The sequence below is a fragment of the Perna viridis genome, chromosome 3, assembly GCF_037379345.1.
Source record: "Perna viridis isolate PV_CMFRI_1.1 ecotype Kerala chromosome 3, ASM3737934v1, whole genome shotgun sequence".
Classification (NCBI taxonomy): Eukaryota; Metazoa; Mollusca; class Bivalvia; order Mytilida; family Mytilidae; genus Perna; species Perna viridis.
In genome coordinates, this window is record NC_142447.1 from 27,537,929 (window position 1) to 27,660,230 (window position 122,302).

Genomic DNA, 122,302 nt, shown 5'->3' on the forward strand with positions numbered 1-122,302 from the left:
GTTGTGTATGTCTGTTTTCCATTTCTGGTCTTTGTCACTGGATTGCATTCTTTTGATTACCGCTATAGCCTAGGTTCCCTTGACTACTCTTTCATTGGTTTTTTTGATGATTTTATTTTAAAACCTATAATGGTTTCGTGCTGAAGCTTCTTCGTGTTCTAAATCTTTTTTGCTATAATTAAATATTTTAACTGACCTATACAAAACAAAATATTGCTCGTACCAGAAAAGCTCCATTAAACTTGCCTAGGGTCACCTATTATAAATTGTGTATTGTGTCAAGTTCTCCATGTTAATTGTTTTATTTCAAAACTCGTAAGACAAAAGAAATGCAATTATATTTCAACTATCGAAGTCATGCACCTGCGTCGACACCTGTGTCACGGGGCGCCGAACCATGTAAAGATAAAAGAAGCCGCCCACGCTTCCTCTTGGCCATAATAACGTCTACACCGGGCTTGTTAATTGATGCAACCGAGCGGCAAAGAAAGGACGAAACACAGATTGTCACTGTTTAAGTTGTACCCTCCTGTTCAAGTCCTAAAAATAGTGTGCAAAGTAGTTGTTTCTTCGCCACGCGGGAATGTATGCCTAACAAAAATGAAAAGCTGACAGAAAACAAGAATAACTTTAGTCTTCTTACTTTTTAAACACGATTATCGAACTCATACGCAGACCATTGGACCACTCTGCATCATATATAATACAAGCTATTTTTGAAGATTTTTTCGGGCACGCGTATGCATTTTCAATGCACCCAAATAGAGATTGAAAACCAATGACGAAGCACTTCTATATATGGTAAGTGGGTGTTACTTCCGGTTTTCATTTACGCATATTAATTAGGTCGTGGTGATAACACAAATAATTCATTCTTACTCTATCTAGCGCCAACCTGATGAGAAAATGTTTGTTATACTCGTATCTAAAAATACTACAGTTTTCATAAATATAAACGTTTAAAAATGATATTTTTGTGTCACGTCTCCTTTAACGTTCAAGAATATACCTATACTCTTGGTGTATGGCTGCTGCAATTGAAGATTTTGTACTGAGCAACAAATACATATCTCCACCCACGCACCAAGATTGATGCGATAAAATCCCGCGGTTTTTTTTTTTATATAGTACAAGCTCTGACATCCCACGGCCCCAGCCTGTCAGGCCAATCAACCGTTGGACGTCAGAGCAACCTCTGACTAGCACCCACTTTTGGTATTACACATCTTGGAGTACATGTAAATTCTATATTAGCCTAACAGAAGACAGAAGTAAACGAAGTCATCTTCGCAGTTAGCAAACTTGACAATCATTCAGAATTACTGCCCAACTATAATGAAGCTAAAATGGTGATAAAAAGAAGAACAAATCCAATAGGAAGTAGAACCAATTCTAAAACATATGTTTATAGTTATAGGTGATGCAAATCCAAAGATAAGGTCAACAAACGAAGGTTGGGAAAGAGTACTGTGACATAAAGGAGTAGGCACTATGAATGAGAAGGGAATGAGGCTAGCTGAGTTTTGTGAGAAACTGAGAAACTTTGTAATTGGCGGAACCCTCTTCAAGCACAAAGTCATGCATAAATACAAATGGGAATTACCAAATGGCAGGGATAAAAATGAGATCATTCAATTTCTTATAAATGGAAGATACAAAGGCTCTAGATAGGTAGATGTCAGAACATTGCAAGGATCTGACGCAAACAGTGTTCATTATCTGGTAGTTGGCAAATATGGGTAACAACAAAATTAACGAACACTAATCCGATTCATAATCCAAAATAAATCTGGCAAAATAGATATTACACCACCGGAGAAGCTAGTACCGCAATGGTCCTGACTTGGTACAGGTACTTGAAACGAAATTGTGGGTTAAATCTAGGTTTTACAGCGCGCTAAATTTCTCTCTTCCATTGCGGCTTGACTATACCAGTGGCGATTAAACAGCATTTGCATGCTATTGTGATAATCGGAAAATCAGTGATTACATCTGCACAAAGAACAGTTTACAAAAAACAATCATTACTCATTGTTTTAGAAGAAACTGAGTATTTTTCAACCAAGGACTGATATCTAAAAAAGAATTTGGTAAGAGACCTGTTAAGACGCATTTGCTCATACCCCTGATTCGGGAGTCTGTTACGCAGATATTTATGGCGTTCAAGGAAATGAGTTGTTAGTACTTGCTCTATCGTAGCGAATCAATTGTGAGATATAAACACCATATGCCGGAGATGGGGGAACATTGCTGCACAGGTAAGGAAAATTTATGGTATTAAAATTAAAGCCGTCTCTTTTATCATAAATCTTACTGCTGAGAAGACCACTGTTGTCAAATTCGAAATGTAGGTCCAAAAGAAAGATGCAGAACAGGCTGCTTCTGTGGTCTCATTTATCTCGAGCTCTGGCGGATATATTGACGGTAACCATTTACCAAAAGAAGGGTTGTTGATGAACAATACATCATCAACATAACTGTATGTAACGTTAAAGGATTCAGCATCTTTTTAATTTTTATTCGTTACGATGTTCAGAAGAAATTCAGTATCATGTGAATATAAAAACAAATCGGCTAGGAGAGCTGAAACTTAAACTGAGCTAAAAATAAGACAGTAAAAGAGTACAAGAAAATCATACCACATAAACTCAAAATTCAGTAAAGCATTTCAACTTGATCTTAACATCTGATTTCGAGGGCTTATAGTTTAAAGATTGCACTACAGATTTTCATTAGAAGCCATTATCTGATGTGATGTATGCAACAAAAGCCCATATAAAGTCCTTGGTCCAACGAAAAATGATGGGTACCTACATAGATATTGAATAGAATGAAAATAAAGGAAGAAATAAACAGTGTAAAAAGTATCTTGGGGTCGTAACGTTACAACGACTTACGGCGTCTGAATCATCATTTAGTAGGCCAGCTTGCTTCAGATATGTCACCAGAAAAATATATTACCATATGAAAATGATTTGCGGCGTCGGCGTGCGACGTCCCACCTCGAACCATTTTATTGTCTGTTCACGCTTATTTTGAAGTAACCGTAACATACAATTCTTAGTTTGTTTTCTACTTTTAGGATGGCAGTTGTTTAACTGTTGCAGTAACGAATATTGACACGAAACAATTTCCATCCTTCATTGATTCACGGCAAACTCAGTGACCGGACGGAAAATAACATTCTAGATTTTCATCGTATCTAATTGTGAAAACATTTTTGAAAAATGGTGTTTACTGACATATACTGTTAAAGAAGCTGTATGTTGAAAAATACATAAATATTGACAAATTCAACTTTTCTTTTGTTGACTAGTAAAAAAACCAGAAAGTACCACACGTTTTCATACCTATAAATTTCTTAGAACAATGTCAGGAATAGAATTCATCTGTCTTCCTTAACTTTATACATTTCAAGAGCTTTATAACACTATAAAGGAAAGAATGCTGATCATACAAAGACGCTATGGCATATCTGAAATATTTGTCAACATTATAAAGAAAGTATATGAAGGCAAGTGTTATGTTTTAGATGATGGTAATATATCAGAACAGTTTGAAGTGAAATCTGGGGTAAAATAAGGCTGTGTCATGTCTTGCTTCCTTTTCATCATCATGATCGATTGGATAATGAAATTAACACGGACAACAACATAAATAATAACATCTAGAGACTACTGTCATGGAGGGAAGAGAAAGACTGAAAGACCCTGAAACACTTGGAATTGGAGAAGAACAAAAGAGAAGGAAAGAAATAAAAATGAATTGGACGTATGACTGAGAACTGAAGCAGTGGTAAGAGACAAGCTTCAATGGTGAGGGATGTTGAACGACCTTATAGGTCCAGAAGGGCCCAAAATATGTAAGTCCATATTCCCAGTATTGATCTGTTGCTATCAGTAAATTTAAAGAGGTCGTTACCAAAGAAAACGGATGTGCTCATCACAATCCTCGCAGGTATGATAGTTTTGTTGCATCAGTGGTGTGTATTACTATCAGAACATTCAGCTTCGTGTGGTTCTCGCTGTCTATTGCGTATACTTTTGCATATTTCGAGTGACTTACACAACTAGAACAGCCTCCTAATTCTGAAATTAAAAATTTCTCCATTCAAGTTCCGACTGCTCCATCAGACTCTCAGTAACAAATGAGCACCGAGCACTTTCGTCAAAAAATATATTAGCGTCCAAACTCTTTTGGGTGCTTGAAAATACGGTGATATGCGGTTTACAGTCAAACTTAAGCCGGTAGATTGCAACTGTATTATTGGAGAACACCAAAAACTATACATGATTTTTGGCGTTCACTTTTTAGCATTTTCCTCTTCAGGACAATAAGTTTGGTTTCTCGTTTTCTTGTTCTCTCTTTTTGTTTTCTCTCTGTATTGTTTCCGCTGCATTTGACAATTCTTTTTGATTGCATGTACATTTGTCCGAAAAAATAATACCTATGCGTGTTCTTTTTGCATGTATTGTTATCTAATTTCATTCCTAAAACATTGTGACACGACTACTAAATACACTACAGGCCATGTAAACGTGAAATTGCGATCGTGCTTCAATGTATGAGTTGACTGAAAAAAAGAAATTAAATATGACTGCTACTGAAAAGCATTCACGATCAGATTAACAGATAAAAACACAAAATAAACAAGAGGAGGTCAAGGGGTCAAAATGTCTAACATTAATCAGACTAATGTAAACAAATGGTTACCTTTTTATTTCGTGATTTTCAGGCCATTTATTCCAGCCGAACTCCGTGAACATTTTCCCACACTCTTGGTTGCTCCTAAATGATAGTTAACCATCCATAAGGGCATGGTAAGACAACTTACACAATGCGGACATTGAACGACACTTTGTGATCGAAATGGCGCTAAATTTTCCGATCTTGGCGGAAGTCGATTTGATTGGTCTACGGTTTTTCTCAAAGAAAATCGGAAAGAAATTATGCAAATTAGATGTTGCTAGGTGATGAAGACGGCCATGACAGAAAAAATTTACAATGGGAATCCCCGTAAGAAATTTTAAGAAGGCGGAGTTACAAATTCAGCGGACCGAAAATGATGTCAACCGCAAAAAATCAATGGTCGATGTATAGGCTTTATTTTGGTGAAAAAGTCAAACATATTTTTTTATCACAATTTTTTGTCCTAAATTGGGCGGGTGACCCAGAGTATACGTACCCTAAAAATATAGCATCTGAAGATCGGAAAAAAAATTGTTTGTTCCGTGGGTTTTTCTACATCAAGTATCACCTGTACCATAGCCAGTGTCTGAATTTTATAGACTGGTACTTAATAACATGCAAAGTAGCATGAATGTTGTGTGCATTTAAACCATAAAACTACATGTATACATAGACGTTTTGAAATGTTAAAATTCGTTTTAATGTCATATTCTGTGCAAAGACTTGCTTTTTGTGTCTTGTGACATTTGAGGACGAAATAGAGAAATTCGAAACATTTTTTTAATTTAAAACGAATCTATCAAATCGACCACTAAAAAGAATTCCATGAAAATGCACATCTTGAATGTGTCTATTACATGTACTTTTGCTTTTAAAATCGACAGAGGGGAAATAATGAATGCGATCAACTCAAAAGCGAATTTTCGCGTTTTCTACAAAGTGTGACATTTTACTGCGAAATCTTAAAAAACGGAAGTAATCCGTTGTTATAGGGAAAACACATTATTTTAGTACTAAAAACGTCTCGGCAAAATGAAAGTAACAAATATGAGCATTTTTGAATTATCTTTCATTGGTAACTAGACAAAAAAATACCGTCGTAATTCGCATTATAGCTTCCGAATACCGAAAAACCGCGACATTTAAAAAACGTGACACAATGCTTCATAAGCTAAAAACGGGGTATTGCGGGAATAAAAATACATGATACATTCACCCTTTTCTTTTCATGCTGCAAGGCAAATTGTAATGGAACATGGAATTAATAAATTATTTAAATAGGGGTATGATTTGGTTGTTATTTGGCTTTTTGAAACTTTGCAACAATATTACAAGATAAAGTTACATAAACGCTAACATTCCTTCTCGAATGTAGTTGGTTTACAGTCTAGTAGTTGGTTGTTGCCTATTTAACAAGTTTTCTAATGCAGCTTGCGTTAAGTATCTGCATTTGGTTTTCTTAAATTCCATTGGACAGGTGATTATTCAAAGTTTTCTTGCATCCGTTTAAAGAAATAAACCCATGAAAAATTTAAAATAAGAAACAATTATTGACCCCTTGCATCTTCAATAACAAGTATTTCTTAATTCAATAAAGTTAATATTGACATAGGATCATTTTATACTTACTTATCTACGACCTAAAATGAAGACGTCAAAATCAATGTAACGAATTGCTATCATTTTTTAATCGCTAAGATAACGCTTAAACACATAAGGCATGTAGCTCAAAACTATTGCAAAAGTATGCAAATATATTTAAAATATACACGCACGAATGGAAATACAGGCCAATACGAGGTCGTGACAAGCTATAAATTTCAAAGGATCAGACGTTTCATCGAGTAAGTAGTCAACTATTCTAATTAAGTTTGTTTTCTAAATAATTTTGAATTTATCAACTATACTTATTGTATGACTTTAAGCCTTGCATATGTATCCGTGAAGTAAAAAAAGACTAAATGCAACATTTCTATTATCACGTATAGAGATATTGTGTACTTGATCAAAACAAGTAAGAACCTCTGCGATGATCCAGGTCGATGAAAATCTGTAATGTAAAGGGTAATAACAAAATTACAGAACTGATCAAATCTAGACAGTACTTAGTCAAAAGGAAGAACAATATTAAGGTAAAAACAGAAAAGTTGGAAACCGACTTAGTACATTGATTTCAAAATGAAAATGGGTTAAACCAGGTTTAAAACGCTTTAAACCTTCCGCTTTCATCACGGTTTATTATTTCTGGTAACACAATATATATCAAATTCGACTAGTTGACAAAAGAAATTTCAATAAAGACTGGTTATGTAATATTATTGACTCTATCTTCTTTCATTTTTAATGCGGGAAAAATCGCCCACATGAAATTGTGTTTGTTTATATTTTGAGGTGAAAGTAACAGGTAATAATGTTTACGAGAAATAGGTCTACTCCATCTTAAAAAAGATCAGGACGAGAATTAAAAGAAAAAAAGGATTTTTACGTAGGTTTACATTCGTGGAAAGAACATAGTATCATGCAAAGCACAACACAGAAAGATTGTTCTTGTCTAAAATACTGCTAATAAATCCCTCCTATTACACCTTAACTTACAAGTTATGTTTGAGTTTTGCATTCATCCCATACCCCGTTGTTCCTCTTTTTAGCTCACCTACCCGAAGGCCAAGTGAGCTATTGCCATCACTTGGCGTCCGTCGTCGTTAACAGTTGTTCAAAATTCTTCTCCTCTGACACTACTAGAATAATTGGAACCAAACTTTGTATGAATGTTTCTTGGGGTATCCTGCATATAATTGAATCAGATGTGGAGATTTTTATTCGTCAAAACATGGCCGCCGTTACTAAATGTAGAAGATAAGGGTCAGACAGTAGTTTTTCGCATATATCTCCAAAGCCGTTAAGTTAAGCCAAATTCTGACACAATAAAAGTGTTTAGCATCATAAGATTTATCTGTGGTGAATTTTTTGTTTTAATCTGCTATTTTAAATGTTATTTCTGTCAAAAAAATTCCTCCTGACACTACTTGACCAATGGAACAACGAACTTGGTGTGGATGTTTCTTGGGGTATCGTACATAGAACGGTGTAGGGATTTCTGATCCGTCATATGATCAAAAACCATGGACGCCGTTACTAAAGATAGAACATATAGGTTTCAGACAATAGTGTTTCGCATATATCTCCAAATCTGTGAGGTTTAGCCTAATTCTGAGTAAATAATATTTTTCAGCATGGTGAGGTCTATCATTGGTAATTTTTTTTGTTTAAATCTATGAAGCCATTTTGGAGTTATTGCCCCTTTTCGATGTTTTTTTTTGCTATTTTTAATGTTACAATGTATTTCTTTCAAAAATCTTCTCCTCAGACACAACTTGACCAATTGGAACCAAACTTGATATGAATGTTCCTTCGATATCCTGCATAGAACGATTGGGGATTTTTGATGTATCAAAAAACATGGCTGCTGTTACTAAAAATAGAACAACGGGGTCAGGCAGAAGTTTTTCTCATATATCTCCAAAACCGTTAGGTTTAGCCAAATTCTTTCAATTTCTAAAATGATCCTTTTTATAAGGCCCACAAAAGTCTCCAGGGATCAAAGTTTTCTGACGACTCCATGTAAAAGTTGTTGCCATTGAAAGGTGAAAAATGCCAATTTTTTTTTAGTTTTCAGCTAATGCATTTGTATCTTGAAAACTATGATAGATAGAATGAAACTTTTAGTTGCTGAAATGATCCTTATGATAAGGCCTACAAAAGTTTTCGGACGACTCCTTGTTAAAGTTATTACCATTGAAAGGCAAAAAAAAATATGTTATTAGCAGTTTTCAGACAATATCTTGAAAACTACAATAGTTAGAATGAAACTTTTAATTGATGAAATGGTCCTTATGATAAGACCTGCCAAAGTCTTAGAGTCAAAATTATCGAACAACTCCTTGTTAGAGTTATTGCCCTTGAAAGGCAAAAATAAAACCAAGTGAGTGATTCTGCTCACGTGAGCCTCTTGTTGTCACTTCATCTGCATTGACGAAATTCTCTGAATAGTATACAAAGGAAATTAAGATATGTAACTTAGTAACGAACAAATTTGAGATTTATATTTTCATACAAATAGAAAATCATATGCATGTACCTTGAAAACTTTTAAAAATAAAATCTTTATTCAAGTACATATATCTTATTTGGTCTGATGTGGACTCGTAAGACAGCATACAACTCCGAATGTGTTGAAAGAATTAAATATACATTGAGAGTAAGAGCTAGATTTTTTGTTTGAAAGTTAAACATCTTAATTGGTTTACCACACTACCCAATAAATTGCTGTATTATGTTCATTCATTACAGAATGACCGACATTAGATTCTGTACTGGTTGCCTAAAGGATGGTGAAAACAATCAAGCAGAATCATGGTGTGTTGATTGTAGTGAACCCATTTGTTGGATTTGTGCTAGAGTTCACAAAAGATTATCGCCACCACATAAGGTCACTTGTTTTTCAAAGATTGAGAGTGTAACACAAGAGTTCCTGAGTATTCCTAAGTACTGTGGTCATCATTCAAGTGATAAACTCACTTTCTTCTGTTGCCAACATGATGTAATGGTATGTGATACATGCGTCACAAATAACCACAGCAAATGCAAACCTATAACTTTAGAAAAAGCGGCAAAGGGAGTCGCCAAAGGAACAGCCATGTCTGACTTAGAGAAAAGGGTTAAAAATCTAGCAGCAATTATCGAAAAGATGATCGATGATGATTTAAATCGAAAGACAAGTATTCAACGAAAAATTAGACAAATCAAACAACAAATTGTCTCATATCTAGATAAACTTGAAAGGGAACTTTCCCAAGATGTAGAAAAGAAGTGTAGTCAGCGTGGTACCTCGGCAACACTAGAAATGACACTTAAAAAAGAATTCAAATTGATTTGTAAATGGATAGCTGATTTGACATCATTGAAAGAAAATGCTTCTGAGATGCATCTCTTCCAAGTTCTTAAGTTACTAGACAAGCAGGTGAACAAAAAAGAAGAGGAAATTAAACAAACAAGATTATTGATTGTTCCTGATGTGCATTTCTCACCATCAGAGTCGGCCACAAATTTCGAGAAATTATTTCCAACATTTGGCACAATAACTGTTAACATGCCAAATGCACCCAAACCAATGCTGCGATTAAATTCACACGGCCAGACTGCCGTGAACACGACAAGACTTAAACTTGTGTCGACTTTCCAGACCTCAAAATTAGCAGAGGATGTAATGATATCCCATTGTTGTTTTATCCCCGGTCCTAGATTACTGCTCTCAGCGTTTGGCCAGAAACAACTTTTCATCTGTAATACAGACGGGACAGGGACCCAATCAATCAAACTGGATTACACACCATACAATATTACGCTGTATGACAAATACACTGCTTTGGTGTCATCAGATTCTGACTTCATACAAACAATTAATCTGAAAGACCTTAGTATTGGGAGAAAAGTAAAAGGTAGTAGGAACTGTAAAGATATCAGTTGTAGAAATGATGAAATATGGATCATGTCGGCACACAAGAAACTTACAGCAGTGGACATCAACGGCGAAGTGTTAAAGGAGTTATCAACCACTTTCAGTCCAGGGGAAATGTGTGTCCACAAGTCCGGATATATCTACTGTACTGATAAAGTAAGTCAAGTTTACGCTATATCGCCCGAGGGAGAAGAGCGAGTTGTTTACAGCAATTCTGACCTCAGGAATTCTAAAGGCGTCGCAATAGATGACCAAGGTTACATCTACGTATCTGGAGCGGCATCTAACAATATACACAGAGTGTCACCTGATGGAAAGAACAATTCTGTCATTCTAACAGAGAAAGATGGAATAAAGCGATTAACAGCAATGACCTTCAGCAGTACCACAAATGAACTGATGGCTATAAATGATTATACGTCAGTATTGATATTCAAGTTTGTTTAAGTGACCTGTACTTTGGGCTGAATGGCTCGTTGACATATATTATATAAAAGTTCGATGTTAGTCTGTGTCTTTGGAATTTTTGTTAAATTATATACAAGAAAAGGGGAAAAAGTTATATGTATTGATAGGTATGAAGCATCAAGTCTATTATTGTATTTAACTTAGCCAATTTAGCACATCTAAGTATCTTTCTTAATAAGCGGAGGAAGAAATATTTTACGAAAAACATAAATTCCGTAGCGAGTAATATAACGAGTGACTTTTTCTCAAGAAGGATGCTTAGTTTTCGACATTATTGCACCCACCTAACATACAGCTGATTTCTAAGATAATTGACCTTTAAATTTTGGTCGGACTGAAATTAATTGTATTGTACATTGTAAATTCGACATTTTCTGGTGATCATGGAGGTTTTTAAAATCACAGCACAGTCGAATAAACTGTTGCTATCATATTCCTTAAGTCATACATACTATCGATACAAGGAAAGAATTAAATGGCTGGTGGTGCCTTTCTCCTTGGTTTCAAGTCGCATTTTACTGGTCTTTGTTTTAATTGATAAATGGTGATAAGTGAACAAAAGTACACTATTCGAGGTAAGGGTACTCTTTAATGACCCTGTTCAGTTTTAATTTAATAACCGTTTATTGCTGCTATTGTGGTACTTTGTACCACCATTTTTCGTATATACAAAAAAAAATGTATGACACTTGAATCACACATGACCTAAAAAATGAAAATATCAACGGGGCAAAGCGATTTAATAATTTCAATTTTTGCTTTTATTACATAATTACCAATATCAATGACAAGAATATGGGATTGGCAAGAGTTTTAAAAAATTTCGCATCTCAAAAGTAGTGTTCGTCATTTCATAGACTAGGGAAAGATTTCTTGTTGAAATGAGAACCATTTGATGCGATAGCGAAAAAATGCTATAATAGTGTGGCGCTGACGTCGTTCGCATACAGTTGGTTCCGAACGATAACTTTCATCAATAATATTAGTTGGTTGATCTTAATATATTTTACAATAAGATTCCAAAGCACAAAAAGGTACGAGGACACAATTAATTTCGTAGTGCATTTCAACAGACCCATCTTGACAAATAAAAAAAATTCCACCGCTTCAAACTCATTCAAACTTCACCAATATGGAAACATGTATAAAAGCAGATTCCTATAAGAGTGCCACAAAAATTCACCATCATATTTTATTTTTAGCAACTTTGCTTCGGAGACCCCGTAGACATGAAAAGTGACCACTGCCAAATGTCCTAACTTTTGACCTTCTATCATAGGACCAAATCACAACTTCCACATAAAATTACAGAATGAAAAAAAACATGTAAATTTGATCCTTGCCCTACATTTCTGCAGTAAATACTAAGCAATAAAGTTTATGACAGCAAAGAAAAAAATCAGGAAGAAACACGCTAAAAAAAGAACTAAAAGTCAAGGGGAATTAATTGTGATCTCGTACCAAAAGTAAGGTTGTATTGATTTGGGGTTATACAAATTAGGGGCCACAAACAGGCATTTCGTAGAAATTAACTATATAACTCAAGGAAGAGCATATGGATAATAGGATATTGTTATATAATATTCTATACTGGTCGGTTTGGGATTGGTATTGGGGGTTAGGACTTGAATATTTTAGAAATAGGGGACCAGAAACATGCATTTTCCTGATGTCCAGACGATAACATAACTATACAGTTAATGGATCTCTTTGTAATTGTATAACAAGGTGCCATATACCACCAAATGAAAGACTGTGATTGATTTGGGAGTTAAGACGTACATTATCATTTTCGGGAATAGGGGCAAAAAGGGGCCAGAAAAAAGAATTTCCTATGTGTCCGGACAATACTAGTAACTTGAGAAAAAGTTAATTGATCCCATATAAATTTTGATACAAGGTGCCATACCGCAAAAAAACGTGATTGATTTTAGGGATTGTGAGTTGAGCCAGAATAAAGGGGACAGAAACATTTATGTTTATTATTTCTGAATAATAACTTGAATGGAAGGTTGAAAGAGTACCGCAAGGTGACAAACCCCAAAAGAAATGTCAGGATTTATTTTTTATGTTTTGATTGGAATAATTTAAGAATAAAGAGCCAAAAAGTGGTCACTTTAATTCTGGTGAAATGTCTTATCGTAATCAAAATTCAAAGCTGTATCAAGTTTGAGTGGTGAGTCATACAGCTGTTCAAGGTTCGACCTCTGCTGTCGTATCAAGCTACGTTTCTGCACGAACTGTAATCCGAATAACCTCACAGTGTTGTGATATAATATTGTAATATTTTATCGTAAATGTACATAATGATGAATATTTCTATGTACCAATGTATTCGTTTTTTATATAGAGAATAATAAAAAAAGTATGGATCATTTTGTCTGACCTCTTTTCGTTTAGTTTTGTATTGTAACGACTGCTTAAACGGTTGATTGTTTCATGGATAACACCTTTACCAAATTCTTAAGGCAGAAAAAACATAAGTTGATATTGCAAAGCAAATAAAAATTGTTCACAACATATTCTTAATTTATATAATTTGAAGTCAATCCATCTATTGAGAGCCGAGAATTTGTAGCGAAAATTTTCATTTCATTCCATGTAGTGAAAATGGCAAACTTGCCACGAAACAGGAAGTTGATATCGGAAAGCAACCAAAATAGATACCTCTCACCTAACATAAAATCTATCAAATCATTGGAAGTCGGGATTTTTGTGACGAAAATTGTCTTTATCATTCCATCTATTGAAAAAGGCCCACGAAACAGGAAGTTGATATTGGACAGCAACTAAATTTGCTTACAACGTATGCCCCATGTATAGAAAAACACATACTACATATCAAGTTAATTCATTCATTGGGAGCCGGGGTAATTGCGACGATATACAGGCGGACGTTGTGCTGTCAGCACTATGTACCGGTTTCTGTCATACATATATATTTTTTTTAAATGCAGACGGACGGACAAGGTGATTCCATTTTATTGCCCGCTAGTAGTTGATTGTGGATATTAAAATATAAGGTTTTTGTAATCATTGCCCCACATTTCAAAACGACGAAAACATCTTCCGTTTAATCTGATTGTGATATTTTTCGAACTGCCTTTCCGGTATATTTGTCATAACTTAGTCTGTGTCCAAAAAAATACCTGAACTAAATCATTAGTAAAATTCAAATTTAAAATTCTGAAATTGTTTGTTATGCCATTGAATTTTGACAAGTTTAAGATAAACAAATTATAATACAATCACATCTATTTTAAACCCCGTCATTGGCATGCCGCGGGTTATGCTTTTCGATTATAGTCAAGGATATTACATATATAAAACCCTAAATTGGGAAGTGTTCCGAGTGATGAACTATTTAGGTTGGCAAAATCTTTCAGTTTAACCTATCGGTGCACCTGGTCTATGCTCCAAGCTTTTAGTGGAGTCCGAGTTCCTCAGTTACTTTTGTTGCTTTGTACGTATTATTTTGTTTTTTTTTTTTTTTTGTTTTTTGTTGTGTGTCTGTTTTCCATGTCTGGCCTTTTTTTCCTGCTAGAATTCCACTAGAATATTGGTTCTCTTGATTACTCTTCCGATCATGCAGTTCAACAGATGTCTGGAGTTTCCAATTACTTTTTTATGTTTGACTTGAATGTACATGTACCTATTAACATTGGATTCAGGCCTCTCTCTAAAACAGTTCTATCGAGCATCATTGTATGTTTTGTTTGCATTTGCAACAGGTATAGGGGAAGATTTTGGTAACATCAAACTCCGCAACGTGTTTTGCCACTTTTCCTAGCCTATTTCCGTTACTGGAAAAGTCAAGGGAAGACTGCGGATAGTTTCCGATTATTATTTTTAAACACAAAAAAAGTAATATAACAGGATTAAAAGAAAGGCCTGCGCGATCTTCCATTATTCATGTTAGTCTCTTCAAAGTTTTTCTTACATTAATACAAGTATATATCTCAGAGTGATATCCGAGAAAAGATTTCCTTCTGCTACCTTGTTAGTTTATTCTCTTGTCGGCTGCTACTATCGGCTACATCATAACGCACTTTGGGTTTCCAATGACTTGTGAATTACCCAGTCTGTCTAACGACCCCTAATTTTGATCCGAGCAGTGTCTAATTTTTTCCTGATTTTAAACTTTTTCACCCACAAAACAATCAAGTGTTAAAATTATGTTATTGTATTATTTTAGTGTATAATAAGTGTGCTTTTCTATTGGCAAGTAATTAATGACATAAGACGCAAGGGTGCCTAAGTCTGAGAACACATAAAACAAAGAATTTAGACAATAAAAAGTTCTTACTTTGAAGATTTAATAGAGCACATAACGAATGGTTTAAGCACTGCTTTGTTTATTAACTAATAACAATATCTTATTTCAAAGCATACAGGCAATAAATTTAGTACCAAAAATATTTAGCTAAACTTCCTAACTACAGCATGCACATTTTAAAAACTTTCACAAAAAAACAGAAATGTGGATCAATACCTTTATTCTTCAGAGTCATTGATTGTTAATACCGTAACTTCGTGAGCAAAGACTATTGGAAATGTCTGCCAGATATAAATACAGTGATGACACTATAGATATTTAATATTAATAAAAAAAAATGAGACTGTTATCTGCATGGCAAGTGAATAGGTCGGCATTTCTCTAGATGAACAACTTTAATAATGATGTATCACATCATGGTAGTAGTTGAACTTACTGTGATACATATAAAGTGTAAGATACATGTAAAATCTTCTCATAATCAAACAATCAATCAATATAAAGTGTAAGAACTATTGTTTGTTAGACAACAATTATTGTGGTTTGTCTGTGTTTGATCAAACCATGAATTCAAGGTTCAAAAATATTAAACTCCATTGAAAATGTTAATGGTCATATCATTTTTTAAATGCAAGACTTCACAAAAATATTGAGCTGGCCACACTAATTGGTACCAATATATTATGTTTCTTTTAGTGCTGACAGTTTAGCATTTTACATCTATTCAGCATTTAAAACACTTGATAAAGAATATGATATTAAGAAATTGTTGTATGTATCATATAAAGGTGCCCTAAAGGTAAAAACATTTATTTTGTTATTTTGACTTTATTCCTAACTTGGAAATTGCAATCTGCCCAGTGATTAACAGTCGATTCTTAACAAAATAACAATAACAATTTAATCATCATAGGCCTTAATCAACCAATCAGTTCTCTATTAACTTTGCTACCTCAAACAATATAGCGCTAATTCATATGAAGTAAAATAAAATAGATATTTCATAAAGAAAAGAATATCACTTTATTTTGAAAATGCCCGTTGTTTTATCTGAATTTCTCAATTATCTAAGAGTCAATTCCATGAAACATTGTGTTTTACCTGTTGAAATTATCAAAATTAAACACTGCTTTCCAAATTTAAAGGACAGAATATGAAAATACAATGACAAATCTCTAACGAAAACAATACAACCATAAAAATTCAAATATTGTAAAAATCACAGAAACCTTTAAAAAGTGTTTGTAATGATTAAACAACAATTTCATTACCATTCGTAGTACTGGAACTACTGCTCATGCCATGTTGAAAATGAATACAAGTAGAAAGTACAAAAAACGTACATTTTGTTTATGGTATAAATCCTCAGATTCAACAGAGATTCAGATCTTCAAAAAAAAACATCAAGCACATGATACCTGTTCACAAGTAACTAAGCATATTAGCACAACAAAGAACAATTTAAAAATAAACAATGTGTGCTTAAGAATCAGAAATATACATGTATAAACCTAATACCTATCACAGTTAATACTAAAAGCATTTCATATTGCATAATATTAAAAAAAATGAATAATTGCAGCTACTTATATAATGAAAGAACTGAGAGGTTTAGAAACAAATGCAAGACTAACATAGCAATGGTGACATGAAACATTCAAATATAAAGTTATCTAATTCTTTTACCAGATTCTTTAGTCTTGTATACATGCACTTGTGAGTGTGATTTGTCATGGGATCATGGAACTGGCACTAAAATTTGTTTCATAACCTTAATTTTTTCATTTATAAACAGGAATTTTATTCAATGGCCCCTTCACGTTCTTGCCTCATAAAAGTTGGACACAAAACATTCTTGCACAATGTTTTTAAAACCCCTCAGAAAAAAAAATAAAAGTAAAATAAATGTCAAGAATCAATTGTTAATTTAGACATTGTATTCAAGCAGCGTGGCATAATTGGTTTTGTCTCCTCCATAATTAGCATTGACAGTGACTTTTACACCTCTGCCATAGTGCTTATCAAGGGGCACTTTTCCTTCCCAGACTCCTGGCTGGCTCTGTTGTAGATGGTGCCAGTCACTATCAGCAACAACGGCCACTGCTTCTGCTCTTGGGATTCCAATTTTGAAGTTGACAGTTGGAGGTGTGACATCTCTATGCAAAGACAAGGGCTCATACATATAGCAGCCTTCCTTCCATTGTGCATATTGCTTTGGGAAAGGATAGCTTGCACGAACAATTTTCTGGCAATTTATCAAATAGTTGTACACACCTGGAAGCTGCTGGCTTGGATCACGAGTTGGTATGGCATACAACTGAAGCTTGTAGAAGCCTGTTGCTGGGATATGAACTACAAAGCTGACAATATCTCCTTGTGTTTGAGTGAACACGAGGTCTGGGTGTTCCTTCTCATCATCAACACCAATCAAGTTGGCTGTTACTCTCATTTCAGCGGCCGTGGCAAATTGGATTTCAACAGAATTTGTTTCCAAATGAATGACTGAATCATGATGACTAAGGGTATTCAAACCAAACTCATTGAACTTAGGTTGTGGCCCAAGATACCCATGAGGCAATTTAGGCAAGGGTACAGTTTTGACATCTTCATGACATTCGATCAAATACTGGGCAACATGGTATAGAGTTTGGCCTTCTACAGATGGATCATTGGCATATATCTCTAAGCCAAATTCGCCCCTGCATGGAGCAGTGATATTGAAATATGCTGTATTACCAACTACTCTATTCATGATATAACCTTCTAATTCAGAGTCACTCATATCATTATGTTTTAATTTTGCCATGAACTGCATTGGTTTAGGTATTCTAACTTGTAACTCCACTTTACCTTCCCTTGTCAGAATGGTGGCCGTGTTTTGATACGACTGAAGGCCATACTTGTAGAATGCTGTACCAGGGCCCCAGTTGAGGTATGCACATGGTGGGAATGGTTGTGGAGGTGGTGCCATGACCTCTTCTTGAACAATTTTGAATTCACAAACCTGTGCATAAACATTGTCTTTGTTTTCTTGTGTATCTTCCTTAGCATATATGTAGATAATGTATGACCCCTTCTCTGGTAACCGCAATCTGAATGAGGCTATTCCACCAACACTTTCTTGCATACCATATTTATTCAATTTTGTACCTCTATATTCCTCATCTCCATTTTCATACTGAATAGTAAAGTTAAATGCAACTACAATTCTATGAGCTGGATATCTCAATCTGATATTAACCTCTCCTCTTCCATAAATGACAGCAGTTCTGTGACTAACAAATTCTAAACCATACTTGAAGAATTGTGGCTTCATGTGCGGCATGCTTTCGAATTCTTCCAGTGAGACTGGCCTTTCTAACAACTGCCATTTACCATCTTCTGGGAAATGAGTGTAGATAAGTTGATGAGGATCAGGCAAGAAGAAATATTCATCAAGCTGATAATGGAATTCTTCATGAGTTGTTTGTTTGCCTATGATTCTTCTGGCTGCCCAATGACAGTCTACAAGACACCAGGTTCCATAGATGTAGACAGCATTCCATGAATGTTGGTTGGTACCTGGAGTAAAACTCTGACCAGGTCTGTAATCAGCACCTTTGGCATAGCCACTAATGATCTTGGAATGAAGTCCAGCATAGCTGAAAACGACAACATGGTTAAATTACTATATATTAATACATTTGTAAAGGCTATTAATTAACAAACAAACTACACAAGGAAGATGTCTACTTCTAGTTTTCATTAGTTTTATATGTTTTTGTTATACTCTTTAAGCAATCGCTGTCTCCTTTTGGATAAGTCTCTTGGGCTTTCAAGCTTTTGATAAAGTTACCCATGATTTCGCCAATACAATTATAAAGAACACAGTGTGGGAAACCACCGCTCACCAGCTTGCCAAATACAAGTAGATGTGTATTTTGGCAAGTTCTCATTAACTTACATTCGTTAATTTGGCAACCGTCATTGGCAAGTTCCAAGGAAAGTTAACCAGCCAACAGGTTATTTAGTAAAACATCCCTTAACATCATACATTAAAAATATGTTCCCTACATTTTGAGAAGTTAAGCTTGAATATGTCAAGTGAATTTTGGCATGATATGCACAATTTTATTGACTTGTAAAGCATTCTTTACGATTAATCCGAATAATCCAGTCCCTCTCCATATCCGTCTCACTTCACTCTTGAGGAGTGATCGTAGGGAACGTAATATTATGACTGGATTATTCGAGTTATGTTTATGATCTGCAATTTTAATTTCCGGTAAATGGAATGTGCCAAAACCTACGCGACAATCCCGATCTCGTATTAGTATTCAAACGAAATTATCTTTGTAACTTCAGATTTGTTACCTTGCAAATTACTTGCTTATTGTCAACATAAAAATGAACAAGAAGCAAATGATTAACATTTTCTTGTTTCATGATTTTGAATCTGCTGAAATATAATTTTATTTTTAAAATATGAGTTCAGAAATGAAGTACTTATTTTGTTACTGTAAAGTACATAAAAAACTTCAATGGGAGGGAATATTCCAAAATGAAAAAGTTTTTGATAAATTTAAGAAAACAAATGAAAAATAATTGAAGAAAGAAAAATAAAGGCAGAAGATAGTCAAATCCAAGAGAAAACAGAATAGTACAGAAAAAATGGTTTCCCACACTGTGAACAGTCCTCAATACAATCATGAAGACAAATCAAAGGTAAGGTTGACTTCTCATATGTAAGTAGAATTTCTTTTAAAAAAGTGAACATTGGCATATCATATATTCAGTGCAATTAAAAGTACACTGTAATTGACTTGTCAGTAGTCAAGGTATATAAAAAAGTTGCTTTTTGTTTCAGCTTAGTTTTACTTGTTTAATTTGGTTTGATTATTTTATTTACATGTAGATGCTCTTTCTATCTCAAAAAGAAAAAGAAAGTTGATATGGGAATAATAGACTCCCCACTTTCCACATTTTCAAAATGAAAAGGAGCCATTACTTTAGACTAGTAAATGCAAAAAAAAAACAAAATCTTTTGTTCCCTGAATAAAATAGTCAGGTCATACCAAAACTCGTCAAATCCTACATAAAAAATAGTAAAAAAACATCATATTCTCAAAAATGTTATTTAAAAATTTATTTATGAACTAATTTAAAGTATAAATATTGATACATGACTCACTTGCACATTGTATCAAACACCATAGCATATGTGGTCTTCCCTGTCTTCAATCCTAACAGGACTTCCTCTGGACTGTCTTTCTCAACATTATCAAAATGCATTTCTTTCAGGTTCTTAGTGGCCAGCCACCTGAAAATCACTCTAAAAAGAAAAGAGATATATGCATTTACTCGTCACGCACACCATGAAAGCATATATTACATTGTTGTGCTTTGCACTTATTTAAAATACAGTATACATACACTAGTAAAGGAAATATATCTACACACATAGTAAACTATGTAATAAAGAGTTTGGAATGTTTCATTATTTAGGTGTAGCTGATATCAATTAAAACAATTACAAGAACTATTTAAGTTGGATAGAAACTCTCCAAGACACTCACACTTAGTACTGAAGCCAGGATCCCCTGCATACAATTCAGAACCTGATAAAATTTTCAGAAATGTTTATCAATTATGTTATATTGGTGTAATGAGTAACTGGTAAGCTTCTTCCAATGGCTGTTTCAGTACAGTATGGCTTAAACATAATCTGCTTAGCAGTCATACCTGACTTTTTCTATTTCATTTGTGATATTCTTGGAGTAGATCAAATCCCAGATCATATCTCTGAAGCTTGAGTGCTGACTCTTGGATACCTGTTCAAAAAAGCACAACCAGACGTGTTTACTATACATGCCAGTTTAAATTTACTTTTTCTTTAAATTTAATAAGCAAAATGTATTTTGCAATTTATTTTTCTTATAACAAATGCATTGAAATTTTTATATTATCAAGTTGGTAGTGTACAAATTTTCACTACTTTAATGGTAAGCACAGAATGATAACTTAGAAATATATATATATTTTTTTAAATATGATCAACTTAGTAAATTTGTATTCATTTGACCTAATCCATGACAATTAGCAAAATCAATACTTCTATATTATTGCCTTTTTGGATTAGAGGACTTACTGAAACACTCTTTAGTCAATTACTTCCTTAGGGTATATATTTAAGTTAAAACTGAAAATATTTGGGAGTTTTTTTTGTGCTCTATATGATCATAACATTTAAAAGCAACTTATACCAAGGCCATACCTGTATAGCATGGTCATCTACATTATGAAGGACTTGTCTATCAATAGCATCTAAAGTTGGTTTTGGTTTGGTGGCAGGTGCAGGTGCTGGAGCAGGAGCTGAAGTCTGTTCTGCTGTTACGGGTTGGAGCTGGAATTCCTGGGGTGGAGCAGGTGGTTCCTGACCCACAGATCTCTTCTCAACTTGAATTGGTGTAGTTGTCTGGGGGATGTTTCCTACACCTGCTTGTTGTTGCTGGGGTACAATAACATTGCCTGCCCCAGGGGTAAATCCTTGCACACCCTGGCCTTGAGGTGCTCCCATACCACTGTACACTGCTTGTTGTCGACTATCTGGTACGGTACCATAAAGATATTGCTGCTGTAGGAGTTCTGGAGGTGGTGGAGGCAAGTTCTCTAAATCTACATACCCTTGGTCTCCCAGTGACATGTCATTAATACCTTGTGTCACCTGTGTAACAGTAGAACATTTATTAGAGATCATGACTGAACCAAGAATGTCAATAGACAAAATTTATTACATCATTACATGAGCAAATTGATAGTTGTGGGCAAAACTTTTTAACAGATATCAGGTAGTAGTTTCATGTAGTTCATTTACCAGCTTACCCTTATTGATACAATTATGTAATAATCTTGTTAAACTATCTGAGTCAGGATAATTCACTTATCAAAAAGTTACAGTATGTACATTAAGTGCCAACATTAACCCTCAATTCACATACTTGTGGTTACACTTACCCCAGCAGTACCAGGATAACCAGCCTGGCTAATTGTAGCTTGATGAGCAACTGGTACTGTACGTCTCTTTGGAGCCTCTTGGTAGAAAGCTTTGTTTTGTTCATCAGGAGGTGCATAGTGAACAAAGTATTGACAGATATGGGTATAGGTGTCTCCATCTTTGGCTGGATCATTGCCATAAATTTCCAGACCATATTCACCCTTAGCTGGTAACTGGACTGAGACTAGTACCCTGTCCCCTTGGTCCTTTTCACTAATACATTTCTCCAGCTCATCATCTTTCATACCAGGTTTACGTAGTTTACATAAGATGTAGGAAGGTCTTGTCTTCTTGAACTCTAAATTAACTTTTCCATCACTAGTAGGGATGACAGCATCTTTGACACTGGGTTCCAATCCCATCTGATCAACTGGTACCCCAGGTCCCCAATTACTATCAGAGCAGTTGGGAAGAGGAACTGCATCTGTAGCAGCCTTATCAGCATTGACTTTATATTCTGCTGATGCTGTGAAGACATTCTTTATTCCAATGTCACCTGTCAACAGCTGGGCAAAAATAGTAAAGTAATAGGAACCAGACTTTGGAGCTCGAAAAATGAATGTTGCTTGGTTATGTTGAGTTTCTTGCATTGCGTAGCTTTTCAGTTTCTGTCCCTGGTGTGTTTCTTCATTTGTACCACAGACGGTAAGTTTATAGGTGAAGTTGGTTGGTTTGACAAAGCCTACAGTCAAGGCAATTCTTCCATTCTGTGTACCAACAACCCCCTTTTGGTGGGAGATGAAGTACATTCCACACTTGAAGAAGTATGATTTGACTAAAGGTAAATCTTCAAATTCAGGCAAGGACAAAGGTCGGGACAACAGTTGCCACTTCTCATTCTTTGCCCAGTGGCTGTAAATCAGCTGTTCTGGGTCAGTCATGAAGTAAAAGTCATCATATTCATAGACCTGTAAAAATGAACATATGTAAGAGATTCAGTTTCTTTTCTATATCAACATTCATAAGAACTTCTATGATTTAAGACAATACAATGGTAAGCACTAACAACCTACTAATGAAACTTTTTAAATATGCAATATCTGTACAGTGGATGAAATTATCTGTTGATATAGCTTAATGATTTCAAAATCTAGTGCTTAAAACATAAAAATACCATGACCATGATTTGGTTAGTACATTTTACCAGTATTACAAGAGTAAAACTAACTGCTGACAATGTTCTTCCATAGCATCATTTTAATACAATATACTACAATGTAGATTTATGTCACTTTTTCTGCATTTTGCTTGTTATAGCCACCATGCATAGTTTCAATGTTATTAGTTAAATATTTTTCATTCATTAACTTGGTCTTTCTTTCTACTACATAGATAATGCCTAGTTATTGTGTTGAACTACTTGAAACCTTGTGAGCAGTTAATCCATGCTAATTACCAACTACCGCCCAGCCAAATTAACACCCGACTACTGGCCCAAATAATCTGCTCCACTACTTTAACCAAATTAAACAAAGATAAACAGCCCTGATCTGAAACTAATTAGTTTTCTATATATTTTGTCATGCAGAGGTTTTAGTTAATAGTTTTGAGTACAGACAGGCATAAACCAAGGATTTGTATCGGAGAATTTAAAGTGTAAAGAGCTAACTTTGATAATGAATTTTTTACTCCTGAGATTCTAATTTTAATTACCTATTTTGGAAAGTTCATCATTAAATGTCATAAATATTGTATGTACTTTTTTCATGAATCCAAACAGAAATAAAGGACCTCTCAAACCCTATGGATACATGTACAAGTATTCAAGTTTTTGTATAACTATGCATGTTGGAAGGACTGGGCTTATATAGCATTGTAGACTGAGGTTTTATACTATAACAATGCACTTAAGAAATTATATTATAGATAATTGAAGTATTTCATGGTAACCTCAAATTCTGTTTATTCTGACCAATCTACAAAAGAATTGCTTATAAGTTTTTTACAAGCTTACTTCTATATGTTTTATTATATATTATTACATATTGCTATAAGAAAGGGGAGAGAAAAATTTACCATCAAATAGAATGGTAGGAGGCACATTTCACAAAATTCAGTTGAGTCAAAAAGAGTTGAGTCAATTGTAGGCATTAGAAATAACAGTTACTTGTAGAAAAAGACGGAGACATGAAGGTATACATTAAATTAACAGTTTAATACCTTGTTTGAGAAACTAGTAATTTTTTACAAAGAACTACTTATATGCTTAATAATTAGGTCACATGATTAATAATGCAACTGTTCTATCTGAGGAGTCAAAATGTATTGACCCGATGCACTGGTGGTATATTGTCAGTGACTAAATATAGCTTTCTGTTGTGATGTCACAATTGTTACATTGCATGAAGCTGTAAAGATGTGCCCTGCTTCCCAAAAGTTGTAGAACTTTTGCCATAAAACATTTTTTTCTCATATCCTTTGTGGCAGTAGTAAGACAATAAAAAAGCATGGACTTGTAAAACTTTCATATCTAATTTAGGCACAAACCAATGATAATACTTGTCACAGCCTAAAATTTTCCTGCTGTTCTCAGCCGTACCTGTATATTGATTTTAAATTACTTTTATTTTTCGATATACCTTGTTTTAGAAGCTACTGAATGTTTCAGAGATGCTAAGAAAGTTTGATTCAAAAAATGTTATACAATGTAATATGTTTGGATGAACATGTACTTATCCCAGTTTTTTTTAATTGAAGTATTAGTTATTATTTTTCTGCATTTATAAGGATAATTTTTTATTTTTTAATTGATACGATGCAGGGATTTGTTTTAATTATGAAATTGAATCATTCAAAGCATGCAAAACACATAAACAAAGAATAAAATCATAGGAGCTTGGAATTTTTTTTTCCAAAAGTAGATCATTCAGGAAAATAACAATGGCATTTTTCTCAAGGCTATATAGCTTACCTGTACACGTCTACCCTAAAATTAGGATGGGCAATCAACAAATGATGGGCAAAACATACAAATCAAATGTGCAGGTAAATACAAATGTATATATATAAACAAATATGGGCAATTCAAAAGTGTGAAGTAAAAACATAATTCAGGTACATGGTTTGGTTCCATTAAGATGACCTTCAACTGAGATTTCCTTCAAATCCTGAAGTTCATTCTCAAAAGTTCCAAATCAAGAGATCTTAAAGGTTGAAAGAATGGATTTAAGGAAAACCTCAATTAAGATGTCTAATGAAACTCAGCCAAGAACTTATCATTCAAAACATATGTGAAGTCATAACTTGGGATTCAAGTCAAAACTCTGATAAGTTCATTCAAAACAAATCATGTTAGCTCTGTGTTTACTTTTTGATTTCTTAGTACCGTCTTTCTTTTCTGAAACAGGAAACAATTTAAAATGAATTGTAGCAATAAGGCATGCAAACAGAACCTATATGCTTACAACATAAAACTCAGTTTCATGACTTGACACAAAAACTTTTTTTTCATTATCTGTTGTATCTAACGATATGGGAAAAAAAACTCTTTTGTAAATACATGTAACAATGACATTTTCAGTTAACGATTATTGGGAGAAAATGTTTAAACTATATATATTACTCAATGCTAATTAACCAATTATTTTGTATAGTGACATGATTTAATGCAAGCAATATTCTACATATTTAGTATTTTTTAACACACCGCTAAAATATTTTCATATTTTCCAAATATGTTTTTTGATTCAAAATTGATAGTTGAAAAAATCTAAAGCATTATTTGTAATACAATATTCACCAGTATTATTCAAATTGGTATGATTGATGAAAATATTGGTGTGCATGTATTTTTCATTCAAAATATACATATACATGGTACTTCTCTTCAAAGCCTTATCATCACTGACTGACATATACAAGCATGACATAGGACATCTGATTGATAATCTAGCCTATTAGGGATGGTGCAAAGTTGCAAAGGATGGAATGAAACAAGACTAATTGCTTTTACCAGACTGTATAACTGCTATATTAAAAATGGAAAGAGTTTCATTGAATTACCTCCCTTTGTATATCTTAATATGAAATAAGTTAAAATTGCTTACTAAACAATATAAAAGCACCTTCTGAATACTAACATAAAAAACTAAATTTCTACTGTAAAAAGCTTCCAAGAATCTGAATAATACTCTATAATTTCCAATGGCTTTGTGACACCTACCAGATTTTCTGGCTGATTTTTCTCCGAAATAAGGTATCTGGTAGCCCAATGTGAATCAACAAGATACCAGTTGTCATCAATGTATACTGCATTCCAGCTATGGTTGTATTCACTTCCCTTGAAATTGTCTCCAGGACGGTAATCAAGACCTTTAGCAAATCCAGTCAGCACAGCACAATACAATCCAGAATATCTGAAAACATTTAAATACTGTAAATACAGAAATTATTGTGTGAATATTGAATATTGAGTATTCGCTATTTTGGCCAAAAATAAGAATTTAATATTTCTAGCAAAAAATATCCTGTATCTGAATTTAAAAATCTAAAAATACATGTTTATAATATAGCAAATTTAAGCCAGTCACATTTTTGCAATAAAACAAAAACAACTTTGCAATATTTACAGCACGAAGTAATGAAAACAAAAACCCTATCAACCAAAACAGAAGTATACTAACAAGTACCATCATATCCATGTAGTAATCTTGTGCTTACAATGTATACCACTACAATGACCATCAAATATGACTGATTTACTTTTTATCTATATGTGATGCCTAGTAATAATAGATGATACAATCAGATAGGCCAATGTATCCATTTGTTCATGTCAGTCCTTATTCTCAGGTACAACAAAAATGAGGTTACAGTGTAGATGCTGACCAATACCTACATGAACATGCATACCTGTAAATACCCATTTTTGTTCAAGTTTATTGGTTAAAGTTTCTACAATGATACCATTCTAAACCTAGCTCAAAGAAAAACAGAAATCTGCAAGTCCTTTCTTTTAAATTTCAAAGCATTTTAAACATAAGTAAATTGAATTCCTGCATATACCAAACTTTAGCTTTGTTAAGTCTGAAAGGAACTAGTTCCACATGGATTTTAAAAATATATACATTGCCTAATACAGCAACTTCCCAAATGAACCATTTTTTTTCTTCAACATAGTAACTGAGGAGTCAGGTCAAAATATTTTTTTTATAATTCTTCAACCAATTCACTTTATATAGTAAAACCAGTCTAACTAAAACTCTTATGAAGCAGATCAATGTGTTCCTTAGACAGCTGAATTGTTTACCAAGATCAAAATGCATTAAAATAGGCAGAAAATGGGTTTCATAAGATGTGTGGTTCACACAAGTTTTTTTATTTATTCAAGTTTTCAATTGTAATCAGTTAAAATTAATTCCTTCTTTACAAAACTTACATACAAATATTTTTTTTTATTTATTTTACCAACATACATGTATGGCCATCTCTGTTAGCAACTATTGTTTTTTACTGTCGATTCTTTCAACAGTGGGATGCACTATATTTCCATTTCATTAATAACTACCTGATGCTTAATACTTGTATTCTGACAGCTTTGATTTAGTTGCTGAGGTAAACATGACTTGACATTCACTTAATTGCCAATTTATAACATTTATTTCAGACTTATGACTTTTAATCAATAACTTATCTCCCCCAACATTGCAAGAAACCCTCATGGGGCCTTCAAGAAAATTTCCCAATACCACTAATAATTTCACATTTGATTAAACATTTGACATGCAGATGTAACTCCTATCTGAAAGATTCATTTGTTATGACCAATGGTTAGATGGTAACTGATATAGTCCCCTACATCCATGAGATAATCTGATTGATATTCAGTTGAATCGAAAATCAATGTTGTTGCAGACTAGTTTATCTTTTACAATACAGATTTATATTCTCTCCCAACTCTTATAAAAGTTGAAAATAATGCCCCAGACCATTATACAAAATATAGTATTCATCATTGTAAAATTAATCGGCTAGGTTTCTATTTGAAAATTTTAAGATAAACAAACTGTAAAGTGGTGGGTCCAGGGGGTGCCAACCCCCTTTATATTTGAAAATTTGTCGTTTTTATACGTAAAATTGTCAAAAAAATGTCAATTAATGTCCTGGCAACCCCCCTTTTTCTGTGCAACCCAGGCTGACACCCCTCCTTTTCAAAGTGTCTTGATCCGACCCTCCTGTAATAGCATAGCAGTGACCTCTAAAACTGAGGAAAGACATCTACATGTAGTACATAAATAATGTTGCAATATAGAAATCAATACATCAGAATTGTACTTTCGTTTTTATCTGCAAATCATAATTATCTCCTCAGAATAAGAGGCAATGATAAAGAATTTATACATTCTAAACTTATAATTATCTTCCACCTTGCTCTAAATGACTGCAGATAATTTTTGTGATGAATGAGCCCCATGCAGGTCCGGATGTCAAAAGAATAGGCCTGCAGCAGCGCTAAGTTTGTTGTAAAAAGCGACTAAATAGTGCTCAGAAACCTGGCCAGGAGCTAGGCGCTCTGCCCACAGAGCAACTGGTATGTGTACCCCAGGTGGTGGAATGGGGTACCCCTAGCATGTAACATGCTGGGATTGTCAGGCTATGATATGGAAAACCTGACCGCAAACCATAGTGGTGCACCGTGTTGGGAAAGATGCCATGTTCCTCGCATGTTAAAGAACTCTGCTGTGGTATTCGATAGGAGTAGGAACTTTTGCGCTCCGCCACAGGAGGCTAAAATTGCCTGACCCTACCCATCCCTCCCTTTTATCATGTGGCAATCAAAATTTGTCGACCCTATTATCCTTGTGTCCCATCCCTTCTTTCATTTTATCATATCATGTTCATTTTATCATCCCATTTCATGTTCATCGCCTGAATATAGCTGAAATATTGCTGCTCAAGCATAAAACCCCAATAATCAATCAATCAATCAATCTTGATGAATCAAGTACAGAGGCAGATCCAGAAAAAGGATTCTGGCAGTTGGAACAATTTACTTCTACTGCACAAAAATTGGGCAAAAATGAGCTAATCATAGACTAAGATACTCTTTGAAAAAAAAAACTGGATCCATCCCTTAAGGTACCAGTATCGTATTGCATATCCCTGAGCGGGTGTACGTCAAAACATGGATGCCATAAAAATATAGTGCATTTTCTTTTTGCCTCTCTACAAACTAATGTTTTGTCAAAAGACATGAACAATGACTTAAAAAATAGAGCAAACATCACACTGTAAGATGAAGAACTTTTTTAAAAGAAAATCTAACATAATATCATAAAAATGTTCCACTGAAAAGGTTGGTTTGGTGAGTGCAAAACGAAAGTGAAAGTAGGGAAAATGGCTATTTATAGTTCAAGACTACTTTTCTGTCCAATCTTCGTGGACTCACCCTATTTTCTTTGCGGGAAATTATTTTTTCACATGTCCTTAGAAATGCTACATAAGTGAAAGTTTTATTGAATCAATTTACATATTTTTTAAAAAATCCTAAAAATATGCACTTCACTATAGAAGTCTATGGGAAAATTAATACGATACTGAGACCTAGTAAGCCAGTTTTTCAAGTAAAGTTGGATATTCAGCAAGTGGTCTTTACCAGCTGAAAAAGTAGTACCCCAATACAGGTAACACTTTTAAGATGAATTAGCCAACTTTTGAACCTGATTTTTTATGGTAGCTCTGGTTTTTTGCATTTATAGTTAATTTTTACCAAATTTGGAAATGCATTTTGTTTTCATGAATTTGTAGGATATCAGTTCAATAAAATTATTATCTTGACTATTTATGATGAGCATATCTATATTCAGGTAACCTAAAGCAAGTAATACTCCTGCATAAAGGATAGTTTTTAAGTTACAACACATTTTAAGTATGTGGTTAGGACTTGAAAATAGTCATTTTCCATACATTGCCTCTTATATATGAAAAAATGAATATTTTTTTTATTTTTTGTTTTTCTTTCAAATAAATAACTAAAATGAGTTGCCATATAACTGTGTGGTTGATTTAAACACAGAAATGTCACAAAAGTCATCAGCCAATTTTTTAGTGGACTTTTTTCAGTGGTTCAAATGGACAGATTCTAATGCGGCAAGAAAAATAATGGTGTTTTTTCATATAAAAACTGAATTTTTTCAAAAAGTATCTAAAGCAGACAATTGTTATTATAATATTTATACCAGTAAACTATATTTCTTGCATCATAGCTATCTGTTTTAAAGAAAAAGTCCTTTTCCTGTCACATTGAGGTCCATTTGTATCTGCCTGGGGTACCAAAATGGCTTAAAATCTGTATTTTCTGCATATGAAAAGCTATATTTTTTTAAAACTATGATATTGGTATAATTTTTTCTGGATTTATTATAATTGAAATGACCATATCTATAGTTTAAAACAGTTGGTTGTACCGGTCATTATACTTTACTTTAAACAAGAGGCTCCCTTGAGTTAAAGACAAAAAAGGAGGTTCGGATATTAATATTTCCATATATGGAACTCACAAGTGGGGATTAAATAATGATTTAGAACTCATAGTACAGCTCATGTATCTACCATGTCAGAATAAACCACAAAGTTGCTTAGTTTGATTAATACAGCAGCTTTTTATCAAAAGTAATATTTTCTGGCTAACATTGAGATATTAGTCTTATGCCTGGAATAGGGTACCTATATAAGAATTTTAATAGAAAACTCATGTTTGTAGCAGGGCAATGATATTCTGAATTTTCAGTATGGAAATGAATACTCTAGCAGAAAAACAACAACTTTTAGGATTATATTGAAATGTTTATTAGTAATAGGTACCAGTATCGTATTGCATATCCCTGAGCGGGTGTACGTCAAAACATGGATGCCATAAAAATATAGTGCATTTTCTTTTTGCCTCTCTACAAACTAATGTTTTGTCAAAAGACATGAACAATGACTTAAAAAATAGAGCAAACATCACACTGTAAGATGAAGAACTTTTTTAAAAGAAAATCTAACATAATATCATAAAAATGTTCCACTGAAAAGGTTGGTTTGGTGAGTGCAAAACGAAAGTGAAAGTAGGGAAAATGGCTATTTATAGTTCAAGACTACTTTTCTGTCCAATCTTCGTGGACTCACCCTATTTTCTTTGCGGGAAATTATTTTTTCACATGTCCTTAGAAATGCTACATAAGTGAAAGTTTTATTGAATCAATTTACATATTTTTTAAAAAATCCTAAAAATATGCACTTCACTATAGAAGTCTATGGGAAAATTAATACGATACTGAGACCTTAAGTATATATATTCTTGTTATTTAAATTGAACACCAATTGTTATTATTGTAATAGTCCTAGGGTCAAACTTTGAACAAAGTGTAAATATATTCACTAACATTATTCAGCAGCTGAAGAATTTCATTTTTTCTCAATATTTAACAGGCAATATTTATTTACTACATTAAAAAAAGACCACTTAATTTTCACGGGGGCTAGGATTTTTTACTAGCATTTTTCTGGCCCATCTTTTGCCCATGAGAAAAAATAATTTCACTCCAAAAAATTCTTGCCTGCAAAAAAATCACCCTTAAAACATAAAAAAAGTCTATACCTAAAATGTTATAATAATTGGTTTTCATTGCAAGAAAATTACTTTCAGTTCACTATATTTATCAAGCTTTTTTGCCGTGTTGACTATTTAATAGTTTTCACTGAACAAAATAAATAAAGTAAAATAAATAGCTGGCATTGCATTTAAATCAAATAACTTCTTTCACCATTACCCGCAAAGTGTTTCAAAGATCCTGGCATAAGTGCCTTTCTTGTTTTTGAAAGAGACAAGTACTTCCTCCGGTGAACCTTTCGATACGTCCTGGAAACTGATGGTGTACATGTTACGTGATGTCATCCATCTGAATATGGCTCTGAAAATACAACAAATAAAATAGAAAATAAAAGGAGGTAAACATCAATGCAATATTAGATAATGACTTATCCACTTCACTTTGCAATTTCATAAAAAGCTACTCAGTCAATTTTATGCTTTTGCAACAATAATATCACAGGAATACCAGGTTAATTCAAAATTCCTTGTGTAAGAGTAGGATGATGGGGGATAACTACAGATTGATTGATTGATAATAGTTAAAGTTCTATGGTCTGACAGATATTTCATACACATCAGTACAAGAATGATTTAACAATGGAACAGATCCTGCTTAGTACTGGTCTGATACACTGAGTTGGATCTTTATTGTGTTAGCTCACAGAAGCAACAGCTCTGATGTAGGCATGTCACCCCATTTGGACACATAATTATGACTCCTAGTCAACCAATTGTCACCCTATACCCTTAAATACCACATGCTGGTGCAGAAGAAGTTACTACCAATTGTAAGTCTTTGATGTAACTCCGCTTGAAATTGAACCCACACCCTCCCTCACTTTAGACAAGCATGCTGCCTTGAGATCACTTAGGGCAATTGGGGGTTAACTACTGAGGGTTCTTCAAAATAACTAAGTATACTGTATAAATCTTCCATACTGATCATATTCATGTTATATGAAGTCCTTTGAAGAAACCCAGATGCTTTTGTTACAAGAGGCTCCCAGGAGCCTGAATCGCTTACCGGATTAAAGTTTGTCTTTCAAGGGCAATAAATTTGACTAGGAGTTGTCCAACAATTTTGACTCAAGAAGACTTTGGTAGGACTATCATTAGGATCATTTCAGCAATAGAAAGTTTTTCTTTAAGTTTCAAAGATATTGGCTGAAAACTGTAAAAAAAAACCTGTCATTTTTTATCTTTCAAGGGCAATAACTCAGTCACCTGACAACTTTGATCCCTGACGACTTCTGAAGGCCTTATAATAAGGGTCATTTCAGCTATGGAAATAATTTTGCTAAACCTAACAGTTTTGGAGATATTTGTTAAAAACTATTGTCTGACCCCTTTGTTATATTTTTTTGGTAACAGCAGCCATGTTTTTCGACGGATCAAAAATCCCCATAACAGTTCTATGTACGATACCCAAAGGAACATTCATACCAAGTTTGGTTCCAATTGGTCAGGTGGTGTCAGAGGAGAAGATTTTTGAAAGAAATAACATTCAAAATAGCAAAAAGACGTTGAAAAAGGGCAATAACTCTGACATGTCTTAACATATCGAAATGAAAATTTATCCACAGATAGATCTCATCATGCTGAACACTTTTACCTCATCAGAATTTGGCTAAACCTAACGATTTTGGAGATATATGCGAAAAACTACTGCCTGACCCCTATGTTCTATTTTTAGTAACAGAGGCCATGTTATTCGACGGATCAAAAATCCCCACATCAATTCTATGCACAATATCCCAAGAAACATTCACACCAAGTTTGGTTTCAATTGGTCGAGTGGTGTCCGCGGAGAAGAGATTTGAATAATTGTTAACAACGATGACGACGGACGCCAAGTGATGGCAATAGCTCACATGGCCTTAGGCCAGGTGAGCTAATAAACCACATTGTCAACAACTAAATAATTAAAGCTAAAGTATTTCTGCAATAAGCACTGAGGTAGAAAATAATTTTATTTGCTTCTAAATGACACCAGTAGCTTATCTGTCTAAAAATCAAGTCTTTTGAGATTTTAAAATATTTAATCTTACAAATGGATGTCATTTTATTTACTCAACTATTTATAAGCTTATTATCAGACTAAAGAATGACTGGCCAGATGATTTAGGTCATAGATAACATAATGGGTTGCCACATTTTATTATCTTCCTTAACTCAGAACAGGGTAATAAATTAAGAACATATCACTAGAGTTAAATCTGATTTTAAAATTGAAAAATAATTACTACATAACTCATGTATCACCAAAATTGATACCAAACTTAGAAAAAGTAACAGCAAATTAGCCATAGAGACAGATAGATTCAATAAAACTAAATGTGAAGATAGAATTTTGCCTCTATGTAAAGAGATATTCAGAATGAATTTCATTTTGTCATAATATGTCGAACGCTGTCAAATTGTAGAGAATCATTTTTTAATGAAAAAAGCTCAGTTGTCCCTTCTTTCAGTAATATTAATGACCAATGTAAATTCAATTATATACTCTCTTCTGATGAGTATGACATTACTAATATTATTGTAAATGATATTAGTGTGATATACAACAACAGATGTGAAATTTTGAAAAACTGAAGTCAATAGTGTAATGTTCTTTTATTATTTGTAATGATTAAATAAAACTGAATATACATATACATTTATCTATTCAATTTTATCATGGTCTTCAATCATTCAGATACAATGTACAATGTGTATATAAAAATACATGATATTATTTTCCTTGAAGAAAAAGATACTTTGTGTAATACAAAATGTTCTTATATTTTCTCTTTTGTTGGGAGGCATGCAAACAAATGTCTTTATTCTCATGTTATGTATGTACTTTATATGTTTGATATGTAACTGTATGGGTTTTATTCCAATATAAATTAATTTGAGATAAATACTGTAATCCGATTGGTTAAAATAATTTTGTTATATCTCAATGGATAAAAAAAAATATTGACATGCCCCTATTCAGTTAAATTCAGAGCTATTTTTCTCATGTTCAAAGATAAAAATATGTTTCAAAATTAATTTATAAGAATTGGCAATAATAAAAATTGTGTCTGTTGAACAATAAAATAAATTTGCCATGTGCATATTTTGTTTACTGCACTTTGTACAACAATCTGCACATGTAAAATTTATGTTATTATTCAATAAACAAAATTTTTATTATTGCCAAATCTTAAAACAATTCTGATTCTGATTACTTAACAAGCAGGGTACCATTACAATTTATGACTACAAATTTATTTAGATCAAACTGACAACAGAGTGGTATTCAAATACATAAATCAGAAGAAACATCATTTTTACATTATCTTAGACAAACATCTTTCCCTTAAGTGACTATATTGGAATTTATAGACATATATTAAAGAAATGAGCATTTCTACTTTGCTTTGGTTGTATTACATAAACTAAACTACTAGAACTTCATTGGAACTTCATTAGATCTTATCATTTTGTACCCCATCATTGTGTGGTATTATTTCAGCCATGCATGGCTGAGATTATAGGTCCAACTCCTAATGGAGTAGTACCAAAGAGTTGCAACTTGTGTGGCATTTCAGAAGAGTGATGACTGTTTGGCTCATAGTCAGAATAATATGTCTGACTAGCTTTAATTGATCTACACTTCATGTTAATGATACATGTATGTTGTTTTGTCAATTTACATGTAGTGTGTCCTCAACCTTTCTGTTGAGATATTAAAGAGACAAATAGCCAATTTACTTAATATGAATGTAAATTAAAAATAAAACTCTGTAACATACATGTACATCAAATGTAACCTCTAATATCTGAATACAGTTTTCAAGTCTAAAGTGCACTAAAGCATATAATTGCAAAATTTATCAAATTTAAAGTGTTTACTTTCAGAATATTCATAAACCAAAACTGGCCTTGAAACCAACTGATCCATATACAACAGCAGATTAAGTATAATATAATTCCCGCCAGAGAATTCATTGAAATGTTACATCCTGCAGTTGGATTGGGTGGGTTCATTGTTGTATAAATTATCTGTTTTTACTTAAAATATCTCGAAATAATACACCTGTGATTTTAAACATGACAACCATGTATAACACACTCTGGATGCCATAAATTCATGTTTATCTCAGTTACAAGTTGACAAAGATATTTTAACTAAAATTTTATTGCAGATGCATTTTATTCATATGTGCACAAAAATTAGATTTTAACGGTCATTTGAGAAGAAAGTTCTTTCAAATCTAAAAACTAATAAAACTGCAGGATTTTAATGTTCATTTAATAGCACAGTTGTTTCACATTTCAATAAATCCACATTTCAGCCAGTAAAGATAAGACTGACATGGTGTTTGGACCAATTTCAGTTACGAAGAAAATAAAAAAACATTATTAACTTGTCCTTAAATGATTGTATAGTGCTTGTGAAATATCAACAAAGTGGACCTAGACTGACAATATTCTGTCCTTTTTTAAGGTTTACAAGGTACATATGTAAATGAATATAACTAAACATGTATATCCTAATGATCCAGTGATTTGGATTAGAATTTAGAGGATGGGCCATTTATTAAGTGACCTTCAGAATTTCAATGGGTCATACTTTAATATTCTTTGAAGGGAATTTGAGTTAGATGGAACATTTTTAGATGGAATGTGATACATGTAAATGGTGCATGGCCCCCTCTAATCCCAATGACTGTGATTCCATTTCACATTTTACCTACAACCAGGAAGAGCATGCCAAAGAAAGTTTTGAGATGTTTTGAATACCTTTTCCCTCCTACTTCACATGTATATTTCACCAAGATTGACAAATTATCTATCAGAGATCTGTTTCAGTCATTGACTCATTACATTTCACCACTTTCCATGACACATCATGGTAAAAAATAATGAAAACCAATTGGTATGAAGCTGAGAAAGCAATATCTGCTCCTACTATATTATCATTGTTTTGGGTAAAATCCAAAACTTTCAACACTGACGGAACTGCTGTGCTAATTATACACCTGAATTAATGTAAAACTAATGTAGTACAGTTGCATGATCTGTTTCATCAGGGGCAAAGATTCTTAATTATAAATGAGGCAAATGAAAGGGAGAATGGGTCACTTAAAACCATGAAAACATGGACCTAAGTGAGCAATAGAAATTCTTGATTGTGTTATATGAATACAATCAAGTGGAATAACAATTGAATGTACTTTTGTTCAGAACTCTTGTCTCAGACCTTAGCTTAGAAAACATGTACTTAGGTTACAACTCCTTTATTAAAGATGCATGTGCCTGTTTGTGATATTTGATACACCAAGACAGGGAAAAATAAATATTAAACATAAAGACTTATGAAATTATCATTCTTATATATTAGAAAAAAATTATATGTTAATTATTCCTTCAATTTTAACCACAGATACATGTACATGTATGTACAAAGTAGTACTGGCACAATGGTTGAGAAGAAAACTATGGGAAGGGCCATTTTCAGGATTTTTTTTAACTTTCAAAATTTGAAGGTGCCAATTGTTAACAAAGCATATAAATTTCTTTTATATGCAGGGGCATTTTCTGTTAGAAGGATATAATGGCCCATGCTCCCTGGCCTTCACAACCCCTACTTGTATATTCTTCAAACAACATGTAACAATCTTTCCCAATCCAATTTAATCAAAGTTGTTGCTACAAAACCCACAAAAATGCTAAGAAAAAAACACTTGACCCCACACAGTGAAAATGGTTTAGACTCTTTCAACAAAGACAGCATCAACACTTTCATGGACCTTTTGAGATAGGGATAAAACATGCCACTGAATACTAAAACTTATCTGATACTTCCATTTAACACAATATGTAACTAATTAAATTAATCCAACCAAGCATTATATCAAAGACAAATCAATTAAATACAAATTTATATCATCTACAAAGGAAGCAAGATTACTGATCAATCATACACAAAACCCTACAGCCTTGAAATTCCAGGAAGGTTACATACATTGTACATTTTTTCTCCTATTGGCTTGTTTACATTTTCACAAGAACAGATAGAAAATCTGTAGATTGAACACACACTACATTCCAAATCTATTAATTGTTTAAACATTGTTTGAAATCTGAGAGGCTTGCGACCTAAGGTACATATAAGTACTGTTGTTACTGAACTACCTCTTTGATTGGCATGTTAGAAAGAATGGGATAAAGAACAAGACTGGATTATTGCACTTAAACTTAAAGCTCAAATTATATTGTATTACAATGTACATCATAAAAGGCATCTTTGAAAAGAATTTTTACCTATGAAAATTAACTCAAGAAATGTATACAAGACAATGAACCAAGAGCATACATTACTTGATCCAAAAAGAATTTCAAAAAAAAATTAAGTTTGTTTTTTCCTACAACTATGCAGGGCTCCCTCAATTCCAAAGTTCACGTGGGTATTTCTCCTACAAAATTCAGTGAATCAAAAATGCCTACAAAATGCAATTTGGGTCAGTAGGAGTAGGAGTTGTGCTTAAAATAGTGTGAACAGACTACAGATGGACAGGGCAAAAACAATAAGCAACATTTCATAGCAATTTACATGTACATGTTAATCTATTTTTACTTGAAGTATAGTTTTGGGATAATACATTGTTACACTTGTCACTTTCAATCCCATTTTCACAAAACTGTTACTGTACATTATTCAAATGTATTTTACTGCTCATGTATATATTGACCAGACCTTATTTTTGAATATGCCCATACTGTCTGCAAGTTAAAGATTTCTCAGATAAATCAACAATATATTGAAGATGTAGTGTAAGAAAGTTTTTCTATGATCACTGATAATAGTATCAGATAAAAGATGCTGATCTGACTATTTGGATTAGAAACAAAAGATAAGAACATATGATGGTTACAAAGCTTATCAACATAATGAAATCCCAAAGGTTATTTCATGAGTGCTGTACTGAAATTTCTATGTCACATGAAATTGTACATATACAGAGAGATTTACATGTATGATATTTTCCTTTAAAAATGATTAAGGGGATAATTTCACACCTATCAGTATGTCATACTGATGAAGACAAAACACTGCTGAACTTAGAAAACTGCTGTGACCCCTTGCCTATAAATGTAGGACACAGCATCTTGACAGACATAAATTCAATCTTTGATGAAAACTACAAATGTTTGTACAAGTACATGTATACTGGCAAGCTTCATAAACAATCAAGGGCTACATGTATTATTAGAATATATATATTAATTTTTTATGTCCAATTTGTATTTTATGTTTGTTCTTTGCATTGAGTTTGCTTGATCCATATGGGTGTAATTTGCAAATAAAGTATTGTATTATGGACAGTTCTCACAATTTATTTCTCATAAGTGTTATTTAATGCCGAAATTTTTTTGCAATTAATATCCTACCTTGCTTTTTCCAACTCTGACTGGAATCTTTGACTGTATATTAAATGCCAGATTAAATCTCGGAATGTTTTGTGGTCAGTTTGTGCAACCTGGAAAAACACACATGCATGTTAAATCAATGTTCATATCTAAACTGTAAAAAACAAGAAAACTAATGTATCAAAATAATTTGAAGTGACGCATCTTCATATGACCACACAACTAAAACACTGAACAGCTTGGACAAGTACATTGTACAAACAATTATTCTCAAGTTATATAATGGACACAATAGATGTTCATTTACAGATGACAACAACAAACACTTTATACAATGGTAGTTTTTCACAGTTGTAAAATAACTTAGGTCATTTTTAAAAACTTTTTGAAACTTACCTGTACTGCATGTTCATCAACAAGACGAAACTGGTTAACATCTCTGTATATGTCAAACTTCCTGTAACGGGATCGGATAGGTGGTGGGAGTTGTTTCCCCTGCTGTAGGACATTGACAGGGTTAAAGTCTCTTGGGGCCGTCATCTTGGTTAACTCAGATTACTGTAAGTGAAAAAAAAAACAATTACTAATGCAGAGACCTGTATATGTACATAATACATGTACATTGATACACACCTCCATATGGAATTTTAATTATTCATATCATGAGAGTAGTAGTTAATTTAATGAAAATACCTGACAATATTTCTAATATGAGTCTTCAACCTTGATTTTCACATTTCATTATAAAATGCACAAGGTTTCAGTAAACTATCCTCAAGCAATATTGACTTCAAAATGTGCATGTTCAGCTAACAGATTATCACAAAAAAATAAAAAACATTTGACACAAATTAGTTTTTAAACATCAAGGAGAAACTCAGGAAATCACTTATTGTCAGCAAAAATGACATAAAACACTTCTAATTATATAACCTGGCAAGTAAAAATTACAATGTTGATGCAAATGAAATGAATTTATATACATGTGATTTATATAACCTGTTATTAACATGGAATAAGTGACTAATAATATTTGTCAACAAGCTACATGTACATGTACCTGTTGTACATAAAAGAACTCCCACCTTAATGTCAAAATTGTCTCAGTTATTTAATCCTTTTAACTCCCACATTCAAAACGTAATATTAAGTATTATTTTCAAATTAACTGAACTTGAGAGAAAAGGCTTCTTAAATGTTTCTATCACCTTAGTATTAAAAAAATCACCATTTATTACAATATAATTTAATTTCAGATGTAACACACCTTTTTTAGAAAGAAATATTTGGTCCATCATCTCACAGACTAAATTTTGTTATGTGACTGTAAAGTCATCAGCCTTTTTTGATGATTTACTTGATAAATAATAGGACTTAAATTAAATTATAAGGAATGTCTGTTATATTTATTTGGTCTATTTATAATAACATCAATGCCTGTGGTGCATACTTGAAAATAATCTGCTATGCAGGTTATTCACAATGTAGTGTGCATCACATGACTGCAGTTATTTCTTCATAAAATGAAAAAAATATAACATTTGTTCTTTTAATATATAGGAAGACATCTGCCTTATATGAACAAACCTTTCAATCCCACCTTAATGTCAAAATAGTCTCAGTTTGAGTTTCATGTATTTTATCTTTCCAACTCCTACATTCAAAACCTAACATTCACCATTATCTTCAAAATAATTGAACTTGAGAGAAAAGGCTTTATAAATGATCCTATCAACTTAGTATAAAAAAAAATCCCAATTTATCATAATATACAAACATGTAGGAAGAAACCTGCTTTATTTGAACAAATCTCTCAATCTGTTCATATCAGTTTCGTTGTCAGTAACATGCAGTATAAAATTTTGAGACCCTGCTCTGTATACAGTATCAATAAGCAAATGTATGTACTTTGTACATAAATCCACTTCTTGATACATTTCTTGTACTAACATTATTCCAATATCATTCACATACAAGTATACACATGTATGCTAATTCTATCCTTACTACAATACATAAAAAAGTTGAGATCAATGACCCATCATACTGAGCACAGATCTCTACACACAGAAGTACCAGTACCTAACAATAGACAAGCTCATTACATAAAGTAAGAGAGGATGTTGTTCATTACATTCCTGAGAATAGTTTGATGACTGATTTACATATCACACCACTAGAAATAGAATTGATCCTTAGAACTGAGCAGTACACCAGTAATTGGCAATAATTTGTCATATGATGCATCATTCCCTAAGGTGTTACAACAACAAAAAATCCTTTGTACACATGAACACATGGGAATGCATTCCAGTGCATGTTCATGTACATTTTTATAAATATCATGAAAAACACTATAGTAAGTACATACATGTAGAAAAACTGAGAGCAATGCTCACTAAATTGATACCCTCTTTGCCTAATTTGATAACATGCACCTTTTGACCTTGAAATTGATTTGGAACAAAATCTAAAATAGGAGGTGCTCAATTGGAATATTTGAAAATGATTCTGTGAAGGTTACACTAAATTCCATTTAGTTGTTTAAGGAGAGATGGGTGCCCATTTTTTATAAAAAAAAAATCCCCCAAAAAAACAAAAGAAACCCCATTCAGATCAAAATCTAAAACAGAACTAAGTAAATGCATCTTCAATATCCAATATATTATATACCTGCACTCCATAAAAGTTTCAAAAGATTCCATTCAGTGGTGTAGGAGGAATAATGGTTAAGAGAGAAGGGTACCACTATACATAGTAGCAGTACAGATGGGGGAAGCACACCCCTATCACTCTATACCCCCATTTTGTAAGCAAGGAGTTTAAAATTGGTTTTACTACACACCATGTAAATATTTCATGATAAGATGTTTTTAAAGCTGTCCTAAGGGGAAAAATCATTTTAATACATACAGATGCAGTTCATATCACTAGAGCTTAGGACGGAAAACTTAAAATCACCATTTATCACAACTTTAACATGAACAGGAAGACTATACAAATGTATGTGTACAATACATTGTATATGCATTGTCAATCTAACTAAGCATTGTACTTCAAATAATACAGTACAGTAAACATGAATATTGTAAGTAGAGGATTTACACTGTATTTACAAACACCATATGCATGTACATATAAATACAATGTAAATGTATAAAATCAACCAGGACAAAATGTACAACAATTGTAAAGCATAACAAGAATCAATTGTCGTTTCCAAACTACATGTACAATGTGAAATCTGCATGTTTGCATGACACATCAATGTAACAGCAGGTATGAACATTTTGTACATAGTTTTAGATGTATATATATAGATTTACTGTTGATTTTCACACAATCAGCAGATATATTGATTGAAAACCCATATGCTATGCATCACTACAATCCAGAAGTTCATTGCCAATTGATGCATCTTGAGTGTGTACATTTAAAAGTCTGGAATTGATCATTGGAAGCTAGGGCATAAGATGATGATGTTGTCAATTAAGATCCTAATCCATAATCCTAATATTAATTAACCTGTAAAATAGTCAACAAACCCGAGTTTTTCAATATTTAACAAGATATCTGTGAGTGATGGCTCAACCGCTCAATGGTGATACCTCCGTTTTCAATCATGATATAAGGAAATCAACTAGGTCATTGGAAAACAGGAAGTTGCTGTCAATTTTTTGTCGAAAATGAATACCACCAAAAGCCATACCCATAGACAGAATGTAATGATTAGTTGCTGCGAAAACTAGGACAAAAACAATGGTTACATACACACCGACAAAGGTAAAACAGTATATACCCTCCTTGGAGTAGGGGTATAATTATTCATTAACATACAAATATACAATGTATATAATGTATATAATGTAAAGTATTTTTACTAATGAATTAGTAATGTACCGTTACATGTACATACAATGTAGGTAAAACAGTGGCGATACCAGAGAATTTGAAAAGATGGTTCCAGACTTATATTTGCCAAATTTTGCCAAAAATTTCAGACAACCCAGATACCCTCCACCTTTTGTATCCACAATTGAGAAAATTTACTGTATGAATTTGTGAAGCATGTGCCAAAAATGGAAATTGTTCTATATATTTTTGTGAACTAAATAGTTCAATTGTGATCCATGGGACTCTACAAGTATGTACTTGCAGACATACATGCATTCTCACAAGACCAAATAGAATTTCAACCAGTAACTAGACAATGTGTCAGCTTGAAGGGTCAATAATTCTTTCCTCAAAGACAGAATTATCAATAATTTCTTGGCACTTACTACAGTCTTCACATTTTTAACTGAAACTATACTATTAGCAGAAGTGCAGACATTGGTGCATTACATAATCTATCACTTTATTCATAATATGCAGACAAGGACTTGTTAATTGGCTAATCAAGCAATATCAACAGTATTTCTGAGCACTATAAATGTACATTTTTGTATCTTGATAAAAGAAATGTTAGAAATATTTATTTCCCCTCCTCTTCAGACACTATTCTTCTTTTCTGGTATCTATCTATTCCACTCACTCATCAATCTATATTTATGATACTCATATCAATATTCAGTGCATGCACTTGCAAAATATTTAAACTCCTACACACTGTCAGTGAATAGTATCTATCAGGTCAATCAAAGCTGTTGTTTGAACACTGATAATTTTTGCTGATCAGAAAATTTTAAAAGGTGTACATGTAGGTCAATAACTTAAGAATAATTACATGTACATGTATTGGGCGGGGCCAAGTTTCACACAATAAGTGGACTTATTTCCTATCAATTATTGTAGGGATGTGTTAAAGTTATCAATATATTTTCCTGTACTTGTATATGTACAGCCACTTTCTATAACAGAAGCAATCTGACTGAAATAATATTTGTAAGGTGACTCACCTAAAAATCACTTGAGCACAGATTTTGATAAATATCCTTTATCCAAATAAAAATTCAGAAATGCATGGCTAAGCAACACTTTTTTTCTACAAAACAGTATGTATCACTTTCGATGACAAATAAAACTTTTAAAGAGACAGCTTCAAAAAATAAATCACCTTCGTTATAAAATGAAAACTAGATTTTTAAAGTAACTCAAGGACTGATGCACAATGTCACTATTTTCCTAAAATATTCACCTATGAAGTAAGAATTCCAGCCAACCTACAAGATATAAAATATCAACAGTACTTTACCATTCATCATGTCTGTGGAATGACGATTAGTAACCACAAAAGTTTACTTGAGGTTAGAATGAGGTGTTTACACTATGAATGCTTCATTAAGGTTAGGTTTCACATATGAGATGTATAGTGATTGTGTGTACTTACCAAGATAAATTTGTTTTTTTGAATTTCATATTTAATGCAGTACATGTAATAATTTATCTGTACATACTGTACATGTATGGAATCAGAACATTATACAATGTATCTATCGATTAATGCGTGCATATCAGAACAAGGATCCGTTGGGTGCAATTGTACCCCTCTTTTGCAATTTATGAAATATCAAACTTCTAAAACCCAGTCCAAAAAGGGCCAGAAGTGCCTGAAATTGTCTGGAAGGAGATTGTCCCTCCAAGACCCTCCCCCACTTTGACAAATCCTGCAGACAGCTTTCATGCACAATGTCCTTCTATCCAAAAAAGCATTAACACAGTCAGAGATCTTAAACATGCATACATGTATGTATGCAATATATATTGTACACTGACATGCAGTTTCTAATGTTAACTTTAAAAGCATTTCTAGAGATAGAAATTTATGTTCAATACAAACACTCATGTACAAGTAAAATTAAAAATGACCTCAAAGCTTCCTCTAAAGTCTATAAAATTTAAGGGACATTAAAGATAAGAATCTTCAAAAGAATGCAAAAATACTTTTTTTTCAAATATCAACATATATTTGCCAGTTTTTAGTGGAATCCAAGTTGCTCATTTGCCTTTGTTACTTTGTATGTATGATTTTAGTTACTTTATGTTCTTTGTTGTGTATGTCTGTTTTCCATGTCTGGTCTTTGTCTCTGGATTACATTCTTCTGATTACTGCTATAACCTTGGTTCCCTTGATTACTTTTTGAAATCCCCAAAATTTAAATCCAAACTAACCAGAATTAATTTTAATGAAAAATCTTCTTTAGAATTGGCAGTTCTACATGTAAATTAAAAATATAAAAAAATCCTTGTACATGTGTACATGTGCTATGTTGAAATTTATTTACATGTACATTTTGTACAAAAATCTAAATTAGGTATGAAATAGTTATTACACACAATGTGCTAAAATGTACGTTTATATGTTTATATGTAAATGCACACAAGTCTTTAAAAACACCACAATTACATTTGTACGCGGGACTGGTCAAGTATTATTGAAATTAAACATGGTATTTCTAATGACCCTGATTTTTTTTCCCATGCAGTCATTATTGAGTTTACTTTGGCATCACACGACACCTAACCGATCTATCTTACAACCTCGCAATTCAATGGACAAAAGGGAAATTTATGACTCCATTGCAGGCATTGGTGTCTGGAATATTTTTGATTACTTTTATATATTGAACAATCTTTTTATTTTGTGAACGAAATTGAAACAACTTAATTTTGAACTACAAAATGTACTATAGTAGCTTACATTATGTCATATTACTGTGTACATATACTGTATCATAATACAGTGAGAGGAAACCTCATATAAATCTGAATGTCATAAGCCAGGAGAAATTACATTGATAGATGATAAATCCTTATTCTGTAATTTGAATATCCTCAAATATGATTATGAATATTACTTCAACAAAAACAGTATTTAGGAGATTTTAAATGCCCAATGGTGATGATTCATAAACATGGCAACACTGCACTACATCTCCTAGAATTGAAATGCCTTGGTGTTTGTATAAGGGAATAACACTAACAAATGGTCCAGACAAGGGAGTGTTTTTTTCTCCATCATGTTTGCAACTGTCTGATAATAATCAATGTATGTAAGTGTCATATATGCTATGCAACAGGCCCTTTGATTGGAATGAAACATATTCTATTCTATTTTTAAGTCCTAAGTATAATAGCACAGGCACTTTTCTCAGCAAAAAATCATAATCCTTATACTAAGTTACCATAAAAGGCAAAGGGATTATTTTTTCCTGAGACAAGTGTCCTTGTACATGATGTAATTGGCAATACATGTAAATAAGAAATAAACATTTTTTTCCAAAAGTTGTCCCATAAGGGTTCCTAAAATTACATTGTCACAACATGTACAAAATACAAAGCAGTGTTATTACCCGTAAAATGTACCTGTAGGCAAGACATTCCTGCTAAATCATTATGACAACTTCGTAATCTCAATGATGTTTGAAAAACATACTTAAAGTTGTTATATTTACGATTATTGCACAAGAAATAAATACACAATTAACAGTTAATTACCCCAAATGACACGAAAAGGGGGGGATTGTTTTCATCCTGACCAAAACCGGAAATGCAAATGTTCCGAAGGGACGCCGGCCGGTTTCAAGCCTGCAAAACCTAAACATGTTATTGGCATATGTACTCAGAATGGATAAAATTAACACATATCTAATATACATACCTTTACCACCTGGAAGTAATCGGGTTACAAAGCACAGGGACAGGGAAAAGTCACTTCTTCAGCAGGCCGGTTCCTTCGGCTGCTGTTTCTGTTGACATGCGCAGATAAGCTAGCATTGACAGGTGCCCAAAGGGAGACCACTCCAATATAATTTATATTAGACATAATTTTACAGTATTTTTGTAAATATAAAAAAGGAGTGATCGCCAATCCAATTAATGATGTCATATTCACTAATTTGCATACCATTAAGTTTGTTTGTTGGGGTTTAGCGTCCGAGCAGCAATATTTCAGCTATATTCAGACGATGCACATGAAATAGATGATAAAATGCACAAGAAATGATGATGAAATGAAAAAAGACGGGACACAAGGATAGGATGTAGGAAAAAAAGTCAGAGGAAAAAAGTCACGGATAAAAAGTCACAATACATGAAAAGAAGTATTATATTCAAATCTGAATTATCATCTTAATACTTCCATTTCTAATTTTATTAAATCTGTGACATATTTGTTCACCTATTTTTCATGGGTATACCTTTTCAAGATACTTTACTTAATTTGAAAGAAATATGTTAACTGTCAACTTTTATTATTAATTGTCAAACTCATATAATCATATCACATGTATTGTATCTGTATGTTTGTTTGTATATGCTTTGGATTATTGTAATCCCTCGATAAATTGATTATTTCAAGACAATTAAAACATGACAAATAAATTAACAATTAATCATTAAAACATGCAAGAAAATATGTCAAATACGTCACAATAAATCAGTGTTTTACCCACATTTTATATCAGAAGTAAATCTATGTTCACAGCAAAAGTTACGAGTAAATCATACCAAGTCAGAGTACTAACATTATTGTGACTTTATTTTCTGTGACTTTTTTCCTGTGACTTTTTTTCCTACCAAAATTGGGACTTTTTTCCTGTGATTTTTTTTTCGTTTACCCAAGGATAATACGGTCGATAAATTTTGATTGCCACTAGAAAAAGGGGGTGGGTAAGGTCGGGCAATTTAGCCTCCTGTGGCGGAGCACAAAGGTTCCTACTCCTATCGAATACCACAGCAGGGTTCTTTAACGTGCGAGAAACGTGACATCTTTCCCAACACGGTGCACCACTGTGGTTTGCGGTCAGGTTTTCCGTATTATAGCCTGACAACCCCAGCATGTAACATGCCAGGGGTACCCCATTCCACCACCTGGGGCACACATCCCAGTTGCTCTGTGGGCAGCCTGAGCGCATATATCCTGGGTAGGTTTCTGAGCACTATTTAGTCGCCTTTTACGACAAGCTTAGCGCTGCTGCAGGCATATTCTTTTAACACCCGGACCTACACGGGGCCATACCATTAAGTGCCAAATTGGTTGGCAAATAAACAACTAAATAAACAATAGACAATTTCATGATTGGAATCCCGATTTTCAAAACTTTATAACTTTCTTATTTAATATCCAATTTTGGGTCTGTAAAATGATTCATTTAGATCAAATAATTCATATTATATATGTGAATTTATAACTCCTTTACTTGAAAAATACATTTGTAGTTATATTTATATGTCAACCTCTATATTTGTGTAAAATTTTAATTAAAATCTTTTAAACATATAGTTTAATTACTTAATATATATTTAAAAATTCCATGGATAAAAAGAATTTTATTTGCAATGTTGGGAACCAAAAGAATTTTTCAATTATTTTTAAAAATGAAAAAGTTATGATGATTTAAAATCGATACCCTATGCCACTCAATTGATTTTTTGCCAACCAAAACCAAATCACAAGTAAGTGATGACATCACGAAGAACTCTCCTATAGTGGCTGTCTCGAAATATATGTAAATCTGTATACCTAGCTTTAAAGATGGTGAAACAGTGTTTATGTGATCAGTATAAGCAAAATTGTATGAATCCGTGTCAATTATAAAATTTCAATAGACAACATAGTATTGAAAAAAGATATTTTATATAATAATAGAAGCTTTATGTCACTTGAGATGTAATAATAAACAGCCAATTGAAAAGGGCAGATTTTGGGAAGTACGAGACGATAGAATATGTAACATTAGTGACTGTAACTCTATCGGAGTTTTCGATGTACCTTTTTTTCAAGAAAGAAATAATAAAATTTCATGCTTTGTTTAATTCTGATGACGCTCATGTAATGCCTTACAATACATAAATAATATGTATCTTCCTTATATATTGAAATTATTGCTACATATTTATTTATATGTAGATGTATATATGTTACCTTCTTCATTGCATTAACCTATTTTGTTTCTCTCTATATACATTATATTATGTTGTAATTTGTTCACACACCCTTGTTAAGGGTCTTGAGTAATAAAAACTTGAAACTGAAGATAAAGATTCTGAAACTTTCCTTCCTATGTCAAATCAGGGACTTTAAATAACATCTAATATACCCTCACAAACATTAGACTTGCTTCGTGTCCTTCTCTTTAAATTTAAGAATAAATGAAAAAGTTTATTGATTGCATGATCTCTTTAGTAGAAAATCTATTAATTGTTGCGGGAGTTTTAATATTAGAGGCGCAGAGAGATATAAATAAAGAGGGGCTTAAAGCAAGTCACAGACCTCCTTATATGTTGTTTCGCGTGTGTTTCATTATACTTGATAACAAATCTGAAAGGTCAAACATTAGTCGAGTCAGATAGTATTCTCAAAATATCAATAGAAGGCATGTGTATATCTCAATTAACAATAGAAAATGCATCATATATGACGTACCCAGGCAGATTCAGTTAAGGACGAAAAACCGTTGATGGTTTTTTTTTTTTGTTTAAGTGCGACAATTACAATAGACAGAGAAATTCCAACTGACCAAATTTTCAGAAAGTGAAACTGTGAACAAACACAAACTTTTCGCTACCACTTTACATGCTGAGCCTAGTAGCATGAAAAATCCTACCATATACTAGCTTCCAAAACTTCACAAACCACTTATAAATATAGATTCATTTCCTCTTCAAGTCATTGCTCTTCAACAATACTTTCTATTTTACTTACTGGTGCGCTCAATGCCATAAAGATGTTTGCAACAGAGCTTATGAAAATAGTGGAATTAACTATTTTGGAGTGTTTAAAAAAAACTCTCTTGAAGTGCTTGATGAATTACATGCCCATGTGGGATCTTTAGAATATGTTCAAAATTTTGATTTTTACACTTCCACATAATCTCATAAAACAAAAATTCATATATCTTATCAAATGGTCATTTATTGAATAGGGATGTGAATAAATGTATATTTGAGGTCATTTTTTAGTAACAAGAAACATAAAAACTACGTTACTTCTTTTGATATGCTTACAGCACTCGAATTCCAGACAAAATATTCTACGCTGTACGAGTTATTGGAATTCCCATGGGGACCAATTGTGCACCACTTATTGCGGACCTCTTTCTGTACTGTTACGAATCATACTTAATGACCAGAATAAATAACGACCTTCCAACCAACATTTGGTAGAAAAAATAATACCTTAAGGTATTTGGATGATATTTTGATGATATTTTGGCTCTAAACAACGATGACTTCAATATTTATACTACTCAAGCAATGCTAGAGGTTGTCTTGCAAGCTATTCGAAGTTCTGACTTGGTGCCATCCTACCTTGTGGAATGGAGGAACGGAATTCCAACCTCGCGTTGTAGGAGTATATTTATACTATATACATCCTGTAGAACTGTCTTTGAATAAAGCAAATGTTGATAATATAGAGTGTCCGTTTCTTGATCTTAGTATTCATATGGATAATGGTAAACTCAATACTAAAATTTACGATATAATAAGTCTGGAGCTGGCATTTCAGTTAACCGCTAGTATAATCCTTAGCTTGTACGTTTGTGTAATTTATGTTCAGTTTCTGTAATTCAGTTGTAACAAGGGACTCAGACCTTCTTGAACTGATTTTAGGTGTGTTTAATTGTGTAATATATTTTCCACAGTAGCCAGATTTTAAAGGGGGGGTTTTGATCGCACCACATTACTTACACCCGCTGCATTTTCGCGCCTGTCCCAAGTCTTGCCTCTGTGTGTCTTGTTTCGCTTTGAAATTTACATTATTTTTATGTTACTTAAGTATATAGGAGCAACTCTTTCGCTGTACCTGTGTATAATGATGTTTGAGGACTAACTGAAGCTTGTCCTGTGGTATGAGGGTTCATTTGTCGTTCATTGAAGACCAATGGGTGACCTTGGGCTGACATTTTCATCCCGGTAAGGTTGTTGTCGCTTTGACATATTCACAATACAAATTCTCGTTGTGTTATGTAATGTGATGAATATAATGAGTAGTGAAGAAATGACAATTCTGCACCAAGACCATTTTCCATGCAGAAATCCTGCATAAGACCCCCAATTTTGGGGCCCGGGATGCAAATGGGTCTTGAGCGAGCCGGGAATGCTGAAAAGTGCTGAGAGGCAAGGTTTCTGGGGCGCGGAGGCTTTTCCGATGGGAGATACCTCATCGGAAAAGATTATTTTTTCTTGCGTAATTATTAGTGAATTATCTCCCCTGATTTTGGAAAAAAATTGGATTTTTTCAATTTATACATGCTACATACTATGGAAAGGAAAAATAATCATTACTATTTCCTAAAATATGCTTTAGATGAGATCTCAATAATTTTCACCGGGGTCTGATGGTATGCGGGGTAAAATTTTGCAAAAAATATTTATGCAATATGCAAATTTTCCATACCTTCCCTAACGTAATTGCAGGAATTGATGGGTATAAATAGCGATCGAAACACTCAATTAGTAATACTATGCACTATGCACAATCTTGGTGATCGAGAAAAATCACCATTCCACCTAAAAAAATTTAAAAATTTGAAAAGTATAAATAAAATCATGCCATCCAAGATTATCATGGATCGCTTCGAAGATTCCGTCTGCGAAGATAGCAGACCAACTTCATCTCCCGAAATGCAGAAATTCTGCAATACTCCACTGAAAAGGAAGAAGGAGCAACTTAGCAAGGGCAAACCGGGGAAGGATGGACTTTGCTGGCGGCATACCCAGCGGCAAGACGACGCCGATCAGCCGATGGGAGGGAAATTTAGGGTGACCGAGACCATGGGGGAACTGAGGAAAATCGCCAAGGAGGAAGGGGTGAAGGGATATAGCAGGAAGAATAAGCTCGATTTGGTGCGGCTCATCGAGTCGGAGACCGACCGAAAATTCAAACGTCGGGAAGTATTTACCAGGAAGCAGCTCAATGCGATCGCGAGGCGGAGAGGGATCACCAATATCTCCCGGCTGAAGAAAGATCAGCTGGTCGAGAAGGTGAAGCAGAGCATTGAAGAAACTGCAGACCATATGATAGGCAGCCTCATCCACTCGGTTGATGGGTCTGGACCAAGGTTTCATCCTTCCCCGGTTTGCCCTTGCTAAGTTGCTCCTTCTTCCTTTTCAGTGGAGTATTGCAGAATTTCTGCATTTCGGGAGATGAAGTTGGTCTGCTATCTTCGCAGACGGAATCTTCGAAGCGATCCATGATAATCTTGGATGGCATGATTTTATTTATACTTTTCAAATTTTTAAATTTTTTTAGGTGGAATGGTGATTTTTCTCGATCACCAAGATTGTGCATAGTGCATAGTATTACTAATTGAGTGTTTCGATCGGCATTGAGTCGCTGGCTGAGTCTGGTCCCCGGACCGGCGAAATTATGCCCCGGCAGATGCATCTCGACGGGCAGCCGATTGATCATCTTATTCATGAGTCCGGCGCCACTCTCCGTCTTGATGAATTCCGACTTCCGCGCACCGCACTCGGCGCAGGTCCCCACCTTCCGCCGCCGCCGTCCGTCGTCGCTCGTGATCACGGCGCGATTATTCGTCTCCGTCTTCTTCTTGCACTTCAAGCAGTACATTCCCATTTTATATAGATAAATGGACGTTGAAGACCTTACCTACGATGAGCCCGCCGCGAGTCGTCGGCATAACCACTTTCTCCTCCCGCAGCGATCCATCCGAGGTCTGATCATCCGGAAGTCGGACTGCGGCAAGACGACTCTGCTGAATAATCTCCTCCTGCGCGATGGATGGCTCGAAAATCGCTCCACCAGCCCATCTATCAGCTGCTGCGGCAGGCGCTGGGGAAAGGATTTTCGAAAGACGATATCCGCGACCTTCTCTCCGTCAAGGATCGTTATCCCCACTCTTTGGTCGACGTGGTGCAGACGATGAAGCCACCGCCCAAGCCTAGCGGTATCGAACCCTTCTTCTTCGAGGAGGCGAGCGACGTGCCCGATCCCCGAGAGCTCGATCCCGCCCGCAAAAATCTCATGGTCTTCGACGATCTGATGCTTAGCAAGCAGAGCAAGTGCGAGGATTACTACGTGCGCGGTCGCCATAATAACGTTGACTGCTTCTACCTCTGCCAAAATTACTTCAAGCTCCCGCGGCAATCGATCCGGGAGAATGCCAACTTCATCTGCCTCTTCGAGCAGGATGCCAAGAATCGCGACCATATCCACCGGGACCACTGCGGCGATCTCACCCCAGCCCAATTCGATGCCTTATGCGACCAATGCTGGGCTAAGCCTCACGGATTCATGACCATCGATCTCACGAGCCCCAAGACGGCTGGAAAGTATAGATGCAGTCTAGACGATTTCTATCGAGTCTAAGATAAAGAATGGATCACTTGAAGGAATTTTTCCTGGAGCATCAGTTCGAGCTAGAGAAAGGTCGATCTTCATCGATCGCTGAGTTAAGGGGATACCTCTTGGATATACTCTCCAAGCCTCCCCGATGGCTGGATAGGTGCGAGGGGTGCTCTGCGGATCACTATTTTGGTCGATACGGGGAAGAGTGTGAGTGCAAACCTCTCGGCGATATTTGCAACCCCTGCATCCGCCAGCATCTGGGCGAATTTGGAAAGTGCGAGTGCCGCTGCCGCCATAGCCTTGAGGATGTCTTCTGCAATAAGTGCGGACTCACGCTCATTCGCCGCATCGATCATCAGGATTTCGAAGGAAGGACCTATAATTCTTACTCCAACCGCAAACCTAAGCCGCCGCCCGGACCCCCGTGCCCCGTCAAGACCGTCCGCGGCCATCAGTGCACGTATCCCTCCATACCGGGCAGTGATAAGTGCAAGAGGCATTCGAAGCTTTTCCCTGGGAAAAGCTATCGGTGCGGTAAGGCTTTGCATCGTATCCACGAGGAGGCTATATACGTGCCCAAATTTGCCACCTACTGGTCGGGCGTAAAAGTGAGGATGGTGGGGGAGTGCGATCTCCTCAAAGGCGTGAAGAGGATCGACCGCGAGCCCTTCTGCTCCTCCAAATGCATGGAGAGTGCGTAGGATCTTCGGAAATCCACGGTTTTTGCATCCCGCTGAGGCAGGAGGCAAAAAGCATGGGAGATGGCTTGAACGCTATGGGGCGATTGATCCATCGCTTAGGGGCGTTCGATCCAACGCTATGGGGCGTTGGGGGCGATGGGACGAACGCTATGGGGCGATGGGGGTGAACGCTATGGGGCGATGGGGGTGAACGCTATGGGGCGTTGGTGGTGCTATAAATAAAATGACGTTCATCAAGATCACCGACCCCAGGCAGCGTGAGGCGCTTGCCAGGGACTTGCAGGAGACCAAGCGTAGCATCCAGGCTAGCGATATGCAGCGTCGTCTGGATAAGATCGGACTCAGCCGCGATCTCTCCAAGATATTCAAGCCCGTGGTCGAGACGCAAAAGGAGACCGCCTCCCAGATCACCAAAAAGATCGAAGATATCCCACTCGCTCTGCCCGCCCCGGTGCCTGACCTTCCTCTTCCTCTCCCTGCTGCTGAGGGCGACGACGATCCGCTTGCCATCGAGCAAGCATTGATAACCAACCTCGGTCCGCGAGCCACCCATTATCTGCAGCTCAGTATGACTCCCAAGGCCGACCATACCTTTGGATTGCGAGTGGAAGACGGCACCATCATGATCGGGAGTCTGCCAGTCACCTTCGATGGAGACGATATCTTCGTCGATGGCGAGCGCTATAAGGGTACCCCCGGCCTATGGGAGCTTATGGTCCTGAAGAATCCCAAAGATTTCGAGGTGGATGACCTGCATACCTATGGTGATATCCTACGAGCATCCAATGCCATTTATCAAGGCAACTCTGCGCTCTCGCAGACCCCTAAGGCCAGCAAAAGCCGGAAATGGAAGGAGATCGTCTCGTACCTCTATAAGCAAGATAAGTATGGGAGTGGGGTATCGACCGTCTTCCTCCCCACGTGCTTCGACCAATTGCTGGATCGCCTCGATCTCTGCGCTGCCGCCTACCAGGCCGGAAATAATGGGGTGCGCAACGAAATCGTGGCCATCCTCGACGCCATGAGGAAGTCCAGTCATATCAGCAGGGAGGAGTACGAGAAGCTGCATCGGAAGCTCCTCTAAATAAATTTACGATGCCTTTAGTAGTGTATCACGGATATCGTCGAAAGTATGCAGTCGGCGGAAGAGGCCTTTTCGATACCATCGCCAGTCTGGTCGGACGGGTGCTTTCCTCCTCCGCCGCCAAGACGTTGGGAAGCAAGGCCGTGAGCGCCGCCTCCAATGCAGCTTTGAAAGGCGTGGAGAAAGGTGCGAGCAAGGCGGTGGACCACGTCGTCAATCGAGTGACCCGCAAAAAGAAGCCTCAAGCACCACCCGCCAAGAGGACCCCACAGCAGCAGACCCGTCTCAATAATCTCATCTCGGGCGGGGGCATCGCCACCATCCACGACTTCGTCCAGCGCTATAGATAAATATATCATGGCCGATATGCTCTCTATCACCGAAGTACTGACTTTCGATGAAAGTCTCCAGGAATATCAGGTTCACGAATACGAACCTCAAGCCGGGGCGCAGCTGAATAATGCCGGCGCAGAGATACGCATCAATATCGAGACTCAGGATCTCTTCCTCCATCCCGCCGAAAGCTATCTCTTGATCGAAGACCGACTTCAGAAGAATGATGGCGCTGCGTATGGCGACGCCGATCTCGTATCGCTCGTCCATAACGGTGCCATGTATCTCTTTCGCAGCATCAGCTATCGACTCTCCGGCCAGCAGATCGAGCATCTCAACGACCCTGGCATCGCCACCACCATGCTAGGGATGCTGACGTACCCCGACGACTTCTCCAAATCGCAAGGCCTCAACCAGCTATGGTTCAAGGACTCCACGGCCGATGCTGAGGCAGATAACGTTGGATTCGCAGCACGTCGCGGGTATATCCTCACCAAGCCAGCCAATAAAGGGTCCTTTTCCTTCTCCATCCCGCTCAAGCACGTCTTTGGCTTTGCCGAGGACTACGATAAGATCGTCTACGGATTCAAGCACGAGCTCTCCCTGGTGCGCGATTTGGATGCCAATGCCATCCTCCGAGCCGCGGCCGTCAACGACGTGGCCAAAGTAGTCTTGAGCAAGGTCTCCTGGTTCGTCCCCCACGTCATCCCGTCCGACGAAAAGAAGCTGCGGCTCTATAAGACCATCCAGAGCAAGACCAAGATCGATTGCGGATTTCGCATGAGGCAGTGCGACTCCATAGCCGTGCCCCAGACCTCGCAATTTCATTGGCGTCTAGCCGCTAAAAGCGGGCGAGAAAAACCACGATGGATCATCGTCGCCTTTCAGACCGAAAGGGGCAACGACCAGCTGCATAATGCCGCGGTCTTCGACCACTGCCGATTGCGAAATATCCATGTGACCCTCAACGCGGAACGCTAATCTGCCGTGGACTTCAATGCCGGCTTCACCCAATGCAGGGTCGCCAGGGTCTATAAGGAGGCTGCCGAATTCCGCAAGAAATTCTATAGCATGGAAAGTCTGCTGAGCAATGGTGGCATCAATCCCTCCGACTTCATCGATCTCTATCCCCTATTCGTCATCGACGTGAGCCATCAGTCCGAGGGATTGAAAGAGTCGACGGTGGATATCCAGATCCGAGCCGACTTCGAGCGCAACGTCCCTGCCAATACCCAAGCCTTCGCCCTGGTCATCTCCGATCAAATCCTCCAATTCGAATCCGACGGCCAGAAGATGAGCGTCGTCTTCTGAGGAGGCTTAGATAAATGGACGCTTCACTTTTGCGGAAAATCGCCACCAATACCGAGCCCAAGCACGGGTTCTCCTTCATCGTCTCTGGGAACGATAGCCAGATCTTGACTCGCTTCAACCCACCCCTCCAGCTGCGCGAGGAGAAATCTTACGAGACGGCCCTCGTGAATCTGGAGACCTACTACTCCATCCCCAATATTCATGCAGGTAATAATTTCTTCCGCTACTCTCCCGATGATGGGGCTAGCTGGTTACCCGTCGAGCTGAGCACCGGCTCCTATGGAATCGACGATATCAACGATGAGATCCAGCGGCAACTGCGGCTCCATAAGAACAAGGCTAAGATCCTTCTCGACGCCAATCGCGCGACGTTGAGAGCGACCCTCACTCGCGCCAAAAATTACCAAGTGGATTTCAACGTGCCCAATAGCTTCAGTACGGTGCTTGGATTCGAGCGCCGGACGTATGCCTACGATCGAAGCACTAATGGCTACGCGGAAGGCGAGAATATCGTCCATATCATCAGCATCAATAGCATCCTCGTGAATAGCGATATCATCCACGGAAGCTACGTCAACGGCACGCAGCAGTCCACCATCTATAGCTTCTTTCCCGCAGTCGATCCCGGCATGAAGATCATCCAGACTCCCAAGAATCTGGTCTACTTACCCGTGACCCTGAAGACCATCGACCGCATGCAGACGTATCTGACCGATCAAGACGCTCGCCCCGTCGATCTGCGAGGGGAGAATCTCACCATCCGCTTCTATCTGCGTGAGGTATAGATAAATGGATTATCAAGAGTACGGTCTCAACTTGACGAAAGGTCAGGCAGAGAAGATCCAGCGTGCGGCAAAGAACGGTTGCCCCGTGAGCGTCCGATTGTCGCATGCCAACCTATCCGGTGAGCATAAGATGCTCCTCACTCGCCGCCAGATCCAGCGCATCGCCAAGCTCTTGCAGAGCGGTAAGGGTGGTATGGTCTTGGAGATGAGTCCGAAGCAGGTGGAACATAATATGCAGAAAGAAGGTGGATTCCTCCCCATGCTCGCAGGTCTCGCCTCTGCTGCGCTACCCATGCTAGCCAAAACCGTGCTACCTGCTTTGGGCGTGGGCGCATTGAGCGGTTTGGGTAGTGCAGCCATCCAAAAGGCCGTGGGGTCTGGATTATTTCTCAAGAAGGGTGGAAAAGTATGCTGCGTGAAACCTCATGGTCGTGGTCTGTATTTGAGTCCAGGCACTTTGCCCAATACGTACGGCGATGGATTGTACTTGAAGAGCGGACGTCAGATCTACGACGGAAGTGGGCTGATCCTTGGACCCAATAGCCCCTTCAAAAGCATCCCCATCTTAGGCATGCTCCTATAGATATAGATAAATGACCGACGAAGTAAATGCCAGACTCGAGGATTTCCTGGATTCCGAGGTCCAGAAATATGCCCGCATGCTTCGGATCTATAAGCGACTCGATAAGGTGGTCTCCATTGTCCAAGCTGCGGCTTCCATAAGCAGTCTGCTGTTTACCAGCGGCACCATGGGGTCTGCTCTAACCGGGGTTGCTGCCGCGGCGTCCCTCCCTCTTGGATCCCTTGCTTGCTTGAGTGCTACGACCGCCCTAGTGCTCTCGCTGATCGCCAAGCGAATCGCCAAGAAGAAGGTGAAGCATCGTGATACTCTCCGCTTGGCCAGATCCTATCAGTCTCAGCTCCCAGGTGAAGATATTACCCCTGCCGTCTGCCTGAAGAATTACTACGATGGAAAGGATCGACTGCGCCAGCCATCGCCCCCATTCAGCGAAGATCTAGCCAAGCATTCCCAAGACCCTCGCTGATTTCCAGCCCTCAAATATCTTTTCCGATGGGTTTCCCCATCAGAAAAGGATTCTTCCACGCCCCCTCAAATCACCACTTCAAAGTCGAAGTAGTCATGCCCGCTCTTCTTTGCCTTCTTCATCCCATAGTTATCGATCTTGAGCAGGTGCCACCTTTCCCGCGGTATTCGCCTCATCTCCCGGATCAACCTGCTGCACGCCCAGACCTTGGTCTTTACCCTTTTCCTCTCCAAGGTCAGAATCATACCCTCCCCGTACTGGCTTTTTGTCTCCTTGACGTCTACCACTTGGAATATTTCCCATGGCAGGTCGCGCCACCTCAGGGGGGTTGACTCGCGTCTGGCTTCCAATTGAGCCAGTGCCCTTTTTCTCACCTCCTCGTCGCTCTCTTCCCGCCCGGGACCTAGCAATCGAATTTGCTGATCCATCTTTTGAGAAGATTCGGAATTCATGATTTATTGGATTTCCAAATTGTTTAATCTATTTTGGTGATACCTTGCCTCCCAGCACTTTTCAGCATTCCCGGCTCGCTCAAGACCCATTTGCATCCCGGGCCCCAAAATTGGGGGTCTTATGCAGGATTTCTGCATGGAAAATGGTCTTGGTGCAGAATTGTCATTTCTTCACTACTATAATGCCTTCTTTACATGTTTAATTCTGTCTGTTAGAATTGAATCATTGTAACTATTTTGCGCAAATGGTTGGAATAAAGCACATCTCATTTTATTCCACCTTCACGTGATCGCGGGTATATACACATGTATGTTAGGACTAAGGAAAGAAATTAGGAACATTTATGTCAGTTGAAGTTAAAATATAAAGTTCACAACTGAAAAATCTACCCCCTTCATAATGATACCACATGTAATATATGGTAGGGTGGTACCCCCTTTTGAGTCCCGTGTACGCTCTAAAAATGACGAAAAAGGGGGGGGGGTTACACCTTCAAAATTTTATCATTAAGCAAAAATAACTATCTCTTAATAATAATTGGAAACTCGGATATGCCAATATGCTGATATACCATATTTACGATGCTATACCCATTTATTTACATACATATCAAAACATCCTACCCAATTATATAATTGGTGATCAAATGAAAAAAAGAATAGATCTATTCTTGGGACAAACGTCCGTATTTCAGATAGATGTAATTGTAGATATTTTTATTTGAAATATATTGAAATATTTTCATGTGTTTCCCTCAGTCTATTTAAGTGACTTGATAAAGTACCAAGTGTTATTAAAATATGTGGCAACATGAATATCTTATACTTGGTTTGTTGTTACACGCCCGTCTTCTTAGGCGGGATATATTATTGAGAACCATTGTCCGTCCGTCGTACACATTTCAGAAGGTAGCTAATTTAAATCAAAGTACACATGTACTGAATCAATCTATATCGATTGTTTAAATTTTTACTTTTCAAATAATTGTCAAACTGCAAAAATAGGAGATCAAAGGAATGAAGAGGAAACGCATGTAAAAAAAAGCTTGTTGTTGTAAATTGTTAATATTGAACTAATTGATTTCTGTTTAAATTCACCATTCTGATTACGAAGGACATAAAAATACACATACCAAAATTCATGATGCATTGCGCCATTTTGCGTATTATTCAGGTTCGGTGTTGGTTTATACGATGAATGAACACAAAATTCTCCGACATATTGCATAATTGAACTACAAACTTCTAGCTGGACTTTCCCAGTTTCTACATTCAATTTATCGACCTCCAGGTCGAGACTGTCCGTCTATACAGGTTTTATTTTACTTTTTTACACATCCATTTTTCTATACGGGACGTGTTGTGATTTATAATCTTTCTAAACCTCGCACTTCTCAAATTCATAGTTCGAAAATTTGCCGAGCCCGAAGGTCGATCTCCATTATTATTTTGAATATTGACAACCCGACTTATCAATATCCAAAAAAAGTAAAAGTAAAAATAAAAAATGAGGATCGTTGTCGGGCTAGAGAAAATTTTAATTAAATCACTTATTTAAAAAATCCCGAAATTTCCACGAAACTTAGTGAATTGTTCCTGTTGATAATGAGCTCCTCGTGGGTTCTTTTTAAGACGCTAACATCGTTAGCGACTTCTTGCCTTCGTAATTTTTGTACTTAATATTCGCATATGATTTGCATAAATACGTAGTTATACGCCACTAAATGCTGCAGACCCTTGCCGTGTTCACCACCATAGCGTCATAGTTCTAGCTTCATACGAGATAAAAATGTACCTCTTAACTTTTACATACGTGTGTTCTACGTGTTTCCTGCGTGTACGAAAACGGGAACTTTACACGAAATGATCGGTTAGCTTTGAACATTACCCAGTTTCTGATTCAGGCACTGGGGCTCGTTGCAAGACTTTATAGGTCATATATATTAGCACGCCTTGATATTTATGAATATTCATTGCCAGCTGCTTAATCAGGTTCCTAATCTGGTTCACTGGTCATTATCAGAAAAGACCCAAAGATCGCTATACCACGTACGTTTTTTACACATATCATATACGTCTATGCGTGTTATGTTTTAGCTTGTATTAGAACGGGAAGTTTACATTAAAAGATAATGACAGGTCAGCATTGAATGTATGTAATACTACCCAGTTTCCGATTCAAACACAGGCGTTCGTTACAGTTGATTATATAAAGGTCATATATATTATCAGGACACCAATATTTATGTATAGCCGTCCGGGTCATAACGGTTACGCAAAAAATAGGCTTATGGAACAGTGTCATGTTGCTACAAGATTGAAGTCATCACTACAGAAGTTTTATGGTCGTCATCATGAACTTGTGGATCGTTATGATGTATCCATCAGCACCATGAAAACTGATTTATTCAACGGGTCATAGTTTACCTTTCCTCGTTTGTCTACCCCGGACTTGACTTTTTATGAGCAACTCGGCGGGTGTTTCTAGAAAATCAAAGGACGCTTACCCTACTGGTGCACCTGGTCCATGCTCCCAGTTTTTAGTGGAGTCCGAGTTGCTCATTTACTTTTGTCACTTCGTATGTATGATTTTAGTTACTTTATGTTCTTTGTTGTGTATGTCTGTTTTCCATGTCTGGTCTTCGTCCCTGGATTACATTCTTTTGATTACCGCTATAACCTTGGTTCCCTCGATTACTCTTTCGCAATAATATCAAGAGAGCCAAGATTTTAGCGGAAGTTACCCGATTATAGAGAATATCGCATTTGTACCATTTCGGATGTTGAAAGTATGCCAAAATCAGTGACAGTGAATATTTGACGATTAGCGACTTTGAAGACCAGTCTTTGATTTTATCTGATTTTACATCTTTGTGCTATGGGATTTATACATGTATCACCATAAAGGTCTTATTTTCAGTTCCGAGACTTTTTTTCATGCAAAAATTGGTTGATTTACCCAATTGGTGTACCATTTCCATATCAAGTATTTGTATTTGTAATTCTTTTTTTAAAATAAAGACGTGTTTAAACGTTTTTGAGTCGTATGATTTATTCATCTTAAAAGGGGTAAAAACTAAAACTCTGTAACTTAACATGCTTTAGTATTATACCAGTTTTCATGAAATTTTGGTGAATTGTTGATTTCTGTTGATGCATTATTCCTTTCTGTTTTGATAAATTTTCTATTGTATGTTGAAGTACAGGAGTTGATTCATATGATAACAACGTGGTTTCCCGTTTTCGGACTACACCAGCCATTAAGACGATTTTGTTTCTTCGTTTATTTAGGCTCCCATTTAACTTTATAAATTTCAAATTTTACATTTTTTATTCATTGGACTTGAAACAAATGGGTTGTTCTCTATTTGTCTATCATATCAAAACTATACGTGCCATATCATCCGTATTTGGATCCATGGGAGCATGTTTTAGGGATACAGCCTAATTGAGCAGCTAGTTCTCTCCATCATCATTAGTATTTGGACCCATGGGAGCATGTTTTAGGGATACAGCCTGAGCAGCTAGTTCTCTCCATCATCATTAGTATTTGGATCCATGGGAGCATGTTTTAGGGATACAGCCTAATTGAGCAGCTAGTTCTCTCCATCATCATTAGTATTTGGACCCATGGGAGCATGTTTTAGGGATACAGCCTAACTGAGCAGCTAGTTCTCTCCATCATCATTAGTATTTGGATCCATGGGAGCATGTTTTAGGGATACAGCCTAATTGAGCAGCTAGTTCTCTCCATCATCATTAGTATATCAAAAATATATTAATCATTTTAATCATTTTAATCTGATTGAAGTTACTGTTTTTTTCCTTTTGGTAATTGGTGTGTATATGATTGGGTTGACTGGGAATAATCTTAATGTGGAGTGTAGTTTGCTGCTAGGTCGTTTATATAAATCATGAAAAGACTAGGACTACGAACAAGTGCTTTAAGTGTACTTGATTCAATTTTTGCTTCACCAGATTTTTTTGTCAGAGTTGATTGAGTGCTTCTATAAATCTTAGTGTAACAGTTAAACTAAAGAACTGATATGATGATCACTACATACCCAAGACATAAACAAGGGTATAAAAGTATACAAACTAACAAATAACAGTTTTATTAATCATTTTCTCCTCATCCAATCCACACATACATTTTTTTCATATCACAGCTCACTATGTAACAATATAACAAACATCAAGATGAATAATTAAGTACAGTAAATTAAAGAATTATCTCATTCAGACCGAACAAAAAGAGCCTGGTAATCTCACTGTGTCTCAACTATCCAGGCAAAAATGACTGTTTGCTAAATCATTTAATTTTATTTCTATACTGACAAAGTAGGACTTATCTTGATTTTGATCTACCTATACACAAAAGGTCTAGAGGACACCTAAAAGAAATTTGAGAAACCTTTGCTCAGCCCAAATTAAATGGAAAATGATATGTTCAAATGTGATTAATGTGTATATAAATGTATACCATGTAGATATCATAACAAGATTCTTATAGCATTGCACATGCAGTGTACATTTACATGTACATGTAGCAATTCATAATGACCCATACAAGAATTAAAAATGTAAAGGGCTATAACTATGTCAGAACTATTTCATCAAACTGGAATTCTAACTTATGGCAATTGGTAGGTTATTTTAAAAGATGAATTCAGCCATAAATCAAACATTAAGGCAATACATGTACATGTGTTTCAAAACAATTAAGTAGCACTCCAGCTAAGGATCATGCAAAATCTGATTCATGGGTGAAAAGCCTACATATTTTCATTTATGACATTTTGTTTGAATTCATTAGTAAACAGAAATTAAGGTTCAGCTAAAGTCAATATCTAGGACATTCCCTAATGAAATGTTTTCATTCATAGTTTCAATAATACATTTAGAAACAGAACTATATGAATTTCAGACTCAAATCTTGTTTTTGACAGCTGTAGATTTATTCTTAAGTATGTTTTTTACATTTTGGTTGTAAATGTTATATAGAAGTTATATAACATGTGTTCCTAAGTTTGACTTGTGCCTGTGTGTTATATACGTATAAAGATGCATTTAGCAATGTTTCAGTGTTTAATTTAATGTATTATTAAAACCATGAATAAAAACATTTCATTAAGGAATGTCCTAGATATTGACTTTAGCAGAACCTTAACATTCGGTTTTTCAAACAACCTGTGTTCTTAGGAGATAAAAATTATATAAAGTGCACTATAGATTTCAAAACTAAGGGAGATGACACTCAAATACAATAGAATCTATTGGATTTTCAATGTTGATTATCTTCTAAGAGCATACAGATCAGAATGAACAATTACACATTTCATAACATAGACCCATAAAACAACTTAATCACAAAAATATAAATATGTAGCCTTTTTTGAGGTACATCACATTTTACAGATTTTGGATGATACTTATATAGACTACTACTTAAAAAGCTAACTAAAAATCTTTTAAATAAGCACTTTGTTGACAGGAGATCAAAAAGCAAAATGCTTATATCCCATATCCTTAATGTGACATACCTGTAAGAGCTTTCCTTATGGATACAGGTGTACATGTTCATCTTAACATCCCATAATATACATAATTTCTATCATTTTTGCTACAAAATGTTCAGAGTTAATCCTGTGTCATCAATATTACCAGTTGTGCATCACTCACATACATTCATGAGACGCACATAAAAATGTATTTTTAGTACATGTACACATAAACTTTAAAAAAAAAAAAAAGAAACATCAATGCCAATTCAACAAGTCATTATAATCTTTAGAGTTTCTTCCTAAATGTTCATTTAAGGAGGTAGACCTAGGGTAAGGGACACAACTCTTAAAAATCATTGGAACATTTGTATTCAGCATTTTACATCAATCTTATGTAAGCATCTAATTAACTTAGATTCATTTTATTCCCCTTCAAATGAAAGCTTGAGAGGCTTTGGTGAAATTGAGTATGATGCAAACATATCACTGATTTCATGAGTTATGTCCCTTACCCTAGGTCTAACTCCTTAACATGCAAATTTTGTTTTAACATTGAATATTTCATTTTCAACCATAAGCTACATTTTTTTATGTACCATGTCAACCACTAAATTAATTTCCTTCTTGCCTTTCATGTAATAAAATTGAAAATGACCATTTTAGACAGGAATACTTCTTAAAGAAATAATTTAATAATCAAAGCACTGTCATTTATCAAATCTGTGTAAAAACTTAGATAAAAAACTACCAAAACTACATGAAAAATAAATATGTCAAATAAATAAATGATATACATAATAGTGGCTATCCTATACTAAAAGTGATGATTATAAAACAATTTTTAATGTTATAGTATGTGCTTATAAATGTGTAATGGGTTTAAATAAACTGAAGATGTTACTGACAAATGACAGGATGTAGTGAGATGCATTTTTTTTACACTTATTTGAAATGGGAGTTCACATGTACTTTGCCTGATTTCAATATATGTCACTTCATGTACATATATACTGTGTAGAACAAGCAATCCAAGTTTTTATCTGTTTATATACATGTACATGTATATTATGCATATGCATGTACAAATTTGAATATCAAGGATATGAATCTTCAAATCTATCAAGGTCATCACAACAAAGAAATTGATAACAGAATATAAGTAAAGAGTGTTTTTTTTTTTTTTTTTTGTTTTTTATGAAAACATGGAAAACACAAAAATATTAAACTTTGATTAAAGGAAACAAAAGGGAGCCTATGACAATTGGTTACAAACAATATGTTAAAGTTTTGTGACATTTGCTGAAAGTGTTTTTCAGTTAGAGCATGAAAACGGAAAAACAACTGCTTTTTCCTGAAAAAGTACCAAAAATCGAAAACATCAAATAAAAATTTTATGGAAACCCAAAAGCAGCTTATGACCATGAATACAAAAAAAATCCTATACTTTCATGGCATTTTCAGATAGAGGCAAAAACACAAAAAAACACCCCTTTTTTAATTCAAAAAGTACTATAACTCAAAATCTTAATGTAAAAAATTTATGTAAAATTAAAGAGAGTTTTCTTCCCTCCATATGTACAATTGATCATACTTTTATTTAAATGGCTCAAAGGTGTTTTTGAGTTATTGTACAGTGTTGACAATGGATGGACTAACAGCGGTATAACATAATAAGTCCCATCAAACTTGACATGCGTATAAAAATGTCTAAAATTTCTAATTCATACACAATCATGTTAGTTTATTTCAATTCAAAGACAAAACTAACGGCTCATCTGGGTATTTGACTGTTAACATTTTTTTGTATACAAGTTATCACAGGACATTTGAATAAACATTTCTAAGATTGTAAGTTTATAATTCAAGGGGCATTAAATCTGGGTTTTACTGTAAATACATTTTTACATCAAAACATGTAGTAAGGTCTACATCATCTTACAGATGAAAGTGTAAATAATAAATATGACATCATAAATGCATGGATGTAAAAATGTCCACATATATGTGCAAAATTGTAGTACATGTACATGCTTTGCATATTCATTAAAATTATACATGACATAAAGTAGACCCTTTTACCTGTGCAGAAAAATAAATCATTCACATTATAAGAACAATCCTCCTACTTTTGTGACTATTACATTTCATCAAACATGAATGCTTGTAATCTGTTAAATCTCCTCCATGTATATTTTTCTGAGAATCAAAGCATTCAAAAACTTATGTTATAACCAATCCCATGTGTATATATATACTGATAAGAGAAATGGAAAGAGAGATCCTTTCCAGGAATTATTATATGTATGGTGTATAACACTACATTCACTACATTCTGCATTAAAGTGGGAACAGTGGGAAAACGTAGTCAACAAATTACAATAGCTAGTTTTAATTGGATTAAATTTATAATTGATTTACACATACACTCCTTGAGACATTTAGGTTTCCCACACGCATGATACCCAAACGCATGCTAAACACTCACCAAACGCACTATAAACGAACGCTTCTATCATGCATTTAAACAAACGCTCCCAGCGTATATTTAAACCCACGATAAACGAATGCTCCAAGCGCGCATTTAAACAAACGATAGAAGAACACTCATATCGAGCATTTAAACGCACGATAGACGAACAACAAGAAAATAATAATATTGACATATGATGAAGACAGAAAAAATAGAAAATTAAATTTAATGACATTATATAAATTAATAATAGCAAAAAAAATATAAAAATAACAGTTGAATCAAGGAAATAATCAAAGTACAAAAATAAACGAACGCTTCTATCGTGGGGTTAAACAAACACTTGTATTGTGCATTTAAACAAACGCTCCTATCGTGCTTTTAACTAACTCTTTTATTGTGCGTTTAAACAAACACTCCTACCGTGCGTTTAATTGAACACTTCTATCGTGTGTTTAAATGAACGCAAAACGATGTGTAAACGCACAATAAATGATGCACGAACGCTAAAATGGGAAACGTGAAAGTCTCAAGGAATGTACTGTATAAAAATAGCAGTCAAATTTGCACAGCTATCATAAATTAAATGATGAATATTGGGTATCTATACTACTTAAATAAATTCAAAATATGATAAAAATTCCTTTTGACTTATAAAATTGGAAAATACATGCGACATCAATTTTCATTTCATGAACTGTAAATATTGGTAAGAACACTGACACTAGCACCATATAATTATACCAAATATCATAATATGGAGCCAAATGAATATAAATAAATTAATACAATTTCACAAGCAATAAATTAAAATGTACTAGTAACTTAAAATGAGAAACAAGCTGCTACAGTTGTACTTCATAGTCTTCTACATTTTCATTTATTTCATTCTGCTCCTCCACTGTATTTGCACTTTTTAAAGTGTTGACTTTATTTTCTGGCTGGTAAATCAATTTGTGACAGAGTGGACAATTGTCTTGAACATACAGCCACTTCCTCAAACACACATTGTGGAAATAATGATTACAATGTGTGATTCTTGCACTAGTTAAATTCTGATAGCAAATAGCACAAACATCGTCTAGATCCTCTAACTGTGTTTGTGTAGCTTCAGGTAGTAAATTTATTTTATGAACAGCAGTTCTTCTCTTCATGAAAACTTTCCATCCTTCCTTTGCTTGGCACCATATATTGAAATAAGCATGAATACACATCATTACTGCTCTCACTATGCCACCTGATTCAAAAACAATAATCCATCCTCCATTGCAGAAAAGGAATATTCCAAACATGAACTCCATTGTATTCCCTGTAGCTTTGATATAATAGACATAATCATCCAGCTTTTCCCAAAATACATCCATGTAAGCATCGATCATAAAGAGCATGTAAGTCAAAAGGGAGAAAAACACCTTCATCATCACTTCAATACCAAAGGCTGTGACTGCAAGCAACCATGTGTTGGCACTGTAGTGACTCCATAAATACGTCAATAATACTATTGGAAAGGTGATTAGAAGAAGGCACATGGCTAAGACTCGTACATGACTGGCAACATTTTGGTTCTTAGATGCACTCAATGACATCAACACAGGGTGAATCATGCTATGAACAAAATGTGCCATTGCAGTAAAGAGGAGGCAGGTATTTTTGGCAAGTCTAATAAGGCGACTGTCAGGGTCCAGTCCTGTTAAGCCTGTTTGTAATGCAAGGATAAAGAATAAAATTGCTGAGACAGTTCCCATGCTCCTATCTTCTTCTGTATTTGACCCTACACAGAATGCCATGAAAAGACCAATATAGTGAGCAATGAAAGAAATAATACTGGTCAGTCCTAATAATGATACAAATGTATCGCAGCTATCAGCCATTAACTTTTTCAGTATAAATACTCCTAGACTGTTTTGGTCTAATTCTGAATTCTCATCTTGAGTAATTTTAGTATAAAGAAAACTGATATGAAGTGTTAGTCTAATGATCCAAAACAAGCGTAATACTCTTGGAACTTGGAGACGGACCCATTGTTCCTCAAGAAATGTCTGAATACCTAAATTGTTGATTCTTAACTTTGTAAGAACTATAATTCTCATTGTAAACCTTCGCAATGTTGATAGGGAATCAAGAATGTTTTTGACTAGTATGGCTATTGGTACTATCATAGACAAAACAGGAGACCAGAGCAAAACAATAAAATCCTGGTAAATAGCTCTAACAATTATTGGAAATATAAGTGAAAAGGACACTGCTGACTTCAATAAACTTTTTGTGATTCCATTTTCAATAGCAATTCTTCTATATTTAGCCTGTCTGAATTCCCAAGCTGTCAAAAATGCAACAGATACTACAATTTGTATAATAATGTTTTTCATAATTCCATTGAAATCAGACTGCAGAACATCATAAAGATCTTTATGGTATGGCTCATTCTGCTCTATCTCTTCCTTTTCCAACTCCTCTTTGTATATTGTGACAACAAAGTTGAGGTTCCAGTGATAAGATACCATGAGGAAAGCTCCAACCAGTACATAGTTGTAGAGTTCTATCAGATGGTTCCGTGCAGATATGAATAACAGAACTGCTAGGACTAGAACTGTATAAAAAAAAAAAAAAAAAAACAATATGTTATAAAAATAAAAGTCATTATTTCTTTTTAAACTGAAACAACCTTCATATTGAAACAATATGAAAAATTAACATAATACTGTTTTTTTGCTGCAATTTTGCCCTGATCGAGACAGTCGCTAGTAAGATGTTTGCATTGGTCTTTAATGTAATTGATTCAAAATAACCTTTAAAATTCAAAAATTTACATTTAACTGAAGATTTGAGTCTCAATCCCAATTTTTAGTTTTTCTTTTAAGTGACATGTACATTTGTGTATAGTTCAGACTTTGCTCAGCTCTAAGAAGCATGAGGCCCAATTAATCCTGATTTTCTCAACTCGAGATATTACAGTATTCATCTCTCAAGTGAATTCATAAACTATCATTATAGCTAAGAAAAAAAAGGACCCTTCAATCTATTTAATGTTTCTCTCTACCTTCTACAGTTTTCAAGAAACAACTTAAAAAAGAACAGCCAAATTCACCAAGTTTGGTCTAATATGGCAATTTTTTTAAAAGAACATGTCCTACAGTAGAAATTTGAACAATATAGATACAAAACATATTTCAGTAAATTGTAAATGCAATTATACTGGATCATATCAAATCACTACATTGTGTATGTAGGTTGTCATTTAGGCATGTTTTTGGATTATTACGTATTTGAATCATCTCACTGCTTATGCTTCATTATTTTTGCCAATATTTATGAATCAGTGATATTGTTGGCATTTTTCAAAACCATCCTTTTTTAATTGGTAAAATACATGTATATGTACATGTCCATTTTTTAATGGAAAATTTGGGATAATGGTGCAAAACCAAGAATTTGTAGTTAAAAGCATTAATCTTATAGACGATAACAAGAAAAACAAAAGTCATGAACAATTAATCAATTAATATTGAACAGAGACACCATATTCATGACTTCGACTACCGATTTAGGGAAGTAATTTATCTTATTAAGAATAATTTTGGGAACTTTCTTAAAGGAAAATAGTCAGATGTAAATACAGGCAAACAATATCAGTGTGAATTAAAAGTTGTTTTTTTATCTTCATTAGTTAATAATGAGCAAATGGCTCTTGAGAGCTGGCCTGTACATGTATGTCAAAGGAAATCAAAGATACATGTAAGCATTCTTGATGCAAAAACTGTAGTATTTTTGTTCTCGTATTGCTCAGTGTCATCTCATTATTTTGATGAGAAAGGTTGAAACCCATAAAATAAGTTGGGCCAGTTGAAAAGTATATGCTCCCACCATGACTGGTTACCTTTACGCTGAATATCACATCACTGATGAGATTGGTGAACTCTCCTGTGAATTGTCATGTCCTGAGACCTGCTGCACAAGGAATATATGTTAGGGTTCTCACTAGGAATTTTACATGATGAGTCCCGGGATTCATCACATTTTGGAAAGGTGAGTCCCACTCTTTTTTTTCTGGTTTAAAACCAGTTCAAACACTACATTCATTATTTCAGTGCATATATCAGTACTACATAAATTTGTACATGTATGTACAATCATACAAAACCATATCTCACTGCAGTTATGCATGTCATCCATATTAAATTGTGTAGAGTAAACTCAGCATCTTCTTTTATTTGAAAACAAACTTAATCTGTTTGCTGGCTTCATGACATAACTCAATGTATTATGTGTATTTAGTTACATGTACATGTACCTACATGTAACTACATTTATAGTACTATTGGTCTTGAAAATTTTGTTTGAAAGAGTGCAATCGTTGCACTCATGTTGAAATCAATGCATGTACCAACAATGAAATAACAGGTTGTTTTAAAGAAACTCCAAATTTTTATTGGCTAATATGGAAACAAAAGACAAAAAAAAAAATTGTTGATCATGCACCTCACAGTACAGTTGTGGCTTCAACGCCAGTTCATGATCACACAAATTCTGGTACATGTATTGTGACCTTATAAATTGTTACACAAACAGCTTTCTGCTTCGTTTATTTACATGTATGGCTTCAACTTTTTTTCACACTGAATATACATTGTATCTTAATACATGTATATTAAAATATAAGATAAAAAAAAATTCATTAAAGACACTTCTGATACTTCAGTATATATAATTAATCTTTTCCTTTTAATAGGAAGAAAAATATTTTTCAACAAAATATTGCAACTTTCCTTCCCACAAATAATTTGAAAATGGACATTAGTTTTCATAAATTTGGCTTCTGTCTAAGCTCAAGCTGTTTCCTCAAGCCATGCAATCACCATTACTGTGTAAAAATCTATCAGCTAGACTGACCCCCAACGTGACTATGTAAAGGTTTTGTGCAGTATACACAGTTGATCATAAAAGAAACTACTAACACATAATTAAAGTGAATCATAATTGCAGATAATGAGTGTGTAAACAAATAATCAGCATCTTTCACCAATGCTGACCCATGCCATAACTAGATCAAGTTCCTGTGCATTATTCACAGTTTCAACATAAAACAAACAACAAATGCATTAATTAAATGAAGATCCAAAGAAAATTGCCAAATGTTTAGTAAAATTGCAACATTTCTCATTTTGATTATGCAATTGAGATGTCACAAAAGTACAATGATGTACAAGTAACAGAAATCCAGTTCTAAACAGATTTCATAGTGATCTGGCTCTTCCTAATAGAGTTTGGTTTACTAGTTTGGAAATTATTTGTCATAATTTTTTATCAAATACTTTAATTTGTTTGTAAAAAAAAAATTGTATGATGAACATCTTGTGTAAATAACTTTGTAAACTTCCGGTTGTTTTTCGAAATCCAGGTTTATCCCTTTTGGGATTCAGCAGTGGAGATATCTTTTTGTTACAAGGTGGTCAAAAACAAAAAAACTATCTCCAGCACCAAATTTCACAAAGGTCTCACTAACCACTTCCGGGTCAAATGGCCACCCCCTATGTAGGCTAAAAACCACTAATTCCAGTTCCCATAGGCTTCTATGCTAATTTCACAATATTCAATGGCTTCTCTGGACTTTACCTTAACTTTAACCTGCAGAGGACTATATATCAGCATGATTCTACATATGTCAGCTCACAATCCTCAGAATGGCATGTGGGGTTAGCAGACTTGCAGTGCAGTACTGGTCACCGGAAGTGAAGGGTCTATAAATAGCATGGGAAATCCCAGTGTTTTCACAAGATAGCGGTATATTTAAAAATCATTATGGAGATTAGGCTTCACATCACAAGAAGCAAAATGCACCTATAAAATGTACAGAAATGTTTTTCCTTTCAGAAACTGTTTGAATTTTTTAAATAAGATGAGAACTTTTTTCACAGCACTATGAGGAACAGGGGTAATTTTTGCGTAGGACTATTTTTGCGTACGTTCCAAATGCTCATTGGTTGAATTGGTGGTCTGTAACCTGTAGTACCAAAAACACACTGAACCTAGACATATGCATTGTAAGTGCATTATTTGTGTGTATTATGATTAAGAGTAGTCAAAATAAAGCTGAGAATGTGTACTTTAAAATCATATATGTAATTAACTACAAAAGTGTATGAATATAGTTTACATGTGTGAGTAATTTGCCTCCATGCTGTCAGTTAGCAGAACAGGTAAAAATGTGGATTTTCGGTATTATTTATTCAAGTAAATTTTGTGAAGAATTTCTACTATCATCGTACCATTAGCATAATGATTTTGGAAGCCTTATTTTCCAAGCTTCGCAACGGTATGCAGCTTTAAGATGTCATTTGTCCTGGGAACTCACAGTGAGACTTTGAAAATTACTTTTTAAACATGTAAAGTAATGGAAACGTTAGAAGTGGTTAGTGAGACAAAAGGATTAGAATCCAGATATGCAGGCCTGGTACGCTTAAAACCGTCACGAATAACTTTGTTCACCAAAGTGGTACCTGTGCAAAGCTGAATAAATATTTCAACATGATTATTGTTTTAGTGAGCAGGTACTGTTTGTGTTGTTTAAACTGAAAAAAAAACATATTACGATGCAGAATGGAAAAGAATTGACCTAATTCAATTTGGAAATACTAACTAGTGAATGAGGTCGCAAGCCATTGAAAAAACTGGACCCATGTTGTAATTGGATACAAGCTGTACTCTGGGTGTACACTCTGATAAACCACTTTAAGCAAAGTTCCATTCAGCAAGCTGTCGATAATAAATAAAGGTGGGATGCGTATCAAAACATTAGATAAATGTTTGAGTCTCCTAAAATACGACATGATCGATCTGTCACCTTTAGAACTTCCGGTTGTTGTTGCATTGAAGTGTTGATTTCTAGTCATTAAAATGAGGCAAATATTTATGGGTTTGTCAGACGCACCGACCCCGATGCATAATCATTGATAATTTTAAGATGAATAAAGACAATTGGATTGGTCAATCTGACCAACTATTTTCTTTTTTCGAATATAATTCAAGACTCGCTTTCAACTGGAAAAACAATAATCCCAAACCGTCGTGGAATCCGCATTTAGAATCTCTTTCAGAAAGCAGAGAGTTGTTAGAAAAAGAAACTGTTTCAAAAACATAAGGTAACGCTTAAATGCAATGAAATTAACCTAATTTTTTTTTCAAACTAACACATCTCTCAAAAATTAATCACGATACTGCATGACAGTTATCATAAATAATTGTTGAGCAACTTGAGAGAATAGTTAATTATATATAGGAAGCCCAACAGCTGTCCAAAACGATACAAGTCGGTTCGGCCATACTACCACCTCGGCCATAGTTATCTCGACTTTAAATATTACACCAATTTCAAATTTGTATAAAAAAAAACTCTTTTATGTAAAATAAAGATGGGCATAAAGTGAGAATTTATTAAATAAATAGATTAATCATAAAAAGAAAAACGGTATAAAAATAGATGTTGGGCAGATTTATTATCACTAAATATCCTTTATGTCTTGCAGCATCGCCTGTGCAATACAGATATGTGTACTAAAATATTTATAATGTTTAATAAGAGTTGTCAATGCCAAATATAAGATTTTATTCTCGATAGAGTTTTAAAGACAGTTTTTTTTTAATTTTTTTTAAATTTTTTATTACTCATTGTATTTACGTGGCTAAGTGAAGTTGATCACTTTGTATTTTTAGCTTAAATATTTTTTTTTTTTTTGTCTTCATATATTGATAAATGAAACTTCATTAAAGGAACAAAAAGGAAATTAGTTATTATGTATAATTTTTACTGTAATTGTATATTGTATCATTATTTTTACGTTTAATGCATTTTTTCACAAGTCTGCAGGCTGATTCTGATTCAGACTAAAGACTTGACTTTGAAATGAAGTAGTTGTGTACAATATGACAATGTAGAATTATTTATTAAAAGTTTAAGACTTGATAGAATGTAATCAATGACACTAGTATTTGTTTATTATGAAAGTATACCGGTGCCAATTATGACCTTTTGTATTATAGTGCTTAAATATGTTTTGTGTTGTTTGAGTCTGCGAATGGGTGTTCGAGCATGTGCATTTTTAGTTTTCAAATAGTGTTGTTTGTGTGTGTGTGTGTGTGTGTGTGTTTCTTTTGTAATTGTTGAATTCACTATACATGTATGATAATTAAAATATAAGAAAATTTGAATGTTCTTACTTAGGTACCAGTCCACTTAAAATTCAGACACTACCAATGGTAAAGTGATTCATGGTCAAGAAAAACCCACCAAACAAATGATGCTTTTTTAGTCTACATATGCTATACTTTTACATAACAACAACACTTTTCTGCATTCAGATTTGTACTTTTGAGAAATCATACATTTATCTCCCACTAAAAGCAACCAAATGAAGCCTAATCAAGAACGATAACTTGTGCAAAGTGCAAATTTCATGTTCAATCTATATAATTTTTATCTCAAAAGCGCAACAACCAAATGAAAAAATAAGACTGGTTACGTGATCGGTTACTGTTTATGAACAAGAAATAAAACTGAATTTGGTGGGTTTTTGACATGCATGAATCACCTTCTGTCTGATTTTTTGCAAGACTGCTACTTAAATTACTACATTGTAGTATATTAATCCTGCCCTTTGGTCACTAAAACATTGGCTATGCTATAGCATAGATCTGTAATTAGATATTATACCGTTCATTAAATGCACCGAAAATCATGTATCTGAAATCAGTTTCACCTAATTTCAGCCCAGTCTACAATAAAAATCCTTGAAGTCATCAACGAAAACTTATTTAAACATACAGAGTCCTCTTAAATAAGTGCAAGAGATATATTATTTTACTCCACATATCATTCTTTACAAAGTCAAAGATTTACCGTTTGTACATCATTGATTGCGTATAACATAAGACACTTTTTAACTGTAATAGCGAACACCGCAAAGCAGTGTGAGCTCTACGGTTATTACGTGTACTTTCTAAATTTCCCTTTGGGTTCCCCAATATACTAACAAAAAAATTCATGTCCTGGAAGTAACAAAAAGTGACTGTTCTTACAGAGAAAATTCATCATTTCCTTCAATCAAACAAATAAAAAAATATAGGTTAAGGTTACGTTACAGTAAAAATAAATTCATCTTTTCTGATAGTTGTCAAGTCTTTCACTATTTTTTTTTTATTTATTTAAAGAAGTGAATGTGATGTTTTTAAAAACTATGAAAAACACGTGGATGTACGTACGTGTATCTCCGCTGTTCCACTGTCGCTGTTGCCAAGAACCTAACCCGCCTTGGCAAAAAAATATAACACCGATTGCATTATCAAAATCGAAGCATAACTTTTCCAAGATAGGAAAGGCAATCATTTTCTTGTTTTGAAATTTGCAGCAGTCGTCTGAATTTTGTTTGTGTCTCATGATATTTGTCAAATATTCCCACCATCCGTGGAGAATAGTAATATTTCCGGTATCCATACAGATAGATCTGACTGACCAAAACTGAAATGGATGTTGCTAGAGTAGCCCTTAAGGGATAAAAAAAATGTAAATTATTGCGAAGTGCTATAAAGTTATCGAGAATTTTGAGAGCGAGGGGAAAGGGGTATGAGATTGGAATATTTTGGGGAGAAAAACTTTCAACTTATTCATTTATTAAAAAAACTCCCCCATTGATTAACAAGGCATATTTTCAAATAGAAATATTGATTTCACTTGTTGCTTAAAGATAAATAAAAATTTTGCACTTGCGAAGCAAAAATTTTTCATCCGGATCAACCCCCCTCTTTGTAATGTCCTTCATCACTTTTACGAGTCTCGCACAGTACATGCTCGCTGATTTAGGCATTGCCTACTCCATATTAAAACTAGTTTACCACGCCCCCCAAAAAAGATAACAGTCATAAATATATTACATAATGAAGCAATTAAATGTTAATTAACCAATGATATATTAAATGAATACATCTTGAAAATCATGGCCGAAACGACTATGGCTGAGATGGACCAAGGCCGAAAAGTACTATGGCCGAAATACTCTTTGGCCGAGATGACTAGAAAGCATCCAAAACACTGGCCCTTGCACTTGTTCTGTTTCCAGTTACCCTACCAACACTCCTTCAGTCCCCTCTACCCAGAAACCTAGTTTTAGCCCACCACTTTGGTTGAAGTGCCTATACCAAGTCAGGAACATTGCAGTACCAGCTGCTTTGATGGTGTAATATCTATTTTGCCAGATTTATTTTGGATTTGACTTTATTATGAATGGAATTAGTGTTTGGTAATTTTTTTGTTACCCTTAGTCAGCCAAATTTCTCCCGTAAATTCCCATGAGAAACTGACAACTTAGGTAACATGAATGCTGATAGTACACCTTCGCTTTCCTGTAACATTTCTGTGTTGGTGGCACATGATGATTTTGGAGCAAAACTTACTGAAGAGGCATTCAATTTTCTTTACCACAGATTACTGTACTCTAAAATATGTAGCTGTTCTAAATATGTCTCTATCCTGAAGTGCAAATAGGGTATGTAAGTCTTGTTCTAGTTTCATTTTCTTTACCGGAATTTCCAATGTAGGAAGTATTAAAAAGACTGATCTGTATTTTATTGTTTACTTCCAGGTACTCAAAATGCTGTATAACAATGCATATATACATTGTTGTTTTTCCAAAAAAGATGGTGCACCTAGATACAAATATATAGTTCTTGGTAGAGATTCCTTATACTTTGTAAGAAATAATTCCAAATCATCTTCCAAATATACAGAGGAAGATGTTTGCAAAATGCTGGAATTTTTAATTGACAACATACACGTATTTGTCCAGTGTGTGTTTTTCAAAAAACTGTTGGCATTCCAATGGGAACAAATTGTGTTCCTTTACTTGCTGACCTATTTCTTTACTCTTATGAGGCTGACTTTATAACTTTATAGCAGATCTAATCCGAAAGAAAGAATATTGTTTAGCTAGATCCTTTAATCTCAGTTTCCGCTGTATACATGTAGATTGCGTATTATCTTTAAACAATCCTAATTTCGGGATTTGATACATCGCATCTACCCCAAAGTACTTAAGATAAAGGATTCTACAGACACTGTGAAGTCAGCCTCATATCTTGACCTACACTTAGAAATCGATGGTAAAAGAAAACTATTGACCAAACTTTATGACAAACGTGATGACTTTTCATTCAGAATTGTCAACTTTCCTTTCATCTCTGGCAACATCCCTTCAGCACCTGCGTATGGATTGTTCATATCACAACTCATACGTTATGCCAGAGCTTGCTGAAACTACGCAAATTGGCTTCTGGAAGAGGGTTATGTTGCAACAAGATTGAAGTCATCACTACAGAAGTTTTATGGTCATTATCATAAACTCGTGGACCGTTATGGTGTATCCATCTGCACCATGAAAACTGATTTATTCAACAGGTCATAGTTTTCCTTTCCTCGTTTGTCTACCCTGGACTTGACTTTTTATGAGCAACTCGGCGGGTGTTTCTAGAAGAGCGGAGGACGCTTACCCTACCGGTGCACCTGGTCCATGCTCCAAGTTTTTTGTGGAGTCTGAGTCGCTCATTTGCTTTTGTTACTTTGTATGTATGATTTTAGTTACTTTATGTTTTTTGTTGTGTATGTCTGGTCTTTGTCTCTGGATTACATTCTTCTGATTACTGCTATAACCGTTGTTCCCTTGATTGCCCTTACTACATTTATTATGTAGAAATAGTTATTTGTCATTTTTATTGGTATTTTTTACACAGAAAGTTTTTTGCCTCGAACACTGAACTCAATGCTCACTAAATGACAAATTTCTATGCTTTTGAATGGTAGACTGGACCCATTCTTGTGAAATCACAGGGTCACATGACGAGACTTACATACCCTATAACTGTATGAAAGTTCATAGGGCCCATTTGCATAGGTAGATACTTGTCTCAAATTCCAGTTGTTGATCCTCAGTTCCTGTTCTACCAATCCTGTCCTTTATATTGTTGTTAATGCTTCCTGAGTTTCAGTCCTATTATTGGAAAATTGTTCTTCAAATCTAGCTGACAAACCGTGTTTCCTTGCAGTATTAATTGCGATTTGAATTAATCAGCTTTGTCAGTGATAAACCATGTATGGTTTATGAGTGTGGATACCTAACTATCCTACATGTATGTTGCTTTGAAATCTCAAACAGATTTGTCAAATTGTCTTTTGTCTTCTAAATCATTGAGACCCTTTTTGGACACACTTCCAACTTTTCTGCCAAAGAGGTCGGATACTATGTGTTTTGTTGCAGTTTTGTTGCCTTGTATTCATGAAGTTTTTTCTCGATATTAGATTTCTTATGATCAGAACATGTTACATGCGTGGGCAAAGGGTAACAAATTGCTGCTGCATTCAATGGAGACAGATCTCCACCAGACCCAAAAGCTTGGATATCATTGAATTCACTGTTAACTTTTGTCATTCCTTTAAAGGAATTCACAAAATTGTTTGTCTCTCTTTTAGTATGAATAAATGTAGTACCAATTTCAAATGGATACTTTCCTCTGTATGCTTTGGCTGTGTATACTACTTTTAGATTTTGAAAGCATGTAGTTGCTATACTGAGCTTTTTCAACTAATGTTCTGAAAAGCCTTCTGGGTTCGGCTTCTAATAGGTTATCTTTTATGCTTTGATGGAAGGAGGGGTCTCTCTTTAGGAATGGCTACTTCTGCTCCAAGGCATTTCCATGAGTTTTGAGTACTACATCTTGCTCAGTACCATCACAATGAATATACTGTATAACAACATATCAACACCAATTATTATCTTGTATGCAAAGAAAAAATTCTTTGAAATGTTGCACCTCTTGATATTAGTGTTCCTTCACAAATGCCATACTGTCTTTTAATGAAACAGGTATAGTTAACAGTACTTTAAATTTCAGCATGTTCAACCATTCCTTTGTTAAAGCTAACTGTCAAAGATCATGGTTGAACCACGTCAGTGACGTCACCCTTAGTTTCTTACTATACTGCAGTGTTCTAGGATTACCCTTTCCCGTCACCTGAGGCAAATGAAATTTGGGTCAGGGAAAGTTATTTTTCAACTGCTACTTGTAAAGAAATTAAAGAATTTTTTATATGATATCATGAAACAGATTTTGATTTATGGATAGCTGATTTTCATGTGGAACTTTCCTGTGGAAATTTAATATTTTTTTTTAAATTCCTAGAACACTGTACTGTACCTATATTGTTTACATCAACTTTTGTAATGGCATGTATATCAACATCTTGAATGTAGTGAAAGAACACAATTGCTTTTTACAATTTTTTTTACCAGCAAAGTACATACCTGAAACCCCTGTTCATAGCCCTAACCTGAAGATGGCTCTTTGGAGAAGCTGTTTTTCACACTCCATGGTCTTCTGCATTAAGGGACTTCATGTCTACTTTGTGTAGGTCTATGATAAAAACACATTAAATTTGACACTAACTGGTTTTGTTTTGCACATGTATTTATTTCCTAATTCTTTTATACACAACTGATCTATTTCTTTAGACTTTTTGAATACCTTGAATAAGTGCAATTCCATTGTGAAAGCTCAATGGTGGATGAGGCATTATCGTCTGGAATCTTACTGTCAGTTTTTTTAAATTTAATTTCTTTGCACCTTGTTTTACAGTATAGTAAAATTCATTTCATTAAACTATATTTTGTTTTGTTTTGCAGTTTAGTAAATTTTGTTTGTTTTGGTTAACATTTGTTTTTCACTATAGTACATGTTTCGACATGTTTCGCAGTTTAGTAAATTTCATTTGGTTTGTTATTGCTTTATATTTCATTTCATTGCATTTTGATTTGATTTTGTAGTTTAGCACTGCCTATTTAGGCTTTGCCTCTAAGGGGTTGAGTAACAGTCCCTTAAAGAAAATGTACCAAATAAATGTGTTTATTGTATTTAGGATGTGGTCATTAAAAATTCCAAGAGAACAGATGGAGGCAGTTTCTGGTGTAATTTTAAGGATACCATCTTTAGTACTGGCTGAACTGTGGTTCAGGACCAGCCCAGAAAATCTTACTGACCAACCTGATGATGTCAACTTTATTATTAATTTGATTTACTACCTCAGTAAGTATATCTGTGAGGCTTAATAATAAAAAAAAATGTGTATAGGGTGACTCCCTAAAAAATAGGTAGGGTAGGTAGAATATTTAAATTATTTTTGTTTAAGACCGTGGTATTATGTTATGATGCTGTCAGCATTTGCATTGTTGTTATTATTGTTGTTGTTGTTGTCATTGTCATTGTCGTTGTTGTCATTGTCGTGGTTGTTGTAAATATCATTGTCGTTGTTGTCGTCTGTTGTAAATGTCATTGTCATTGTTGTTGTAAATGTCATTGTCATTGTTGTTGTCATTATCATTGTCATTGTTGTTGTCATTATCATTGTCATTGTTGTTGTCATTGTCATTGTCATTGTTAACATTTTCATTTCCATGCAATAATTTTAGTTGTAGGGAACCAATTGTCATGAAATTTTTATATATTGTTACTTGGAAGAAGCTTGCTATTTAAATTTGGTCACTGGCCCCTACCATTCTGCAAAAGGGGTAAAATAGGTGCTTATTCAAAAATAACATAGATGGTTTATTTCTCATTCAATTTTGACAATTCTTTTTTCAATGTGCATTCTAATATAATTCTGTGTTAAGATATTTTGACAGATTTAAAATACAATTTGGCATTTTCAGTCTGTAGGGGGGCAAAATTGGTCACATCGTAATAAATCACCTTTTTGAAAATCCTTTCCTGTGTTCAGATATCTCTTACAGCTTTTAAGTTATTATAGGTAAAGGGCCCACCAGGGTTGGGGGTAATTGAAATCAGTAATTTCAATCAATTACAATTAAATACATTTTTTGGAAGTAATTTCAAAGTATTTATAATTGAAGGAATATTCAATTACATGTATTTGAAAGTATTTAAATACTTTTTGAAAAAAAAATGATTTTTGAAAAATACTTTTCAATTACATTTCATATACATTGAAATTTAATTGACTTTTCTGATACTGTTTTCTGTAGGTAGTTACGTAAGTTAATAGGGCAAGATTGATCAGACAATGTAAATAATGTATAATAAAAATAATAAATTAAAGTAACAATATTTTGAACAATATTACAATAAACTTGTAATGATTTGTTATATATTTTCAGTTATGTTTTTGATAAGAGTATATTGATAAATATCAATACAAATTGATCACACCAGACTTGAAACAGTTTTGTTCCGGTCTTTGTTTAATATCTTAACCCACCTTGGAGAGTCATTAACATTGTCTCCCTCAGTGCCCTGAGGTCATATTTAGACACCCATTAACAAAATTATTGGAAATTAGAAAAAGTGTGAAAGTTATTAAGAAAGTGTCAAACAAAAAATCATAAAATAGTGTGTTTTAAAAATGAAATGATTTTTTTTTCTGTCTGTAAAGTAATCGGTTTTAATGAAATATTAATTTGCCATTTGACTTTGTGAATAATGTCTTTTATACTGTTTAGGGATTTTTTTATTTTATTTGCATATACTGTGGTTTTTCAAAACATAAAGTATTTGAAAAGTAATTAATTACATTTTCAAAAGTATTTGAAAAAAATCTAATACATTTTAAAAATTAAGTAATTGCAATGTAATGTATTTGACAAAAATTCCAAAGTAATTGAAAATATTTAATTACTTATAAATGTATTTGAACCCATCCCTGGGGCCCCCACCAAAACAAATTAACTTTTTAATTTTTTGGTCTGATTTAGGATTCTTTCTGAAAGTCCATATCTGCATTTTTCATTCAGTATTGGAATATTTCTCAACCTTTTTGGGGTACAAGGGGTCAATTGGGCCAAACACATTATTTTTGAAAGACTGTATTTTTTAATCTTTTCATCTGATTTTAATGGAATTTTCTTTGTAAATGATAAAATAATTCCTCTTTACAAGGGTTTAAGAATTTACTCTATCATTAACTGTGTTTGAGATAATTGGGTACAAATTGAGCCATGCAACACCCTGAAAACAAAACATTTTGCTTAAAATTGAAATTCAAAATATTGTGCAATTCTGTGTCCAAATCAGTTGTTGTGTCCATAAAGAATTGTGCAAAAAAAATGAAAGTCCCTATGTTTAAGTGTGTCAAAAATTAATATTGTGTCCATACTTGCCTTAAGTAAACTGAGTTCAACTGTTGCAGTTGTATCATGCTGCACTCACAAAGCTTTTTATTTTTTCATTAAGTTAAGGGGAGATAATCTTTGAATTAAACGGTGCTTGTTGTAAAATGGAAATAAAATGTTAGATTAGGAACACAATTTTAGGTAGGGGTTGGCTACCCTATACAAACCATTATTTTTTTTTAGGTCTAATGTATATAGATATGCTGTGGTTTGACACTGAATATTTCAGCTTCTAAGAACAACAGAGAAAAATCTACTGGCCCTGCACTTAATCCACTAATGAGGAGTTTAGTGGTAAAACCAGATTTCTTGTATTTTGATATTTTACCACCTAAAAAATCTTTCATGAGCCCTCCATAATGCTGAAGTTAGTGTTGAAATCCATCCTCATTATTTTTCTCTTTACTTAAATTTGTGTCTATACATGTACAAGTTTATATCCCATATTCTGTTAGTTGATGAGTAAGGATAAGTAATTGGATGGACACCTGTTACACAAAGAATATATAGTAAAACTTGTTTAATGTCATTATGTTGCATGCATACAGTCTAGCTATAATATTTTCTCCTGCAAAATTATAAAATTTGGATCCATAACTTAATGTTCTCATTCAAAGAAATTCCCAAAATAATCATTCAACCTGGTTAATCACATGTATTGGCTTTATATGTATTGATTCATCATGTTTATTTTCAAAAATTACAATAATGATTAATATGTGATGTATATATATTGTCCCTGCTAAATTTATTAGGGGATGAGTAAATATCCATATGTTCATCTATATGTATTTCCTTCTTTTACACTCTTTTCAGGATCCACTCTATCGAACCTTTTTGAAATAATATTACATTTACCATTTAGGAGTAATGGCCCCTAAACATTGAAACACAGAGGTATCTCAATATCAGTATCTATTTTCGTAGGTGTGTAATGATTCTCTTGCTTTTAATCCTGATATCTCATAAAAAGTTCAACTATGTCCTGCTTATGTGCATGTGTATAGTGAAAAATTTAGCCATTTTCAGAAATTTCTCCCGTTTCATTTGAATTGTCGCGTAAAAATTGTAATAAATTACTTCAATTCATGTCAGAACATATGGATTTTGAACCTGTGATGAAAAGCATAAATTAACTATCATTGTAATATAGGGGACAGTCATCTTTCAGATGAGGGGATCTCATGAGAAATTGTTTCTGTGAAGTAGGAATTGAGCTTAAATAAGGTCTGTTGCAAACCATAAAACATTTCATGAAAACATAACATCCACTCATCTCCCACTTTGAGAAAATCATAAATTGGAAATATGTGCTTTAGAATTTTATGAACAAATGTTTTAGATGAGAGCAAGAACACATCTGTGTACAATGAGATGAATTTGAAAAATTAAGTAATCAAAATGGGAGATAACTCATTTTTTTTATAGATGATGCATAGTATTTTTGAAGAAAAAAAAAATCAGCAACATTAAACGTACAAATTTCAGATAAACAGTAAGCATATTTTGTAATGGCTTTCATTTGCATGCATTAATCAGCAAGGAGGAAGAGGTGCAAATTTAAATTTGAAATTAATTGATACTAATGACCTCCCTTTGGTCACAATTTAAACATGTGTACTTATTTTATGAAACATGCTTTATTTTTTTCTTTATTTTTTTAAGAAAAGGATATTTTAAGGAGGTAGACCTAGGGTAAGGGAAATAACTCTTTAAATTAGTGATATATTTGTATCATATTCAATTTCACCAAAGACTTTCAAGCTTTCCTTTGAAACAGAATAAAATCAGTCCGAGTTACTTTGATGCTTACATAAGATTGATGTAAATTGGTGGATACAAATGTTCCAATGATTTGTAACAGTTGTGTCCCTTACCCTAGGTCTACCTCCTTAAATACTATGAACAATGGTAGATATAGACATGTACATAAGTGGAACTGTTTCTGGCTTAAACTATCTCATACTGTAATCTTTATTTTCCAATTTAATTTCCACATCTGTACTAAATTCTGCCAAGGCATCCTCAATTTTGCAAGTCCTATTTATATTATTGACAAACGTTTGATGTAGCATGAATATAATTTGAAAGAAACTTACAAAAGATCTTTGGAAGGAATTAAATGTTATTGTAACAGTTGTCCATCTTTCTTCACATGATACATGTATTTGAACTTAAAAAAAGAAGCTAGGAGGCATTTGAATATCTATTATTCCTGTAAAAAGCTTCCTCTTTTGATGTACGATTGCTTAAATATTTTGCTTTTATGTTTAAGAGTTATGGGACTTTGAACACTAAAAAGAAACACTTAAAGGCAGATCTAGGGCTTTTGTTAATTGCTTTGTCACATTATACATTGAATCTTTTGTTTAAATTTTACCAGAGTATGGCTTGAAATTTTATTTTTAAGATAGTTTTTTATCTATTTTTCAGCTATTTGTTTTGCTGTCACCCTTGCAGCCCTTCCCCTGAAGAATCTTGTCTACCTTTACAGTTATATCATATTCTTTGGATTGACATGCTTGAATTGGTACATGTCTCATCTGTTTGTCAGTACAGAGATGACAGAAGATTATCAGAATTCAACAATCCTGTCAAGTTTCTCAGACATCCATCGAATAATTCTACATTTACTTATTCAATGTGTAACTGCAGCATTAATATGTTATCTGCTGGACATCACAAACTGGAGTCGATTTGTTTTTTTGACATTTGTTCTTCCTGTTATTGCCAAAATAATGGGTATGCCACCAGATACAATTTTAGACATCCACAACTTTTCAACAGTATTTATAGCATTGGTTTTAGGGATAACTGTGTTTAACAATTTAAATGATACATTTGATACATCCAAAACTTTACTTCAAAAATTATCAGAGGCTATTGAAGAGTTTGGATGGATACCAGTTATTCTTGCTGCTTGGAATACTCTTAATATTGGAATTCAGTTACTTATATTTTGGTTATATCTGTTTGCCTCCCATTTTTATGTATTTCTAAAAGCTGGAACAAGCGTCATATTGAAGGAGGGCTTTGCCATGATAATTCTAGCTGTTATTGGTGAATGCTGTGCAACACCAGTCAGCTTGATAGCATTGAGTGTGACAATATCACATATTTCTTCATTTATACTGATGTTGACCAAGATATTTTTACAAGGTTTCCAAGGTTACACAAATGATCATGACACCTTCAGAGGATGGACAGAAGGAGGGACTATGCTTCTGATTGCATTTCAGACAGGATTGACCGACCTCAAACCACTGCAGAGGACTTTTCTCATGAGTATTTTGCTTTTCATTGTTGTATCCTCACTGATAGAATCAATGTATGAGGTATCCGATCCAATTTTACTGTCTCTGAGTGCATCACACAACAAGAACATATTCAAACATATCCGTGCAATAATTCTTTTCACATTTCTATGGATGTTTCCATTATATATGACATACTCTATTTGCCAGTATTTTAATCTTGACTTTTGGTTGTTGGTTATTATATCCAGTAGTGTGCTGACCTCAGTCCAGGCTATAGGATCCTTGGTTGTGTATGGTTTATTTATTTATGACTCATTACGAGAAAATCCATGGGAGAAGTTAGATGATGTTATATACTATACTAGAGCTACAGTGAGAGTTTTAGAATTCCTTGTAGCACTATTTGTTGTGTGTTTCGGTCTGAGAGAAACTTTAGTTGGACATTGGAGTTGGATAAACTCAAGTATTCTGATAATTCATTGCTATTTTAATGTCTATAAAAGACTTCAAACTGGTTGGAAAACATTTTTGCTGAGACGGGAAGCTGTAGCAAGAGTGGAGTCTTTACCTCAAGCTACAGAGGAGCAATTACGTGCTTATAGTGATATTTGTCCAATTTGCTTTTCTTCAATGAGTCAAGCTAAAGTAACACCTTGTAAGCATTTCTTTCATGCAACTTGTTTACGTAAGTGGTTGTATGTAAAAGATACTTGTCCTATGTGTCATAAGAAAATTGAAGAAAGACCAGAGGAAAATGTGCCAAGTGAAAATAACTTTATGGCAAATTTAGTAAGGAGAAATAGTGATTCTTCTGATGACAGTGAAGAACTGGTGTCTGGGAATGAATCAGATTCTAGTATGGATAATGCCCCTATTATGGCAGGGGCTCAAACTGTTAATTAAATTTCTGTTATTTTTGGCCATCTTGCAAATTCAAATAGAAGTGTGTACTTCCAATTAGCTTATAGTGCTTTATATGATGCATAAACATTATCTTTTAATCATTTTAAAGAATGTTTTAGATATAACTACAAGTGGTCAAATTACAAACTTTTATTCTTAAAATGCCTCTTTCAAGGTGGAGATAATCGGCAGGAAATGTTTAAAAAAAAACTGAATTGCGATGACTTTAGTTGTTGTTGACAAATTGTTCTGAAATTGATTTTACTTACCACTAAAGGAAGGTTTCTATTTAATTTGGACTTTGTGGTCCCTATTGTTTTAGAAAAAGGGGCCAAAAAGGATAAAATTGGTGTTTAATTAAAGCCCATGTAGAATGTTTGTGTTTTTTTGCAAATATCTTCTCTGAAACTACATAATGAATTTGGATGAAACCTAATAGCATTGTTTCTTAGGGTATGCTGCACACAATGACCTTTTGGATTTTTGATTCGTTAAAAAACATGGCCGCCATTAACCATTAATAAAAATACTTAAGATAGAGCATTTGAGACAAACAGTATTTTTTGCATATATCTCCAAAACTGTTAGGTTTAGCCGAATTATGACATGGAACAAAACTGTTCAATCTGATGAAATCTATCTGTGGTCTGATTTTGGTGAAATTCTGTTGATCCATTTTGGAGTTATTTTTGCTGTTTTTGATGTTATTACTTTCACCAAAAATGTCATTCATAAACTACTGTACAGAATTCAGAATAAGTTACACTCCTTGAGACGTTGAGGTTTCTTGCACGCACGACACCTAAACGCTCACGAAACTCACGATAAACGAACGCTTCTATCGCGCGTTTAAACGAACGATGAAAAATAATCATATTAAAAGTAATGACAAAAGAAAAAAAATAGAAAATTGAATTAATGAAAATATTTAAATTAATAGTAGCAAAGGATATAAAAATAACAGTTAAATGAAGGAAATAATCAAAGTACAAAAAAAAACAACGCTTCTATCGTAGGTTTAAAGGAACTCTCGTATCGTACGTTTAAAACGCTTGTATCGTTCGTTCATCGTGCGCTTAAACGATCGCAAAACGATGTGTAAACGCACGATAAACGATGCACGAACGCTAGAATGGGAAATAAAACATGGGGGTCACACCACAGTTTTTTTTTGCTTATATCTCCAAAACCGTTAAGTGTAATCAAATTCTGAAGGGGTAAAATTAAAAGTGTTTCAACATGATGAGATATATCTATGGCCAGGTTTTGGTGAAAATCTGTTGACCTATGTTGGAGTTATTGTCCATTTGGAACGTTTTTTTAAGACGCTATTATTATTAACGACTTCTTGCACTTGTAATATCTATGAATATTCATTGTCAATTGTTTAATCTGGTTCATAATCTGGTTCCCTGGTCAACATCATAAGCGACCCAAAGATATCGCTACAACGTACCTCTTTTAATATAAAAGTACTCATGTGCCGAATCAATTTATATCGATCTTTTGATTCTTTACGCCCCAATCGTCAAATTGCAAAAATGGACATCAAAGGAAAATACGGAGACTGAACTCAAACGTATCTAGACATAAGCTTATTGTTGTAAATGGTCAGTATTGAACTGTTCCATTTATTTTTATATTCACCATACTGATTATCTTCACACATGGCCAAAATAGTCCAATGGAATGATTATTACAAAAAAGCAATATCTCCAGACCATAGATTAACACCATTCCCGAGAAACGTATCATCTAAGCAAAGTTTCATTTTTATTTGTCACCCATCTCTGGGTTTCTTACGTCACGAGGCGGTAACCGTACTGAAAATACACGACAGAGTGATACATCGATATGTTTCAGCTGGGCTGCTGTGCAGACGCTCTGGCTTTAAGATCCCACGTGGGTCTGAGAGCGTTTTCCCTCTCTAATTGTCTTGGAAGTACGTCTACGGATGAGTGAAATGATAGCTTGAAACCCATTTCTCTATAAAAGTTTCTTGATAGGATGCACTGACCCCTGTTTTGTACATATTTGGATCTGCTAGGGCCTGCATGAACTATCCGAAAACAGCTTCATCGTCGATGAATATCTATAGCATCGCAGGTTTTCATTTCTAGCTAAACATTAAATAGTTTATTTTGCGTCTAAAAATAAATAGACAACTTGAATATATCGACAGTGAACGACTAAACATGTACTGATAAGTGGTTAGAGATCAACTATTTTTAATTTGATCGTTATTAATAAACATGTCCAGTCACTCGTGTATACAGGCCTTATTAATCAGCATATTTAATTCGCAGTAAAAGCTGGTTATTTGGGTTTGTTTATTGGCGTAAATATCATAGAATTAAATTTGATATACATGTGTGTATTAGAAATACCTATAAAATGGACCTAACTATCTGCATTTAAACCTTAATGTCAGTGGGACTGTTTTACTGCGGTAGTGTTAGATAATTGCAAATGCTATCAGGCTTTACAAATCTCAAAGCTCTGACGACTGCTATTTCAATTCTGATCTTCGATCTAAATTGATAAAAATTCATACCCACGTGGATCTGAGAGCGTTTTCCCACTCTAACTGTCCCGGAAGTACGTCTACGGAACAGTGAACTCGGGGCTCGAAACTTTCAAAATAATTCATAGCCCGATGTTGGAGTTATGGCCCCGGCCTGAAACAGATTTTGTTTTTGGTTTTCATGTGTACAACTTAGAAAATTTTCTTCTCTGAAACCAATTGCAACAAAATTTAATGAAAGTTGGCATACCACGGTAATTGTTTTAAGGGTATCCTGCATAAACTGATCATTAAAACTTTTTCATCGGTCAAAAAACTTGATCGTTGTTACTAAAATGTAACAAAGGGTAAAAATGCTTTTTTATTTTGCTTTTTTCCTCAACTATAAAAGAATAAAGAAGCTACTCATAAGATAAAAATGATATTCTGAGTTGACTGGAAATAATGAAATTATTTTTAGGCTGCCATTTGCGACCATTTTCACCAGTTGCTCGGATTCCAATGATTTTTGGTTTCTTGAGGAAACCGAATGGTGATGACGAAAGTTTGTTATGGGCGGCCATTTCCCCGCTAGTTTTTTATTCTTGCTTTGATTTCAACAACATTTGGTTAACATAGTAAACATGGACATCCTGAGTTGAATGGTAATGATGATAAAAATGTTGTATAGCAATGGTTTAACTTCATGTTATGTTCTTTTTCGGCAATTGTATAGTAGATTAATGTACCTTTAGACCCGGTGGAATAACGGCATATGACCCCTGCCCAGTTTTTTAGCTCACATTGCCATCACTTGGCGTCAGTCGTCGTCGTTCGTCGTCGTCGTCGTCGTGGACGTTGTTCATTAACAATTTTTCAAAAATCTTCTCCTCTGAAACTACTGAGTTTATATATATATGTGAAAATTTGCACAGATGTTCCGTAGAGTATCTTGCACAAAAGTTGTGTTTAGTTTTGAACCGTCAAAAAACATGGCCGCTGTTACTAAAAATAGAACATAGAGATCAGACTGTATTTTTTCGCATATATTTCCAAAACCGTTAAGTGAAGCCAAATTCTGACATGGTAAAAGTGTTCATCATGATGAGATCTATCTGTGGTCGAATTTTCATTTTGATCTGTTTAGCCATTTAGGAGTTATTGCCCCTTTTCGACGTTTTTTTGCTATTTTTAATGTTATTTCTTTCAATAATCTTCTCCTCTGACCCTACTTGACCAATTGGAATCTAACTTAGTATGAATGTTTATTGGGGTATCTTGCACAAAAGTTATGTTTAGATTTTTGATCCGTCAAAAAGATGGCCACAATTACTAAAAATAGAACATGGGGGTTAGACTGTAGATTTTCGATTATATATCTCCAAAACCGTCAGGTTTAGCCAAATTCTGATTTAGGGGAAAAGTGCTCAGCATGATGAGATCTGTCTGTCTTCAAATTTTCATTTTTATCTGTTAAGCCATGTACTGATCCTTATGATAAGTCCTACCAAAGTCCTCTTGGGTCAAAATTATTAGTAAACTTCTTGTTAAATGTATTGCCATTGAAAGACAAAATTTAACCAGGTGAGCGATTCAGGCTCCTGGGAGCCTCTTGTTTCCAGGGGTTAGAAAAGCACTTTGAAGGCATTTCCAACATTTTACAGTGCCTTAGGTACTCGGTTAAACTTACAGCATTCATCAATATTATTATGCTCTTTTTCCAGCATTTTTTTTCTCAAACATAGTAACAAAGCATGTTATCTTTACTTATTTAATAGAACATGGTTTACAAGGTCAGCGATTCAGGCTCTTCGAGAGCCAGTTGTATGTTTTTGGTCCGATTTCGTTTTTTTATTGGATTCCTCATAAAAATCCCTGCCTGCGTTTTGCAATCAGATTTCAGATATCTCTTACGATTTTCTAGTTAAAAGGGGTTAAATAGGCAACACCTAAAGGAAAAATCGACTTTTTTGGGGTGGGGGAGATATCTGATTTTACATTTTTAATTTAATTTAAAATTTTGTGCAATATAGTGTCCAAACCATTTGATATGTCCATGATACATTGTAAGTTCTTATGCTTAGGTGCGTCAACAACACTTATTGTGTCCACACTTCCCCCGACTGTTCATGGTTCGACCACTGCTGACAGTTTGAAAAAACTGAAGAGAAACATAGAGTGGACGGGTGGATGCGCTGCTCTTGTGTGACACTGATTTTACCTCCATAATATTAGGTCATAAATCTTTTTGACCTTTTAATAAAGATGAAGACACTATCAAAAATAAGTACATTTTCTTCGTACGTTAGATCTGTACTGCCCCTGGTAGTGAAACATCCGTTCTTAAAGGCATTAAGCGTGCATTTTATTCCAGTTTGTTAGAGTAGGTGATACCGCGATTATCCCTGACCCCACTGTCATATTCTAAGATGGGGCGTATAAAGACAAGATAAAACTTATCGAGATTTTTTCTACTTAACCTAAATTTTAATTTTCGTAGTACACACAAGTGTTTGGAAACACTTAGAATAAGGTTATCAATGTGAGTATTCCATTTATCATTATCAGAGAATGTTACTCCAAGATGCTTATGAGTAGCTGTATTTTGTATTTGCACCCCATCGAATGAGACAGTAAAAGGCTCCTGTAATTCATTATTAGAAATCAGCATGATCTGAGTTTTATCTGGGTTAAATGACATAAGCCATTTAGAGGACCAATCATTCAATTCTCTTAATCGTGATTAATTACATTTTTTTTAAAATCATGTCTTCAAGACTGGAATTAGAGTAACCCAAAGACGTATCATCTGCAAACAATCTAGTTAAAGAAGATAATTTGTTCCCGATATCATTTACATAAGGAATAGCAAATGTCACAGTACAGATCCCTGTGGTACTCCAGCTAGAACAGTAGCGAAGGAAGAAGACGCAGATTTGCTCACTACATTTTGCTTTCTACATGAAAGATAATTTACGAACCAGTTTAATAACTTTCCTTTAATACCATACGACTTTAATTTACACAAAAGACTACGATGCCAGACTATGTCGAAATCAAATTTGGTGACCTCTAGTTCACTCAACATCATCTGTGAGAAATATTGGGAAAACCTATAGACAATAAAATGAAACATGATCTACCGTAACCGGGGACAGCAAATACGGAGTACCAAATTCTAAATTTTATTAAGCAGCGTCCAGACACCCCGGACGCTTGACCAAAATCTGCCAGATTCAATAAAACATTATCAAACAATTGCTACTATGTTTTCATGTTATCTTCTAGATCTAATTTGTTCTCCTTTCCAAATTTTCTTTTCCGTGGACAATATCTGGCACAATGATCTTTTCCACGGTTTTGCAATTTCTTCAGATATAATTAGCTGACAAACAATTCACTGGCATTTCGATGATTCAAAAGTTAGTGATCAAAGGAAAATAACTTGTCAAAAACGTTTTTTTTTTTCGTAATGCGCTATGGGCGTCCATTTACGGAACTCCTTTAAGTCCCAGGGGTGACTTCTGATGCTAGCTGATTTACTTGCTGAAATATGGTATACAATAAAAGAGCTTATATAAAAGTATAAATGCAAACCAATCATGGACAGTAGGCCCAGAGGTATTATCTCAACACATGTACTACATGTATATAGTGAAGTACTAATTTAGGGTGTACCAAGTCGATGTTTTCAAATCTGAAATTACATATATTTATTTGTCTGACTTTATCTTTAAAATCATGGTCACCTGTATGATAAAGACTGAGCATACAAAATTTTGAATGTCTTGAGCATAATACGATCTAAATAATCTGCGGTTATGTATAGTATCATTCTGCCGTCGTCCGTAGACATTTCATGTCTGGAAAATAACTTTAGTATAAGCCCCAAACCGCGGTAGGCGCACAACGTAGGAAGACTGATCGCAGTCTCGGAGCTTGTGAGATTAATTAAACAGGACAAGACAAGACAATGCTCTATCTGATAAACCTCAGACAGGTGTGCAAAAGGACATATACACATTCAAACATAGTAACAACAAACACAAGCAACTATTTTATAAACCACATTCAATACATTCACAATTTTTACAAATACTTAAAGTACATTACAGAAAACTATAAAATCTTTTTTATGAAATGTGCGAGGTCTTTGTACACTTCAGTATGATATAGTTTAGATAAATGAATATTTTTTTACTTCCGATGGATGCTAATAATAACTAGGTATATGTTTTTGCCTAACTTTTAGAATTTCTCTTTTCTGACAAGTGAACAGGTAATGAAATTTGTCTCCTGTTCCATTACTACATAATTGGCATATTCGTTCATCTCATGAAATTTCAAACCATCTCCATAGCCTGAGGGATTTTCAAATCTGAACATCTGAATTGAGAAATAAACAGTATCTACTTGTTGTAAACGTAGAGGGTAATTTTCTAGGCTAGGCCACAGATAGTCATATTTTGAATAGAAGTCGCCGCGACTGGAGTTAGACATGCTACACTGCCTGTGCTGTATAAACCGATCTTTCAATTGTAGTGAAAGGACTTCAATACTTGCTTTTCTAATTATATATGGTCATCCCAGATGAACGATAATCCATAATCATCAAAAATCGATTTAACATGATTGGGGAAAACCACTTGATGTTTTCTGGGTCTAAAGAGTGTAATATTAACATTAAATGGTACATGATTGAGGATAATTTTGTGTTGTTAAGCAGAAGGTCGTTCCAAAACATTACCATTCTACATTCGAGACTTATATTTAAGGGAAATCGACCTGATTCTCCATAGATCATAACTCTCAAAATTTTCTTACAACATTGTAAATGTATGTATTCTTTGCATTTCATCCGTTTTGTCGAGACCAAAAACTACAGATGCATATAACAGTATTGGACTTATTAATGAGTCAAAAGGTTTAAGCTGTAAACCAATTGGTGTGCTTAAATTTCTAATTTTTACATACAAAGCTTAAAGGGCATTTCGGCTTTGATCACACAACCTTTTCTTTGTTTTGAGGAAACATCCATTATAACTAAATGCATATAACACACACAAGTATGAATAAGTGTCTACAATATCAATATCTTCACCATTAAGTTTGGATTTGTATTTTAAAACTCAGTATTGTTTTCCTTTAACTGAAAACCACAACTTTTGTTTTACTCGCGTTCACTCATAATTTCCAACGCTCACAGTTCAACTATATCTTAATTTCAAACCACGTCAAACTCTCTTGCATATTATTTACGCTTTCTGATAATAATGCTGTATTATCAGAATAAAGAATAATTAAAAATTTTACAAATATTCCTGTAGACTCTTTACACACATCAGACAAGGTCCCAAGACTTTCCACACTGTTGACTGTGAAAAAAAAATCTTCCAAATCATTCAGAAACAGGAAAAATAAAAAAAAAGGAGACAAATTTTCTCCTTGACTTACACCAATGTCTGACGTAAAAAAGTTCGAAATCTCTTCACCCCTTTTAATGCACGGTTTGATGTTTTGATACATACTATTGATTATATTAAATATTTTTCCTTTGATATCTGATTTGCGTAACTTTTGTCATAAATCAGATTGCAAACGGTGTCGAAAGCACTTTTAAAAGAAATGAAAGTACATAAATGTTTCTTACCGAATGAAAAATAAATTGTGATAAGTGCATACAGAACAAAAATATTATCGACAGTAAAATTCCCTTTTCTTAATCCAGCTTGTGGTTTTGTAATCTGCGTACTCATTCCACCTATTGTTCAGTATAGCTTGAGTAGTAGTCACGTGTCAACAAATTATCTTATTTGTTTGACACACTTTGTAAAATGCCTCTATTTTCACTTTTAACCCGTTCAACAAACTCGTTCTTTTTCGCGTCTTTCCAGCGAATATATTTTTGTTCCGACTGACAACCATCCTCGACGAGCAATACCTTGCCTCTAAAGAAAATCGTCATAACAATGACAGTCAGAATGGAATGAAATCTTTAACTTGAAACCTGAAGTCAGAGAGATGAGTTTAGATGATAATATGATATATAATATTACACTGCAATCCGTACATATTGCTTTATCAATACCCTTATCTTTCCCTATTCTAGAATTAGCAATATACAAACTGTTTCTTAGACACAACACAGGCAAATATTTTTCATATGAAGTTCATGTTATTCGAGCTTCACGTGAAATTCACTTAATACGACTTTCATCTTATCAATTCACGTGAATTTCACGTGAAGACTCGATTCGCCTGAATTTAACGTGAATTTTATCACGAAGTTTATTTGCTCAATTCTGGTGAAATTCATGTGAAAATCACGTGAAATAATTTTTCCTGTGTAATAACGTATTTCCGCAATTGTTAGGTCTTACCCAACTTGTTCATTTTGTCAATCGAACTAACGGTATATTATTTCTTTCTAACGTTTCCTAATCATACATCTAATCTAATATGTCAGAATCACTATCTAGAAAAAAAAGACTTAGAATAACAAGTTATAACATGGTCCGGTAACGTTTTTTGCGTTGAAATCACCTAAGGTTCCACTATATAGATAGGTCACTGCAGATAACATAATGATAATTTGCGAAAATAAAGCTAAATTGACACACTTAAACAAGCAAATCCAACATTTTTTCTTGTAAAAAGTATATATTTTTCGAAACCTTACATCATGGAGATCTATGAAAAAAGATAGATTCTCTTTTCTATTTTGACATGAATATCGTTGCCATGGTAAAATAATGAAATATATATATATAAGTTTTCATTAAAAAAAATTGAGTGTATTCCCAAAATTAATTGTAAAAAAGCAGGTTTTCTAAAATATCAGGCAATTTAAAACTGCCAGAAAAAAGTAAGCGGGCATGGTAATGCTTATGTTTTGGGTTATCGTACCTGAATGAATGTTGAAATATTTTACAAGCGATAAAAAAGTTTTGTGGGTTAATATGTACCCGTGATTATAGAAAGTGGTATCTGTAGTTACATGAACTTTGTAGAAAACTGATTCAGAGGATTTTAATGAACTATTGAATACATTTAATAATATTGTGATAATCTATAGTGTGTAATTCACCTGGATAATTATGGCAAATCAAAGCGAACAGAAAGGTAAACAAACAACTAACATTGAAATTATAGAAAATGAACAAAATAACTGCACAAATATTGAAATCAATGCAACAAATACATTGAAAAGAAGTCAACAATCAGAAAATGTATCAGAATCTGACTCCGACAGTAATATTAAGCGAGTCAAAATAGACAATAATTCAAGCGAACTAGAGGACTTAAAACTATTGATGCTAGACCTAGCCATTGAAGTGAAAGATCTATATGATAGAGTATTTGCAAGAATAGACAATATTTAGAGAAGAAGTTTATCAAAAGTTTGATAGAAAATATTACGAAAATGACTGACAACAAAATAAAGAAAGAGGTTGAAAAAGGTTTAAGATGATGTAAACTCAAAGATGACTACAGTTAATAGAAGAATCACCGGAGAGTCAGACCGAAAAGACAGACACAGAGGTTACTAAGAACAGTGTTGCTGCAGTTATTCGAGATGGTCTCAGGTTGTCAGATGTTATGCTTGTATCAGCCGAGCAAATGGAGAGCAGAGGTAGAAATCCGGGTATAGTGATCGCTTCTGTTGAGAAGAAAGAGCAGAAAAACAAGAAGAAACTTAAACAAACACGTGAGTATAGTAAAGTATACATTGAAAATGAACTCTCTCATGATGCACGTGTACAACAAAACAATATCAGGACATTATTCAAAGGAATTGGCCGTGAGCAAGACTTTGTATTCACAAATGGTTAAATTAAGAAAAAGGTAAGCAACCAGAGACGATCAGACAATGAAAACGAAAACCGTCAAGCGAATCGAGCAGACAAAGAGAAGAGGGTTCCGCGGAAGAGGCAGAGGACGACGTGAACGCTTTAATCAGGAATTAATGCTTGGTGTTTGGAACGTAAGAGGATGTTCAACTGTGATAACTCGAACTTTAGACGCCAAGTTGTAAATAGTTTTGATTTTGATATTTTATGTATATGCGAAACTTTTCTGAGAAAAACTGACTCTATTGAAATTGATGGGTATAAACGTTACCGAAAAAAATAGGGACGTTTTTAATGTAAACCCACGAAGAGGTTCAGGTGGTGTTGCTATATGAGTGAAATATGATATTTTAAAGGATTTTAAAATCGATATTTTAAACGATGAAGTTCAAGATATACTTTGGGTTAAACTAAGCAACAATGAGAACTCATATTGTATATGCTCATGTTATTTACCACCAAATAATTCTACATACAATGACTCTTTACATTTCTATACTATGTTAGGTGTTGATAATGTGCAGATTAGAGAGGTTATTGATGATATATCTTATAGAAATGGTGACTTACTTGTTGAATTTTTAATTGATTGTAATATTTGTTTGATAAATGGCCGTATTGGTAATAATGATTTTACAAATATTTCAAGTAAAGCAAAATCTGTTGTTGATGATGTCCTTATCCTTCATGACCAAATTAATGATATATCTGATTTTAATGTGCACACAATGTCTGATGTTACAAGAAGACTGAACTTGGTGGGTTACGAGTCAATTCCCGATCATTCATTGTTAGAATGTGTTATAAAAACTTTCACCGAAACAGAAATGACGAATAGTGAACTGTCACAAGTCGAAAATCGTACAAAAGCGCCTAGAAAATTCAAAACTGAGACTTTGAAGAACAACTTATTCTCAGACGAGCAAATGGAGGAATTGTTGAATGAGACAATAGCTAAAATGCAAAACGATCTAAAAAAAAATAGACAAAACGTAGATTCTGTCTATGATAGTCTAAAAACTCTGTTGATTAAAGAGATGGAACAAACATGCAAAGTGACTAAGGTGCGTCAAACAAATCATACAAGTGTAATAGGAAACCATACTGGAATGACGATTTGCAACAAGCATGGGCAGAAGTATGTAATTCAGAGCGTAAATGGAAACGTGTAAAATTCGGCAAAAGAAAACTCCAGAACATTTATATAGTCAAACGAAAGGACTTTGACAAGATGAAATCGGAGAGTGATACGGAAATATCAATTGGAACAATAGAATAAGTTGCACGAACTAGGATCGAATAACTCAAGGGAATTTTGGAAATCTATTGGAAAACTAGGCTTGGCGAATCATAAACAGACAGTGCAAAAGTTTCAAGTGCGAAACGAAAACGGTGAAGTTACAAGTGACATTGACTCAGTCTTAGAACGATGGAAAACCGATTATGAATCCCTATTCAACAGCGCAAATGCCGACGTATACGATGATAACTTTCTAGCTGACATTAGAAATACAATCCAAAACGATCAAAATTATGTGAACAATATCGATATTAGTGATCTTAACAGAGACATAGACAGAAATAAAGGAGGTTTTTTTCGGGCTAAAGTTTAAAAATCCGTTGGTATCGATGATATCCCCAGTGAAATCTTAAGGAATGACACTTGTATTGATCTTCTTTTCCAAATAATTACATTCTGCTTTACCGAGGGACATGTTCCAAGGGAATGTTTGGATAGTATTATAACTCCAGTGCCGAAACCTAGAATGGATCCAATGGATCCCTTACAATATCGTCCTATATCGCTAACATCGGTACCGTGTAAGATCTATGCAGACATATTGAATAAGAGACTCACTAACTGGTTAGAGAATAATTATATTCTAGCAGAGGAGCAAGATGGGTTCAGAAAGAAACGGAGCTGCTTGGATCATCTGTATGTGCTATCAACATTGATTAAAAACAGGAAAATACGTAAAAAAGACACTTTTGTATGCTTCGTTGATGCCAAGAAGGCTTTTGACAATGTTAACCGTGATTTATTGTGGCATAAACTCATGAATGTTGGTATAACCGGAACGTTTTTGAACGCTATCAAGTCGCTTTATGACACTACCAAAAACTATGTAAAATTCGGCAATTACATGACTGATATGTTTCCGGTACGATTTGGCGATAATCATGGATGTAAATTATCACCTACACTATATTCGATATACATAAATGATTTAGCTGATGACATTCGTGCTTTAAATGCAGGAGTAGATGTTGACGGACTTGATTTATCCCTACTTTTAAATGCGGATGATCTGGCACTTATTGCTTCTGAAGAACAAAATTTGCAAAGTATGCTAGATTGTGTAATTCATGGTGTATGAAATGGAGAATGACGATAAATAAGGATAAAACAAAGATAATACACTTTCGAACTAAGAACAAACCGTTCGTATTTAAGAGTAATCAAGGGAACCAAGGTTATAGCGGTAATCAAAAGAAAGTAATCAAGGGACAAAGACCAGGCATGGAAAACAGACATACACAACAAAGAACATAAAGTAACTAAAATCATACATACAAAGTAACAAAAGCAAATTAGCAACTCGGACTCCACTAAAAACTGGGAGCATGGACCAGGTGCACCGGTAGGGTAAGCGTCCTCTGTTTTCTAGAAACACCCGCCGAGTTGCTCATAAAAAGTCAAGTCCGGGGTAGACAAACGAGGAAAGGAAAACTATGACTCGTTGAATAAATCAGTTTTCATGGTGCTGATGGATACACCATAACGATCCACGAGTTCATGATGACGACCATAAAACTTCTGTAGTGATGACTTCAATCTTGTAGCAAAATAACCCTGTTCCAGAAGCCTATTTGTTAGAGTTCTAGCGCGATACAAAAAGTCTGCGTGGTTTCGGCAAGATCTGGCATAACGTATGAGTTGTGAGTCATAACAAGTCATAACAGATAAATAGTTTGATATTGATAAAGTAGACTGGGTTGATAATGTGTTTAATGATAGAAATGAGACACTTGGTAATAAGTAACGTACGTACAGATTATATAAAAATGAATTATTTTCTGATTTTTATGTAAAAAATGTTTTTAATAGACAACGTAGAAGAATTTTTATCAAATTTTAGGTGGCAGTTTACCGTTAGCAGTTGAAACTGGGCGATATGCCTAGGCAAAAATTCCTTTAGATCAACGTTTTTGTATATATTGTAATGCAATGTGTATAGAAGATGAAATGCACTTTTTATTAAATTGTGATTCTTGATTCTTGAGATATGTTTCATTTGAGAAAGTTTTGTCAAGTTGATGAAGGTTTTTCAAATTTTGTTTTAAGAGATCAATTAATTTTTCTCTTGACAAATGAAAAGATTCAACCTTTTTTGGAAAAAAATTTATATAATTTGTTTTATCGTAGAAAATATTGTCTGTTTTAACAAAATTTCATTTATGAATAAAACGTTTGTTTTTTAACTGAGTAAAGTGGCTCATAAGCCATATTTCGCTGGGTACCAATATTTTTTATTTAGATGTTTTATTTAGTATTTTATATTACATGTATATATTTGTGATTATATTGGTATGTGACACTGTAATAAAATATTCTGATTCTGATTGTAAAAAACAAATAAAAAGTGTACCTTTTCTGCTCATTTGTTCATGATTTTAATTCTGAAAGTTCGTCCGAAATTTTGCATTTTTGAAAAACAGCCAATTGATACAGGAAGAGAACCCAATCCGATGAGGACCTGAATCTTTCCGGATATTAGCTTAAAGCATGCATTTCACACCTCTTTACCTTCCACAAGTATTGCATCTGTTTATGTACGAATGCTCTACTACCCACAATTAATATTTCCACCAAATTTCACCTTTTATTTTAAATTTTACAAAATTAGACCGGATCAATTTTGTGTACAAAACAGTGTACCTCTATCCCATCTGTATAGTGTGAACCTAATAAAGACACAGTGAAATTACTAGATTTTGATAATTCTTGCGTATCACTTTGCTGTTCTTCAAAAGCTTCTTGTGAAGATTAAATAGAATTTTCTGGTGACAAACAATACATCAGAATTTAGCGATATAATTTGTTTAGGTATTTGAAACCAAAATATGAATTGACTTTCCGTTGAATGCAATTTGATGTGTTTATGCAGAGCTCTTTTAAATATTACTATGATACCACTCGATGGTCGTTTACATTTTTGTCTATTTTTTACTACACAAGATAGACCTTTAGGTAACTTAATTTCATCTAAATCTGTAAGTTTTGACTCAACAAATACAAAAACATCGTAAGAAACTAACAATGCATTAAATTTTGGACAAGGCAATATCTTTATCATTCTACAAACAGAAACAGAAGCAATATATCTTACGTAGTTACAAGTAAATGGTCTACATTTAAAGTCTTAACCGCCTCCTTTACTGTCATTGTAGTCTAAGATATTATTCGATTGTTTTACAAAATAAAAAAGTAAACCAAAAATATATATACATCTTAAATGTTAATGTTAATACGAAATAGATTGTTAATTTTTAATTGCCTGCAATTACATTATTTCTTTACTATTAACTGGCTGACGTTATAGCAGGTCTTGTTCACAACAAAAAATACCGCTGCCTTTGGTCAAATCCTTTGAGCTTATGTTAATACAGATTATTAGATTATTTAATATTTTTTCAACGGGAGGCTTGTCTTGTCGAACGGCTTTGCCGCCAGACGAGATGAGCATGATAAACTCCCGCGAGTTGAAAAAAAATATTTGATAATCTGTTAATTGCTGTTTTGCTGAATTGTAAGATATTCATTTTCTTTTATTTTCAGTTTTTCTGACCTAAATGTGTAAGTTTTATAAGCGCTGCAAATTTCCTTTCGGAACTATTTTTCGGCGACGTGCTACGTCACGTTGTCAACGTTTATTTGTTCCTAATAATATTTATTCCAAAAGGAAACAATGTTATAATAATATATGTTCTGCAGAATCAGGGAATATTTTTTCCTTCAGTATTATATTTGTTCCAGTAATATAAGGAACTTATGTTATATTTTGATTGATATAACAGTTGTTCCGGATAAGCATTTAATTTTTACACCTGGCAGATTATCTAAACTAGAAAGGTGTTTTAATTAAGGGTTATATATTGACAATTAATAGTGTTCATTATGAGTAAGATGTATTTACCTGTGCAAAATACGTGTATGTAAAGCAAAGATGGAAGCTGATAAATATGAAAAAAATATCTATGTTCTTAAATGATAGATCTTCTGTTGAAGTTTAGTGAATATCTATAGTTGCGATATAAAGCTAAATTTCAATTAAAAAAAAAAACTGTTTTACAATTTTGTTTGCATGCAAACAAGTGAATAATTGTGAATAATTCTACAGATATTACATTTTTACCATTCCAAATGAATACTATATAATATTGTTACTATTCGGAATGAACATAACATTATACTTTCACACTGCACCTTTTGTGGATTTATTAGTATACACTATTACCGCACGAAACACCATAAGAAATATTCTACAATACTTTTACCATTCAGAACAAATATTACAATATTTCTACTTTTGAAAATAAATGTATCATAAAGAATTAATATTTATATTTGTGTATTATGTTTACCATTTTGAATAAAAGTAGCATTATGTTCTTTTACAAAGTATATATTTCTAATTATATTTGTAATTCAAATATACTACAAACATGTATTTTTTTTAATTATTTTTTTTTAAATATTTCTTTTATTACGTAGGCATGAATGAAAATGAGAAGCCATAATATTTATTCCAAAGAAAATTTATTATGTAACAAATATTCCGTTTGGAATTTATTTTAAATTATACTAATTTTGATGCATCGGTACTTTTATTATGTATTTGGAAAATGTATTACAATATATAGTCTAAAATTCGAATTTTTGTTCCACAATGAATTGTCTTTGGAATTAATATTTTGGTGGAACTTCTATTCCGTGACAACATCACGTACGTTGTGCAACTGTGATACACATTATTTGAAAAAAAAATCGGTTAACTATGGCGGTCGCGTTTAAAATTTGTGAATAATTTTGAGATTTATTCATTCTAATCGTTTAAGTTACTGTATTTAATTATTTTCCATGGTAGACTAGGAAATATTGCCACAAATTAGTCATTATTTCACACACAGTAAACAAACAGACGGTTATTTGGGTCGTGCAATATTCCTACGCTGTTGCTTGTATGTCACGCGGGGACATAGAAACTAGCGATAATTTTCATTCTCACTCGACTGGCGAGAGATTGAAAATTGTCGTATAGAAAGATCGAAGAGAATTTAAACGAAACAGCGATAATATGTGTTGTCATTGAACTTATCGATGTGTAACTGATGATGCAGATTCTGATAAAACTACTGTCTACTCATATTTTAGCTAAGAATATGACGTAAATCAGAATTAACAAACCAAAACTATTTGACATCAGGCCTATTATTATGTCAGAAGAAAACCTAAATATTTTAAGTAAGGAAAAAACTTTTCCGTTATATTGTTTTGTTTTTGTTTCGTTTTTTATTTTTTGTTTTTGTTTTGTTTTGTTTTGTTTTTTGTTTTATATATACATGTTTTGAAAAGAGAAGCAGTAAAAAGGTATGGCTTTCCACTAATACAATATTTATATTCGTACGTCTTATAGTCCCCAAAAAAGCCTTGACCAAAGTGCCTGTAAGTTGTATCTACTTCCTTATCAGATATTTTACATAAGTATGTTAGCAGAAAGTCCAGTACAAATGACCCTAGAATTTGTTAGAGATAGCATTGTTTACACTTAAGTGACTTTTACTCTTAACATGTATTTTTTTATAAGTTTGCATCTAGTTTCATTATTACAAAGTCAAATCAGTGGAAGTTGTAACATTATCAGGTCAATCACTTTGATAAACGAAAAAGTAAGGTCTTTTATCTAATCTTTACTTTATATGAATAACACAATATTAAGGTCATTTTGTATATCATATTTGTCTTTTTACTTTTCTATACCAGTATGGATATTTATTGTATAGTATATAGCTATTTACTCTCGGCCATTTTTTATGGTAAGTCAAAGATGCTTTGATATCCATGTACCCGGGGCGAAAGAAAAGGAGATGGGATTGTTTTTAAATGTCTTTATTTATTATTATTTTATTTGTTTATTCATTTTCTTTTTTTCTTTTTGGCTGGCCTTCAATACCTTGAAAATACTTTACCAAAGATAATTTATACATATTCTGATCGCTGAAAATGTTAAAATTACTATCTCGCTTCTCTCATCATTCGGTCATGCTCATACACAGATTATATAATTTAACCTTTCCAATAGCACGGACCAATTTCTTCATAATTCTCACGTCATGTAGGGTTAATTTCAAATACAGTAGACTCTGAAATTTGAACTGGTTTATTTGAAAGGAGGTAAACCCATCATTTTCAATACAATGGTATGGTCGACAATTTCTAAATACCCCTTCAGCGTTAATTAACTGATCCAGTCATGTGGTTAGGTAATGTGACCTGGGCATATAAAAGTCGTTGCAATCTGTAATTCGATTTCTTTTTGATCTGGTGGTCACAGAACTTAGACGAAAGTCTCGCATAGCGATCGACATCGTCTAAATTGCGATATAAGTGTATTGTGTTATTTTAAGGATACTTCTAAAGAGAAGTAGTATTAAGTATTGAGTAATATTTTGGCGGGAGCCTCGTTCTAAGCGATAGACATCGTCTAGATACCATTAAGTAAATTGTGTTTTATAAGGATTAAGTAAAAAATAGAGTTACATGATACTTTGCTCATTTTGTTTCAATAAATGTTCAGTTGAGTAACTCGCTTAACATACCCAGTGGGAAGTTTTTATTAAGGGTTTAGGTAAAACCTATTGAGTTGATTTTGATTTAGTTAGATTCATTTTGAGTATAGAGAATAGTTATATCATTGTGTTTATATAAATAAGTTAACTTACGAGTGAATGAAGATCCATAAAAGAATCCATTGAGAAAATTTAGAAATGAGAAACAATATGTTTTAATATAAACGCTCGGTACACCTGACAACTAAACGTCGCAGGCACCTGTTACATGGATAAACAATCTATACGCAAAACACTTACCATGATCATTGTATATTTCTGCTTTTATCCTACTTTAAGTGAAGTGTTCTTTACTAAAATACAAAGACGGAATAAAGAAACAGAAACTGAATTTAGCCAGTTTTATTTTATTCATGATTTTCTATTGCTTTACTCTTCTGTAACCGCCCTTCTGGTATGAAATCGTTCAAAACATTCCCCTCCTGCGTTACCATGATTATCCGGGCACCAAGTTTACAGACTTTTCTTTTTTTATCTGAAATAAAATATGACATACGGCAAACTTTTATATCACAACTTGTACGTTATCCTAGAGCTTGCCGAAACTACGCAGACTTTTTGTATGGCGCTAGAACTCTAACAAATAGGCTTCTGGAACAGGGTTATTTTGCTACAAGATTGAAGTCATCACTACAGAAGTTTTATGGTCGTCATCATGAACTCGTGGATCGTTATGGTGTATCCATCAGCACCACGAAAACTGACTTATTCAACGGGTCATAATTTTCCTTCCCTCGTTTGTCTACCCCGGACTTGACTTTTTATGAGCAACTCGGCGGGTGTTTCTAGAAAAGCAGAGGACGCTTACCCTACCGGTGCACCTGATCCATGCTCCCAGTTTTTAGTGGAGTCCGAGTTGCTAATTTGCTTTTGTTACTTTGTATGTATGATTTTATTTACTTTATGGTCTTTGTTGTGTATGTCTGTTTTCCATGTCTGGTATTTGTCCCTGGATTACATTCTTTTGATTATATCTGTAACCTTGGTTCATTTGATTACTCTTAATGTATATATTTTCGCGCGGTAGATATTTGGTTGCATCTTCTGACCGATCTTTTACCAAGTTCATTATCAGTATAATTGTTTTTTTCCAGATTACCGTGCTTAAAAAAACTAAGATATTTCATTTAACTCAAAAATAAACTTGAGATGCGAAAGGCAAGTAATGTTGTGACAAACGGATGGAGAACAAATCAGTTTTTTAAGTTATAACAAGTCATCTACATGTAATCTTAAATATAATAATAGGGGAAAGTATTTCTTGAATTGAAAAACGCAATTTTATCTATAATTATAGGTACTTTGCCTGAACACGGGAAATTCATATTATAAATTATAGTGTTATAATAATCATGTACCTGGGACATTATGTATGAAATGACGTTCAGTCAATCTTAATGGGATGGAATGAACGGCTGGTCTTCCTGTTCTTTTCTTCTCACAAGCGTAATTCCCTATCAGTTTCTGGTAAAGACTGCATGTAAACTCTACACGACTCATTTTGCTGACTAAACCTCTATTTTGAAGATATGTAGCTATTCACTAAAAAGAAAGTGAAACACTTTGAAGCCGAGAAGAAGAATCAGACGATCAAAATAGTGTAGATTTTTAATATTTTTTTCTATAGATGTAGGTGACTTTTCCGAACAAATAAACGGACGGACAGGTTATAGACTATGTATCAAAAATCGTACATGTGAACAATTTAATTAAAGATATAAATGAAAAAAACTGATGGGAAAAAATTACGAAGATCAACAAAGGTAAATATGACCAAAGTATAACCCGGAACTTCGCATTAAAAATCTTATCAACCGTTCTGAACAAGAAGTTGATGAGAAGTTTCTTCCAGAGCTTCACAGACTTGATACTTGGATCGTATGTAGTAATTTGCTGGTCAGCTAAATCTACTTCACCCATCAGTTTGTTGTACATTTAGACGACTTGGTACTAGTATATCATGTTCTGTTCATCTTGCGTTTGTACGATTTTCTAGTCTGTAAAATTTGAAGGTGCTATAATAACTTTCGGCATATATTTTTGTGGATAAAGACGGCTATGTGTAGAAGTTGTATCTTTTAAATCTCTTAGTTATTGCAGATGATACCTGAAATATCATAAACTAACCCTAACATGATTTGAAAAAAAAGATAATTCTATGACATACACTATAATTTATTTGGCAATTGATTTAACCAGTATTTGTTACCCGTCGATAAATATTGGAAGAAAAAAATTGCTTTGGAGTATACATAGTAGACAAACAATTGACCGTCTTTCTATCACTATATCTTAATGCCATAATCTGTCCTGATTGTCTTACTACACGGTCACCTTTCGCCACTTCCATCTTTTTGAAACTTTTCGGCATTCTTTTTCGAGTGTCTCTGACCGTCACGGTTAGGTATGTGTCATTTTCGTACATAGTGCGACATAAAAGAGGGCTCGTACATCCATTATCTACAACTACGTGGTGATTAGTAAGGCTCCACTAAACTTGTTTCGGTCAATCATATTGGCCTCCACAGCAGTATTGGCCCTCGGTGATGCCTCGGGACCAATACAACCCCCTCGACTAATATGACAGACCTCAAACCTATAACAGGGCCAATATGAAATTACATATTTATTAACATAAAGATTATAAAATACCTTATCTAATGTGTCATCAGTTTCTTTATTGCGACTTACTTTTTGTCAGAATCTTCCTCAGTAGAAGTATGAATTATATAATATAAGTCAGATTGCATAATTTTGTGCTTCTTGTAAATTTCAATTAAGTATGTCAATTTATTTAATGTAAGATAATACAGTTAAAACTTTCTTATCATCATGAGATAAGTCAACAAAATAATCGTAATTTATAACCCTTATACACTTCCATACTTGTTATATCAAATTAGTAATTGATTATATATCACTAATCTGTTATATTGAATTATTAACGTGTTATATCAAATTAATAATTGGTTATATATCACTAATCTGTTATACTGAATTATATACTTGTTATATCAAATTAATAATTTGTTAAATACCACTAATCTGTTGTTATCTTGTTATATCAAATTCTGTTCCACAGTTTTAATTTTATATCGTTCATGTTAATCTGCAGTGTTTTTCCCTATTCTCTAATATTGTTTTTTTTAAAGTTGTATTCACTTGCTGTCATTATAATAATTATATGCATAATTGTAATCATTGTATCGGAGAGGACCTTCATAATGTTGGTTTGACTTGAGTCCAACTTTCTGAGCAAATACATGTGTTTTAATGGAACAGTATGGATGAAAAATTACATTAACCATGTACTGCGCATAACAAAATTAAAACACTAATCTCGTTGGATTATCCTCTTTACATATTATAGTCCATGGGCTACACAGGGAAACAATGCCACCCCCTTGCGGTATTAAAGGGACTAAGATTTTAAGCTACTAAAATATGTATACTTTTATAATTTAGGTGTTTACCATTTGGCATTCACGGCAAAGCATAAAACAAAAAGTGGGTCAAGTGCTTCAATTTTAGAATGTTGTTTTGACAGATTGTTAACTTTCAACCGGTTAGTTACACGTCAAATATAAGATACCTTTAATTGGCATGAATTGTATTTATTGCTTATACCATATTCTTTCTTAAAACCACTACGTAATTTGAATTTTGATTTTTTTTATTATTTTAGAATAAAATTGCTATCGCAACCCTTATAAAAATGAGCAAAATTTAGAAAAATATCATTTTCAATTGCAATCTTAATGAAAGCTAAATCTGAACATTTTTTGTAATGAAAAGCTTACGAACGATTTATTTATTCATTTCATGGTACAATTTGTTAAAAGTGTTCATTGAATTTTAACAGAGTAGGCAAAAATGGGCAGTTTCGGATATTTTTCTATTATACTTTTTTAATGTTTATATTTTTTTTTTGGCAAATTTAGGAATTAAATTGTAAAAAAAGACCTGTTTTAGAAATATGTGTTGTAGTTCTTACAAGGTCATAATGAATAGTTATTACCATTTTTTTAGGAATTTTATTAGTTTAAAATCAATTTTTGATGACCCACCCTCATGCTTCAAGCTTTATCCTTAGTAATTTAAGATTACAGACGGATTACTGGTTACACTCTCTCCATGAATTAATTCATAGATGATTCTAAGGTATCCTGTTCCTCTTATTTAGGAATCAGTTTGTTTGAATATAAAATTTTCACGCAAGATTTGAAATCCAAGAGTTAAAAATAATATTTTGTTCTGTAATTTAATTTTGTCTAAATTCTAAGTTCCCCTTTTAATAGCTTGTGAAAGATAATCAATACAGTTGGGTAATCTGGAATAACCCTACATCTTTGCTTTAAACAGCACCTCGATAGTTGCTTAGTTGCTTTATGACTATTGACAGTTAATGTATTTCTTAACTGTATACCCGTACCATACACAAATTGTCAAAGTTAATTCTTTAATAAATTAGAAAATTCCAGAGGATATGTCGTTCCGAAATGATGGCATATTTTTTGTTTGTTTGTTTGTTTTTTTATTTTTCCTGTTTTTTTAGTGTATATTGAAAATCTCTGGTTTATCTTATAATTTGATAGAAACACATATCCTATGCTAAATACTGTCAAGAACCGCATATGATCCTTAGAGACGCAGAAGTATTTACATTAAATATTAAGTAGGACTTGAAACACTTTATTATTAGCTTAATGACCAACAAAAGACAATCTATGGATCAAAGTTAAGGGAAGCACGATTCCTCCCTGTTATATTTATGGAGTATGTATTTTGGCTTCTTAAATATCAATTATCTACATATTTGCACATTATGTGCCAAATTAAAATGCTATTTTTCATGGCGAAAAACTATTTAGATATTGGTATGCTGTACTCCTGTTTTAAAAAATCACGTCTATTCTCCTGCATTAGAACCACATACAGTTTTGCGGCTTGAAGATTATCAAAAATAACAAACTGATCTTCGTAATTGTAAGCCTACCCATAAAAGACATATTTTCCATCGTTAATGAGGTAAGGAAAAAAATTAGTCTTCCAGAGTATGCTTTATTAAGGTTTGGTCATTTGCGAGCGTGCAAAATCTTGTTTTTTTTTATGTTTTATTAGGGTTTTGTTTTTGTTTTTTTAATGGATGGTTGTTTTATTGTTGTTTGGTCTTGATGTTTGATGCTATGGTACAAATAATCGCGGAAAAATCTAGTGGCAAAGCTACGCATAGTTAGTAACAAATTTATTCCCACCGATCGGGATACGTGCATAAAATAAATTATCAAAATTATTATCAGGGAATATACAATAGTGGAACAAAAAGGGCACATATTTATCATTTTTAATTCAAATCATTGATACTGCTGATATATATTTATTCTACACATAACACAATCATGCAATATATATAAATATTTTTTTTACAAATGAAGAAGTTAATATTTTTGAATTTGAAATTTTAATGCAAAACATGCAAATAAAAGTTAATTTTTTTAAATATTTCTTTTCTCACCTTTGTTTTTGTCATACAGGCTATTAAAATGTAGTATTATTTAAATCTACTTTTTGCCTGATGACTTGCTGTTCTGTCTCAAATGATATTGAATAATTAAAAACTATTTTCAATTCTCAATTTGATGTTGATTGAAAAAAAAAAAAAAATTAAGTTTTGATGCTTTTCATTTGTCAAGAATAATATTTTCTACTCCACACAAATTTGGTTTCTTTTCTGACCACATGTTAAGATAAAGCATTCCATGATAATATTAAGGAATGATTATTGCCACAGATACGTCATAATCGTGATGCATGCTGGGAAAAATGTCAGTCTAGCTACTGCGTTAATGTTTATCAGTTGACTAAAATTAATTAGTGAGGTTTTGAAATTAATGAAACATGTTTTGTATGCATGTTTACAAAGATACTATCAAATTAGAGTAAAACTCTTATGGGGTTCCTCTTCCCTTTAATGTATTTTTTAAAATTAATTTAATTGTATTCTGGTAATAATCTTGAATAATATATACTAGTAATCTAGTCCAACATTGACAGACGTCAATGCTTAATATTAATTAACACTGTTACATTTCGACATATTTACAACCGATAGTATTTGTAGACCGAAAAATACAAAAAACAATAATTTAAGAAAGCAGTAAAGATGTATTGTAATGTGTTTGATATTTGATATTAATTAACTGATATTTTTATACACAGACTTAACTCTGCATTATTAGATTTTTGATTAAATGACCCTTTTCCATCATTTTGATTTCTTATTTACAGCAAAACAAGCTCGAACTCTGGGCTTTGTGTATCTAAGTGTGTAATAATGATGCTTGTCTGTAAACGAGGTTTGCTAATTAGTTGCTTTAGGAGTTTGAACTAACTTACCAAAAAAAAGAGTACTCTTTCGAGTTTACAGCTTTTTTTATTTTGATATATTCGTTAAGGTGTTTGTATTCTGTATTGATCTCAGGAGTTTAATCCGAACTCAACAGATTATTTTCTCACCTCTATCCTATGTTAGAGGAGGGTTGAGCCCTTACAAACATATTTAAACCCACCACATACTTTACGTGCGTGTCCCAAGCTAGGAACCTGTAGTCCAGTGGATGTCGTTGCTTTTATGTTTTTTGTTATTCGTTTTACGTTTTTTCCATAGATTAAGTGGATTGTCGTCTTTAATGAATAGTTTCAGTTCATTTACTTAGGGGCCTTGTATAGTGTGTTTTTTGCCTATCATTAAAAACCTTGTGGTGACCTGTAGAAGTTTATTTGTTTGCCAGAGTAGCTCGGGGAACCCATGCGATCTGACTGTTCCTAAAACTCGTCAAATAAATTTGATATTTCTTTATTTATAATTTCTATTTACGATAAACTCATTATATGTAGGTCATTTGCCGCCGAAGATGTGGATCAACATCAAGTCCAGATCAAATCTGCAATTGATCAGAATTGAGTTGGATAAAATATCGAAGTCAAATACAAAAATTCTTCTTAAAATTATCGTCCTTGTCTTTTTCATAATATGAGTAACGATGGTAAATGGAACGCACACACTGAGTGTAAAAAACACATTAATGTGCACAGAAAAGTAACACAAATTAAGTAAAACAATTCAGGAAAACAGTAAGCATATATGACCATATACTGTTTAAATAAGACCTCTACTTGTTTCAATACACCACTGAAGTCTGAGATTATTGTGGTGTTGATTACGCTTCTAAATTTGGACAACTTCAGACATGAGCAGCTCGCACTGTACCACATTATCTTCTTTAACAACAATGTAGACTTCATACTCTGAAAGTGGCTAGCAATATAAGGTTGAGAAGAGAAAAAGAGGTAGCAATGTTTTATAAAATGCACAATTAAGACGCCCCTGACTATTCAACTTGGCTTTTTAAGTCGAAGTCTTCAGTTTTGCAGACTTTCTGTTACTTATCTGTAACTTACATTACTCAAGTTACAAGTGTGGACACAGATACACAGATTGTCATTGCCCGAGGGGCATGTATGGACGCAGACTGGTATTGCCCGAAGAGCAAATTTGAACATACATACAATTTATCTTGAATGTGTTTGCGTTGTCTAGAAAGCTTGATAAACTTCTGGACTCTCGGTTTTGTTTAAGATTATCAGAAACCTACAGAGTTGTATCTGTCAGTTACATGGATGGCCTATATTTTAAAATGGTAGGGGCTATAAACTCGAAATCAAATGCGAGAAATTCTTTCGTAGTTAGTAAAGTCATATCAAAATCCTATAACAGTTGATCAACCATAATTATAAAGATCTCCCACGAAAACCAAGTGAATATGGACGACGACACGACGTTGATTTTATCCCGAAAAGTATTTTGCTGGGTCAAAGATTCAGCAAATACTGTAGGCTGTACAATATAAGCGTGCAGATCAAACTGGATCACTTGGTCACAGATCGTCATCAAATCTTTAATGAAGTGAATGAATGAACGTGGTCACATGAGTACTATAATTTCCCCGAATACACCATGACACACATTCACGGGTATAACTATGCTCGGTACTGCGTAAACGCTTCGATGCTTTACACCGTCCGTATAAAAGACCCCAAATGATAGCCAAGGGCGTTAAGAAACCCCTCAGTTCAGCATGAATTACAAATACAACATATGAGTGCAAACCGGGTCTAACAGTACTGAGTATATATGTTGGCACGCAAACGACAATTAAACCAAGTATAGGAACAGTCAGTTAATGGTCAGCGTCACTCACATCGTGCATATGATTGGCTAAAACTGTGTTACGAAAGAGTTTTGAGGATTTTAGTGGTTTATATCCACAAAGACAGTCGAATTATCAACTCAATTATCTGCTAGAAGCAACGATGTCCTAGCTTTATAATGCACGAAATGAAGGGTGTAACGAATATACAGAAAGTACTATCAATTTCAACTTTATTGTTATAGTGTTATTTAACTATCAGAGAATGGAATGATACTCATTTCACGACTCATTCCACGATTGGAAATTTCTTACTCCATTGGAGCTTTCAAAACTGAAATAAGAGGTAATAGTGCAGGGGGCGAATCGAGCGAAGTAAATTGAATATCATTTTTTTTCAGTTATGTTGTTCGGCATCATTTCTAAATAATGATCTCTTTGGCGCAATTATTATTTTAACCCATCGTGTAGAAGTGGTTGCATATTTCTTTCAATGAACGTTCCCTATATGCAAACTTTTGAATAACATTTAACTGAGTACCATATGGAACAAATACAGTTGTAAAAATATTTTCAACTATTCAAATATTGATCTAACCTATGAACAGAATGTAACTATATTATACTTTCAGAAAAGTATTTGACTATAAAGGATCTGAATGATTTACAGTTACTCAATCACACAAGGCTAAGGTCATGATAGCTTTAATTCTTCCTTTCTATTCTTGTACCTATTATATGTATACAATTTTTCTTCGAGTTCTTGTACCTTGAGAATTTTCATGATCTATGATGTGTGTATAGTTTGCTACGAGATGAGGACTTGTAAGAATAATTTTACCTCTGTTCAATCCAGGTCCGGGTGTTAAAAGAATAGGCCTGCAGCAGCGCTAAGCTTGTCGTATAAGGCGACTAAATAGTGCTCAGAAACCTAGCCGGAGGCTAGGCGCTCTGCCCACAGAGCAACTGGGATGTGTGCCCCAGGTGGTGGAATGGGGTACCCCTGGCCTGTTACATGCTGGGGTTGTCAGGCTATAATACGGAAAACCTGACCGCAAACCATAGTGGTGCACCGTGTTGGGAAAGATGCCACGTTCCTCGCACGTTAAAGAACCCTGCTGTGGTATTCGATAGGAGTAGGAACTTTTGCGCTCCGCCACAGGAGGATAAATTGCCCAACCTTACCCATCCCCCCTTTTTCCAGTGGCAATCAAAATTTGTCGACCCTATTATCCTTGTGTCCCATCCTTTCTTTTTCATTTCATGTTCATTTTGTCATCCATTTCATGTTCATCGTCTGAATATAGCTGAAATATTGCTGCTCGGACGTTAAACCCCAACAAACAAAAAACAAACAAACCTCTGTTCAATCCATTATCTAGAGGTGCACAAATAGAGCCCTTAGAATGCCTTTAAATTCCTTAAAATAGTGTCTGCAAAAAAAATTAAAAAATTTACTAAAAACATTTACTAAGTTTTTTTCATCGTTACAAAAGTTTGATACATAAATATAATAGCGCTTGCAGATTCGTAATTGAAAAAGGTCTAGCTCAGTTTTTTACGGAAATATTGTATATAAAACACAAGATCTAATGTATTTATCAACTGCCCTTAATAAATTTATTAGTAAAGGATACGATTTTCAAATCATCGTCTATTCTTTGAACCTTGTTTGTTCGACCCCTATAATTGCATCGCTACGTAAAAACTAAGTGGTTTTGTAGGCCATTTGGGCTATTGCCATCACTTGGCGTCCGTCGTCGTCGTCGTTAACAATTTCTTCTTCTCCTTTGAAACGACTGGACAAATTCAACAAAAGATAGTATGGTACTTTCTAAGGGTATCCTGCACAAAGAGTATGCTTCGATTTTTCACATTTCAAAAAAATGGCTGTCGTTATTAAAAATAGACTTTTTAGGGGTTTGCAGCAGTTTTTTCGCATATATCACAAAAATTGTTAGATTAAGCCAGATCCTGAATTTGTTCAGCATGATGAGATCTATCTGGGAAATTTTCGTGAAAATCTGATGACCAATGTCGGAGTAATAATTGCCCTTTGTGAACGTATTTTGCCATTTTTGATTAAATTACATTAGAAAATCTTCTCAGAAATAACAAGGCTGAAATCAATGATAGTTGGTATGATTGTTTTTTAGGGTATTTTTCTGCATAATGATTTTTTAAATTTCTAATTCGTGAGAAAATATAGGCTGCTGTTACTAAAAATGTAACATAAGGGTCAGACAGCAGTTTTCACACATATCTCAAAAACCGTAAGAGTAATCAAGGGAACCAAGGTCCTATCGGTAATCAAAAGACTGTAGGTTACAGACCACCAATTCAACCAATGAGCATTTGGAACGTACGCAAAAATAGTCCTACGCAGAAATTACCCCTGTTCCTCATAGTGCTGTGAAAAAAGTTCTCATCTTATTTAAAAAATTCAAACAGTTTCTGAAAGGAAAAACATTTCTGTACATTTTATAGGTGCATTTTGCTTCTTGTGATGTGAAGCCTAATCTCCATAATGATTTTTAAATATACCCCTATCTTGTGAAAACACTGGGATTTCCCATGCTATTTATAGACCCTTCACTTCCGGTGACCGGTACTACACTGCAAGTCTGCTAACCCCACATGCCATTCTGAGGATTGTGAGCTGACATATGTAGAATCATGCTGATATATAGTCATCTGCAGGTTAAAGTTAAGGTAAAGTCCAGAGAAGCCATTGAATATTGTGAAATTAGCATAGAAGCCTATGGGAAGTGGAATTAGTGGTTTTTAGCCTTAAGCTGAAGCCATGGCAAAATGAAAAGTTTCTTGAAATAGCTTTAAACTACTTGAAGATCTTGTTAACTTTGCCATGAGAGGAATACACTACAAAAATCCTTCAAAATATGCATTTTTTTAAGTTATAGGTCCAAATTATGGAAAATTGGTCTTTTTGGCTGATTTTTATGTCCTATCTTGTAAAAAGTGTAGAAAATTTAGTAAAAATATCAAATATTAAACTTTGAGGGCTATATTTACCTAAATATGGTAGTAATAAGCACTTGAAATCACGTTTTGTGTAGATTTGAGCAAAAATTAGGTTAGAAATGAGGAAAAACTCACTTTCATTACTGCGGTTAAGGCCATATAAGCATTCCCCTATGGCAACATGGAAAATCCATTATTGAGCACTTTTTTTGCTTTAGGTGCCCTTTACTGGTCATGTTCTAATGTGAAAACACTGTATTTACAAATTTAAAGCCAACTATATCACCTTTTGTAAAAATTTAAAGATTTAGGATTTTTGACATGTGATCAAGAAAAAGGGGGAGGCATGTCAGAAATAAATTTTTAAAAATAGACCAATTTCTCAGAAAATGATTACTTTTAAAACTATTTCTTCATTAATATTGTTAAAAAACAAGTTGTGATTGATATTTTTTATTTGAAAAGTCAGAAAAAGTTCTTTGCAAATATTTAATGCATTTCAGTATGGTAGAATATTTTCACTTTTTTGCTCGCACAACTTGGTTACCCTATATTTAAAAATTAAATATTTAAAAAAGTGCTTGTCACATTTCACTGAAACTTTGCAAATGCATTCAGTATGTGTGTAGGAAGATACCTGTATAGTTATTTATTTTTTCTAAGACAAAAAGTGACTCTTTAGGTTACAGACCACCAATTCAACCAATGGGCATTTGGAACGTACGCAAAAATAGTCCTACGCAGAAATTACCCCTGTTCCTCATAGTGCTGTGAAAAAAGTTCTCATCTTATTTAAAAAATTCAAACAGTTTCTGAAAGGAAAAACATTTCTGTACATTTTATAGGTGCATTTTGCTTCTTGTGATGTGAAGCCTAATCTCCATAATGATTTTTAAATATACCCCTATCTTGTGAAAACACTGGGATTTCCCATGCTATTTATAGACCCTTCACTTCCGGTGACCAGTACTGCACTGCAAGTCTGCTAACCCCACATGCCATTCTGAGGATTGTGAGCTGACATATGTAGAATCATGCTGATATATAGTTATCTGCAGGTTAAAGTTAAGGTAAAGTCCAGAGAAGCCATTGAATATTGTGAAATTAGCATAGAAGCCTATGGGAAGTGGAATTAGTGGTTTTTAGCCTGTAATACAGAGACAAAGACCAGACATGGAAAACAGACATACACAACAAAGAACACAAAGTAAATTAAATAATACATACAAAGTAACAAAAGCAAATGAGCGTCTCTCACTCCACTAAAAACTTGGATCATGGTCCAGGTGCACTGGTAGGGTAATCGTCCTCTGTTTTTTCTAGAAACACCAGCCGAGTTTCTCATAAAATGTCATGGAAGTCCAGGGTAGGCGAAAGAAAAACTATGACGCGTTTAATTGATCAGTTTTCATGACGCAGATGGATACACCATAACGACCCACGTGTTCATGATGACGACCATAAAACTTTTGTAGTGATGACTTCAATCTTGTAGCACCATAACCCTGTTTCAGAAGCCTAATTGTTGGAAGTTTAGCGCGATACAAAAAGTCTGCATAATTTCGGGAAGCACTTGCATAACGTATGAGTTGTGATATGAACACTCCATATGCATGTGCGGTTTTTTTTTTTTTTTTGTTTTTTTGTTTTGCTATTTTTGATTTTATAACATTGAACAATCTTCTCAGAAACTACTGGACAGAAATTTTATCCATGCACTTGAAATAAAAAGGTTGCTTTTACCAAAAACATAAAAAGTAGCTTATCAAGCCAGGTGAGCGAGTCAGGCTCTTTAGACTCTCTGGTTTAGTATTGCACCACATCAAATCTTCCCTATTCAGTTCTTGGCTTAACTACTCCAAATCAAACGGAATCGAGTGACCAATTAGTTATTGATATTGGTAGTTTTGATGGTATTTTCATTCTTAAATATGTTCTAAGCTAGATTTTAGTAACTGAATGCGTTCTTTAATTGGATATCTCATTTTGTCTATATGTTGTATGTTGAGATATATCACGAAGAGACTTAAAGATATACCATAAATCTTCTTCACAGTTTAAATAACTTAGTTATTTTTATGTGGACAATGATTAAGTATGATGATTAAGATTTTTATGTACACTTACAAACTTAACTTTATTGGCACGAAATCATAAACAAAAAAATGGTTAAATTAAAAATCATATAAAGAGTTGTCAGGACATGCAGTTTGACATATACATATATAGAAAAACTAAAAATCGTTGGAGCTCCTCGGCAATGTACTTACATGTACACTGGACATTTACGTGTACATAACCTCTATATGTACAATGTAGAGTCCCCGAAACTTCACGTCACTGTAATGGGCAGCCAAAGGGACTGCCCCAACTTAACAGATTCCCCAATGCCAAGTGTTTCGCAACAAAACGTCATATGCATGATATACGCGTACGTGTATGGAACGTAAACTCTTAAAAGACATGTAAAAGGAAGGTCCTATTTAACTTTGGATCACAAGTTTTTCCTCCAGCAAAATGTGATGAAATATGGACCATATTCAACTTTTGTTTGTAATAAAATGCAATTTGAAGAATCTACCTACCTCCTGAACTGCTTTCTGGGCATTTTTCCATTGAAAAAATATTTAACAATTTGAAAAAAAAATCGAAATCGATTTCAGAACCGCTTTTGAAAACCCAAAACTCAAACCTCATATTATTTGTATATATGACTACTCATATAATGTAAGAGGTTGGAATTCCGTTCATCCATACCCCAACCCAAGTCAGAAAATAGCTCCAAGACAACCTCTAGCACTGCTGGAGTAATATATAGACCATCCATTTAGGCATAAAAAAATGTTATGTTTTCTGTCACTATACCGACTCTCCTTCAGACCCCCTACCCAGAGTTTTGATTCGTGATTATGAAAATAAAATAATTAAAAAGTTTGCCGACTGTCTTTCAGAAAAAAAAGAAGAAAATAAAGCCAAAGATGTGTTGGTTTATGGAAAAACAAAGAGTTAGAAATACTAGCTGTTTTATATTTATAATCGACTGTAAATATATATGCGGGAGGTTTCCCTTGGCCAAGGATAATCCCTTTTTAGGATTCGGCGCTGGAGATATTTTTGTTTTGTTTTGACCAACACCGCAAAAACAAAAAAAATATCTCCAACGCCGAATCCCAAAATGGAATAGGCTGTTGACTAAGTCTATTACATTTTCAGTCTTTGCAGATTTGGTTTTCATTGTATTCTGACTTGGTGTCACTATGACTTATTTCATTTCAAAATATAAATAAAAATAAATATAAACCCCTACCTTCTGACGCTACAAAATTTTATAATGGTGATCGGAAACATAACATTTTTTTTTTGCACTGGAAAGTGTTGATTTTATCCCAAGAAGTATTTTGCTTGGTCAAAGATTTAGCAAATGTTATAGGCTGTACAGTGTATAGATCACAAATAGATCACTAGGTCACGGATCGACGTTAATAAATCACGTGTGACGATTTAAATGAATTTAATGAATGAACGAGATCACATGACAACAAATTTCCCCTAAAACACCATGACCGACATCTACGGGTATGACTATGCCGGGGGATTGTGTAAACGCTTTGAGGTTTTACACCGTTCGTTAGTGCAAACCGGGTCTAATAGTATTGAGATATATGTTAGCACGCAAACGACAATTAAATTAAGTAGAGGAACAATCAGCGTGGTCAGTGTCTCCCATATCGTGCAGCTGATTGGATAACACTGTGTTACGAATGATTTTGGGGAATTAATTTGTTTTATATCTAAAAAGACAGTCAAATTATCTGCCAGAAGCCACGATATCCTAGCTTTATAACGCACGAAATGAAGGATGTAACGGATAAATGTTTTTCAACTCTATTTTTATAGTGTTATTTAATACACCAGGATGATCATTTGTTGTTTTTCACGGTATCTGTTCCTTTTTCCTTTAGATATTTCAAACATATATACGTTTACTAAATTATACAAGTACACTATTACTAGAATTGAAAAAACAAATTAAAAAGTACACTGATGATGTTTTGTTCGTGTATTAGTTGTTAGATGTATAATTACTTTTAAAAATGAGTCATGCCATATGCTTAAGACAAAATTCTAATGTCAGCGGCTCCCGTCGTCACTTCTATAACAGTGCTGATTAATTAAAATCTTAAGTTAATGTGAATTTCGAACCGTCAGTAGAGTTCGTTGAGATAAAATTCTGAAAATATTTCACAAAGATCGTATTGACAATATAAAAAAAACGTATCTGCTGCAGAAATTAATTGGAACTATTCATTTTTTTAATTGCAACGGAAATAGCGAATAGTTCCGATTGCATTTGAAAAGGTAAAAATGAAAAAAAAAATAATAGGATATGTAGAGGATGTAGATGCTTGGTTTTGTATATATTTTCGTTTAGGTGCTTAATGATGTTTAGGATGTCTTTGTCTTTCACTTCATTTCTATTTCTTAGTTCTCTCTCAGTCTGTATACATTTTCCAAAGTACTCGTGCATATAATTATAAATGCAATGTTGTTCGAGTAATTAAAAAAATGTAACTGTAAATATCTTGTTTATAAGGAAGACCACAAACTGTATATGCCGAACAAGACTACTGTGATAGATCGAAATTTAGATTAACCAAAACGAACAACAGCTGCAATTTTGACTATGGGCTTTGCAACTACAAACGTGTCAATAATGGTCTGGAATGGAAATTAGCAACAAATTACACAGTAGTGAAGAAAAAGATTTTTAGTAATAATTATACAGATATTATTATCACAAATGATCATGGAGGATCAGGTACGTACTAGTAATTAGAATATGTAAAGCCTTTGGCGTGGTGTTCATTTGATAACATGCTTCTGTCTTTTTTTAACTCAACCTATACCACGAATCAACATTTTGATATGCACACAGTGACACAGAAATTCATCAACCATGTATAACAGAAAGAAATACACATATTCAGATAATAGCAAATCTTGATGAAACAAAGTTGTATTAAGCTTTTTCTAAGAATTTCAGGAAACTGTGTTGTCCATGTAACGCTAAAAAGCTGGATATATATAGAAGAGTATATGACCTATCACAACTTTAGACGTACTGAATTCAAAATAAAGGATAAAAAGTATTTTTAATCGCATTTTCTGGTCTTCTTGTATCATAAAGATAACTTTTCTATTATCTTTTATCAAGGTTTAACTTGCTTAGAATACAAAAACAATGTTATGGTAAAATCTTTTTTTTTATTTACATGTCCTTTAGACATTGAAAGACTGCTGTTCTGGCTTGTTAACGGTTTTTAATTATGTTCGTTTTTGTCCTTTTTTCCCATTTGCCCTTGAACTGTTTTTATTCCCATGTTGGTATCACACACACAATTTGTCTGGAACATATTTTGGTTAACTTAGGAGTTTTATCAATAAAATTAACTTTACCGCTAGTCATAAAGGTTATTTTCTTCCATTAATCTCTCATGTAAATCAATCAAACTTGGCTCTATTTTGAATGTAAAATATTTGAATAATGTATTTAAAGCAGCAAA

General features: G+C 34.2%; 5 protein-coding genes across 20 annotated transcripts; 3 read left to right on the plus strand and 2 right to left on the minus strand.

The window, feature by feature from the left end:
• The first annotated feature begins 6,374 nt into the window (after positions 1–6,374).
• Positions 6,375–10,785, plus strand: LOC148621680 (uncharacterized). Of its 3 annotated transcripts, none has more exons than XM_088576297.1 (2): positions 6,375–6,533; positions 9,040–10,785. In XM_088576297.1, exons 1-2 carry the CDS (start codon positions 6,436–6,438, stop codon positions 10,652–10,654), a joined length of 1,713 nt encoding a protein of 570 aa, XP_088432423.1. In that variant the 5' UTR covers positions 6,375–6,435; the 3' UTR covers positions 10,655–10,785. The 3 variants fall into 3 exon arrangements, with proteins under 3 accessions (XP_088432423.1, XP_088432425.1, XP_088432424.1); XM_088576299.1 differs by lacking the exon at positions 6,375–6,533 and adding an exon at positions 6,702–6,821; XM_088576298.1 differs by lacking the exon at positions 6,375–6,533 and adding an exon at positions 7,067–7,174.
• Positions 10,786–15,013: 4,228 nt separating this feature from the next.
• On the minus strand, positions 15,014–46,688 carry LOC148621681 (uncharacterized). 13 transcript variants are annotated; one of them, XM_088576308.1, is made up of 11 exons: positions 46,563–46,688; positions 39,359–39,520; positions 38,984–39,072; positions 31,737–31,877; positions 26,147–26,339; positions 24,896–24,910; positions 21,945–22,892; positions 21,205–21,654; positions 20,673–20,761; positions 20,122–20,262; positions 15,014–18,592 (listed from the first exon to the last, which is right to left on the minus strand). In XM_088576308.1, exons 2-11 carry the CDS (start codon positions 39,500–39,502, stop codon positions 16,879–16,881), a joined length of 3,924 nt encoding a protein of 1,307 aa, XP_088432434.1. In that variant the 5' UTR covers positions 39,503–39,520; positions 46,563–46,688; the 3' UTR covers positions 15,014–16,878. The 13 variants fall into 13 exon arrangements, with proteins under 13 accessions (XP_088432434.1, XP_088432436.1, XP_088432426.1 ...); XM_088576310.1 differs by lacking the exon at positions 24,896–24,910 and adding an exon at positions 25,310–25,321; XM_088576300.1 differs by lacking the exon at positions 24,896–24,910 and adding an exon at positions 25,292–25,321.
• On the plus strand, positions 41,956–87,660 carry LOC148621682 (RING finger protein 145-like). Of its 2 annotated transcripts, none has more exons than XM_088576317.1 (3): positions 41,956–42,050; positions 80,857–81,023; positions 85,556–87,660. In XM_088576317.1, exons 2-3 carry the CDS (start codon positions 80,858–80,860, stop codon positions 87,280–87,282), a joined length of 1,893 nt encoding a protein of 630 aa, XP_088432443.1. In that variant the 5' UTR covers positions 41,956–42,050; position 80,857; the 3' UTR covers positions 87,283–87,660. The 2 variants fall into 2 exon arrangements, with proteins under 2 accessions (XP_088432443.1, XP_088432442.1); XM_088576316.1 differs by lacking the exon at positions 41,956–42,050 and adding an exon at positions 73,869–74,041.
• On the plus strand, positions 54,141–55,001 carry LOC148621683 (uncharacterized). The gene has a single exon (XM_088574087.1). The coding sequence runs from the start codon at positions 54,141–54,143 to the stop codon at positions 54,999–55,001; it is 861 nt and encodes a 286-aa protein (XP_088430213.1).
• On the minus strand, positions 63,028–73,762 carry LOC148621684 (protein TRC8 homolog). The gene is made up of 2 exons (XM_088576315.1): positions 73,540–73,762; positions 63,028–69,492 (listed from the first exon to the last, which is right to left on the minus strand). The coding sequence occupies exons 1-2, from the start codon at positions 73,727–73,729 to the stop codon at positions 67,748–67,750; spliced, it is 1,935 nt and encodes a 644-aa protein (XP_088432441.1). The 5' UTR covers positions 73,730–73,762; the 3' UTR covers positions 63,028–67,747.
• Positions 87,661–122,302: the final 34,642 nt, after the last annotated feature.

Coding starts and splice junctions, on each gene's coding strand:
- LOC148621680 (XM_088576297.1), top strand. CDS start 6,436: ATGCAAATATATTTAAAATATACACGCACGAATGGAAATACAGGCCAA. Junction 6,534..9,039: donor AGGATCAGACGTTTCATCGA/GTAAGTAGTCAA, acceptor CATTCATTACAG/AATGACCGACATTAGATTCT.
- LOC148621681 (XM_088576300.1), bottom strand. CDS start 39,502: ATGACGGCCCCAAGAGACTTTAACCCTGTCAATGTCCTACAGCAGGGG. Junction 26,340..31,736: donor ATCTTTGAAACACTTTGCGG/GTAATGGTGAAA, acceptor AAATGTTTTCAG/ATATTCTGGATTGTATTGTG. Junction 21,655..21,944: donor GTTATCCTGGTACTGCTGGG/GTAAGTGTAACC, acceptor ACTGTTACACAG/GTGACACAAGGTATTAATGA.
- LOC148621683 (XM_088574087.1), top strand. CDS start 54,141: ATGACGTTCATCAAGATCACCGACCCCAGGCAGCGTGAGGCGCTTGCC.
- LOC148621684 (XM_088576315.1), bottom strand. CDS start 73,729: ATGTCGTATTTTAGGAGACTCAAACATTTATCTAATGTTTTGATACGC. Junction 69,493..73,539: donor GCTTGCGACCTCATTCACTA/GTTAGTATTTCC, acceptor TTTTTTATACAG/TTCTAGTCCTAGCAGTTCTG.
- LOC148621682 (XM_088576317.1), top strand. CDS start 80,858: ATGTGGTCATTAAAAATTCCAAGAGAACAGATGGAGGCAGTTTCTGGT. Junction 81,024..85,555: donor TAATTTGATTTACTACCTCA/GTAAGTATATCT, acceptor TCTATTTTTCAG/CTATTTGTTTTGCTGTCACC.